Source organism: Falco rusticolus, chromosome 4 (assembly GCF_015220075.1).
Source record: "Falco rusticolus isolate bFalRus1 chromosome 4, bFalRus1.pri, whole genome shotgun sequence".
NCBI lineage: Eukaryota > Metazoa > Chordata > Aves > Falconiformes > Falconidae > Falco > Falco rusticolus.
Window position 1 is genome coordinate 47,482,762 of NC_051190.1, and position 119,874 is coordinate 47,602,635.

General features: G+C 53.9%; 4 protein-coding genes and 1 long non-coding RNA gene across 16 annotated transcripts; 2 read left to right on the plus strand and 3 right to left on the minus strand.

The window, feature by feature from the left end:
• Positions 1-3,362: 3,362 nt before the first annotated feature.
• On the plus strand, positions 3,363-23,262 carry SCAMP4 (secretory carrier membrane protein 4). Of its 7 annotated transcripts, none has more exons than XM_037384584.1 (8): positions 3,363-3,447; positions 8,305-8,365; positions 8,803-8,858; positions 11,665-11,793; positions 14,894-15,050; positions 18,142-18,243; positions 19,192-19,309; positions 20,037-23,262. In XM_037384584.1, exons 3-8 carry the CDS (start codon positions 8,852-8,854, stop codon positions 20,211-20,213), a joined length of 690 nt encoding a protein of 229 aa, XP_037240481.1. In that variant the 5' UTR covers positions 3,363-3,447; positions 8,305-8,365; positions 8,803-8,851; the 3' UTR covers positions 20,214-23,262. The 7 variants fall into 7 exon arrangements, with proteins under 7 accessions (XP_037240481.1, XP_037240482.1, XP_037240483.1 ...); XM_037384585.1 differs by having other exon boundaries at positions 3,384-3,447; positions 8,302-8,365; XM_037384586.1 differs by having other exon boundaries at positions 3,413-3,456.
• Positions 22,291-26,091, minus strand: LOC119146651. Its single transcript, XR_005103801.1, has 2 exons — positions 26,029-26,091; positions 22,291-24,923 (listed from the first exon to the last, which is right to left on the minus strand). It is a non-coding gene; the product is annotated as an uncharacterized LOC119146651 (long non-coding RNA).
• A 141-nt stretch (positions 26,092-26,232) lies between these two features.
• Positions 26,233-72,708, plus strand: CSNK1G2 (casein kinase 1 gamma 2). 4 transcript variants are annotated; one of them, XM_037384503.1, is made up of 14 exons: positions 26,233-26,472; positions 35,845-35,967; positions 56,221-56,717; positions 64,470-64,510; positions 65,026-65,095; positions 65,497-65,645; positions 66,124-66,358; positions 66,588-66,673; positions 67,103-67,187; positions 67,293-67,441; positions 67,898-67,981; positions 69,655-69,759; positions 71,546-71,652; positions 72,156-72,708. In XM_037384503.1, exons 3-14 carry the CDS (start codon positions 56,531-56,533, stop codon positions 72,208-72,210), a joined length of 1,353 nt encoding a protein of 450 aa, XP_037240400.1. In that variant the 5' UTR covers positions 26,233-26,472; positions 35,845-35,967; positions 56,221-56,530; the 3' UTR covers positions 72,211-72,708. The 4 variants fall into 4 exon arrangements, with proteins under 4 accessions (XP_037240400.1, XP_037240402.1, XP_037240399.1 ...); XM_037384505.1 differs by lacking the exon at positions 35,845-35,967 and adding an exon at positions 45,980-46,056; XM_037384502.1 differs by lacking the exon at positions 35,845-35,967.
• A 2,897-nt stretch (positions 72,709-75,605) lies between these two features.
• Positions 75,606-100,532, minus strand: BTBD2 (BTB domain containing 2). Of its 3 annotated transcripts, XM_037384459.1 has the most exons (9): positions 99,907-100,532; positions 93,526-93,645; positions 90,022-90,178; positions 86,152-86,257; positions 85,171-85,368; positions 82,079-82,271; positions 80,293-80,380; positions 78,990-79,136; positions 75,606-78,409 (listed from the first exon to the last, which is right to left on the minus strand). In XM_037384459.1, the coding sequence occupies exons 1-9, from the start codon at positions 100,512-100,514 to the stop codon at positions 78,248-78,250; spliced, it is 1,779 nt and encodes a 592-aa protein (XP_037240356.1). In that variant the 5' UTR covers positions 100,515-100,532; the 3' UTR covers positions 75,606-78,247. The 3 variants fall into 3 exon arrangements, with proteins under 3 accessions (XP_037240356.1, XP_037240357.1, XP_037240359.1); XM_037384460.1 differs by lacking the exon at positions 85,171-85,368; XM_037384462.1 differs by lacking the exon at positions 75,606-78,409 and having other exon boundaries at positions 78,996-79,136; positions 82,123-82,271.
• A 5,878-nt stretch (positions 100,533-106,410) lies between these two features.
• On the minus strand, positions 106,411-117,952 carry MKNK2 (MAPK interacting serine/threonine kinase 2). Its single transcript, XM_037384501.1, has 13 exons — positions 117,829-117,952; positions 115,750-115,831; positions 115,497-115,598; positions 115,266-115,363; positions 114,191-114,270; positions 113,604-113,677; positions 113,418-113,522; positions 113,056-113,111; positions 112,744-112,839; positions 111,051-111,245; positions 110,789-110,953; positions 110,645-110,688; positions 106,411-110,380 (listed from the first exon to the last, which is right to left on the minus strand). The coding sequence occupies exons 1-13, from the start codon at positions 117,874-117,876 to the stop codon at positions 110,113-110,115; spliced, it is 1,413 nt and encodes a 470-aa protein (XP_037240398.1). The 5' UTR covers positions 117,877-117,952; the 3' UTR covers positions 106,411-110,112.
• Between the last annotated feature and the right edge of the window lie 1,922 nt (positions 117,953-119,874).

The following is a 119,874-nucleotide window of genomic DNA, read 5'->3' on the forward strand; positions in this document are numbered from 1 at the left end:
TTTAGGAACATGCTTCTGTTCTCATTGAATGTTCTGTCTTGTAAGATTGTAATTTCTATTTTTTTAAAGAAAAGAAAATAACTAAATAAAATTTCTTCTTTCAGACCAGTCAGCTAGGAAGGGAGGGCAGGGGAGGGAGAAATGTTTATTTAAGGACAAAAGTGTTGTCTGAATTTTTCATGACGTTAAATAAAAAGTAATATAATGTATGGATGAAAAACTTTTTATTGAGGTGTATTCTATAGGTACATAGATGTATATTGCACAAAATTTACAGGAAGAAAAATAAAGTCTGTTTTACAAGGTAAAAAAATCAATAATGTTGGAAATAGTGACTGTGAGTCCCAATTTTAACAAAGGGTGAGGCTGGAAGCAAACCATGGAAAAACCTTTTGTTTTTCCAGCGGGCTCAGGACCAGGCTGTACCAGAAGCCCTGATCCAATGCAGGATTTGGACACAAGGCTAGATTTTAGATGTTGTAAGGTATTAACTGGCTCACTTAAAGCCAGGCACACAGTGGAGTGAGCCAGGGAAGAGGATGGATTTGTACCCTGTGCACATGCATTGGTCAGAGCCCTTGCAAGCACTTCCCAGCTGCCACACATCCCCCCAGCCTGGACACTCCAAGGGAGACCTGAGGTCTGGGAAGGGTCTTCATCTGGGAAACCTGTTTAAACACCACCAAGCTGAAGGCAGGACAGTGACTGGACCTGGCAGTACTGGGGACACATTTTGGGGCAGGGTGTGCGTGGCATCAACTAGTCCTAGGAGGGAAGAAGATCCATGCCCTGGATACAAGGATGCAAGGACTCCTCTCCATCAGGATGCAGACGGTTCAATGATATTGCTGTATATACCCCCTCCTCCGGCTGTGCCCTGCCCCCCGCCCCCGGGGGTGCGGGGGGATTTGCCTGTCATGGTGCCCTGGCTGTGTGGGGGCAGCCGGTGGGACGCCTCTGCTGGGGCCAGTGCTCGGGAGGTCTCGGGGAGCACAGGGCAGGCCTGGGGGGTGCCCAGGCCAGCTGCATGGCTCCCACCCCGGGGGGGGGGGGGGTAATGTAGGTGATCCCCCAGGGGTTGTGAGGAGCAAGTGTGCAAATCTCATCCTCATTTCTCTCTGCTTCCCCTGACAATCTCACCTGGGTACACACTTCCTGTCCCCTTGTGCAAACCCAGGGCAGTTGTGTGGAGTTGTTGAACCACCCAGGAGCTGTGGAGCAAAGGAAAATAATGAAAAGGAATCCTTGTACCAGCAGGGTCACTAAATCCCAGGGTCTCAACTCACCGGCTCCCTGGCTGCTGCCACTCTGCCATTTGAAGGAAGCAGCACACGTCCTCCTTCACAGTTCCCACCCACAGGGTTTATATATTGCAGGGTAAACCTGGCTGCTGCCAAGAGCTGGGAACAGCTAGAAACAGGGCACAGCTTGCGGAGACATGGGGAAGGGTTATCATCCCATTTGGAGGCACAGGGAGCAGAGCTGGGGCGGCCGGGACTGCAGGGAGCTGCTGTGTCTGGTGCGGGAGCGCACAAGGACCAGCTGGAGCTGTGGCAACAATGCGGCTGTGGCAGCCCATGGCCCCACCAAATTGCTGCATGTTGGCACTTTTCTTTGGTTTTCATTTTTAAAAGGATGTTTTTTTCCCACAAAAATCATGGGGTTTTTGAAAAAAAAAAAAAAAAAAAAAAAGTTAATTAAATCATGGGAAATCTAATTAATGATACGTTGCAAAAAGTGACTCTTTAAAAACACCATGTTTATAAAAAATGGCCTTTCAGTTCCAGGGTAGATGCTGGGAATTGCCAAGGAGCGTGAAGCCAGCAGAGGACAGGTTCAAGGGGCTCCCAGAAGCACAGACACCCTCAACAAGAGGCGGCAGGACAGGATCTCCCACGCGTGTCTGTCCCACACGGGGCACAGCCAGGTCAGAGGCTGTCGCTATAAAGGTGATCCAGATGCCCCATGTCCTTGTCTCCAGGCTCTGCTGCCCGCTGCCCACCGTGCCTTCCTCCAGTAAGCACTCCCTGTCTTACTGGTGCTCCAACGCCTTCAGTAGCACTGGATTTACTGGGGCGGAGTGACCTCTACTGGTTTATAGCTAAATTATTCCTTGCATGTCAGTGATGCTTCTAGATCAATGGAGGCAAGGGGGTTTTCCCTCTCAAAAAATACCTGTCCAGCCAGCAAATACTGTGTCCAGGGGCAGTGCCGGTGCCCGTGCCAGGGAGCAAAGCTGGGCAACCTGCCTAGAGCAGGGGCTGAACTCAAGCAACGAGCCCCAAGACCTGTATTTTGGGGCAACTTTGCAGACTGGGGGCTTGCGGGCCTCAGCGTTGGCTCAGTTAAGCGTTACGAGGGATGAGCTTGAATCACACAGCCTGGAGCTGCGAGTTCTGTGTTTACAGAAAGCACAGCCCCAGGGCCTGTAAATATTTTTTAAAGTAGAGCAGGGTTTATGTATGACCAAATTAACAGCATTTACATGGAGCTGGTACCTTGGAGATGGATTGGTACATACAGTAAGGAGTCTAACACAGTGCAAATAAGAGGTAAGGAGCTACAGAACTGAACAAAAGGGTATAAATCCAGAAAGTGGGTAAGTGTGTGTGGCTGAGGAGGGGCTTCCCCATGCACCGCTGCCAGCCTGCATCTCCACAGAGATTTCAGAGCAATTTGTCTGTTCAACCATCACCACCCCATTTGGCCAAACAAGTCACACAGGCACTGGGCACCAGCAGGCACCAGCTCCACCAGCTGCCGATTCACCTGACTTAGGAGAGAAAATCAGCGGTTAATGGCAGAATTCCAAACAGCAGCCTTCTCAGTGACCACGCAGCCCTGGGCCCCAGCGCAGCCATGGCCTGTGGGAGCCAAAGCTGGCAATAGAACGTGGTGAGGGCTGGCAGCAGGGCCCACCAGGCCGCTCGGGGACAGGGCCCACTGGTGCTGCCAGGGGGGAAGGCACGGCCCCGTCTGTCCTGGCGGTGGCTGCCATAGGGTTCATTTTCTCCTCAGTAGCCAGTGCAGGGCCCTGAGCGGGCTAAAGTAGGAAGGGGCCCGGCCATGAGAGCCAGGCCTTGCAGGCCGGAGACCCCCGCCTGCGGCAGCCCCTCCTCAGCCACCGCTGAGGCTCCAGCACTCCTTAGGGGCCGCCGACGCCCCTCCACCCCAGCCCACACCTCCGGCCCCTCAGCCCACGGCCCCCCGCCTGCTGAAGGGGCCGAGACAAACCCACCTCCTCCCGACACCAGTATCCCTGCCGGCCCCCGTAGCCTGAGGGCCGGCCCCTCACGTGAGAGGTGGTGGGGCTGTGCCGCGGGGCACGCTGGGAAATGCAGTCCCGGACGTGTGCGGCGCCGCGGCGGCCGCTGTTGCACGGACTCTGTTTCCCAGCGTGCCCCGCGGCGGGCCCGTGGAGCGGGGCTCCGGCCGCTGCGCTTTGAGGTGGGCACGGTGAGCGCCGCGCCGGGGGGTAGTGGGGCGGCCTCGGAGGAGGGCTTGGGGGGAGCTGGGGGGGCCGGGGTCTCGCGGTGAGGTGGGCCCGCTCCTGGAGGGGCGGGCGGCGGCGGCCGGTGGAGCCGCCTCAGCCCCGGGGGTGTGGCGGGGCCTGCCTCGGGGAGGGGGGTGTGTGGGTGTGTGTGTGTGGCGTGTGGGGGGCGGGGGTGGTGGGTGGTGTGGTGGGGGTGACGACGACGGTGACGGGGCCTGCCCCGGGATGAGAGGGGTGACGGGGCTTGTCCGGGCAGGGGGGCGGCAGAGGTGGGGTAACGAGGGCAGCTGCGATGGGGGTCATGGGGACAGCAGGGGAATGGCGGGGGAGCCTGTGCTTGGGAAGGTATTGGGGACAGGTCTGGCGGGATGGCGCCTGTGCGGGGAGGAATTGGGGACAGCCCTGGCGGGGGGCAGGGATTGGGGTCAGCCCCGGTGGGAGCAGCTCTCCGGAGCAGCATGAGCGGGAGGTGCTGGGGGCAGCCCCGGTGGAGGGCGGCGAGGGGGCCCCGTGCCCCCCCGTGGAGCACAGCGGGGTGTATCGCTCCCCCCCCTCCGGCTGTGCCCTGCCCCCCTCCCCCGGGGGTGCGGGGGGATTTGCCTGTCATGGTGCCGTGGCTGTGTGTGGGCAGCCGGTGGGACGCCTCTGCTGGGGCCAGTGCTCGGGAGGTCTCGGGGAGCACAGGGCAGGCCTGGGGGGTGCCCAGGCCAGCTGCATGGCTCCCACCCCGGGGCGGGGGGGGTAATGTAGGTGATCCCCCAGGGGTTGTGAGGAGCGAGGGTGAAGCCTTTTGTTGTGTGTGGGTTTGCTGCTGGCTCTTTCGTGCATTGCCCTTGACAGCAGTAGCACATGGACATGTAATTTTACCTCTCCCTCTCTGTTCTTAGTTTTTTTGTGAGCATTAATGAGCTCAAGAAACTAGTTTGTGAACCTGTGAAGCTCATCCAGTGTGAAGCATGGTGCTGGCATCGCTGAAGGGGCAGTGTCCCACTCCATGAGGGCCAGCAGCATGCAGCGGGGAGAGGAAATACTATCGAGTACAAGCTGTGTCAGCTATATAAAGTCTAAGTTCATAAAGCTGAGCCAAGCGTTCTGGTGCCTTGCAGAATGACCACTGCTGCCTTGGGCTCTCTGGGAACCTCCTGATAAGAGTTGGGCATCTGAATGAGACTCAAAAAACCAGACTTTTCTCTTAAAACCAGTGCAGAGTTACTGCTTTCTTTTTAAATGCAACTGGAGAGGCATATGACCGAGGCATTCGCTTGTCTTGGGAATGCTGGAGGCTGTGTTGATTCCCTGCTAAGTCTGGTTTCAAACCCACGTCTCCCAGAGCCCTGCAGGTTGCCTCCCCCCCTGCCCCCCCCCCCCCCCCCCCAAGCTTTTAGGCCATTTGCTCTTCCAGAATGTCTGGGATCTGCTGGCTGGCAGCGTGACGTGGCTTCCAAAAGCCTGGTCTCTGGTGATAGCCCTCATCAGAGAGGTAAGCTTGAACCACTTTCAGGAGATGTGCATTGTGCCCAGGTTTTCTCATTCTGCTTGTGCTCTAATTATTCAATCATTGTCTTATGAGGGAGTGTCGGCACTCTGTTGCTGTTATGTAAGGATCCAGCCCCTCCGTTTGCTTTCAGCAAAGCACTCTAGATTGAGCCCTTGAGTACAGATCTGCGTAGAAGCTCTTAGCCTAGCTACAGTCATCCTATTGGAATGAAAATATAAATGCAGTGCAGAAAATATCCTAAAGTGAGACTTCAGAAGCTGGTGAATTTTGCTGGATGGAAAGCTTAGGATGTTGGGCTCTTCTGAGCTTGGCTGGGACATCTGCAGGTGGCATTGAGAGAAGCTGGTGTCCTGTGAATCTGGTCTTAGGGGACTTGCCCCAGGTCACCAGGTGGGTTTACAGCAAAGCAGGAATTAGTTCAGCTTTCTTGGCCTGTCCTTTATTTCTTTCTTCTACCACCTTTCTCTCTTTTTGGAGAAAGTAGTAGTGAGAAATAACTGAAACTTTTAAAACTATTTACTGTAATATAGGCAGAATAAACAAAGGGACTAAATATTAACATACATGCAGCCATACAGTGTGCTTCAAGCAGATTGCTACAGGTTTTTCTTCACAAAATTTTACCCTAATCTGAGATGGTGAAACATGTTTCAGACTGAAGTCCCATTCAAAGTACTCACGTTGTTGTCCAGCTAGAAGAAACAGTGCTGCTTGCATACGTGCCTTGGTTTAAAAGGAAAACGCTGTCTCTTAAAATGACACAGAGTATTTTTGTCTTTGAAACACTGGTGAAGAAAAGCTCCGGCTGTCTCCAGTGGGCTCTTGTGAGTCATGTGTGGTGGACTGTGAACTTAGGAGTTATTCATTGGCTGTCGATGAGCACAGTGGAAAAAGGAAGTTCACTTCACACCGTGGTTTCCTTAGCATGTGTGGTTTTTTCCTCCGTCCGCCAGCAGTCACTTATACGTGAAGAAATCTCTGCAGTGGACTGCAGGGTGTTGGGTTTTGTCTGTTCCCAACTAAACTGAAAATGTTCCGGTGAATAGAGAGCTTATTTATATGTGTTGTTATTTTGCACAAATTCACACGTGGTTGGATGATACCTGTTATGTACCCGTTTATCTGTATTTGCTGCAAATCTGTTTCCTTATGCCAGGATCTTGTAACTGGAACTTGACTTGAGGATGCACAGTGAAGTTTTCCCCCAGGAGTTTTAGCCAGCCGAGCTGAGCAACATCATCTCTCACTAGACAAAGATTTTTCCCTGACTGTACATCTGAGGCCTGTTATCCCGAGTTTGCAGAAATCCTGCCCAAGTTAAATGGGCTAGGGAGGTGTGAAAACAGCAGTTGCTGTGCAAGTATGTCTTGGAGCACTGAACAAAATTATTATTGGGTTGGATCCTGGAGTCTGAGTTCGTGCCTGCAGAAGGTTTGAGCTTGCTGCCGTAGGTGTCCATGGGGGAAAGGTCCCTTTCCTTTCACCGGGAGCTGGAATGGAATCTTAGTGCAGCTGAGCCAGTGGAAGGTCAATGCATTTCAGAAAATGATTATTTGGTGTAAAATTTCATTGTATGCGTTTATCCTTGCAGAAAGAAATATTCTTAGTGCTGCTTTGTGGTTCCCAAACACATCTTTCCTTAGGGAAATTACAGTCATCCCAGGAACTTCTGTGAGATTACTCATAAAGGAAGACAGAAATATTCAATAGCTTCTGTCATAGCTTCTTTATGTGATAATTTACTGTGTCTTCAAAGCATTAAACCATGGCTGAGATTTTTTAGGAAATGAGCAGGTAAATGAGAACAGCTGGGTAAAATGAGAAGCAAGTGGATCACCAGAATGCTGCTTTCTCTGTTTTGTTTTATTTATTTATTTGAGTTAAACCCACTCAACAGCACCACAGTTGTCTCCTTGAGCAGGGAGGGCACAGGAGAACTACTGTTTGGCCACGATGGCCCTGTGTAAAACCAGGAATGTGTCCTGTGGTCTTTCCTTCTGGTCCCTCCTCCAGTGGACAGACTGACACCTCCTACCACTCTGCAGCTCTTAAGACACTGGCGCTGAAGTACGTGACTAAATAATCCTCTTCTGGAGAAGGGCTTTACGCATTTGCTGATCTTTCGGTGAAAGATTCTTTTCTCTTAGTGCATTAGTGTAACTGGTGTTCATGTGTCATTTCTTCTTCCCCCCAAATTTACGGATCTCTGCTGGGAGCAGCTGCAAATGGGTGGGGTGAAGTTTTAATTGTATTCTTAACTGTCTTCATACTTTATTTTCTACTCACAAAATTTAATAAAGGCAAAGCAATATGCTTCCATTTCTAAATCGTAAGTTATAAAATGCCTGTCAGACACTGGGTAGTGTCTGTATTGTGGAGAAAGCCTGGAGGCTTCGGCGGTGACGGGGGCCCTGTGTGTGAGCCTTTAACCAGGGAGTCCCAGCCCTGAGCAGCTCACAAGTGACACAGCTTTCCTGGCCATGCTCTGTTGCTTTCTTTAGACTGGTACAGGCAAAACAATATGTTTCCTCTATGTACATGTAGTTAAGCTTGTATATAACTGCATTGCTACGTACAGAAAGAATAAGCTGCCTGTACAGGTCCCAATTCTTACCAGAGAGCCGTTGTCTCCACTAAGGACTGTGCTAGAATATCTCAATTAAAAAGGAGAGTAAATGCAACCCCAACAAAATAATTGTGCCAGTGTAAACTTTGCAATCTCCAGGCCGTGCACGGAGCACACAGGAGGACAGCACAGAGGTGCAGAACAGGGAAGCGAGCTGCTGTAAATCCCGAGGGCTTTGGATACAGCACAGCTATTCTGACCTCGATGCTGAGATTGCCGTCGGTGCTGGCAGCGGCGTGTGGTGTTTGGAGTGTATTTGTAGGGATGGGTTTTAGTCTAGACTTCCTTCATTCTTGATAGCTCTTGTCAAACCCTGCAGCGCTGGTTTAGAGGGTTGTTTTATGGTATTCCCTGTTTCCGTTTTGAGATTTCCAGGTAGGGGCACACAGTGCTTTTATACTTAACAAAGAAGGGGTAAAATCAAAGCTCAGCACAGATCTCTCTGCGGCCTTCATCTGTGTGATCAGTTCTGCCAAAATTGGCTACACGGCTGACGCCGAGTCAACTTTGCAGGATTTGATTTTTCCAGAATGACAGTCATGTTCAATGGTGGTAACAGGAAGAATGAATCTGCATTTTTAAGAAGGATTGTGCATAATTATTAAAATAATGGGTTGTGTACCAGCTGATTTTTTTTTTTAATCAATTTACTTCCAAGCTAACAGTGATATGTGTTTGTTTCAGCAGCTGGGGAGGTCCACAGAGAGCCAACAAATCATCTCAACACCTAAATGAGGCATTAAGTCTGGTAAGCTTGTACAAATTTCTCTTCCGATGTATGTGCTTGGCTGGGTCCCGCTCAGATCTGTCTGTCTCAGCTTGTTGTCTGGCTGCAGCTGGAAGGTACACGTGTTCTGGCAGTGGCGTTCCGTGCATCCTCAGCCTTTGTCAGGTGCCACGTTTGTTTGCTGCTGAATAATAGAAGCCTTAAAAGTGGTTGACAGTGGGGTTGTGCTGAATGAGGTGCTGCCAGGTGGAGCTTCATACGAACCAGGAGAAATTGGGATGTTTTGGTCAAGTTCCAGCATGCCGACTTTGGGCAGTTGGAGATGAGCAGTTTGTAGTGGGAACCCTGGGCTCGTAGTCTGTCAAGCACTGTGCCAGAGGTATTTCTGATTCTAGAGGTTCTTTGGGTGCTGGTTAGTGACATGGGCTGACCTGATTATTTATTATTTTTTCTAATAGATCTGTTGCTGTCTGTCTGAAACTTCACTGTGGAACACTCTTACTAGAAATGGCAGGTAAGAGCACCTCAAAATATGGCAATGTAGGGAGAATGGTTTCAGAGAATGTTTCTCGGTGTGCTGTGATGGCTGTGGCGCATCAGGTGTGTGACATGTGTCCCTAGTGATCCCTAAAGCTCTTCAGCTCCTTCTGTTTTCTTGCCTTGGTCATACTCACTTCTATGCTGTAGGATTGACAGCTGAGGTTGCTGCTCTGGTGATAAAGGCTGAGGTGTGACCTGTTTGAGAGTTGGATGAGGATGACATTTATTCACAAAAAAGTACATGAGAATAATTCCTTCCTTAGAGAGGCTAAACAGCTTTCCACGGCTTTCCTAGCTGTACTGTTGACATTACTACATCTTAATTTTACCTGTAGTAAAATTAGTAACAAAATTCCTCCCAATTTTTTTTTAAATAAGAGCAGGTTCAGGACTTGTATACAGTTTCTGTTCATTGCTTATACAGCTTGGTTTATGAAAGCACAGGTTGTGCTTGCTGATCCAATATGTTGATCCTAGCTTTGATGGGAGTGCTGTAGCACTCCAAACTATGCAGTCAGACATGAAAGGGGATATTTTAATTTAATTTCCTTTATCTATTCTTGGAAGTAACCCGGAACAGTTGAAAACTACAGGGTCTTTGGGTGGGAGAAAGTGGTCATCTGGCTGCTTGCAGCTGGGTGACAACAGAGAAGAGGTGTAATCCTGATCTTTGTGTACATAGAAAAAAGTCTGGATGTATTTGGAGCATTTTGTGAGTTTGAAAAATGACAAACTGCAGTGGCTGGTGTCCAGCAGGCCAGTTGGTTTTGGATCCACCATTTGGGGACTTGTGCACTACAGGCTGGCATCAGCTCTACTGCCCATAACAGATCTGTACTGCAGGAGAGAGACAATGGAAGAGAGCAGAACCACAGTAACTAGCTACAGCTTCAGCTGTTGCAGAGGGACAGAACAAAATTTTCCTCATCCCATAAATAAAATAATAATAATAATAGATTGTTAGAGAATCTGCTTTCACTGTGGTCGGTTAATCTTGGTCTTATTGACTTCCCTCGGGAGCTGTCTCTAGTTTTAAAAGCTGTGCCCCCTTCTTTTCCCTTGATCCAGCATTGTTCTGTCCTTTTGTAGGCTGCTGAGACAGACTGTAGAGGAGAAAGCCCATTAGGTGTTTGTAGCAAATGAAAAATTAATGCTAAGAAGTCCAGATTCCTATGGACTTTGACTGCATGTGATGGGGTCAGCAGTAGATGTTAACCAGTAACTAATACCAGCTTTGGAGAGTGTCTGAATTAATGTAAAAAAAAAATTTAGCAAAGGTGGGTGAGGAGGGACAGGAGACTTAGTATTTGCTTTTATAAGGAAAAGGCTACTGAAAAGTCAAATTGGGCTAGTGACTTCAGACTTTATTTCATATTTACTTCTGATGTACTCACAGTGGGCGTTATCCTGAACATATTTTCTGCATGAAAATATGCCTTTCTTTTGCATGAAGAAAGCCTTTTCTTTCCCAAAGCATGGCTTACAGCTTTAGTCTTCCCTGCCAACCCTCAAACGAAGAAGCTGCTCCTGCAAAATGTCTTCTCACACGGAGATAATGGCAAGAGAAGGGGATCTCTTGTGCTGACGGTTCTTGTTCAGACATTTCCTCTTGTCTTCTGTGCCATTTGGAGGTTTTCCCAGGACATTCTTCATCTCTTCCTCTGCTTGTTTTTAATTCTGTTTACTGGGGCTGAAGTAGACTAGACAATTAGTCACAATGCCCTGGAATCAAACTTTAACCAGCACTGGAAGGCAAGAGCAAACGTTCTCAAACATGTAGGAATGCACATGCAGGCACACACATAGACGCAGACAGATCTGCGCACCTGTCTAGAAGCTGACAGCAGCTTAAATGCAGAGGATTTAGGCATTTAATTACTTGTTTTTAAAACATATTTTTTTCCCAAGGTAAGGTTTTATTCACTCTATCACTTTTGTCAGCATTTGCTGATTTATTGTATCTGAATGCAAAGTTTTGGGATTTGGGATTTTGGTTTGGTTTTTTTCTTTCTTTCTTTTTTATTCTGGGGCTTAATCTTACAGGAAGAACTTGACTTTTAAAGAAAAAAGGGTATGTTCATGAGTCTTCTCACAACAAAATTATCCCTGACATCTCATTTGCCTTCCCTTAACTGGATGATATCTTGAGTATTAAATTCCAGTTTGAGAGATGCTTTCCAAAGGCGCCCTTCCTCACTGTCACACAGTCATATCTACTACAGGTCCTAAGGCCTGATCCATGCACCAGCAAGACTACTCAGAGCTTGTGTCTGAAGGTAAATCTGCTTGTCTGGATAATTGCCAGCTTTTCCTTGTGTTTTCTGAAAGGTTGCAACTAAAAATCTTTGTGCAGCCTGTTTCCCCCAGATGTTGCTGGCTTCTCCTCTCTTCCTGAGGAACCTTATCCTGGAGTTTAAGTTTTTTTTGTCTGTCAGTGCCTTTCACAGAACTTTACACTGATGTGTAAAGGTGTCAAATCCAAGTGTTGCTTATTAGTTCATTTCTATTCCTTGCTCTAAGCCTTGCATGTGCTAGTTTAAATATCATGTCCACTGCTGAGGAAGGAGAACAAAATATTTGGTGTTCAGGGTGAGGGTGAACGTGCTGCAGCGAGTAACGTGAACGGCCAGAGCTGGTGATGGTTTCTGTTTTGATTCTTGCGAGTCCCCTTGACCTTGGGGTCCACGGGTGTGTATTGGAAAGGTGTGGAGGATGTTAGACTTGCTCAGCCTTACGAGAATGTTTCTGCATTCAGCTAATATCTGTGTTCTACATTGCAGAAAAGGTGAATAACTTCCCACCGCTCCCCAAGTTTATCCCTCTGAAACCGTGTTTCTACCAGAATTTTGCTGATGAAATTCCCATCGATTATCAGTCTCTGGTGAAGAGAATCTACCACGTATGGATCTGTAAGTTGAATTAAAAAATTGTGCTGGGAAAATAAATATGTGTAGTGAAAAAAATATAGATCTCAGTGACTTAAGTGCTTTAAGTTTTGACTGCAATTAGTTGATGAGAAACAATGATTCCTCTTAGAATACTGTAATATAACTTTATGCCCAAATGTTAAGCTGCTGTGCTATGAGTCTTTGCTGCAGAGCAGCTGTTGAAGAAAGGAGAGAGTATCACTGCTAGAAATGTCTATTAGTAAATCTGAAGAGGAAAAAAGCAGACCATATTTGACACCTTTATTAATGTGAGGTAATGTTTTACTCCCCAAAATAGCTCTCTTAAAGTAATTCCCAATTCACCTGAAGTAAGATGAATAGGAGAATTTTAGGCAAGAAAATAAATACGGCCCATGTGCTTGCTACCTGTTGCCCCACCTTGCTATGGGAAGGCTCAAACTCCCCCGTGTTTGTGCCACCCACAGATCGAAGCAGAGTTTTCTAGCCGTAAACTGTCTCTTCCTTAGCTCTCCAGAGCCTGCAAAATGTTCCATGTCCTCCTGGAGAAGGGTGCTGATCCTCTTGGTCACAGCTGGTGATTTGCTGATATTCTGTATGAACAGACCTCCTGGTCTGGGCTCGTGTTGTCTGGCTTAGCCATTCAAAAGCTAGTAATGAAAATTGACCATTCTTCTCCAAGGAATGAAATTGGATGAAAAATGGTGTGGCAGGCCTAGAAAACTACAGGGAATGCTTTGGAAGATTAAAAATCTTCTTGCCTTGCTTATCTTTTTTTCCCCAAATGCTTGTCATCCTATTTACCCTTCTCACTGAAGGAAAAGCTTGTTTTCTGCCAGATATGCATTTGGTGGCATGGCTTTTATTCCAGATGCATAGGATGTGTGTATGAGAGAGATTTGTGTGCATAAATAATAGCATAATCTATCACTCGATTGTTCTTTCGTTATTTAGAGATGCTGAAATGAGCTCTGTAATTTTCTTGCCTGAAGAAACTGCTTGTCCCTTCAGACTTAACTGGTTAAATGTTGCATGCTGTAAAGCTGCCTTTGTCTGCGACTCTCCCTAAACAAAGCCTCCCTCATTCAAGTTCATGGCAGGCTGGAAAGTTGCCAGCCATTTGGGCAACTAGTCTGCCAGTGGCTGAGGAGACCTGGCATTTGTCACCAGGAGTTTTACATTTACATTTCCATCTGCAGCACGCTTTCTTTTGGGGTCGTTGTGTCCTGCGCCCCCCCTCCTCCCCCCCCGACTTTTTGGGATGGGATGGAGAGAGGTTCATACATGGAGGGAAGGCAGTAAACAGGAAAAGGCCGGTGTTAAAAATAGAAACACACAAGTCGTTGCTAGAAGGTTGTATGCTCATTACTTTAATTGGATGTGAATGTTTTATTAAGGTGGATGGTGATTTGGGGAAACCTGTACCAGAGCTCCCACTACTGGAGAACAAACTCCCACCTGATGTGCAGGGAGAACCAGAAGTTCCTTAAAACTTCATAGGTGCTCTTGGCTTGGTGTTTTGTCGGGGGTTTTTTAGTAATTTTTGGACACTAACTGACTTCTGAAAATAAAAATTTGGAGAAGTACAGCTACTGTATAAACTAAATTTAAACAATAAGTCTTTTTTTCCCCCCAATATTAAGATACATCCAAACAATTGTGTATAAAGCCTTGTTGTTAGCTACTCAGAAGACATTTTCTTTGTAGTAAAACAATGTTTTATTTTAACTCTCATGTAATTCCTATGTCAGAAGCAGCAGCTGGGTTCGGGTACTTTCCATGCTAAATTGTCCCAACTGTGTTGGCAATACTATTTTACGACCACAAAACTTTGTAGCTGTTTAGCATCCCCCAGGCTGTGTGAAGGCAGGTGGGTCTGGTCTGTGCCAAGAAAGAGGAGTCAGAAGCAGAGGCCAGGGTAGTGATGGGCATCAGAGGGCTAAGCCAGGGGTGTGCAGGTGTGCTGCAAAGCCACCACATGTGGTGAGGCAAGGAGCGGGCAGGGCATGGGCGCTTACCACGGGTGAAGAGAAATTCAGGGATTTAATTCTGGCTGAATAAATGAGGCCAGGGTCCAGAGTGTTACTGTGAGCTCATCACCAGGCGGTACGGAGGGTCCACCTTCTCATTTCTCTTTGTGCTAATTGATACAGGTTACCACCAGTTTTTTAAGAGTTACCCCCTGTTTTCTGAAATAGGAGCTTGTAACTGGGCTGAGTCTCTTGGGCACTGGCAGAGCCTGGGGAGGTGCAAGGACAGCTGCAGGGAGTCTCTGCACCATTGAGGGGAGCATGGGGAGGAAAGCGGGGAGCCCCTGGCATGGGGTCTGCGCTCAGCCTGTGAAAGCTAGGAAGTGTGCCGCCCCGCTTTGCGGTGATATTGAGCTTCAGGGAAGGGGGGAGCAGTGTCACTTCATGCACGTTTGCCTCGTGCAGCACTGGTGCGCTCTGGGGGCTGTTGTCAACTGTTCCTTTTCATCCAAGTGGCAGGAACAGGGATGTGAAAAGGCCTTTAAGCCACCCCTGAGGTCCCAAGTTATCAGCCTGATTGGAGTTTGCATATCCCCTCACTCAAGGCAGCACTTACAAGCCCTGAAGCGAACTTCCAGGCTTCCTCAGAGGCCCAGGGAAGCAGAGAGCAAGCCCGCAAGGTGCTGTGTTGGCTCTGTAATAGCTCCCGAGGCAGCCTCAGCAAGCAGGGAGACCGAAGTCCTGTTGAGGCTGGGTGCAGCGCAGTGGTTTACACCCCTCACCTCTCATAAAGGGGTTTTGCTACAAATGGGAATCGAACCTTGCTTGTAATTGATAATAATACTGGCAGAGGACTTAATTGGTTGCTACCCAGCTCTCCGTCCTTTGGCAGATTCCAAAAGAGTTTCCTCATCCCTCTGCTGCAGCATTCCCTCTGGAGATGGACGTGTCTGTGCTGCGAGCTCCTGGGGCACGCAGGACCTGCGGCTCGCTTGGAGCAGCTGCGTTACTGGGCTTGAGTTTCCCACTGCGGCGTGGACCCTTCCTGTTATAACGTGGGCCATTTGTTTCCTTTTAAGCGTGAAGACATGAAGCTGCACAACCACACATTCTTTCCTCTGCCCTCTTTACAGTTTACTGCATCACACTAGTAGTGAATATAATTGCGTGCCTGGCATGGTGGATCGGAGGAGGCTATGGGGTGAATTTTGGGCTGGCCATCCTCTGGCTTATCCTCTTCAGTCCCTGCGGCTACGTCTGCTGGTTCCGACCTGCCTATAAAGCCTTTCGGTAAGTAGGAGCCCATGAGGTGATTTTGTCTCCATGTCCTCTGGGAGAGAGATGTGTCATTACTGGGGAGTGCTCCTATGGAGCTCTCTGTCTGGGATAAAGATGAAGGACTTGTTGGCTGAATGTCTTGTTTACCTTCCAAATGAAGAAGAATGTGGCTACTTTTAAATACCAGATGTAGGACTGTGGGTCACCTGCCTACGATCGGAAGTGAGCAGTGGCAAACTTTGTCACTTCCATGAGGATGAAATTCCTATTTTACTTCAATATTTCAGGCATAGCAGCACCCCCATATCAGTATAGCACTAAAATAGATACTGATTTGGTAAAGTTTCGTTGAGGCTTATTTTGATGGAAGACTATTAAGTTATTAGTTTTTGAGAACTCTTCTGGTTTTAGTCGCTAGGTACTTGAGAGCTTGGCTGTTTCGCTTTTTAGATAAAAGCAGTTCCCTGGAGTGAGTCCTTCTGAAACTCCACAAATATTTAAAGCTATCCTGCATTTTCACTTTAATTAATAATCATTTGCATTTGCTCATGCTTGCTGTGGATCATGAGGCATTATTCAGACATTAATGCATAATGCTTGTCAGAGCTGTGAAGGTCCCAATGAGTTTCCAGCCTGGCACAGGGAAGGGGAGGGACCTGCCCAGTGTCACACTGTGGGTCACCAGCAGACCCCACGCACCAGTCAGGGATTTGGCCTCTGGAGGTGAAGGTCCTTCTGGTTCCCCATTACCAGGGATTACCCAATTACTCTGGATTTTGATTATTCACTGGATTCTGTGACGAGTTGGTTTAGGTAACAGCAAAAGCAGCTCATAGAAATGGGAGTTGGCAGGTGGGGTCCTGTCTGTTTAGCGCATGCTAAATTAATTGTTTAAATGCTCTTCCGAATTTATGCTTTTTATACTAACAACGCTGGGCATTTAATGCACTGGTGGTGCTTAAAACATCAGTGACTACATCATGGAGTACAGGGGAGGATTATTTCTGATGAAAATGGAAGGCCCACTGGGTCGGATTAATCTGAAAGTTTTAAAAGACATGAAAATACCAGCTCTGAACTCTTGCCCTCTGGGGCTGGGGTTTTGTCCCCATCCCTAGTTCAGAAGCCCAAGTGCCTCCGAGAGCCGGCTAGAGCTCTGTTCAAAGAGCAGTTTCCGTTCTGAGTTCTGAAGTCTGGGAAAAATTACTCCTCCCGGTTGACCTCCTCTGGGCTTCCCAATGACCGTTTCTAATTGTTTCTTTAATGTTGTTTGTATGTGTTTATGCAACTGAATACTGAAAGGGCCCTGAGGTTACTCTGTGTAAAGTCTTCTACAGTTAAAAAAAGAATAAGCCCTAGGGACAGACTGGCAAGCCCAAAGATCGTAGACTTTGACATCAGTTGTAGAAGGGGCTTGAAAAACACTGATCTGATGGGATCATGGCTAGTTGTGACTCAAGAAGGTGAGGTCAAACCTATTTGCTCTGCTTGTTCTGGGAGGAGGCAGCCCTTTGATATTGGCATCATGTACTGTGAGGATGCTTTCGTAAAACCATCGTTATACATCTGCATCCAAAATTAAATTAGCTGCAGAGCTTTGGCGCTAGGGCAAAGCTGTTGCAAATCTGTACCAGAAGGCTGGATCAGAAATCACCTTTTCTGTGTATCCTCACTAATTCCCACAGATCCTTTCAAATGAAGACTCCTCCCGCCCTTTCAGGTCGTAGTTGCAAGAGTCTGTTTGAAGGCTCAGCCTCGAGCCTAATCCTTGTTAATTGGATTATGATAGGCATTACTGTGAACAGTCTGTGTTTAAAGTATTTCTTTCACACTGCTGTACTCTGAGGTGATATTTGAAGGGCGGAATCATGAGGATACTCAGGACTGGCAGTTTTCTGTCACAGCATCTCTAACCATACCAACACGCGAGGCTCAGGGTGGCAGGGTTCTAGCTGGAGGCTTTTCCACTTGTCTTGGAGTAGCCAGGGGTCCACTGCATCGACCTCACCAGAGTCTGGGGTCCTGCCTCTCTCATCTCCTCATTAGGCATCAGGGACTAGAATTATAATACTAATTAACATTAAAATAATAAACAGTTAAATACTTTAAGCAAGAGCTGCGAATGACTGGAACTCTTTTGTAAACTCCCCCTTGCACCAAACTGCCTGATAAGCAACCAAATTGTTTTTTTGCAAATCTGTTATGTAAATCATGGGCCCTTTGGGTTCCTCAGAGAGTGGGAGTCATTTGTATCATTAAAAATGATAGTTTGGGGAGTTTTAGATGTGCCTGATGTAGCTGGTTTAATGGGATGAAGATGTTCTGCTGCAGTTCTGTGGCAGAGCCCAAACGTGGGCTGGACAGTGCTGTGCCCCAGTGCACCCATGACAGAGACTGCACATACCTGGTCAGCCTTCTGGTTTGGGATCATGTGCCTGCTGCCCATTATACCTGCATAAAGTAAAGGACCTCATATATCTGGGACCTCTCAACCTATACATCGTGAAGATGTGGAGCCTGCAAAGATGTGAGAGTATGCTTCTGCATTTCCCCAGATGGGATACCACTTGCTTCTCTGGTGGCTGTTTTTCCTCCTGTTGTGTCCCAGTGCTGGATTATTAACCGTGGGCATGTAAGTGTGATGATGAGCAGCCACCAAGACATTCCCAGCTGGAATTCTTATGCTCAATTATCACTTTTAGCTTATGGGCAAGCTCTGCCTGCCAATGTTCAGGCCCCCTTGTGCCTACTTGCCAGTGGCTGAGCTGCCTAAGTGTCAGGCTGTGCTGACTTCAGAGGTTTGGTCAGAGGGTTAGGCACTCTCTGTTCCGCAGGAGACTGCCTCTTCTCATGTGTCGTCATATATGCAGTTTGGTAAAGCAGTTACAGGAGCCAGGCTTGTGGGAAGAGATTAAGTGCTGATGATTCATGGATCTGTGTGCTTTCACTGCCGGGGACAGAGGAGTAGCCTTCAAAGTACACGGCTGTAGAGGGACCTCTTCTGAAAAACCCCATTGGAGCGGTTGTACGTGATGGGGTGAAACATCAGTGTGAAGCAACATGAGGTGCCAGTCTCCCCCTGATTTCCTCTCTTCTTTCACAGGTCGGACAGCTCGTTTAATTTTATGGCCTTTTTCTTCATCTTTGGAGCACAGTTTATTCTCACGGTCCTGCAGGCGATTGGTTTCTCTGGATGGGGAGCTTGGTAAGCAGGATGCGCTGACGGTCTTACAGCCGAGCACTTGGCTCCCATGCCTGAGTTTCAGGCTACGGGCTGTTTCCATGAACTTTTGAGAAACTGATGGGATTCTGTACAGGATGGAGAGGAAGAAACTTTCTCTTTTCCTCTGTGGTATAGTTATACCTGCTCTTGGAGTACACAGTTCTGTTTTCATTTGTTTTATTGGCAGAAGTCAGGTATATTCACCTGCTTCTTCTCTTTAACACCTTTTCTTCTTAGCCAGTTTCAAGATTCATCTGATCCTCTCTTAGCATTGCCCTCAAACTATTCGCAGCACATGGTGAGCAGTGCATGATGACTCACTGTTGGCCTATAGAGCGATTATTGTCAGGGTTCTCCTAAAATAAATGGGAGCATTTTAGTGTCTGTCCCTGGTTATGTTATAATTGTTTGGCATTTTAACTTTCTGTCGGTAGAGACTTGAGAGCAGTTCCTGCTGAAACTACAAATAATAGAAAGCTCTGGCACTCCATATAGCATTTTGTTTTCTTAACTGCTGATGCTCTCCAGTTGTCCTATCTGGTTATTGCCATCAAAGGAATAGAGATGCAGTGTAAATCATAGGACCCTCGTGTTCCCTAATCCCAGTTCCAGTTTCTAGGCGCACGACCTCTGCACAGCTGACAGCACCTTGGGAATAAATCTTCTCTTCCCAAAGTCTGTGCAGCTGGCTGTCCCCTAAAGGTCTGAGAGTGGATTAGCGAGGGATGCTGGCAAGTGAGATTTGAGATCTTGGGGAAATACCTGCCTGAGCTGCATTTCATTCTGTCCCTTTTCTTCATTGCTGTTTTCATTTTCATTTTCTTTAAAGCTGCCTTGTAGTTTCTGGGTATGTCTAGACAGCTTTTCTGATAGTAAGGATACTTTAAAAAAGAAAGCTGCAATGATACTGTTTCTTTCTGTGTCTTCCAGCGGATGGTTGGCAGCCATTACTTTCTTTAGCACCAATGTTGCAGCTGCTGTGTTCATGCTGTTTCCTGCCATTATGTTTACAATGTCAGCAGTCGCCATGCTCATCTGCATTTTAAGGGTAGGTGCCTCAGATGTCTCTCTGACTTCCAGTATCCGCACCTTGTATCGCAATAATGTGAACAGGCAGCTTAGCAGCCACCCTAAGCCATCACTGCTTTTAAAGTTTTTATAGTGTAGTTGGTGTCTCTCAGAGTATCTAGAGGACAAATACAGATAACACAAGACAGCTGGGGCTGGATGTTGTCACCATTTCATGTGGCAATGTTCCTTTAGGGCAGGTGAAGCAAGCTGCATTGCTCATTGGGGAGGTCATTGATGGTAAAGGTGAAGCATCTTGAGGTGGTGTGCAGTGGGGACTGGGTGGCAGGGTGGGATGTGGTCCTCTGTTCTCTGCAGAAAGAAGGATTTGGAGGTAGGACTGTCTGGGAAGCTTCAGTAGACTGATGGCAGAGGAGAAGACAGAAGCCCTGCTGAAGCAGTAGTGTCAGTTTTAGAGAAGGTTCAGCCTCCTGACCTGGGTTTGCTGCCTTGCTGTGGTATCCCCGACCTGAATCCCAGGCATGCGGCTGAAACAGGTTCAGGTCTTGGGTTGATATTATCTATGTGCACCTCTGTTCACTGTATTACTACATTTTTTAGTGCTTTTGTGCCTTGGAAATACAGCTCTTCACAGAGGTAGAAATAAATACACGATCCGGTACCGAAGTGATGACTGTAGCTCTTCTGAGGAAGAGGTGTGGGTACCTGTTGCTGACTTTCCTCTCGTTCTCTCTTTCATCTGTTAGGTACATAAAATCTACCGAGGGGCTGGTGGAAGCTTTCAGAAGGCTCAGGATGAGTGGAACAGTGGCATGTGGAGGAACCCCCCCAGCAGGGAGGCCCAGTACAGCAATTTTTCTGGGAACAGCCTGCCAGAGTACCCCACAGTGCCCAACTATCCCCCAGGAAACCAATGGCCTTAAGCAGCAACAGCTGCAAACTGCCTGGATTCTCTTCTTTTTGGTCTTTTTATTATTGTTATTTGAAAAAGATCATTTGCATTCCCCCCCAAGCACCCCAGTCATCTTGGGGACTCTTTTGGTTTTTGTCTCCTCACCACTGCAGAAGAGATGTGCTGTGTCAGCCCTTGCCACCTCCGGAGCACTGCACGGCCTTATCAGAAAGTTTTTTGTTTGTGTTGAGTTACCAGTATTTGCCTCGTTGCAGACTGAGGAACCAACCATTCACTGCCCTTGCTTGAGGGAATCCTCTCATGACCATGCGTGAAAAAGGCTTGACTTCCCCACGATGGCAAACACTACTGCAATGGCTCCTTCTCCTGCCTCCCTGCTTAGTTTTCATCAAATGCACAGCACACCGCTAAGCTGTCCGTAACAAAGGCAATCAGAGCATTAGTAGCAACTGGTGTTTTCTCTCCCAGATGAATAATCCGGAATTCTTCACTCTAAGGGAAATGCAACACCTAAATTACTTGGTACTAGCGATATCGAAGGTATTTGTAAAATCTACAACCTCATTTGCTTGCGCTCTCTGGTGAAGAATCCTTTAGGTAACGGTGCTTGCTGTGGGTGAGTGTTGTTCAGATGTGAAGTCCACAAGAGTCCTCATTTGCCTGGCTAGGACTGTTGTTATGCTAGAAATCTTGCTTTCCCTGCTGCTAAAAGTTTTTGCTGGATCTGTGTGCTTCAAAGGTGCAGTTTCATCTCACGTGGTTAATGATTGCTCACTAAAAGCATGATTCAAAGCCCACTGGAAACGATTAAAAAGCTGGCTGACACTGGGCTTTGGACCTGGCTACCTGGGTGATGTTCACCCTGTCACAGGTAGGCAGCACGAGATCTCTGCGCCATCTAACTTCCACTTAGGTGGCATTGGGGTTTTGTGCTGACCCAAGAAATGCCCTGCTAGACACACCTTGCCCTGTTGGGACAACTGTTTTTCTGGGCTCCCAGCCAAGTAGCCAGATGCAAGGTAGCTATACTGGGGTCCAGGTGTGGTTTGGGAATAATTCTATTACAATGAATAGTTTTAATCCTGCCTTTTACTGATGTAGTTGAAATCCACATGTTACGCAGTGGGGTCTGATAGACCAAGGAATGCTTGTTAGTCCTCATAACTGATGCTAGCTGTGCGGACCTGGGCTGTCTCTGTGTGTAGCCAGCAGCACTTTCCTTCCATGCATGAGCAGGGAGAGAGAGATTCTTGCCTTTCTCCCCAAATCGGCTAAAGAGAGAATAAAGCTGCTGAGAGGGATTGTTTTCCCTGAGAGCTAGCATCTGTCTCGTCGTTCATCTCCATTCTGTGCACGCATGTCAGGGCTCCTGTAGCCTGAGCCATCCAATTCCCCTGTGTCCTACAGTGATCCAGGCAGCAAAGGCTGCAGGTTTTTCTTCTCCCTCGACAGCCTGCAGTGAATTTTTTCAAACCCATCAAAACTGGGAGGTCGGTTCCCAATGTTTTTTGTAGGGAGTGAGTGTTCAAAGTCTTCAGCTCTGAACATTTTGGCCGATGATCCTGTGAAGGACAGAGTGCTCCACTGCAGAGACTTGGGAGGTGTTGGGTCAGACCCAGAGCCTGCTTGGCTTGGCAGGCTGTTGGATGGGATGCCAGAGGTGTTGCGGTGTAAATGGAGTCACTCCAAATTCACACCAAGTAATTGGAGAACAAAGCTGTCTCCCAGAAAGGGACAGGGAGGTTGTCCTAGCTAGGTGGAACTGATTTGCAAGTGATCTTTTGAAAACTGTCTCTACATGTGCCTTATCTAATAATAGTTCACGAAGGAGAGCTCTTCCTTCCCCATTGCCCCTGCAGAACTTCCCATTTGCTCTATTAACTTTTCCTGTGTCATACTGTAAATACTAAATGAAGTACAGCTCGGAGTCTGCGTGACATCTTTGTTACTAGGGCCAAAGCGAAAGCAAACATGAATCAGAGAGCAAGAGCCTCCCTGAATTCCCGTTTACAAGCAACACTGATGTGCTGCTGCAGAACCAGCCTTTTGCTGGATCTGGGATGTTTAACATGCTCCGAACATGAGGGTTTTTTTTTCTTGCGAGTGTGCAATGTGCTTGTAAGTACCAACGCTTGAAGCCTTCTTAACAGAACATGGTCTGATCACATTGTCAAGCTTTTAGGTGCCTTTGTCTTGTGTCAAGTGTAATTTTAAGTGTTCTTTGTCGCTTGCCATCAGAGAGTGATAAAAGAACTGCCTGATAATTAACTCCCTGGAAATACGATTGCACTAAGGGGGAGTGAGACATGGTTAACGGGGTCGAGTGCTAGGCTGGCCATGCTTGGAAGCCAGAACATGGTGTACCTCTGTGCCACACTCCCTCTGGCCCTGCCCCTCATCACCCTCAGCTTCTTGCCAAAAGTTTTCAAAAGCAATTGGTGTCTGTGCTTTTTTAGTGTGCCAGGTTGGAGGTTTCAACATAACCAAGAGGGGAGGTGTTGCTAGGGACTCTGCATCCTGCTTCTTTCTTTCTCTTTTCTTTTTTTCTCTCTTCTGCCCCCCCGCCTTTGGATAATCTGGGGTGCTGACGGAAGCACCTACCTTCAGTCATGGTGAAAATGCTTGATGCAAGGAGAGGAGGTACTCGGGAGCCTGCCCACCAAAACAGTTGGAGCCAGACACCAAAATTGCGCCTCATTAGCATACACTGCTTGAGATCTCTACAGAGCTTAAGTGAACCTCTCTGGTTGGGATCTGCCATCTCTCATCCCCCCTCCATCCCCTCCAATGCCAGAAACCGTAATTCCAGACAGTTGACTCAGCACGCTGCGTGAACTACTGTGGCTTGTTTTTTTGGACAACTCTGTATGTTTTTAAATGTTTACATTAGATTTATAAGACTTGTTAACACCATTAACCTGGACCTGGCTCCTGGTTTCGTTGAGCATCACGTGGCGTGTATGTGTGCGATGTGTCATGTCACTTGTGGAGCTCTGGTCTTTGTGTTTTTCTTCTGATCACAAGACAATAAATGCTCATCCTGTGCTTGATGAGAAGAACTGGCCGCATTAGAGAAGTGTGTCTGTTCCTAGGTAACCAGAGTTATCTGGCAGAGGGAAATGGCGAAATCTATTTTCCTCCAAAGTCTCCCACTGCATGTTGTTTTTTCTTTGAAAGAACAGCACGTTTACAGATAAAGCTCATCCTCTGCGCTGGGGACTGGCATGAGAGTAGCACGCTGTGGTTTGGACTCTTACAGATGCCCGATAAGCTCTTGCCAAAGGTGCTGCCATTATTCTCATCTTCTGTTGAAGGGAATGGAGAGCACAGGTGTGGGTGGTGGTGAGAAGGTCCCATCTCCCGGGCACTGGGGTTGAGCTCTTCCTCCTGGCCTCTCAGCAGCACAGAGACTCGCGCTGGCCCCTTGCAGAGCTGGCTTCTGCCTTCTCTGGTTTATTGCCCAGAAGGAGACTGTTATCCCTGGAGTAAACGGGCTGTTTAACAGCGAAGGTGAGTTGAATCGCTCTATTTAGCACGTAGCTGAATTTATTGCCCCAAATTACCATATTGTGGCTTCATACCCCAGTTCTGCTCCATAGCAGATATGTAATCTTAAAAGAGATATTATCGTCACAGCTGCTCGATATGACATCTGCGAATCTCAACATCTTCCTTACCTTCAAAGCCTTGCGCCAGGTACCCCCTGCCATGCCATCAGCCTCTTGCTTCCACCGGCAGCGGTTTCCTACAGCTGCTCGCTGCTGTGCCAGTGGTGTGTTGAGCACAAGGATGAAACGGCTTTTACTCCAATTTTTGCTCCAGGCCCTTAAAATATGAGCATGAGGCACAGCTTTAAGCTCCTGATCCAGCTGCTACTTGGGCAGGTCCTTGGCACTTGGGGGCAACGAGTTGCTCACCTCCCTTTCGCTCCCTGTGCAAGAACCAGGGCTCGGCAGGAGGATGGGGCAAGGCTTGTCAGGAACATGCCCAAAGTGCTGGGTCGGGGGGTGGTTGTGCAGCAAAGCTCAGCCCTCCCTACCCTGAGCAGCTCCGCAAAAGGTTCAGGGTCCCTGGCATCAGGGTGGGGGCTCTTCCCCCGGGGGTTGCAGCAGATGGGACACTGGGAGGGGCTGGCTTTTTTTGTCTGGTTCTTGATGCCTTTCTGTTGCTCTTCAGTTTCCCCAGGCCCTGAACGCAAATGTTTCAACGCAGAACACAAAGGTTTCGTCCACCCGCCCCCACGCAGCTCGTTCTCCCGTCCATGATCGCGAGGGGTTCATTTTATGTTGTCTGCTTGTGATTTAGCCCTAATTAACTTGTGCCTGCGGGAGGAGGGCAGGGTTCATAGCTGGATGCTTTCCCAACAGAATTTCCCTGGCTTTTCTCGCTAACTCGCTGGTGCTGAGCTGGTTCCGTAGCATGAGCTGTACAGGTCTCTGCAGACCACGCCTGGCACACTGTGTAGTCCCTGCTGGAGATTTGCCTTGAAATAAAATCAAAACTATTTGCTTTTCCTCTCTCCTGCTCCAGAGGATGGGTTAAATTCTCAAGTCAAATGTCTGAACAACTCAAAGTGCTTGAAATCACCTCTTGCTGCAGCGTGGGGCGGTGGGATGGTGCAAAAAAGCAAAAGGAGGATGGCTCTGCCACTGGGTACCTGAGGGGCAATTTTGTTCTCTCCAGTGGTGGGATGTGCGTCTCAGCTTCAAGAAGGAAACACCTAAGGGGGAAAAGTACTTTAGACAAATACTGGGAGGACAGCGTTTCCCTGGAACTGGGAGAGAATCAATTCAAGTGGCTGGAAATGCTGCAACGTGTATTTGGGGTGATGCTGGTGGCCAAAGACCTGTTTCTCCCCCAAAACCACACAAACTCGTTTGCCCGTTGCCTGAAAATATTTTTGAGGTGAATCTGTCTCATGCCATGAAGAAGATGAGAGCAGCGGGAGGTGCCTCCTCCCTCCAACGTTACCTTAAAAGGCTCAAACAGCGACAGTTCTTGTGGCACCAAAGAAACGATGCTCTTGGCTGTGCCCTCCTTCGCTGAGTGAGTGCAGGGAGAGATTTTTTATGGCCAAATGATTGATCAGGATAACTCCAAAACTGCAGAAAGCAAAAGGCTTTTAGAGGTGGCACTGGGGGCTGCATGCCTGCCCGGCTCCTGTCCCAATGGCTCCCACCAGTATGGAGCTGTGCCCCGTTACCTCCCAAAAGAGGCAGCAGGGATGGCAGCCACTCCATCTCCTGCTCAGCACCAGTGGCTTTGCTTGGGGCTGATGTCTCCAAAAAGGCTTCAATGCCTGCAACATCCCAGCCCCTGCCTTCTCTCTGCTCCCGTGGGTTGGGGTGGGGTGGGATGGAAGAGGCTTTGCCAACTGGTGCTATGGCTGCACCCCCTCTGCGGGACCCCCCAGACCCAGTTCACCACCAAGACTGTCCCACCAGTGCCGGTTGGGCCCTATAGCGGGGCTGTATGTCACGTTGGGTCTGTGTCCTATGTTGGTGCTGTGCTCTAGCAGAGGGCTCAACCACATTTTGGGGCTTGTCCTTTGTCACTGGGCTGCTAACCCCATTCCAAGGCCTGTCCTCTATAGGAGTCCTGCTCCCCGCAGTGGGGCAGCACCCCACGCTGAGGACGGTGCCCTGTACGATCCTGGTCGCGGCAGTGGTACTGTAACCCAGACCGGGGATCTCATCCTGCAACGGGGCCTGGCCCCTATAGGGGCTGTGCACCTACAGGGTACCCTATAGCGGGGCCTGGGCCCTACGCGGGTAGCTGTGCCCCAAACCGTCTCCTGACGCGGTAAATGACGCGGGGGCCCATACCGACTCCTCCCGCCGGGCAGCGGGGAGTTAAAGGGAGGCCCCACTGGTAGCCGCCAAACGCGGCGGTACCGTAAAGCGCCTCGCGCTGCCGCAAAGCCGCTCCTCCCGTCGCTCGCCTCAAGCCTCCTATTCTCGAACGCGCTTTACGCCAACGCCGTTGCGCCACCACCCTCCCGCCGGCTGCGCTTGCGCCGGGCTCTGCCGGGCCTCTTCGCCGCGGAGTTGGTATTCTGGAAGGGCGCCTGCGCCGGCGGCGTGGCGGGGGGCGCATGGGTGCGTGCGGAGCCTACGCCGCCGGCGTAGCGTTGTCGCTGGCTGGCCGCTGCCCGCGGAGTGGTGAGGGGAGGCGAGAGGCGGCGTGAGGAGAGCCGGGCCGGGGGCGCCGCCATGGGGAGGCGGCCGCGGGGCAGCGGCAGCGCGGCCCGCCGCTGAGGGCCCGCGGAGGTAAACGCCGCCATGGGGTGCCGGGGCCGGGCCCGGGGGCCCTGTTGCTGCCGTTCGCCCTGGCCGGGACCGGGCAGTGCCGGAGAGAACGGGGGGGGGGGCGGGCTGGGCGGTGCCGCGGGCGGCGGGGGCCGGGCCCGGGGCGCTGGGGAGGCGGGGGGCGCCGGGCCGGGCCCGGGGGGCAGGAGGGGCTGTGGGGGCCACGGGGCGAGGTGGGTGCCGGGGGGAGGCCGGGGGTGGTGGGGCTGAGGGCGGGGGTCAGGCGGGGCCCCCCAGTGTGTGTGCGGGGGTGTCAGTCCGGGCGCGGGGGGCTGGAGGGGCCGCAGGGCCGGGCTGGGCCGGGGGGCTGAGGGCCCAGGTCCGCCTCGCTCCGTTCCCTCCCGGCGATTCCTGCTTTGTGGCTCTGGGGAGGGGGCCCGGGTCCACCTGGGATCGCGACACCCCCCCCTCAGGCCCCTTCGAGGCCGGCTCGCTGGTGGGGATGGGGCCGGCCCAGCCCGGGTTTATCCCCCTGGCCTGCACCCTGCCCTGGCCTGCTCGGGGGAGCCGGAGCCTTGCAGGATGTTGGCTCCTTTGTATGTGGCTTTCCTCTCTCCAGAGGGGTTGGGAAGTGTTTATTTGGGGAAAGGGACTGTGCTGAATCTGGTATTTAAAATAGCTTTCTTTTCTTTAGCAAAGCGGGTGAGGATGAATGTGAGAAACGGGAAAAATACCCTCCCCCTTCTGCCCCCACCAGACAGGAGCTGACTTTAGCTGTTCCTAAGGCAGCCAAGAAGAGAGGTTTGCAGAGAGGCGGCTCTCCTGTGGAGCTGGGCCACCAGGGGCCTGTGGCTCCTCTTTGGTGGCTGGCAGAAGGCAGCTGAGTGAGGCCCTTGGACCTAGGGGGCCAGATAATGTGGTGTTGTGAGGATGTTTGGGGAGGTGTCTTTTGAGGAGTGGCTTACCGTGACCTGCCATGTTAGGTGTATTTCGGAAGTTAAAAAACAAAGTTTGTTAAACCTCTTTCAAGTTGCTGTGAAATTTTTCCACTTTAAAGAAGCTAGAGGTAACTAGAACCCTGGTGAAACAGTGTGTAAAATGATTGCAAGCATGCAAAGGGTTTGCACCTGTGTGTTTGGAAGTTGCCTCCTTAACTAATCCATTTGTTTTCCTTTGTACAAGTGGCTGAATATCTGGAAATAAATTATGAGGAGTGTGTAAGTTCATCTGCCAGCTGGACTGTCCGGTCAGCCTGCCACACGCAGCATGCCCCCATCTCCCCACTGCCAGCACAGAGGTTTAAAAATTGGGCCTTATATAACAGATTGGAGAAAACGTTTGGTGTTTGCCAGTGCGTCTGAAAAAGAATTGCTGTAAATTAGGGCAGGAGGCCTCCATGGGGATCCTGTGGAGAGGCCTTCTCTGTGGCAGGGTAGGCTTGACTGCTGTGAGGAACTTGCTAAAGATTTGTTGGTTTTGTTTTAATTTGGTGTGTTACAGACAGGAACGTTGTTTGGTGATGATTTTATCGCTGCATAGCACCTTTTGGGCCTCTGAGTGGGTTGTAGTCTTGTGGTGCAGACAAGGATGGTCTAACCCCAACTTGCTGCCTGCCTGGTGGCAGCTTCTTTTGGGTCTGTGGTAGTGTGCATGTTTGGGGAGCCCCCAGTTCCCCCTGGGGGGGATTGTCTCATCAGCTTGTAGAGATGACTGCCCTCCTGTGTCAGTCTGCCTTGGGATTTGATCTCCTCCTCGTTAGCTTACAAATCTGTAAGGCCTTATAAATCAGTTCTGTAGCTTCTTTGCGAAAACAGCTGCTGTTCTGGTTTGCACTTGCATCAAAACGACTGGGGTACAGTTGGTGGTGGCTTGCAGGGGAGACTTTTTCTGTCCGGCAGTTTCTCTGGTTGCACTGAATGGAGCTCTGTGTTCCTGCCCTTGCAGTGTGGTTTGTGTTTGGTTTTCTTGTTGCAGCACTCTTCAGAAGAGTGAGTGGAGAGGAGGAAGTTGGCACTTGCAGTTCAGCAGGTTTCTGGATTCTGCCCTCCGAGTGCTTCTCTCTGCTGGTGTCAGTATGGGGAGAGGCTTTGCATCGCCTCTTGTTTTGTATTCCATTTCTGAGCTCCTGTGCAGCCCGACTGTTGTCAAAACTGTTAATACGGGAGTGACTCAGCGGATCAATGAGAATGACATGAGGGCTGTGCTCGTGGACAATCAGTATTTTTTCTCCCACCCCCTCCAGCCCCACTGGGCTGGAAGAGACATGTCTGAGAGCAACTGCCAATAAACATCTTTACTGGACTCGGGCCTGATTGTGCTCTGTAGCTTTTTTCCCCCCACCTTCCTCACACACACACACATACTCCCACCCCCCCACAGTTTTTCTAGCTAGGAGGAGCTCTGATGAGCTGTGCTGGAACAGCAATCCTTTGCTTTGGCTGCTCCGGCCAGGTATGCGCCTAGCCTCTGGTCTGGGGGCATACACCCTGCTAGAAGGACCGGACCAGTCCTTGCATGAGCCAGTCTGGGTGGGAAGTTGTTTCTCTCTGCAGTTCCTCTATCCGAAAAGCAGCACCAGGCACTAAAGGCATGTCTGAGGTGGTGAGGAAGCCTTGGGTGAGCAGCAGCCCCTGTTGTGCTTTGGCTCCTTCCTGGGGATGTGCAAGAGAGGTGTGGACCTCAGGGCTGTGGAAGAGATGCTCTTTCTTAGCTCAGCAGGGCTGGTTAATGTGGGGTTTGGTACCAGTGTGCAGCGCCCTGGTTTGCCTTTTGATACTCTGGTGACTTCCAGCTGTATCAGGAGTCAAACCCTTTTCCTTTGTAGTGCTGCTGAGAGGGGAGAGACTTGGGTGCCAACACAGGAGCTTCCTTTGTGTGCTTACAGTGGCTTTTCGCTCAGAGCTCGTGGGAGCAGCTCTGCCCACAGCCCTGTAATTGGGCTTTGACTAGGCAGACTTGCCTTGTCCTGGACGCAGTGAGAAGCTGTGAAACGGTGCCTCCTTCCTTGGGCCCAGCCGTGGCGTGGCTTGGAGACTGCTTCGGTCCTGCTGTACCATGTGAGCCGGGAGGGGAAGGAGGGGGAGCAGCTCTCTCAGGAACTCTGGGCTTCTACTGGAGAAAGAGTTACCTTCTTGTTAGAAAAGCTGTGTGCTTATAGTTTGGGGGTTTTATTTGAATGGATGTTTATACTTCCTACTGGAAGTTTGTGTCTCCAGCAGGTCCATCACTGTGGAGAAGGAGTACTTGGTTGTGAGGAAAGTGTAAAGGTGACTTTCTGCTGGGGCAGCTGAACACATGAACACAGAGTATTGGGGCATCCTGTCTGGCTCCCAGATTCACGCTAGCTGCCCTCCATCTCCTGGGAAATTCTATTAAATCCCTGCAGAGGCTGCAGCCTTGCAGCCCTTCCTGTTGGCCAGCCCCTTCCTTGCATGTTATGGCTTTTAAAAAAAGCTTACTGTGGAGCATATATCGAGCTGAGATGTTCCAGGATACCTCCTGCCTTGTCTTTACTACACTACCAGCTGCCGATGGCTCTCTGGCAGCCAGGGTAAGACATGGGTCTGCCCTTTCAAGGCTTATCTTGACCTGAGATGCTCAGAGCTGTGATCCCCACTGCTCACAGGTTCCACCAGCCCTGCTGTGACAGGGAGGGAGGGGTGGTACAGTGCGCTCTGGGTGCAAGTGCAGTATGTGTAAAAACCACAAAAAGTCAGTCTGTCTTCCACTTGCTGTGGTGGTAACATTGCAGCAGACTGGTGCGCTTGATAAGCACTGAGATGATCCCATGCTGTGCAATTTAGGATATGGCTCTTCAGGTAAGCTGAAACTTGTAGGTAAGACTTTGCAGAGCATTTTAAAATGCTACAGGGAGCAAGATGTCCATGATTTCTTTCATGGCCCACAGTAAAGAGTTTGCTCCTGGAGCAGAGGAATTCAGTTAGTTCTTTAAAGACTGAATTGGCTTCTATGGTTCCAAAAAGATGACAAACAGAAGTTCTCTGTGTGAGGCGAATCCAGGAAGATTTCCCAGTGCCCATGAAGTCTGTATACTGCTGGAAGGTTGGTGATAGTTACATTTTCCAAGCAGTACCCTGCTGACATGTGCCTTCTCCACTGCAGTTGGACCCATGTCACTTAAAATGTTGCAGCATAAACATTCTCACCTGTAGGAAACAAAGGTCTCAGTGTCTTGAGGCTTGCTTACCTGTGACAGTAAAACCAAATGCTCTCAGGATCTTGTCGGCTAGAAAGACTTGTACTGAGGTGGTGATGTGAGGGAAGCCTGGAGTCCTGTCCTGCGAGCTCTGGAGGAGCTGAGCCTCAGGCCTGGGAAGGGTTCCTGCACCGCAGGCTGAGATCTTGGCTTCCTCTCCGGTGTCAGATGGTAGGCAGCAGAATGCAGCCCCGCTGCTGTCTGGTGGGGAGTGTGCTTTGAAAAAGAGCAGGGAAGTGCTGCATGTTGTGTAGCATCTGTGGGGCAGAGATGGCAGTAAGTTGAATGCGAGAGCAGTAGTTGGGATGAGCGAAGACACTGTTGCAGCTGTATTTTGGATATAAGGAGCTCATTGGGCTTGCAGGGTGTTTGAGACACTGAGAGAGTCTGGAAGAAAAGCGTTAATTTTTTTAATCATTCATTTTACATGTCCACCAACTCAAGAATGTCCTGTAGCCCTTTGTTATTTAATGTTATGTAATGTTTTTTAATGAGGGAGGCCTGGCGTTTGCTTTCCAAATGGTAAATTAGACAGTTGGCAGGTGATGCACAGGCTTTGTCAGCCTGAGCGGGATGTTCTTAAGTTAATAAACGGGGGTTAAGATTGGTCTTGGACTTGGGTTTTGTGAAGCTTTCCTTTGGAAGAGCTTTGTAGCCCCACTAGCTGCAGCTGAGCAGACCTGTGCAGGAGTGGTGCTGGGAGCGGTTCGTGGGTGCCCTGGGAGCACGGCCGCGTCTCTGGGGATTCGTTCCCCTTCCCAATCTGGAGGCTGGAAAGCCTTGCTGAGAGTGGCTGTCGTCTGGGTGCGGGGGTGCTGAACAGCGGACTCTGAAAGGTCAGCAGTAATCCAATTTAAAACCAGAACGGAGGTGTAATGGTTTTGTAGTACTTGGAACCTCCATTCTTACAGATTCTGGTCAACGCCTGATGTTTTCAGGTGTAAAATCTTGGCTGCTTTTTGCTTTTGAGATAGCACTGAGGTATAAACAACAAAGCAAGAAACCTTTTTCCCCCCCCTTTTTTTTTTTTTTTTAGCATGGCCTGTTGGCAGTGATGAAGTTTATACTCTCTGCCTGGTTTCCCCAGTTTGATGCAGGGAGATGGTGGTGCTTTCCAGCACTTTCTGTGCCATACATGTGGGTGAGGGGCAGGCTTAGGCTCTTGTGGAATCCCCCCGCCCCCAGCTCTGCCAACTCCTCATCCCAAAGGCAGTGCAGGTTTGGGTTGAAGTCTAGCTTTTATGTTCCCAAGTACAGAGAATATTAAGGCTGCGACTTGGAGCAAGCGCTGGAGGCAGAGGTACGGTCTGTACATTGAGAGGACTGCTAGCAGCTGGTAGCTGAGGAGCAGCAGTCGCCTCTGGTGGGTGTGGGGTCAGCGTGCCACGGGACGAGGCACTGGAGGTGCTGGTGCTGACAGGTACAGACTAGTCTCCGCCTTGAGCCTTGAGAATTCCTGCACAAACTTGCTGGAGCTCGTTGCTCAGTGGGCTTGGGCAACTGGGGAAGGAATGGGAAGTGCTCGGAGGGATGGAGCTTTAACATTGCCTCCAGGGTAACTTGCAGCTGATTTTAAACCCATGCTGTTTTCTTTACGGCTGTCTGCCCGCTCAGAGGGGCCGAGAAGAGATTGCCAGAGTCCCCAGCGAACTCTCCAGCCTGAAGGGAAGGGAGCAGAGAGAGGAATTCCAGCACAGCAGACTGTCGCAGCTCTGTCTCGCATGATAGCAGGGGATGTTGCCAGGGAGCAGCTCTCCACCGCTCAGGCCCCTCTTCTGCCTCCCAGGCCCGCTGCTTGGAGCAGGGGGGGCCGAGCAAGGTGTTCCTTGGCTTCCCAGGTCTGCAGGCACCCTGTTCAGGAGAGTGAAAGGGGAAGCTCCTTTAACACACACCATACTGAGCTGAGCTGGATAGAGAAGAAACGTGGAATGCAAGTTACTGTGCAGTATACTGTTGGGGGACACCCATGCTTGTTGCCAGTAATCTTTCTCTAGCTGCAGCTCCCTGGGTAAATGTGGCATTTTGCCACGGAGAAAAGGTGGGCAGACCCCTTGCATTGGAGTGAACTCTGGTTTCAGGTGGTTTTTGGCAGGGGCTCCTTTGCCTCAGCTGTGCAGCGCAGACGCAGGCCTGCCTTCGGCAGGAGGTGTGTGAGCAGCATGGTGATACAGCAGCCCTGTCTGCTGATGGGCTTGGCTGGCAGAGACGGGCATCGCAGTGCTGCTCTGGGGTGAGGTGAGGCCGGCTCTGCAGGGGCTCTGGCTGCTCACGCCTGGCTGCAGAGTCACGATGGAAGCTCTGCTCCCCTGTGCTGTGTGGAAAATGCCCACAGCATCCCAGAGCCCGGGTGCTGCCATGCTTCAGGTGTACTGACCTCACTGCATTTTTACATATTTTTTTTTTCCTCACTTTTCCCTCTGTCTTATTGTGCTGACACCTCTCTGACTTCCTTGGGCTTCTACCTTGCTGAGATATTTTCTTGCAAGACCTAGCATGTCTGTCAGGGAGCTGGGCTGCCTGCATAGCAGGAACAGCCTGGAGCATCTTTTGCACTGGAGAGATCAGTTTGCCGGGCATGGCTGGATGGAAAGGTGGGCATTTTTGAGAATAGTGGCAGTGCAGTCAGAGCGGGGGGGGACAATGTGTACAAATGGTACAAATGCCCTCACTGCAGTCTGGATGGCACCCATGGTTCCCAGCAGGTCTTCTCTAATGTCTCTCTGAGTATATGTAAGCACAGACCTGGAAATGAGACTCAAAATAATCCTGTGCACAGTGCAGAGGATGCACTGCAGCGGGCTTGGCTCGGTGACAGCAGACACCTGAGGTGTGATAACACATGAGCAGGGGACGGTTCCTGCTGCTGGTTGTGGTCCTGGCAGAGGACTTATGGAGCCTGAAATCTGACTTCTCCTGGGAGAAGAGTGTAACACTTGGTGCTTTGCTCCTATTTTTGTTCAGAGCCAGAAATCAAAGTCCAGAGCGGTGCTTCTCCAGCCAGAATTATTTCAAGGCACTTGCTGTTGTTTTAGGGCCAATATTTAACTTGTGCCTGTGATGAGGAATGCCTGTTCGACTCTAGCAGTTTGCCTTAAGAAGTTTGAGGGAAGAATGTCCACTGCTGGGGGGGAAGCAGGGGGGATTTCAGGAAATGAGTTTAAGTCTCTGTATTTACAGGTCTATGTGAAACAGCCCGAGTTCCCCCTCCAGCGCGGCTCTGGCAGGTACCAAGGCTGCTCTGGCAGAGCCGCAGCGCAGGAGCGGCTGGAAGGAAATGTTTGTGTGCTCGGGCGCTGGAGCAGGCGGCAGCACAGGGTGTGTCTGCTCACACAGCCCCAGTCCTGCGCTCCTGCTGCCAAGGGGGATTTAAAGGCACAGGTGTGAGGCTGGTGAGTGCAGCTGGGCTGAAAAGTGCATCGACTCCCGATAAAAGCAGATTATTGGAGAAGAAATGCTCTGCTGCTTTTGCTTTCTCTGTGGTCTTTGGTGGCGAGAGTTCGTTAGCTGTGAAATCCTCTGCAGTGGATCCTGCTAATGGCAGGATTTTCCATTCCCTGGACCTGCTCTGTGAGGTGCTTATGGCTTCCTCTGTCCTCTCTCACCTTTCTGTGTGATCCTTCTTGCAGCCTGCCACAAACACCACTGCGCAGCCTCCAGTAAGCCCATAAGGATGTGTGCTCCTGCTGGTCAGCGTGGGGCTTGTCCCATGTCTCTGAGCAGAGCGCGGCTGTGTGCTGGGATACAGGTGGTGTACGTCAGCATTCAGGTCAGGTTATGCAGGCATCTCTGCAAGCAGTGTGGGCTGGTTGTGGTGTGTGAGGACATGGTGAAGGAGAGGTGCCTTCTCCTTCTGTTCCCAGCTCCTTAGGTGGCCTTAGGCAGGTCAGGCAGCCCCCTCTCTGCAGACAGGGCAGGTCAGAAATTCTGGGCCCAGATGTAACGTCTGGGCTCCCTGAGCATGGTAACCCTCTGCCCTGACTTCTTGTGCTCTGTGCCCTTGATTGGATGCTTTTGGCCATGCTTGACTGTGTTACGCTTAGATACAGAAAGAATGTGTTTTCTCTTGAAGGAAAATCAAAGGCGTGGGGCTGTTCGTAAGCCAGTCCAAGGGGAAGGCTTTGCCTGGGCTCCTGTATGCAGAGTTCAGCCCAGCTCTGAGAGGCTGAGAACTTCCTCCTGGTGTAGCAAAGGCCTTGCAGGCAGCCCTTGGTCCCAACCTGAAGCCACGTTAAGGAGAGCCAAGTCCAGCTGGAGTATGGCTTTGGCCTTCAGTGACAGGTTTGGCACTGGGGAAGCAGAGGTTTTTGTCTGAGCCCCATCTAGCTCGGAGGTGGCATGGTGCTGGAGTTCGGAAGGGATCGGGGACTGTATAGGAAGGTGGCAAACTGACTTCCCCCCTCATTTGCATATTCTGCAGGTACCTGGTAGCACCTGTGATGGTGGTGATAACTCAGTGGTGATAACTGAGCTGTGTCTGTTCAACCCAAGGGCCCTGGCGTCCACACTACAGCCCAGATCCCCTCTGTGGTTGTGTTCCCAGTTTGAAAGGCTGAGGAAGGGGCTCATGTTCCCGAGCGTGGCTGGCAGCCCCTCTGAGCACGCACCCATGGGGCTGGCTGTGGGTGGGCACCCAGCAGCACTGTGCAGCTGTGGGAAGTCTTGGTCCGTTTCCATAATGAGTGTTGATGGGTTTAGGCCCACAGATTGGCTGTATAATGAATGAGGGAGCCAGGGGATCTGTGTCCTGTCTGCAGGGACTGGAGGAAGTGATGGGAAGTAGAAACAGGAGTAATTAACTCAAAAAAAAAAAAAAAAGTTTTGGTTTTGGATGGAAGTGTGTACTAGAGAAGGGTGAACGTGTGTTGGCTGGGGTTTCTGGGACAAAACAGAGAAGTGAGAGCCCAGAAATGAGGCAGAAGGGACAGTTTGTTCATGCAAATAATGTTCCAGGTATTAACAGCAGCAAGATGAAATGGGTCATCCTGGGGGGTGTATCCTGTGTGTTCCTTCATGTGGGTGATCCCTCTCACTTCATAAATTAAGCCCTTTGTGTAGGGCCCAGAGAAGCAGGTTTTGAGCAGGTGAGGTAAAGGAAGCAACCAGCAGGGTCACGCTAGATCGAACAGACAGAGAGAGGAGTCTTTTGGATGAATCCCCTGAAAAGTTTCCTTTCCCAGTCCACAGCACCTCTGTAGCCACTCCTGTGGTGTTCCTGTTTTGGTCCTGGCCTTCTGATCCTGTGCAGAATACACACAGATGGGGAACAAGGGAAGATGAGAAACAACCTTTGGAACGTGGAGGTTGGTGGCAAATCAGACTGAGTCCTTAATCCACAAAGCTGTCACAGTGCTTTATCGGTTGTGAGTCTCATCCTCTACACGTGAGGGATGGAGGAGTGATAAGATTCTGAACAGTTCGTGGCGTGCCTAGGAGTGGGATATAGGTCTCTGGCCCCTCTGTTCTGCAGCTTACCCCTTCGTGCAAGCCAGCAGACTGGGGTATTTGTCTAGATCTTAGGAATTTGTCCCAGTTAGTTGGGAATTGCCGTTCTCTACCCCCCTGTTCCTCTCAGAGATCCTGGATGCTTTGCTTCTCCATCTGTAAAATAAGCAGATCGCTTCTGTACCTTTGAGAGGTTGCAAGGAGAAATGTGTAATGGATTGAGCTGCTTGGTCTTGTAATAGAGGGGGTGGGAAGATAAATGCCTCATGGATTGCTCGTTGCTTCTCTGAAGATGCTGCTGACACTTGCATGTAAGCTGATGGATATTGTCGTGCCACAGAGCATCCCTCCGCCCCAGTTATTCTGCAAGAAAGATTAATGGCATGGTGCTACTCTTTCCTTCCCATGGTCTGGGCTGTGTGTCCTGCTTGTGGTGTTGTCCCTGTTGGGGGACTGTCCCCATTGGGGTGGAGAGCTGGGAGCAGCATACATAAGCCAGGGTGGTAGCAGGCCAGCTCCTGTGTGACTTTGCAGTAGAGAAGTGATTCTGCTGGCATCTCAGCATAAGCAGTTTGACAGCTCTTGGGGGGAGGTTTCCCTATGAACACCCCCCCCCCCCCCGAGGCTTACCCTACTCTCCTCCTCTTCTCTCCCGGTTCTTAAGGTTTGGCAGTCATTTGAGAGGAAATGTGTAGGGCTTTGAGCAGCCTGGGGAAGAAGGCAGAGGGGGAAATGGTGTTTGCTTGAATGTGGGACAGATAGGCTTGGCAGAGCTGCAGCTCTGCAACCCAGAAATGGAAACAGACCTTGTCACCAGTGGGAAGGACACTCCCTCCACCCACCCCGCTTCGGGGCTCTCCAGGGTGAAAGGCCTGCTCTGGAGCACAGTGACTGGGCTGGGACAGCGCAGAGCTGGCATTGTTCCCCCATTCCGTGTGACCCTTGGGTAGTTGGGGAAGTTGCAATTAGCTGTAGTTCAGTGATTGAAGAGATAATTGGATCCAGGCACCCCTTTTTCCCCTACCTTGTCTTGCAAAAGGCTACCCCAGATCTGCCAGTCCAGCTGCTTCCTAACCTGGTTCTGTCAAGAGGATATGGGTTAAGGGGAGAAAAAAATATATCCTACTATTAAAAGTGCTTATGCCAACCCAGTTCCTGCTGACAGAAAAGGGTTTGGTAGTGATACGTATGACAGGAGGCCAAGCAGATCTCTGCAGAGTGACAGTCCCCAGATGGGCTGAGGAGCGAGGGAACCCTGCTGTCACACGCATCTCGTCGTTGCAGTGCACAAGCCTTTGGCAGCTGGGCTGGATGTACACTTGGAATCTGCTCGGTTGGAGTCCTTGTGAGTCTCTTTCCCCACTTTAAACTGTAGCTGGCATGTGAGTGACTCATTAGTAGCTCCCTTCTGGAAACCACTTCTAGCTGAAGACCCCAGAGTGCTCAACTTGCCCCCATTCCCTGCAGGATGAGTAACTATCCCAAATCCTGGAGGTGCGAGATGAAGCAGGCTGTGGTTTTCATTCCTCCAGTGCTGTGGCTTTCATCTCTGCTGCTTCCTCCCCTGCCCTGGTCCCCAAGCAGGGTTGGGAAGAAGCCCTGTAAATTGAGGTGCTGGACAAATCTGTATTACAGCAGTTGCCCATGGCAAGTGTAGATGAAGGTGAGTGGGAAAAACTGTCTGGTTTTTCAAAGCCGCTCACATGGGATTTGTGCTCTCCTGGCAGGAGCTGGTTGCTTTGCAGCAGAGAGATCCCAACCCCGTCCCTCGTGGGGGCAGTGGGGCTGCCCTGAGCTGCCTGGCTGCCAGCATCTTTTCCTGGCTTAGGCTGTGCTACTGAGCTTTCAGATCCCCTGCGAGTGCTCCCAGCGCCTCCCTGGCTCTGCACAGAGATTTTGGGGTGGTACAGCACAGCTCACCCTCCCTCCTCGGTTGTCAGGGCTGGGAGTCCCTCCTTTTCCCCACCGCTACCTGGTGAGAGCCCTGGAGTGGCAGAGCCAGGGTGGAAGCAGGAGATAAATGCCCGCCAGTGTCCCTCTGTATCCCCTGCCAGAAGGTCAAGGACTCTTTAAGAGGTAGTGGCTGCCCAGGGTGGTGCTGGTGAGGAGGAGGGAGCTGCTGGCCTCAGGCTTCTGCTCTACCAGCCTCTTGGAAATGTGAACCAGGAGACAAATCTGAAACCAACCTGGCAATCGCTGCAGCCAGGCCTCTGACCTGCTCCTAGCACCGAGTGGGTGGTGCTGCACGAGGCTGGGTTACTGCCCTGGCCTGGAGAAGGTACCTGTGGTCAGTGCCACCTTCTGTGCAGGCGCCCTTAGAGGGCACAGCAGCCTCTGGGGACAGCTAGTCTCCCTCTTCTGCCGCTGTTTTCTGTGCGATATTAGGCAGTTCTGTGCCTCAGTTCCCTCTTCTGTAATGACACTGTCTTGGTGAAGTGCTTCGAACCAGCTGCTGCAAGGAGTAGTGTAAGAGCCAGGGGGCATTTATCGTTTGCATCAGCTGTCTGGAAAGCTCCTGGAGCTTGTGACTAGAGACACCACAAAGATAAGATGGCTAATGCTGCTGCTTGCATTCTTGCCCAGCTTGCTGGGAGGGAAGGAGGTGTGTGCCTAGTCCCTGGAGCTGTATGGCGTGGATGCCAACGCAGGGAAGTGGATGGGATCTTTTCTGGGGTGTCCACCCTGGTGTGACAGATGTGGTCAGGGTGTCAAGTACAAGTGTTGAAACAGCAGTGTCCACGCCTGGTATCATCTAGCACTCCCTGGTAGCCTGGATTCCAGGACTGAGAGCAGCCCTGAGGAGAAGGACTTGTGATGCTGGTGGACAAAAAGCCCAGCATGGCCCAGGAACGTGTGCTTGCAGCCCAGAAAGTCAACCATATCCTGGGCTTCGTCAAAAGAGGTGATTTTCCCCTTCTACTCCGCTCTTGTGAGACCCCACCTGCAGTACTGTGTTCAGCAGTGAGGACCCCGACATAAGGACATGGACCTGTTGGAATGAGTCCAGAGGAGGCCACGAAGATGGTCAGAGGGCTGGAGCACCTCTCCCATGGAGACAGGCTGAGAGAGTTGGGGTTGTTCAGCCTGGAGAAGAGAAGGCTCCGGGGAGATCTTAGAGCAGTTTCCAGTACCTAAAGGGGCTGACAAGAAAGCTGGGGAGGGGCTTTTTGCAAGGGTACATAGTGACAGGACAAGGGGGAATGGCTGTAAGCTGGAAGAAGATAGGTTTAGATTAGATATTAGGGAGATATTTGTCACTGTGAGGGGGGCGAGGCGCTGGCAGAGGCTGCCCAGAGCAGCTGTGGGTGCCTCATCCCTGGCAGTGTTCAAGGGCAGGTTGGACGGGGCTGGGAGCAACCTGGTCTAGTGGGAGGTGCCCCTGCCCATGGAACGAGGTGCTCTTTAAGGTCCCTTCTATGACTCTGGTGGGACAGAGGGCATAATGAAAGGGGGTTTTCTCATGCGTAGCCGCTTGGAAAGCTGCAGTTTAGAGAAAAGAACAGTCTGCTGTGGACTTGCAGTGTGACTCCAGTTTTGGCAGCAGGGATGTTCTGCCTTCCAGAGATGGTGGCTTCCAGGAGAAGAGCGAGCATCACCTGCTCTTGGAGTGAGTTTGTGTCCTGGCACGTAAATTGTCAGGCTGGTGCAGTGTGCTGGTGATAGTCCTCGGGCTCCTTGTCTGTCCTGCTCTGGAGGAGCCTTTTCCCTACTGACTCCAGGGGCACAGCCTCTGATGTGCTGGGAACCCCCTGCTCCCTGTGCCTTGCATATGAGGAGGCCATGCAAATGGCGAGTAGAGGGAGGGCTTTTGCTCGTTCTGTGGCTGCTTAGGAGCTGCAGGAAGGGAAGATGGAAGCGCTTAAAGCTAGTGCTCTTCTAACTTTGATCTCCTGCTCCCTGGAAGTTGGGAGTGAGTGGGGATATGCTGGGTTGTTCAGTGTTGCTGAGCCAGCTCCAGCCAGTTTCAAGCCATTAAGTGTTGTGGGGAGACCTATGGCGTGAGGATCTGAGGGCAGCAGTCTGTTCCCAGTCTCCTGCTCCTGAGGTTATTTAGGAGCCCATCCAAAGGCAGTGGGGGGGAAAAAGTGCTGAGCGTGTCACTCTGGTGTCCCGCTCCTTGGGGAGGAGAGCGCCTGGCTTGCCCGTGCTGGTGTGCATTCAGGTTCATCTGTGGGCAAGAAATCTCCTCCAGGTGGATGAAAGCTTTTGAGAATGTCACCCAGCTTGGGCTTGAGGGAGGAAAGGATGGGAAGGGAGACACACACATCCAGGAATTTGCTTTTGTTATAGGAAAGGGGTTGGGAAGTGTCCTTTATCCTTTGGAGAGCAGATGTTGAGCCCCTTGTCCAAGCTACAGCTGATCCCTCGCAATGGTGGAAGGAAGCACGTGGGATTCAAGGCTGCAGGATCTCTGAGGATGTCCTCAACAGGGTCGTGTTCTTCCTCTGCTCTTAAATGTCTCCCACCACTTGACAGCACTCCCTCTGAGACAGTGCTTGGATGGCTGCGTCTTCCCATGTCCTCTGCTCCCCTTCTGCTGCTGCCTGGCCCGTGGGACGCAGCTGTGGTTTGTGCTCTGTAAGCAGAGCTGTGAGGAGCTCTCCCATGGCGTGTGGAGGGAGGTCTTGCCCCATCTCTGACTCATCACACTGAAACACCTCTGCCTGGGCTTTCTCTGGAGCCTCGTCCTGCTGTGATGAGGCATGGATCATCCAGTGGGCAGCGTCCCCCTCGAATGATGCTCATGACGCCAGTGCAGTGGCTCAGGCAGAAGAGGAGGGTGGGTAAGAGGCAGGGGCTGGCGGTGGGAGAGTGGTTCACCCGCAGGCTGGCAGCGTGGGGGGGCTGCACTTCACCAGGGAGCCCTTTTCTCACCACCAGACCTTCGTAGAGAGCAGCCCATAACCTGGGTGACTTGGGGCTGCAGGGGTGCCCCCTTCCTCCATGCCTGGTTGAGGGCTGCTCTGGACCTCCCTGTCTGTTTGAATTGATAAAGGAGCTGTGTCATCAGTAAGCAGGGAACTGCTGTGTCACCCAGCAGCTGTGGGGCTGGGGCTATCTGCCACGGGCTGGGGGTTGCTCTGCAGCTTGTTGACAAGGGGTGAAGGTGGCACAGCAGCCCCTCCTCAGTCATGTGGGGTTTTCACATTGTGGTGATGATTGCTGCTGTTGTGTCCTGGCTCATCTTCTGTCCTTGGGGGCCTGTGGTTGCATAAACGGGAAGTTTTTGCTGTAGGTCTTTCTCAGTGGGCTGTAGCGGAGGCCGCAGACCCTGCTCTGCTTTCAGTGGAGTGAAGCAATGATGCTGTGCACAGCATCTGTGTGACGAGGCTTTACTGATGGACTGGCCTTGTGATGGTTGGGCTGTCCCAGGGCTGGAGAGCAGGATGCCTTCCCATCTCTCTGCTTTGGTGGGAAGAACTGATTTCACAGGTTTGAATTCAGATCTTGAGGAGTTTGCCGTTTCAACTGTCTGACTTCACGGTGATGTGTAAATACATATGTGTGCTTTCATGCACAACTGCAGATTTGGGGGAAGAGAGGGAAAACCCTGAAGTTTATTAACAGCAAGTAATACAAAGCAGTCCTGATGCTAGGCTGGGAAATAAGCCCATCATAGTGGGGTGGGAAATAGATGGTTGTTTGCCAAAACAGCTGCTCTCCTGCTCTGGTGAGGTATGTTAACAGCACCGGCTGTGTGCTGTTCTCTTGGGTCGCTGTGGCTGCTGGCTCCAGAAGGTGATGATCAGGTGGGCTTTTAGGACAGGCTCTCAGGTGGGCACGTCATGGAATTGCACCTGCTGCAGTGTTTCCCCCCCCCCTGCTTTGCTGGGCCATTGGCTTGCTCCTCTGATGTTTCCTTTCCTGCTGCCTGCTTTTGTACCTGCTGTTCCTCTGGGTTTGCTGTCAAAGTCCTCTTGCAGCAGCCTGCCCCTGAGCCTTTTGCTGGGCAGGTTCTGCAGCCTCTGCCCGGTGGCCTGACAGGAGGCAGGGCAGCTCCCTGCTGCTGTGGCTGTTGCTGCAAAGCAAAGGCTGCAGTGGAGGTGGGGAGAGAGCCTTCCTCTGCTCTGTCTGTGAAACCGAAGAGAGTTCTGTCTGTGAAACATCCATTCCTGTGCATGCTGCCGGATGTGCACTAAGATCCTTATCAAGAGAAAAGCGACCAGCGCTTTATCTTGTTTTTATGAATAGTGCTAGCTTTTGAGGGCATGGAAGTGTTCAGGTCCAGGCTGGGGAAGCAGCGTGCTGGTAGAGATGGTCTTAACCTTATTTCAGGCTGCAGCAGCACAGGAGGAGGTGTTCTAGCCTCAGAAGTGAGATGTGAAATGGAAGCGGTTGTTCCAAGCTGCTGGGTGAAAATTATCTATTTGTCTAGAAGCCTCTTTTTTTTTTTCTTTTTTTTTCTTTTTTTTCTTTTTTTTTGCCACTGCCTGGTGACTGCGAAGCAGACTGTGAGCTCTGGAAATGGGAGGGAAGAAGGTGGAAGGGGAATGTGCCTTACTTGGAAACCTGACATTTGAAAGCAGTGCTTTCCTGCAAGGCCCAGCACAGGTACCATCACAACCAGACTGATGATCTGAGTTGTGGTGGCAGTGAATCTGTGTGTTTGCGACAAATACAGGCTCATCCCTTGCATAGAAAGGCTTAGCAGGTGCCTTGGGTCCCCCCACTGCCACCTGCCTCTCGCTACTGAACTGGTGTCGTTACCTGAAGTGGAACCTGCTCTGGAAACTTCTGTGGTGCTGGGGGAAGGATGGAGAGGGCACAGCGATGCCTGTTACAGATGTGCTTGTGCTGCTCCCATTCTGTATCTGTAGGTGCTGCCCAGCTTTCGCAAGTCAGTCTCTTTCAGCTGGATCCCCATGGTGCTGCAGGTCCGGCTGTTGCTTGGAGCACATCTGGATCTGTCCTTGTTTGGTGTGTTGTGTGCCAGGGCAGTAAAAGGGTAGCTGAGTTTTCAACACATTTTGTCCCCACAGCTGAAGCAAAAATCGTTGAAAAGGATCTGTGTCTGGTGGCAGAGGTTGAAATATGCAATAGGGCTGTCCACCCTGAAGGTGCTTTGGGCTCTGGCTCTGTAGTCTGTGTTCGGTAGCCGTTTGAGCAGTAGCATTCCTTGGGCTTCTCTGTTTCCCAGGGCACAAACGTGACTCGGTGATTTGGGATGCAGACAATCCTTTGGATACCTGCTTGCAGGCAGAGCCTGTTTTGTGAGGAGTTACCAGGTATGAAAGCGAACCTCAGGTTTTGCAGTAGGTGGAACGTTAGGGACTTGACTTTTCCCAGTATGTCAGTCAGATCTGGCTGGATCGTTCTGCTCTGAAGCTTGTTGGGGGTCAGTGTTGGCTGTACAGCTGAGTCTTGGGCTTTGTGCTTTGGGCATGAGTGGAGTAAACAGCAATATTGGGTCTTCACTGCAGAAATGAAACTTTTGCAGGCTCTCTCCCAAGATGAATGTGCCTGTGACAATGAAATCAGTGCAAGAACTGGGCAGGACAGGACTGGTTGGAAAAGAAGCGGGTTGTGCTCTCATGTCAACCTCAGTAAATATGTGGAGGGGGGAGAAGGGGAAGGCACAGGGCTGGTAAACAGGTTTTTGCTGGCCAACTGCTGTGGACTTTTGGAAAGCAGCTGGTTCCTTTGCAGCTCTGCCTTCCAGCAGTGGCATGGATTTAATTAGTATCCGGTGTCTAACTGGAGCCTGCTGCGTTGTGGATGTATTGTCTGGTTTAAATAGAAAAGTCACTGGCAGAACTGCAAAACCTGCTGCATGCGAGGGGCTTGATGGCTAAGACCACTCGTTCGAGTAAGTGACTGTGCATGAAACACCTTATTGAATCCAGCGCTTGTGGTGCCGAGCAGGGGATTGAAAGGCATCATCAGTGTCTTGGCTGGGGTGCCTGCATGTGTCCCATGGAAACTGCTAGAGCATGTGGGCTGCAGGAAGGGATGAAGAACCAGGAATCAGACTCTTCAGTACTGCCCTTTTAAGGTCTCCCAGCCAGAGACTCGGCTTTGTCTGTAATGAACTTCCTTTCTTCCGGTACTACTGTTAGTAAAACTGAAACCACTTCAACATCCTAATTGGCTTTTTTTGTGCTGAACTGTTAAGATGTGACCGATCCTGCAGAATCACAGCCTTGAGTCCTTTACTACACACAGGGGCAGAAGGTGAGCCCGTGTCTTTTCTGTTGTTGTTCAGAACCAGGTTTACTGCTCTGGTTACCCATCTGTTAATCTGTGGTGGTCCTCTTACAGTAATAGCAAAGCAGGTTGCAGTTTGAGACAGAAATTGCTCCATCTGTGAGCAGGAATGCCAAAGTGACACTAGTTTGAGCGATGGGGTAGCAGGCTGGAGCTGTGGTTGGGTCATTTGCTGATCTTGCCACCTTTCAGCTGTGTACCAGAACCTCTCCCGGCCCAGCAGCCATGAGGATGGCTGTTGCTAGTCTTGAAGAAGGGATGCTGAAGTAGACAGCAGGTAGAAGATGCCACTAACATCCCAGAGGTGTGATGGCAGGGCTGGATGAGAAGGTAGAGGGGTATCTCTTGCTGCCTGACTCCCTCCTGCAGCCAGGGGTTCTGCATTCCCAACGCCCCACAGTGGTTTGGCATTGCTGCTGTTTCAGTGTGCTGTGGACCGGGCATGGGGACCATGGGAATGGCTCCTGAGATGGATGTGGCTCGAGAAGGGAGGTGGCTGCCCTAGGGCTGGGCACAATCGTGTGTCAGGCAAGGGGTAAGTCAGGGTGTATAGTAGGGGTCTGTAAAGTCAACAAAAAACTGCTTCCCTTCAAGTCTCTCTAACAGAGCTTTGGTGTGTTTTCTGATGTTATGAATTCTGTAGTTGGAAGCTTAAGTTCATAACTGATGAGTCCAAAAAAGTGAATCGACACTTGAGCACTTGTTTCTTCGATGTGTTTGTCTCACTTGTGCTGTGTTTGATTTCTTCCAGCCTAGTTTTCAGATCTGGTCTTATTTTAGCATGTGTATATTTACTATTACTATTTTTCCTATAGAAGTATTTTTAGCTTTTTGCCTGGTTCCTGTGCTGCTGCTGAAATTTCCATCATGGTATTTCCGGCTCCTTGGTAAAAGCATAGTTAATACTTTCCGTCCAGGTGTAACTGCTTTGGACAGGGATCCAACAAAAAGAGTGAAATTCTGCATTCAGCTGGGAGCAAATTGCATAGCAGCTTGCAGCAGTGGAGAGATGCTTCATGAAGTTTTCTTTGTGGCTGCTTTTACTGAGAGATTTAGGAGTTGCCCTAGAAGAATTGTTGACTCCACAAGCTTGTTTGTGTTCAAAAACGTTGAGGATCTGGGTTGTTCTGAATTTGAACTGTCCAAAGCACATTGATTTCCATTTCTGCTTATGCAAGCAGGGAGCAAACATGCATCAAAACGGTCCCTCTGCTGTTGGTTAGAGAGGGGGCTGTTTCCTCATTAGATATTTTTGGGTGCAACATAATTACTGCTGAACTGCTGCCAGAAAGCTGACTGTTGGTAGAGCTGATGCTATACATACGCATCCTTGCTTGCCTGCCTGCCCACCCGCTGCCAGGCAGGGAGCTTTCCCCGTCCACGCTGAGCTGTGGTGTGAGCAGTTGAGACTTCAGGGTGAATCTGTCCGGCTGCTGGTCCAGGGGTGTTCTCCAGCATGCGGCTTGTCTGGCTCTTCCGTGCCCCTCTCCCAAAAAGGGGAGGCAGTTGTTTTAAAATCACAACAGCGTGGGGAATTCACACCTTCACGTGAGTTCCTACCAGCTCAGAGTGTTGCCTTCTGGGCTCCGCTGGAAACTGAAAACACTACTACTGGTGCTTTCCTCCTCTTGTTTTTTACTACTAATTTCATTTCATTGTGTTTAGAGAACAGATTGCAGTTTTGCTCCCACTCTTTTGGGGCTGTTGCTGACGTTGCATTAGGGGGACACGGCACGATCCAGGTTTGTGAGCACATACAGCATCTTGGGCAGCAAGGGATTGGGATGGTTGGGCTGCCCAGCACGAACTGCACTGTTAGTGGTGCTGGAGTTTGAGGAACAGCAGAGATTTTGCTTTTAGAAAGCAGGGTGATGGTTAGCTGGTATCCTCCAAAGATCTCAATGACATCACGTGTGAGTCATTACAGATTTTGTGTTGTGAGAACTTGGTGTAGCTGAGCATTGGTGAGGCCTTCAAGCTATGAAGTGGGACTCCCTTTCAGTAGAAGCAGTTCTGTGCTGCAGTGTTGAAACTTTACTCTTCTCTTCAGTATGGAGGGAATGATGTGGCACGAACCGTTTGTTTGTTTGTTTGTTTAATATTGAAATTTCACAGTAATCCATTTAAAAGCCATATTTGTGTTTGGAAGCTGGGAGAAAATAAGTTTGAAGAGATTTGGAGCTTGATTTGTTGTAGGTTAAGAGCTGACCAGCATGCACAGTCTAAAAAAGTCTCCTGGGGAAAGGAATAGCCAGTAACAAGAGAACACTTCTAATTTGGAGAAAAGCTTAATAGACATGATAGCTGGAAGAGGAAGCCAGAAAGACAAATCCATCTTCTTCACAGCACAGCTCAACTCCTGGGAAAACTCAAATACTTTATTTTTATTAGTTTTATTATTATTATTCTTATTTTAAATCCTGGTATTTTTGTGGCTTGGATTTTTTTTTTGGACATGACTGAGAGCCACAGATAGAGGGGTGAAACGCAGAGCTGTTTGGGCTGGCTGATGGTCTGTGCTGGGAGCAGTACAGCTACGCATGGTAAATGCTTTAACTGAGGCTCAGCGTGTTCCTGCTTCATTTGCTAGCAGTCATTTTTCTGTTTGTTTTGTGTTAACTGTACAGCTGGAGGTGATGGTATGTCTGATTATTTGCTCTTAGTGAGATTTTTTTTTAATTATGTTGCTAAGACTAGTGTTCACTGTGTGTGACCTCTCCGCTGCGCAGGGGGGGTGAGAGCCTGGCCATTGGGTGCAGCAGAGGCAGAAGGGGTTGATGAGGCTGAAGGTGCTGGGAGCACCCTGTGCCCACTGCGTGAGGGGCTGAGCTGAGCTGCAGCGTGTGGGTGGAGGCCTTTCTCCTCATGGACATACCATGTTCTCATTTGAAGATCTGGGAAGCCGCTAAGGGAGAGGAGGTTTGGAACAAGGATGCTCAGATCATGTTGGATTAAAAGCTTTGCTACTACAGTTTAAGTTTTTGTGGGTTTGGTGGTTGTTTCCCCCCTCAAACACTAGAAGAAGTTCTGGTAGAAACATTAGCCTTGGCTTCATTCTTTTTTTTTAAATTTCTTTTCAAGAAACAACCTGGAGGAAGGAACCCCACGTTTTGGACAAACTGCCCTTGCAAATTTCCTAATGGTAAACATAGTGGGGCCAAAAGTGAAACCACTCTGTGGTGTTTGTTCACTGGAGGGGGACACCAGCTGTATCTGTTCCTGTGTTGAAGGAGAAACTGCTTCAAACACTTCTGGTAGTGACCATGGTGATAGGACTGTGTCTGCTGTGTAATCGATGACTCAGTCTGATAGCACTGTATAGACGTGAACCGGTGTCCGTGTTTGTGCAACGAGGAATGCGACAGCTTCTGAGAAGCAGTCGGGGAGATGGGCTTGTAGGGCTTCGGGCGAGGGCTGCTCCTTGGGCCCAGCAGGCTGGTGGGTGTGATGTGAGGATCCAAAAAGCCCATTTGTGACCGTTGGATATTCGCCGCCAGCAGGCCGGTGACCTTGCGCGTGGGCAGCAGCAGTGCAGGTATGGTGGGTGGATTTCACGGGATGGTGTTGCTGCTTGGTGGGGAGTTTCTTCAGGTAGTTACAGGGTTCTCGTCCTTTCTCTGAAGGAAGCCTTGGAGGAGGCAGGGTGGAAGGTTGCTGAGCTCTCAGCACTGTTCCAAAGCTGGGAAAGAGCCAAGCATCTCCCCAGGGACCTCAAATGGACGAGGCAGATGCAGGGGAGTTGTATCCCAGTGTAATGGCCGGGATGTGAAGGGCCGGGAAGTCAGTACATGCCCAAATCATCAGGGGGGCAGTGGCAGAGCTGCGAGCTCTAAAATCTCAAATTCTCAAAGCCCTGAACTTGAACTGTGAGGCTCCCCACCTCTCGAAACACGCTGCACATTACGCCTGGGTTCCCCAGTGGCTCTGCATCAGCAGTTAAGTAACGAACTATTTAACAAGAGCTTCCTGTTGTGCTGACACCGACATGAACGCACAAAGGAGGAAACAGAGTAAACAGAGCTGTGCTGGCTCCCACCTCACTGTAAGCTGGGAAAAACGTTGGAGCTTGCAAGGAGGCCTGGACGCCATCTCTGCTTAACCTGACCCTGCTGGGGTCAGGGGATGATGTTCTTGTGGCTGTGATCCGCAGAAACTGCACAGACATCGTGCGTTGGTAGCAAAGCAGCTGCTTTCAGGACTTCCTGATTTTTAAGGGATTTCCCAGGACAAAGGCCCCTTCACCTCTACCCTGCTGCTCCAACTCCTCTGCAGGGGCTGTCTGTGAGACACAGCCAGCCCTCCATCCTGATGAGGTTGGCACAACTCTCCTGTGCTGTGGCAGGTCAGATGCTCACATCCAGAACTCCCTTCTCTGCCAGGTACCTAGAGTTCCTCAGTCAAAGCACTCAAATTTCCTTTTTTTTTTTATTTTTTATTTTTGAGGGATTGGTAGGAAACTGGGCCATAATGAGCCAGTTTGCCTTTGTCATAAGGAATATTCTGCTGTCCTGGGCGGTTTGCTCTCGTGACTGGAGCTGTAGCTGGTGAAGGTGCAAGGTGGAGCGAGCTCAGTGCTGCACAGCCCCACTGCCTCTCCAGCTCATGGAGGAAACTCCCCTGGACAGGGGTCAGGATGTCTCTTCAGCGTGTCTGCTGTGGGAAGGAGCTGCTGGTGAGCTGCTGTGTCTGGCTTGGAGGAGAGGTGCGTGTCCAGGGGTGGAGGAAGCTCAGGAGATGCCTCTGGAGCCCATTGTGTTGCTGGAGCCCAGCAGCACAAGACAGGGTGAGGAGCTTACACTTGCAGCTTATGGCTTTCATGTTGCCCAAGCAAAAGGCTGCTGTAAACTGCCCAAGTCCAAGTCTTGGAAGAAATCTTCATTTAAAAAAAAGGCAAAAAAACCTCTCCCACCAATTGTCTTTTTTCCTTAAAAATCTACCCAGCATGGATTTTTCTCATAAATGTTAAGGCTTGAGTCACAGGGAGCTTGGCAGCATGCTCTGGAGCGTGGTGCTGTCTCTGCAAAGTAGCAGCAGGACCAGGTTTATCACGGCGTCAGACACTGCTGTCTCAGACCAGGCTGACGGCTGTGGCAGTGTGTGTGCGTGCAGAGGTGAAGGGGAAGAAAGGCGGGCTGGGGAGTGGGTTCTTACTGCTGCGGGGCTGGGGGTGAGGCACTCCCTGGCTTTAGAGCTCTGTGCTGGTTGTGGAAGAGAGGAGTTTTGAGCCTGTGAAGTTAAATTGCTGCCAAAGGTGTGTGAATGCTTCCCCCTCACTGTAAAGGTGGCCTAGTTCCAGTTTGCTTGTAGTTTGTTCTTAAACATCAATTAAATAACAGTGGGTCATGCTGGGTCTTTACGCATGTGTATGTGCTTGCTGTCACTCCGTACAGGTTGTCTTGTACTGATCACGTTGGCTGTCCTGCAACAAATGCTAGCGTTGGGCTTGGACAGATCTGGCCTGAGCACAAAATTTCCAGAACGTGAGAAGTAGTTGCATTATTTTTACATCTTGGAAAATCCACTGGATTTCCCTTTTGTGGTGGCTGTATGGGCAGGCTTTTCCTCAAAGCTTTCTGCTGTCGAAAGGGCAGAAGTGAGGAGCTTCAGCCCAGAGGAAGGACCTCAGCCAGCCCTGTGGAGCACAGGATACTGCAGACCCAGCGTGACAGGTTTCTGCTGCACTGGAACACTCCAGAAGGTTTTTCCTTTCGATCCAGAGAAAAGATGGTGGGAGAAGGTGACTTCATGGCCAGTCCCTGTCCTTTGGAGTAGCTGGCACAGCCTTTGTCCACAAGGCTCTGTCTTGTTCCTCCAGCCTGTATGGGCCTTTGCTCCCCACTGCCACCGGCATACGTGGGCATGGTGGCCCAGTGGAGGATGCAGGTATGGGCACAAACCTCCATCCTAGGAGGACCTTTCATCCTGCTACAGTTCACAGCATTAGGTTGGAATGAACATTTTATTTATTTTTTTTTCCCCCTTTCAGCATCTGTTTCTCATTCTATAGTTGCTCATGCCTCAGATGAGTTGTTCCCCTCCAGAGCCTGCTTGACCTGGAAAGCCCCTCGTCAAGAGCTGTGCATGAGAACCAAGAGTTGTCCTGCTTGTCTTGGGTCTCTGGAGGCCTCATGTGGGTTGTGGGCCAGATGGAGAGGGCCCCAGCAGCACCGCCATGGTGTGTGGAGGCTGGTCTCCGTGCACTTGGGTAGAGCTCAAGTGTCTGCAGGCTGCCTAGAAGCTTCCAGCAGCCCATTGCCTTTCTCATTGCTGAGCCCTCGGAGGGTGCCTGCATCAGAACGCCCCGGTTCTCCTGTCCTCCCACCGGAGGAGGGAACTGCCCCACGTCCCTCCAGTGCCTCCGCTCCCACCTCTGGCTTGACCATACCCATTACAGGGGTCTCCTGTGGGAAGCCTGGTGAGACTCCATGACCCCTCCTTTTGGGAAACCTCTGTGTCATGGCACAGCTTTTTCCCGTTTAGTCATGAGCAGGGTTGGCTGCCGGCACGGAAGACTGGAATACATTTTTAACTACAGACCTTTGTAGACATCATCTGGGACTGTCTGCAGCTTGCTTTAAAGATGTTGGATCTTGCTTTGTTTTAAGACTTTTGATCTCCTTGTAAGCTAAGACTTCATCTGCCTCTTAAACTTTAAAATTTATTGGGTTTTCTTTTCAGCTGTGTAAGGCCATCAGTTGCTTTTTGATTTGGATTTTTGCATTGGGAGCCAGCTGATGGGTCATCCTTTGGGACATCAGGGTGTTTGTGATTATTTTTAGCTTTTAATTGGCAGTGATCTGTACTTGGAGCTGCGTAGTGTCAAGGGCTTTTCTTTTTTTGTGCTCTCAAGAAGCGTTCCTTTCTCTTTCATCTGGATGCAGCTGTGTTTCTCTTCTTGCAAAGTGCACACAGTACATAAGGAAACTGGCTTCAAGGAACCATCCCAAAGGCTTGCTAGAGATCAGGGCTCGGGACAGTCGAGCCTCTGTGGCTGGTAGCGGCATTGCATCCACCGGTGGGTGCCGTTTGGTTCAGGACACCTGGAATCTGTTCTGAGCATTGCCACAGACCTGCTCCCTGACCTTCACCAGTCACTGCCCTGCTCCAGGATGCTATTTTTTTCCTCTTCTTCCCCTCTTTTGTCTTGCCCCATTTAATTGTAACCTCTTTTGGGCAGGAACACTGTGTGTGTATAAAGGGCCTAGAACAATGTGCCCCAGATGGTATGGTACAAGTCCATTCTCGGCAGCCACAAGGTTTCGCTATACAGGAAAGAAATCTAAAATAAATAAATAAATACAACTTTTCAGTATTTTATGCTTGCAAATGTGGCCGGAAATTTCCCGAGTCTTGATATTTCAGCCCAAGTCACAGGTCTCAGAGACAAGAACTGGCACTAGAATTGCAGCTTTTTCCTCTAAAAACCAAACCCAATCAAAAGCCCCCCACCCCCAAGCCCTTTTTTCTCACCCTCATGACTGCAGGGAAAAGCTTGTAAATGGGACTGGAGCAGACCTGGCATACTTAAAACCAGATGGCAAATAAAAGCAACCCACTATTTCAACAAAAACGTCATGAACCCCTTCTTTGGGTTTCAGATGATTGCTTGAGTGTATTTTAGCCCCCTTTATGGTACTTTCATTGTTTTTATGGTTTTGTTTTGGGGAGGTGCTGAAGTCACTTGCACTTGTTTGCAGCTTATTTCACTTTCAGGTTCCTTGGCTTGGAGCACTTGCATTGCAAACACTGCAGGGCAGTGCTCACCCACAGCTTGCTTTGGAATTTATTCTACCAAACTTCAAGCCTATTTATATTTTCTTTTCTTATTCGTCCCCCTTCTCCCTCAAAGAGAAAGCAGTTTTCTTAATCTCGTCTTGTATCAGATTTGATACCAGGCCAACAAATCCAGCCTAGAAGGTGCTTTTCTGAGGCTGCTTGCCTCGATGTGACCTTCTGGGTTAGGATTCCTGTTCAAAATGCAACAATGTGCCATCAGTTTTATCAGAGGCATCTTCCCCATGATGCTGGTACGCTGGGTGGTAGGACCCAGGGTCCCTGTTGCTCATCCAGAGGCTGTTGTGTTTTAACACACACAGATTTTGCAGGGCTGTTTGCTCCAGAGCAGTGGGAGTCCTGGGATTTTACCAAAGGTTTCTGTTTCTAATTAGGTTGTTCTCAATTTTAAAGGCTAGAGGTCTCTTTATGGCACAGAATGGAAAACCTGACCGGTCACTGACACTGCACAGAGAGGTGGGTCCTGCTTTTGTACCAAGGTACAGAGAGCCATCGCTCTCCTTGGCGCTTTTCAGATGCAAAAATAGATCCCTCTTAGCCCTCAGCTCCAGTGGCTCACCCACCGGGGAGGCTGGTGGGCAGAGTTTGAAGGAGCATCACTTACCCTGGCCTGACTCACACGGACGTGGCTTCCTGCTGCTCTGCCCGCCCAGCTTTGGGAAAGGGGGAATTGCAGTGCGGCAGCGGGCTGGCACGCAGCCCCAGCGCGGGCGTCGCTGCGGTGGCCTCGCTGGTCATCGCCCTGGCCTAGGTGCCTGAAATTGGGCTTTGGAGCTGGGTTCTTTGGGAGGGCTGCTCCCGGGGCAGGGGCTTGCTGTGCAGGCAGGGCTGGAGAGTCATGCTACACCGCTGCCTGTGTTTGTCAGCCAGGGGAGACGGCACAGTCTCCCAGTGCTCGCAGGAAACTGTATTTATTTTTCTCTTCTGTTAGGGCTCTGTTGCACTCCATTGTCTGAAATTAACTTGCAGAGACTGGCCCATAACTTTAAAAAAAAAAAAATAATAATCCCAAGCGCGGGGGCTGGAGCTCCCTCAGCTCTGGCTGTCGGCCGCCTGACTGTGCAAACAGTCTGGGCCTGAAATCCCCTGGGACTGAACATAAAGGTCTGATTCAAAATGAAAACGGGGTATGAAACTGTGGCCCACGCATCGCCGGCTGCCTCCCCTTCCCCAGTGCGTGGCTGGAGCCACGTCCGGGAAGGTGGCTCCTGAGGTGCCTGGGCAGAGCTGTGCTCTGCCGCCTGTTCTGGGAAGTTGTGGGGGAAATGGCTCTCTGGCGTCCTTGCACGAGGCCGGCAGAGGTGGAAGAAGTGTGAGCCGGGCAGGAGGGCACCATCAATGCACCGAACCCCGAGCGGAAATTATTGGGGGAGCAAAGAATGAGCAGGATATCACGTGTCAGCCATGTGCGCTCGGGGCTAGGGGAGAACAAAGCGCAGGGAAGCCCTGCGCCACTGCCGCTCCCACCTCGCTTCCTGCTGGCACGGGACAGAGCCTGCTGGCTGCCAGGGGAAGGTAGCGTCAGGGCAGGAGCCAGCGGCTGCCTGCCTTTGGGGAAGCTGGAAGGCTCTGTGTGCCTCAGTTTCCCTCGGTCGAGAGGTGCCGGGTGCAGCAGGATAGTCCCTAGGTGTTGGACTGCTGGGGGTGGCCTGGGCTGCTGTGCTCTGGTGATGCTCCAGAGGTGGTGGGCTGGAGGACAGAGCCTGCAGGGGAAGGCAGGGGCTCCCATCCCACGTGTAAGTCTTGTTCCCCAGTACTTGAACGGGCAGGTCCCACAGATGGGCGTCATGCACCCGCGACAGCCCCAAGGAGCTGGACCAGCACCCTGCACCTTTGGTACCTGCAGCTCCAGTTCCTCCTGGAGACCAGCAGCATTTTGCTGGGATGCTGTGGACGGTGTGGTGGTCCCTGGTGAGGATTTCGTGTCAGGTGAGGACTGGGAGCGGGGCAGCCCCAGGGAGCAGCTCCCTTGTCCACAGACCCTTACGTGGCTGGTCCTTCCCCCATGCCCCCATGCTGAGCTTTGGCTTGGGTGTCTTTTCCCTCTATTGCTGTTAGACCCTCCCCCATTTCCCCCCATGCACCCTTTAGCACAAGAAACCTTTTTTTGTTATTAATAGCTATTGAGAGCCAATAAAAAGTTTTACGGGGTTTGGCCAAGCGTCAGGACTTGCAGTGTGCTCATTTCCTGAAGTCTGAGCGCTGGAGGGGTGGGGGTTTGCTTGTTTAACCCTCAGGTAATGAGGCCACAGCAGCAAGGGCTCTTGGTGGGTGTCACGGGAGCACGGAGAGGCTTGGGGGAAGGTGGTGAGAGGGGGAATGGGGCTGGGGGTGGGCAGGGAGGGGTGAGAGCTGCCTCCCAGCTCGGCTGCTCAAAATGCAGCAAGGGCTGAGCTGGGAGCAAAACCAGAAACACATCCCTGGCAGTGCTCAAGGCCAGGCTGGATGGCGCTTTGAGCAACCTGGTCTAGTGGAAGGTGTCCCTGCCCATGGCAGGGGGCTTGGAACGAGATTATCTTTAAGGTCCCTTCCAACCCAAACCGTTCAGTGGTTCTAGGATGAGCGCCGGGGGGAAGCAGGCAGTGCGTGCTTGTGTCAGTCTGCCAGTCTCACATGGCCTCCCACTGTGCACCCAGCCCCTGCCTGACTCTCTGTGCTTTCCAGCCCATGTTTAGCTTCCTTGCTGTCCTGCTCCTGGCATGCTCTGTCTTCCTTCCATATGGGCATCCCTGTGAGGAGGGACTGAGCCTGACCTCCCCCAGGCAGCTCTGGTGGGAGTCCTGGATGGAGGGAGAGCGCGGCTCCCTCTTGGGAGCGTGGCTCCCTGGGCATGGAGCTGCTCAATGGTCCTTGTCCTGCCCCTCCAGGAGGGAGCGAGGGGCTGATCTCCCCTCAGTGTGGAGCTGTGCCTGTGTGAACACCATCAGCTGCATGGTGGGGGCTTGTGTAATACAGAATAGTTTGGGTCAGAAAGGACCTTTTAAAGGCCATTTAGTCTGACCCACCTGCAACGAGCAGGGGTGTGCACTTGGGAAGGACCTCCCTGGTCTGAGGGGCTGAGCTGAGTCCTGCCTGTTTGTGGGGGCTGAGGAGAACCCCAAGTTTGTCCACCAGCATGGGGCTTCCCACCAGCCTAACTGGGAAGTGCTGGGAGCTGCACACAAGGTAGGCAAGGTGCTGCACAACCACTGAGCGAACAAGCATCCACAGCCTTTCAGATACTCTCAGCAAGTGTCACGGCAGCTTTTGCCCAGGTGTAGCCAGCAGCCCTGCTGGCCACTGTGCCTTGCTCCGAGCTTTGCAATTAAAATCAAGGTTTGTTTGCGAGAGCAGAGGAGGAAGAGACGGCAATCGGGAGCTTGCTGTGGAGGTAAGCAGGGTGTCATTCAGTCCTGGGTTCCTGTTTGCCACTGTCTGTGGCAGACCTGGGCAGGCTGTCATGGGAGCCCTGAGTGTGGTCATTCCACACACACGTACAGCTGCTTAGAAACAGGGTCCTCTCCCACGCGTCCTGGCGCAGGATCGCTGGCACAAAAGTCCAGGCCCAGCCGCAGCGGAGGCTGGTGCTGGGGGGAAGTGCTCTGACTCAGCTGGCCACAACCTCTGGACCCGCAGGGACCCTCCCAGCAGGCAGCCGCCTGGGGAGAATATCCTCTTTTCAGTTCATAGGAAACTGCACGCCTGGCGTGGTTTGCCCTGTAACGCAGTGGTTTACATGTGTCCTCCGTTCCTGGGGGCTCTTGGGTCTGACCAGTGGCAGTCTGGCCCCAAGCGCCTCGGCTGGTGCCTCCGAAGGTCTCCCTGCTGCCAGCAGCCCTTCCTCCTGGGGACGTTGTTCTCCCTGTGTGACTCTCCGCTGGCTCTGATCTGGAGGGTGCTCATCAAGTATTTTACCTGCCGCTGTGGTCAGACTTTTATTTATTTATGCCAGCATCTTAGACGTGGGGCACCCTGCAACGGTCCCGATAACCCCAGCTTCTCCCACCCTTCACTTGTGGCACCCTTCATCGTTGCGGGAGTTATCCGGGGGGCAGGAGCCTGGAGCCCATGACCCCTGTTGTCCTCTGCCTCCTAGGTTCCTCGTGCTAATTTTCTTCCTCTCCTTTCCACAGCTGGGAGACTGAGGAGCCACGCTGGGAGGACCCTCTCTGCAGGATGTTCTCTCCACCAAAGAACTCCGTGTAACAGGCGATGATGACAATCCCGGCGGGACCTTGGAAAGCACTAACATTTCAGTAGCCCAGCACCTGCGGGTGGCCACTTATCCCTTCTTCTCCACGCCCCACTCTCCCATCGCTCACCGTGATGGTGTATTAACCAAGAAGAGCCCTGCTTCTTTCCTCCTCACCCCTCAACTTCCGGCAGCTCTGGGATTTGTATGGCAGCAGCGTAACCGTGGAGAGGCCGGGGTATCACAAACTTATGGATTTTGATAAGAGAGGAGGGAAAGGGGAGCTGGAGGAAGGTAAAAGAATGTCCAAGACAGGCGGAGGAAGGAGCAGTCATGGAAGCCGGAGTGCTGGAACCAACTCGGGAGTCTTAATGGTGGGTCCCAACTTCCGGGTCGGCAAGAAGATTGGATGCGGCAATTTCGGGGAGCTCCGTCTAGGTGAGAAGGGTTGTCTTCTGTCCTTGCTGTACCTACTTGTGCAGGGATTGCCCTGGTACCCACCTCCTGCAGCAGGAGGAGCTGGCACATGCCTGTGACTGTCAGCACCAAAGGTGGTGACCGGCCGTACAGTGTTGAAGCACGGCACGTTGCAGGTAGCCCTTACTTCCTTCAGTTTCCTTTTCCTCAGCCCCTTCAAGCTGTGCTTGATCTTTCAAAGCCCATCACAGCCCGAAGGGCTGATGGCAGAAGTGTTTCCCATCTCCTCCCCATACCTGTTGCCCTTCGGGTTTGCCAGGGAGAGCGTTACGCTTCAGCCCTGTCTGTTGGAAGCGGTGCTGGCCCGTGCAGGCCTGCGTGTGTCCCCCAGTCCGGGAACACTTGGTGAGTAACGTTTCACAGGCTGCTGCCCTCCCACTGCACCACGCGCCTCGGGAGAGCGGATGGAGCATGGGGGCCTGTGGGGTGTTCGCCCTGCTGGGGAAGAGAGTCAGTATTTTAAGCCGGGTAGATTCTCCGTTTGTTGAAACTGGTGGTTTTGAGACTCTCCTAAAATTTTATGCATGGGAGAGAGAAAGGCCTGAATAAAATCCAAGCACCTTCCATGGTCGCTTTGCATTTTGAACCAAGTTTATCAGGAAACAGTTCAAGCAAACTCTTGTTTAGAGGGTGGGTAGCTTGCTCCTCTCCCAAGGACTCTGCGTGCCCCAGGAGGCTTTCAGCAAGCTGTTAACTCTTCGGTTGGCATCAGGCAGCTGGGAGAGGCCTGGCAGTGCCAGGTACCGCTGTGCCAACAGTGCAGCTTGGATGTCTCCAGGAATGCGTGTTGGACGTGTTGATGGAGTCTCTGCCAGGCAGAGCGTCGGCCTTGGCAGCGGGTGCTTTGGGAAAGGGCTCGTGCCCTAGGACGAGGGAAAAGAGCCGGGCCCTGGAGCAGGCTGGGAGCCTCTGACAGCCGTAGATCTCGTTGCTCCCTGGTATTTTAAGCAGTGCCTTTTCAAACCAAGGTCTGAGCTAAACCTGCAGTGAATGTGGTCATCTCGGCAGGCTGCTTGCGTGCAAAAGGAGCAGGAGGTGGGAGGCGCTGGTGGCAGCTCCGGCTCAGGCACCCGCACGGAGGGTGGGGGTGAGTTCACCCACCTCGCTGTGCCGCCTCTGTCTGTGGGGAGTTAATGTTAGCTCTTCCCAGCGTGACAGACTGGCTGGTGCCAGGCTAAATCGTCCTGTTCCTGAACTCCCTGATGGGATCGCCACTTAATTGCAGAGCTTGGGAAAACGCTGTGTTTAAAATCCAGCCAAGTGGTTCCCGCGTTCAGCAGTGCCTCGAGGGTCTGTCTCTCCCGGTGTCGTGAAGGGTTCTGATCCTTCCTCCAGACCCAGGCGTTGTAGGAGAGGTATTTTGGGGATTTTGCTGTACCTTTCACTACCTGATTCTTTCAGTACCCAGGTGGATCTGGACGCCCGCTGGGAATGCTGCACCTCCTGCTGCCAGCACCTCCCTGCTGGCAGGGCTCTGACCTGTGCAGGGTCTACTTGTGTCCTTCCACCTCCTTTTCCCTGCTTGCCAGTGAACATCCCACAGCAGGCATGCTTCTGGGCAAGCTGTCTTCCCAGAATGTGCTCTAGGCAGGAGTCTGATACAACTGGGGCTGTGGCCGTTGCTTTGTCTGTCGTGCTCAACACGGGGGGTTGGTGTGACCCCCTGCCTTGGCCTCCCCGTCACTTTCTGGGGACAGCACTGAGGTGGACGTGAGTCTTGTGCAGAGCTCAGGAGTGTCTGTGAAACTGGCACGCCGGGTCATTCAGAGCAGAGCTGCTGCAGGGACCTCAGAGCAGTTGGGCTTAGTTTGCTCATGGCAAGCAGTGAGCTCTGGGGCTCTGCAGCGGTCGATTCTCGCTGCGAGAGTTTGTCCTTGCCACCAGCAAGAGAAGCTTCTAGTCCCTTCACATGGTTTTCCTGCCCTGTCACACCCTGTAGTGCCTGGCCGTAACTTGGTAAAGGCCTGAGTACACGATCTCATCGCTGTAGTGGAAGCCACAGCTATGTGGCTTTTCTCCTAAAATCACATCTTTCTTCCTTAGGTGTGCCTCGGAGCTGCGTCAGGGCTCAGGAATGCTTTCAGGACTTCACAAAATGTAGGGATTCCTCCAAGTGCAGATGAATGGCAAGGGACCAGAGGGATCCTGCTGTGAAGTGGTGGCATGAGCAGGGATGCTCCCCGGCTGTTGCTCAGTTTTCCCCTGGGAATGGAGTATTTGGTCCTCAAGGCAGGCTGGTTGCAGAGGTCAAAGTGTAGCTGTGTTTAAAAGTTCCCAAATCTTCTTTGGACTTTTTTCTTCCCTAAAAGCCAGGAGATCTTGCAAAAACATGCTAGGAGGTGACTCCTCCAGCTCCCAGCAGTGGGAGGTGGAGGACAATGTCTTCCTGAAACAGGTGATACTTTGCCAATTTCACCCCTGCACCAAAAGGCAGGTGCTGATCTGTCCTTCCGGGTGCCTCAGCTCAGCCACCTCAGATAGAGACAAGTGTCCTCCCAGGCACGGAGGTGTCCAAAACCAAAAGTGATTTGTTTAAAAATAAATTCTTAAAAAAATTGGCATAAGGCATTTGTGGGAAGCCAGAAGGGGAATGACTTGGGCAGGAGTTCCTGGCTGCCAGGGCCATGCTTGGATCCTACCCCTCTGTGTTCATGCTGGCCTTGGCATCCTGGGCGATACACAGACGTAGTGCCAGCCCCTCTCCCAGTCAGGTGGCACTGCTGGCCCGTTCCTCCCTGTACGAGTGTGACTGGAGAGCTGGGCTGGGAGCTGGAGCGAAGTGGCTGCCCCAGCCCTCTGGCATATGGGATCTGGGGGGAAGCTGCCTGGGGATTACCGAGGGGCGGGTTTAGGTTGTGCAGGTGGTGGGTCCTGTTACCTCCTGGTCATGATGTCCTGGTGCTTCACCCTGGGCCGGGCAGGGCACCGTGCCCCAGCCAGCTTATTTCTCCCCTGGCCAGTCTGCAGCAGTGGCCAAGCGCCAGCCCAGCTCCTCCTGGGACTTTCCAAAGACAGCCTTGGGCAGCATCCGCAGCCTGCAGCCCCCCGAGCTCCCCCCTGCCCATCTGTGCCAGAGCTGGATGCTGCCCTCTAAAACACAAGGCAGGAGGAAGCTGGTGGCAGCAGGGGTGACTGGAGCGTGGCTGATGGCTCGTGTGCCCTGGCACTGGGCTACAGCCGAGTGGCAGGAGCCTGCAGCCCGCTGCCTCTGCCAGCTGCCTGTGCCCCCGGGAGCCAGGCCAGCACGTTCTGCTCGCGGTGAGGGTTCGTTGGAGCAGGCATCTCATAGCAGCTCCTCGGTGGTGCTTTGGGGTGGGCTGGGACAGGCGGAAAGGATGAAAAGCCAGTCATTAACCAGAAAGGTCGAAAATGAGCCCAAAGTACCTGGGTGGTATCAAAGCCCCCTTCCCTGAGCTCCACCTGCTGCTGGGCTGCCTCAGAAGCACACTTCAGAGCCAGGAGCTGCTGGGCAGGGGGCTTCCTTGATGGCCACTCCCCCGAGCCTGGCCCAAGGCCAATGTTCTGGTAGGGCTGTGCCACAGAGCTGCACCAGGGTGCTGGGAGGGATGGGGACCTGGTGGAGGCTGTTGCTTCTGTTCTTCCTGCAATAACCTTCGGCAAGCGTGCTTTTTGCAGTTTTCCAGTGCTCGTCCCTCTCCCCCAGCCGGGTGCTTTGATTTCTAATGGCAGCTTGGAAACACAGTGTTTTTTCTTCAAAATTAAAAGCTAGAAGTTACCTTACTTTTAAAAAGTAAAACCAGCATTTTGGAGGGAAGAAAATGAGAGCAGGGGTGTCCTTGCGCAGTGTATGAGCCAGCAGCAGGTCACTACTACAGCTGGGCTGGGGCCACATCCCAGCTGAACAGTCACGTGCGAGTGCTGGGGACATTCCCAAGCTCTCTTGAGCTGTGGCTCTCACCCCCAGCCTGCAGCTTCCTGGCTACTCGCAGGGGGGTTACTTCTTGGGGGCTGCAAAAGGTACCTGCAGAAAATGCAGGCTGGGCTCAGCACACCGCACGTGATAGCCTTCTGTCCTCGGCTCCACAAGAGACCTACGTGTGCCTGTGGTGAAGGGCTCAGCCACCTCTGAAAGGCAGCTGGCTGGAGCTGCGGACCCACCTCAAGCCGGAGGCGGCTCACGGGGGTCTTTGGGGTAGGCTGTGGGAGAGAAGAGCCCATGTGCTGCCAGCTAACTGCTCCTCTTGCCTCCCTTGCTAATGGCTCACACTTGTTTTTCTTCTTGGTCTTTCAGAGACTCCTCTAAGAGGAAGGTCAAACTCTAAAATAACTTCTTTTTTTTGTGATGGTATTAAACCCCAGTGCTCCAAGGAACTGTCATTTCTTGGACTGATGCAGCTTGGGGCTGCGGTGCTGGGCCGGTGCCTGGCTGCTTTTGCACAGAGCTGCCGTCTCCCGTGCTCCTCAGCTGCATCGCCTGGAGACCAGAGAAGCCAAATTACTGGTCCCAGTGCCCAGGAGCAACTCGGTGCTCCTGCCGCAGGCAGGGCCATAGCGCAGAGGCTCCCAGCATGGTCAGTGTGGTGCTGTGCCCTGCGCCGTGCCCTGACTGAAGGGCAGTGCTGGGCGGAGGGGCTGGCGCAGGGGAAGCCACTTGGATGGGGACCGGGTCGGGAGCCCGGCTCGTCCTCGGGCTGCTGTGACTTGCAGGAGCAGGTGCCGGACCATGCTGCTGCCAAGGGCGCCTTCAGGAGGGGGACAGTTCGGGGGTTAGCACGGGGTTAAGGGAAAGCCATGTCCGGCTTTTAAACATGATAGGGACCCCAGGTCTGGCTGCCACCTCCCATGGGTGACTTTGGCTTGGCTCTGATCACGGCTCTGATCACGCTGCATCTTGCACATGCCGGCAGCTGGATTCAGAGGTGCCGCCAGCACTGAGCAGGGCAAAGGCCTCTGCAAATGTGAATAATTTGCTTTCTGCAGGCCATCTTGCCACTTTTATCTTTCAAAAGCACCTTTTCTTCTATGAATCCTGCAGCACTGCGTGCTTGAGTCCTCCCCTGGGGCACTTTGTGAACTCCAGCACATTTTAGGTGTTCAAAAGTTATCATTGTTAGTGAGCGCTTGGTGGAGTGGGTGGCATGGGGGCAGTTGCAGGAGCTGCTCCAGGAGCTGGAGTGGGGAGTTCCCCAGCATTGGCCGGACCCTGCCAAGACAAAGACCCTGCAGCCCTCCCTCATTGCTCTTGTGCTTTTTCTTTCCTTTTGCCTTTTTTCTTTTTTCTCATGATAGACCAGTTCTGCTCTTTGCACCTTTCTTTTTTTAATTGGAGAAGAGGAAGAGGATGGTGGTGGTTAGACAGCAGCGATGGTTAGACAGTGCTCTCTCTGCTCCCCTGTCATTTGTATCAGCTTTGTCCAGGCACTCCGAGCATTACAGGAAGGGGTGAACCGTGGGGGTATCAAATTATTTGGACTCGTTTCTTGGGCTGGGGGAGGGCTGCCAGCTCCCAGAGCATTTTTGTGGGTAGCTTTCTGTGCCAGCAAACCGCTGGGGGGTCAGCGTGGTGGGGGCAGGACAGATGCCACGTAACAGGGATGAGGTGGACCTCTTCAAGCACAGGTCCCGCTGGGGATGCTCCTGCGTCCTTCCCTTTTCCCTCCCTGCTGTGCTGTGTGGGTTTTGCAGGCCCCTCTGGCAGGTATCCTCCCATGTTGGTTTTTTCCCTCTTCAGGCTGAGCTTAACCTCAGGGAAAACCCAGCTGTGAGTTTTCTGATTGCATGTTGCTGCCGTGAAGGCAGCAGGGATTTTTTTGGACTGAACTGTACGGCCTTGAGGCCAGAGCCCACCTTAGCTGGGGCGCACGTGGGGACTCTGCTGATGTCACAGGCAGAGCCACGACTGCCTGGCTGGGCTCTGCCTGCCCCTGCATCCCCACCGACTTCCTCTCCCTTGCGATTGTTTGCAAAACACAGAGGTCCTGGTGCGTGGAAGATAAGTTGCCTGCACGCGCTTCTCCTCCCTGCCAGCTGCCTTCTCTCCCCGTGAAGTTGTTGGGAGGTGACTGCTAGCAGTGGGGGTGAGGGAGCTGCACTGGGGTCTGTCAAGATTTCAGTTCTTCCCTGCCCCAGTCAAGTTCCCAATGAACTTGAGGGTTTCCTTGAGCCCTCTGGAGCCGTGCCCGGGTCGGAGGGATGTCCCACCTCTTGCCCAGGAATGTCAGTCTGTGATGGGCCAAAACCCCTGGGTCTGCCATATGCTTGTGTTAGCCAGGCGTTTTGCCCTCCCAAATCACCTTCCAAATTGCTGTGACAGGATTTGGTTTTGCAGGGGCAGGAGACAAAGTGGCTTGGCAGAGGTCCCCTGGGATGGGAGAGGGTCAGCGAAGCAGCAGGATTGAGTCCCTCCTTGGCTGCAGAGCTGGTCCCTGGGAGGAGCCGCTCCATTAATATCTCCCATTCATCCCTCTTCCCATAATCCTGCCACCGACGCTGGCGCTCAGCAGCTGGCTCTGATGTCACCCGGCAAGGATTTATTGCTGCTTCAGGTGGAGGGCAGCAGTCAGAGCAGATGAAATCTTATGCCAGGAGGAGCTTGTTCCCTGAGCAAATTGCTTGGAGAAAATCCGAGGAGACAGATGCAGCTCCATCAGATACGCACATGCCAGGCAGTGGGATCGCGTGTCTGCTGGCTGTGCGTGCTGTGGAAGGGAACCTGCTGCGGTTAACTCCCACCTCCCTGGTGTCCTGAAGGGCTCTGGCAGAAGGTTTCTGCAAACCTCTGTAATCTCTTCTTTTGTGGACCCGAGGCAGAGGTTGTACTGACTCTTTTCAGGTGTGTAGCACCTTCCTCGTGCTCTCCTCCTCTCTGGGATGAGTGGGGTGATGTGCAGACCCCATTGGTTCAACCTCTCTGTAGTTATGGGTGTGAGAACTCCTGTGAAGGTGCTGAGCTTTCTAGCAGGTCATTTACAGGGTTTTGGGGTGGCGTGGCTGCCCTTCCAGCTCTCTGGGCAGTTGGAGGCAGCCGCCTGGCCCTCTGTGCAGTACATAGATGCCTTCAGCTCCTCCGTCTGGGCCGTGCCGTGGGTCTGCTCCTGGCTTCCCCTGCACCCTCGAGTGGGTGGGAGCATCCCAAAGGATGAGGTTGAGTCACATGCATGTGTGCACACGTACACACGTGTGGCATCCCCAGGAGTGACCCCAGCCTTGGGGAAGGGATTTCCACCTACCTGCGGTGTCTTTGAACCGCTGCCAGCTGCAGTGCCTCAAGCTGCCTCAGTGCTCCTGGGGGTCCTTGCTCCCTGTCACCCTCTGCGTGGTCCCACCGCCCACAAAGCAGCATCCCCCGACTCTGGAGGCCCCCCCCCAGAGCAGGGCGGCCCCTCTCCATGCAGGGCTGTGGCTGGGAGAAACAGCAAGTCCCAGCTTCGTTCCTGCCTTGGCCAGTCACATCCCTGCAGGCCTGGACTGGGACACTGCCCCCTCCCAGCAGACTTGGCTCCAGCCCCCCAGCAGCCTGCCCATCCCAGAAGAATCCACGTACCCTATCTGAGGGTAATTAATAGGCATGTTGCAACTCCTTGCAGTGGGTTCCTGCTCGTGCCTCAAGGCCTGTTTGTGTTGTGGGAGCTGCTGAACCTGTTCAGGACGTTTTGCAGCCCAGGAGCCCTTGGGGACTGCGGAGGGTGTGAAGTGGGGTTAATGCAAAGGCTCACTTGCTTTCAACTGCCGTTTTCATGTTTCTCCCTGCAGGAAAGAACCTCTACACAAACGAATACGTAGCTATCAAATTGGTGAGTCCCTCCGTGGTTGGGGCAGGTGATGTTCAGGCCCAGGCTGTTAGAGCGCGTTGTGATGGATGATGGATGGGTGGCTGCGCAGGGAGCTGTGCTCACTGCCAGGAATTGAGGGCAGGCAGAGCAGTGCGCGTCATCGCAGGTGGGATGATCTGGGCCTGGGGAGGGAAGAGCTGGGTCTTTGCTTCTCCAGGACCTCACTGTGGCCCATGCTGTGCTCAGCTGGTGCCAGCGGCAGAGACCTCTGGGAGAGGGTGGTCCCCACTGGTACCTGCTCCCATTAATGTCCACCCCAGCACCCAGATCTTTCTGGAGGGGGTGGATCTGGCTTCCACATAGGCTGGCTTTCTCTCATTGTCCCCTGAGGCTTCATCTCCATTTTATGCTATTTTTTCCCAACCCCAAATGCTCTCAGTCCAGCTGCTGCCAGCACTGAAAGAGGTGTCTGACACCCTGACTTCCCTAACATCCTGCTCCCTACAACAGCCTTAACTGTTCTTCTCTCCTCCAAGGAACCCATAAAATCCCGGGCCCCCCAGCTGCACCTGGAGTATCGGTTCTACAAACAGCTCGGCAATGCAGGTATGGGGCTGGGCTGAGCTGCCACGGGGAGGTGGCTGCCCGGGTGACACTGCCAGGAAAGAGAGGCTTCCTATAAATGTGACTCTGCAACTTTGCTTCCAGCCTGAGCAACTCCTGCCCATCTGCTCGGCTGGGAGAGGCCGATTTTACACAGAGCCACATCTAATCTTTGATCCTTTTCTATTTAGTCCTTTCCCCCCGCCTCCCCCGCAGCAGAGTCAGGATGCAGATGGAGCTGCCTCCTTCGTGCTCTCTGCAGCACAGAGGGAGGGCAGTGCAGAGACATCCCCCCATCTGCAGCCCCCTGTAGCAACTCCAGCAGTGGCATGGCCGTGACAGCATGGCTGTGTGCTGCTCAGCTCCGTTGCAAACCCTGACAGCCCCTGCTCCGTCTCTTGCAGAAGGAATTCCTCAGGTTTACTACTTTGGCCCCTGCGGGAAGTACAATGCCATGGTGTTGGAGCTGCTAGGACCCAGCCTAGAAGATCTCTTTGATCTGTGTGATCGGACCTTCACGCTCAAGACCGTCCTGATGATCGCAATCCAGCTGGTGAGCACAGCACCTCCACCTCGGCAGCAGCTCTGCGCAGCTCACCCAGCCCGCCTGGCTGCAGACCACCCTGGGGGAGCGGGGTGATGCGTGGGGACCCTGCAGGGAAGGGGAGGGGAAGGAGGTGCGAGCCAGTGCCCGGCGTGCCGCAGGAGATGCTGCCTGCTGGCACACCCTAGACCGCCTTCATACCTCTCCCTGATGCAGGAGGGCTCTCCCTCACCCCACACAGCCCCTCTGAGCACAAACGAGCATCTCTCACTATGTATGCAAGATGTGGCCAGACTGAGGTTGTCTCCCGGGGCTGGAGGACATGCTGTGCCCATCCTGTCAACCCAGTACAGGCTGAGTGGAGCAGGATTGCTGGCTGGGGACATGGCAATCGGAGCAGAGTCAGGCCCAAGGGAGGAGGTGCAGGGAGGCATGCAGGATCATGGTGCGTTTCTGCCATGGTGCTGACATCTGCTTCTGCCCCTAGATCACACGGATGGAGTATGTCCACACCAAAAGCCTGATCTACAGAGATGTCAAGCCAGAGAACTTCCTGGTGGGGCGGCCGGGCAGCAAGCGGCAGCACACCATCCACATCATCGATTTTGGCCTGGCCAAAGAGTATATTGACCCCGAGACCAAAAAACACATCCCCTACCGAGAGCACAAGAGCCTGACAGGGACAGCACGCTACATGAGCATCAACACCCACCTTGGGAAAGGTGTGTGCGTACCGTGCGGCCAGCCCTGCCTCTGGGTGGAAGGGGAGAGGGGAGGGGGCCTGCAGGGTGCGAGCTGCCCCCGGCCAGAGGTGGGACTGGGGACAAACTGCCTCTCCTGCTCTTCAGCCTGGGATGTTGGCAGGGGGCTTGGGGTGCTGCAGGGTCTGGTGGGGGCAGGGGTGGTGGCTGTAGTGGGAACATACCTGTGTCTCTTTTTCCCTCCGTGTAGAACAAAGCCGCAGGGATGACCTGGAAGCATTAGGGCACATGTTTATGTACTTCCTCCGTGGGAGCCTTCCTTGGCAAGGCCTCAAGGTAACTACTGGCGCCCGCTGTCCCTGGGCACGGCTGCACCGTGGGTTTGGCTCTGCCCTGGCATGGGCAGCATCGGGGAAAGGGGGAGAAGCTTTGGCCCCCGGGCTGTTGGAGGGTTGGCACCCCACCAGATGCAGGGTTTGTTGCTCTGAGCTGTGTGCCAGGCCCTTGCTGTGCTGAGCAGCTGCAGGTGTCCCCCTTGCTTTATGGGAATCCCAGCAGCTCTCGCAGCGGCTGTCCTGGAACCGCACTCCCTGGTGTTTGTCCTTCAGACCTGCCCAGGGTGAGGGGATTCCCTGGGAATGAGCTCTCGCTATTGCCTGGAAAGGGGGGACCAGGAAACCATCTGTGGTCTGATGGGACCCAGCGCCTTCCCTGCTCGGGGGACATGCCTGGTCCTCGTGCTGACCTGCTCCTTGTCTCTGCCAGGCTGACACGCTAAAGGAGAGGTATCAGAAGATCGGCGACACTAAAAGAGCCACTCCAGTGGAGGTGCTCTGTGAGAACTTCCCAGGTGAGGGCACTCTGCATGGCCTGGCCCTGGCCCCAGCCTGGCCCCAAACCCGCTGGCCTGGCATCTTGTCCCCCTGCCCCACCTGAGCCCGCTCTGTCCCCACAGAGGAGATGGCCACGTACTTGCGTTACGTGCGGCGGCTGGATTTCTTTGAGAAGCCTGACTATGACTACCTGCGGAAGCTCTTCACAGACTTGTTTGAGAGGAACGGTTACGTGTTTGACTATGAATACGACTGGGCAGGGAAACCGCTGGTGAGTGGTGAGGGAGCAGGGGTGGACAGAGGGTGCTGGGCCCCAGGGCGCCCTCGGGGCGGTGGGCAGCATGGTGGGGAGTCAGTGTGGTCTGAGGCAGCAGCCAGGGAGGGTGCAGGTCGGCAGTCATCCCTGCCACCCATGTCCGCGCCCAAGGGATAGCTCCACCAGTCCTCGAGATGCCGGCTCCAAGCTGGGGCCGTCGTGCCAGTGAGTTAAAGCTGTGACTCAGAAATGCGGGGCTCTGGGAGCTAAGGGGACCCCAGCAGCTGAGTTGACACCTCACTTTCTGGTGGTGGGCACCCTCCATGGGCTCTCTGCAGCCAAATCCCAAGCGTGGAGCTGCTGGGGCAGGGATCAGGCCCCGGTTCTGGGGTGTTTTGCATGCTTGGCCAGGGGCTGGGTGCGGGGTGGCTGCTTGTGCTGTGGCTGATGTTGTCCTTGTCGTGTCCCCAGCCCACCCCCATTGGCACGATGCACAGCGAGGTGCAGGTGCAGCCCCCGAACAGAGACAAAGCACAGCCACACACCAAACACCAGGTGAGCGGCGGCACTGCCCTGGCTGGGGCACGGGACCGCGGTCGTGCGCGGTGCAGGCTTCTGCTCCCGGACTCACAGAGCCCGGCGGGGCCTCTGGCTGGGAGCAGGGGCTGGAGCGTCCATTTTCCCCCAGTGCTGTCTGTGGGAGGGCTCCCTCCCTGCACGCCTGGGTCTGTGGCTAGCTGGGGGACCGGGGCAGTGTCCCTGGGGCCAGGCAGCCTGGTGGAAGCAGGAGGAAGCAGCGTGGAATGCTGGAGCACGGCGGGGAAGCACCAGGCTTGGGCTTCAGCTGGCACACTGCGGGCACGGTACAGGCTGAGCCACCTTGCGCTAAGGACGGTGTCCCCAGCGCCGTGTCCCCACGGGATTAACTTGCTGCTCTGTACGCGGTACCACTTTCTCAATGGGACGGGGGGATTTGTGGGGCAGCGTGGCAGCGTTTCGCCCTGTGCTGGAGAGTGGTGCTGGCTTTGCCCTGGGAACCGTCAGGGCACGTGGGGCTGAGCTGGGCACAGCCCGGGGCAGGGAGACGGGCAGAGCTGTGTGGGCAGCTCCCTGCCTGGATCGCTGCGGAACCGGGCTGGGCTGCCCGGCCCGGCTCTGGTGCGGTGGCCTGTCCTACCCTGGCGTGGGGACTGCTGCTATCAAGTGCAAAACCTTACGTGTTTCCCCAGCAGTCCTGTATGGGCACTCATCCTGTTGCCTTGAACCTCCATGGGGAGCAGGGCACCTGCAGGGTGCTGGAGCCGAGGGTGCAGCATCCTGCCTCCCTCAGTCACCTATCGGCCTTGTGGTGCCCCGTGGTGCCCCTAGCCAAGCACAGGGAGCCTGGGACAGCCCTGGTGGCAGGGCAGCGCTTCCTTAGGGAGAGGGCAACACCTTCGAAGCGCCCACGGCTCGTTCTTCCCAGTCAGGTCTGCTCTCTCCCTGCAGCATCCGAGCATTGCTGCGCTCGCCATCCCTTCTTGAGAGCAGGGGGAAAAGCCAAGCACAGAACTCCCACCGCATGGGAACGGTTTCCAGCCTGGGGGTGCAGGGTCTCCCAGCAGCCGTGGGGCCGTGCCACGCTCACCGTGGCAAGGGTTTGGCAGCGAGGTGCTCCCCCGCTGTTGGACAACTGAGGAGCCCGTGAGCTTGAGGAGCAGCACAGCTCACCTCCTCGCAGTTGCCCCACAAAGATCTGCGTCAGCCTCGGAACATTGCGCTTGCAGGAGAGTGGCCAGCAGCGTCGCCTTGGCCTGCCTGTGTCTCCCTGCGCAGCGAGTGACTCTGCTGGCCCAGCCTGCTCCAAAACGCAGCCACTGGCCCTGCGTGGGGCTGGCCGTGCTCCGTGGGGCAGCGTGCCCTCAGCTGCCTGGAGGGGACCTGCCCAGAGCCCAGCTGCATTGCTGGAGGTGGGGGTGTGTGCGTGTACCTGGCAGGGGGGATGCAGACCCACCGTGTCACCGCAGGGACTGCCCTGGGAAGCTGCCGGGACGGTGCTGCACGAGTGCCTTCCACAATCAAAAACTTGAGCTGCTCCAGTCATGTTTTTGCTTTTGCATGTCTTATTTTCTCGACTCCCTTTGCCACTCTTCTCCCTGCCCCTTCCCTCCACCTGTCCCTTCTCTTCCCCATTCTTCCTCTTTTCTTTTGTTTCTTTTCATTCTGTTCCTCCTGCCTGTCGCGAGCAGCCGCCCGAGGGGACGGAGTTGTGGGATCCTCAGGCCGGTGGGCAGCCTGCCGAGGAGCCTTTGGGAGCTCACCTGGCAGCCGGCAGGCTCGGGGGGTCCGTCCAGGTACATGCAACCACGCGCCGAGGGCAGGGGCGGGCGCGGGAGGGAGCGGAGCCGACCTGCGCCACACAAGCTGCCTGCACAGCCAGGCGCAGGCCAACGTGTGTCTGCCAGCCGTGCCAGGGGATCAGCCCTGCTCCCTGGCCCTGGGGCGGCACCAGGGCCACGCATGCCCACCGTCTCTCCTAGGCTGCAACACGTGCTGCCCAGTCCCCACGGTGTGGGATGCTCATGGCTCATGGGCGAGGCTGGCGCTGCTGCCCGGGGGCTGCCAGGCTCCCTTGGTGCTGCCACTGGGACTTGGAGGGCGGTTGAGACAGGTGAAGGAAGTGCTGACTCTGTGCCATGCAGCGGCATGAGCAGCCGGGTGGGCATCGGGCTCTGCCCCCAGCGCCGCTCATCCCAGCAGTGCCAGACAACGCGGCCTTATCCCGTGTGGGGACTTCCCCGTGCCTCTGTGAGTGGAGCGACGGCTTCGAGCCCTGCTTTTCCTCCCTTTCCCCGGGCAGTCCTTGGCCTCATCTCCCCGCCTCGGTCCTGCACTCGCGCCGTCAGCCACGTGCTCGCTGCCCTCGCAGCCTTCTGTCCTCTGCCGCTCAGCCCCTCTTGTGCTGGTGGGATCCAGCCCACGCAGGTGGCGGGGCATCCACGATGGGTGTCCCCCAGCTGTGCCCGCGCTGCTTCCTCCGTCCGCTTCCATCCCCGCCGTTGCTGCTCCTTCCTGCTGCCCCACGGTGACTCTGTGCTGATGCTCAGTCCCAGGCTTGGGCCTGGCTCCCTCCGCTGCTGCCGCAGGGCCGGGGCAGAGTGTGGGGCCAGCTTGTGCCCTGCCCTGCTCCTCCCGTACCACATCCCCTCCCTGCCACGGCGGCTGCTCCCTGCTCTCGCTCTGCCAGCCAGCCCCTCGTCCTCTGCCTGCCCCCGGCACTGCAGGGGGGTGTTGGTGACGCACAGGGGTCTCCGAGCTTGTTTCGGGGGGCTGTAGCTTGCCGTAGCCCTGCGGCTGGGCACCGTGGCTGTCAGAGGGCAGCTCCTCCATGAGTCTGGGTCAGGCCAAGCCTCCTCGCCAGGGGCGAGTAGCTTGGCCATCCTGTGGCCTGCGCAGCCCAAGGGAGCTCCTGGCTTTGCCTGGGGGCGGTGGGCGCAGGAGGGCGGTGGGGGTTCAGGCGAGTCCCAGTTGCCTGTGCCAACCCCATCCTTGCTTTGGTGACTTGGATCTCCCGGCCCTGGCACTGTGCATGGCCCCGCTGCCCCGGCGAGGGGGCAGGAGCCCACAGGGTGGGTGCTGGGCTGCGTCCCGCAGGGGCCGGTGTTGTTGGGGCTTGGGGCTGGGGAGCAGGAGCTGTGTCCAGTTGCTCGGCCACGGCAGGGCCGCCTCGGAGCTAACAGCTTCACGGGGCCGTGGCTCCCGGGCACAGTGGGGCTGGCTGCCAGCAGGCCCCTCTCCCGGTGGGGTACGCAGGGCTTCCCAGGAGCCAGGATCCCTCGGTGGGGTACGCAGGGCTTCCCAGGAGCAGGATCCTCCCGGAGACGCTGAGGGGATCAGACCCCTCTGTGTGATGGGGCTGCTTGGGAGTGCTCAGCACCGAGGCGGAGCACCGCTGTCTGGGTAAGGGCACCGTCCTGTTGCCCTGCTCCGGCTGCTCCTGGCTCGTGCAGGGTTGGGGGGGTCGTGCCACCTCCTGGGGCTGCCCCTCTCTGGGACGCAGCTGCCATGGGGTGGGGGACAAGGCTAAGGACCGGCCTGTGCCCCACGGGCTGCCCTGCACTGACGCTCGTCTCTCCCCAGGTGATGAGCTCCACCAACGGAGAGCTGAACACGGACGACCCGACGGCAGGACATTCGAACGCCCCCATTACAGCCCCTACCGAGGTGGAGGTGACAGACGATACAAAGTAAGGACGCAGCCCTGCTGCCTCCCTCTCACCGGGCCGGGATGGACATGGGTTTTGGCAGGGCCTCAGCCGCTGCCCTGCAGGGGGGAGCAGCCCAGATCTAGTGCAAGTAATTGCCACTCTCCCCTGGCACCCCACAATGGGTGTCCCTGCAGGGTCACCGCCACCCCCAGCCCCTTCTCACTGCGCCCTGCCCAGCCTTGAGGCTCCCCAAAGCCAGTGCAGAGGGACACACATGGTTCTGGGGCCGTTCCTTCTCCAGGAGCCCTGGCGTTTGCCATGGCTGGCATTATGTGCCATGGCCGGCGTCACTCACCCTGGTCAGTGTCAGTCGCTGTGGCAGGTGTCACTCACCATGGCCATCGCGGTGCTCGCCGTCCAGCCCTATGGGGCACTTCCTGGGGCTCAGCAGGACGCCAAGGGGTTTCTCTGCCCTGACCGTGGGGCTGCTGAGTCCATCCATGTCACGGCCTGGGCACTGACAGGGTCCCCTCTGTCCCCAGGTGCTGCTGTTTCTTCAAGAGAAGGAAGAGGAAAACCACCAAGCGTCGCAAGTGAGCTGCCGGGGCCGGGTGGAGCGGCGTGCACGATGGCTCCTCTCCCTCTGGCCGTGGCTGGATCTTGACCTACGGAGCCGGCGGCGGCCCCTCGGTTTGGAAGGGGACAGGGGGGGCCGAGCCGGACGGCCTCCCCCAGCGCCCCACGCGCAGGCGGGGAGCGGGGCCTCCCCAAACTGCTTGTCCTTTCCTCCGCCACTCACCCAGTGTGTGGCCGTTTACTCGAACCAAGCCCAACTTCGCTGAAGTTCCTGCGTCTGTCAAAAAGAGAAAAAAAAAAAAAAGAAAGAAAGAAAAAAAGAAAGAAACCGAAACAAATCCACATGCTTTTGAGTCTATAACAAGTTTGAAAATGGGGATCAAGTCAACAGACTCTGAACCATCGCTGTCAGAAGAAGCAGAAGACAATTTCAAGAGCAGTGGGCTAAGGAGGAAATTTTTTTTTTTTTTTCTGTTGCTTCTTTGTCTCTTAAGTTAATTTAAAGTGAGTCTCGGTGCAGAGTGCTGAGTCGTCAGTCTTTGACCGTCATCTTCAGTGTTACTGAATTCTGCTCTTCCTTTAGGCCCCCGGCCCTGTGTCCCCCGTTGGGTTCCCCCTCCTTCGTTAACACCTTTGGTGACGAGCAGTGCGGTCTCCGGTACGGTGAGAAGTGCTGGGGGGTGTGCGGGGCAGGGGAGAGGAAACGCGTTTACAGTTCATTTTACGATGCACTTTTGCTAGCAATACAGGCACTGTTTGGTCCTGCCAGGAACAGGCCGGTGACTCCTGGGGACGAGGGACAGCCGGGCACCGGCCTGCCCCGGCCACTGCCAGGGCCGCGGGGCTGAGACCAAAGGGACCCGTGGAGGGAGGTGGCAGAGCATGGGGACGCGCGAAGCCGCCCCACCGCTGGCGCTGCGCTGTCTTAGGGCTGGACCAGTTGCCACAACAGCTTTAGGTATTTGCAGGGGCAGCGTCGTGGCTGTGGGGCGACGGTTTCTCGGCCTCTCTGGTGTTAACAGACCGTTTGCCACCTGTCCGAGCCCCGGGGCTGCTCCTGGGGCAGCGGGCACGGCGGGGGGGGGGGGGGGGGGGCCGCAGCCGGGGTGGGCAGCACGAGGCGTGTGGTGAGCACGGCCGAGCAGTGAAGGGCGTCAGGGGGGACCAGTGGTGCCGGAGCTGCTGCCATGGCATCCTGGGGCCGGGCCTGATCCTGGGGCAGGGGGAAACTGGAGTTTTTGCAATTTAAACACAAACCCACGGACACAGAGAGGCACAGAGACACACAGAGAGACGCAGAGACACACACAGACACCCCCCCACGCCCCCGTTCCTCACCACCCCAGGGCACTGCAGCTTTCCCATGTGACTGAACCCGTGCGCTGTTGTGTGTATTGATCATGACACATTTGGGGTGGGGGGGGCAGGGGGGCACACTTACCTTTACCAAAACCCTGTTGTTCTGCCCCGAGAGAGGGGCTGAAGCTGTGCTGAGGCTTTGGGGGGGGGGAGGGGGCGGGGGGAGCGGGGAGGGGGAATGGGACCATCTGTGGCTGCTTTGAAACATTTGTCCAAACTGACCATCTCTGGGGGACTGGAGGCCCTGAATCGCGGGGGGGCCACCCAGCCCTGCCTGGGCACCCATGGGCCACAGCTGGGGAGGGCGCTGTGCCCTGGCCCCCTTCCTAAATTCAGGAGTGACCCCGGCTTTGGCTTCTCCTGGGCTGCAGGGGGGCAGGAGGGGCCAGGGCAGCCCCAGCTGCTGCTGCGTCCCCGGCCAGGGCGGGGGGTGATGTGCAACGTTTGACCTCGGTTTCCCCAACGAGGCAAACAAACGAATTTTAAAAATCGCCTTAAAATTTTTCACTGGAAGCGGCTGACCCGGCTCAGAGCCTCGGCTCAGCCCAACCCAGGGGGAGGCTGAAGAGGAGCCCCGAGGGGAAGGGTCCCGCCGTGGGGGCAGCCCGCGCCCCCCAGACTTACCGTCCTTCCAGCGAGGAGTCCAAATACTGAGATTGTACATGAGGGCGTTTGTTCCATTGCGAGTTTAGTTACTGCTTTAAAACAAAGTGTACAGAAATGGCATTTAAATTTCTCTGATGCTTCCTGGAAGCCATAGAATTTAGGGGCTTTTTTTTTTTTTTTTAATAAAAACAATTTCAAAAAAATCATTAAAAAAAAAAAACTTTAAAACCCTATGCATTCTCCTGCGCTTGATTGCATGACCCTGAGGGTGGAGGCACCGGCCGAGCACCCCCCTTTCCATCTGGGGCTGCACCAGCAGCGGGTTCACTGTCCCCCCGGGCGGGCACTGCCTTGGCCCCCCTGCCCCCCCCTCCGGCTGGGCTTCACCCCGGCCTTTCCTGCTGCAAACTAGTGCGGAGCCAAAAATAGGGCCCCGTGGTTCTCCTTCATGTGGAGCAGCAGGAGGAAAGGCTGGGAGAGGGCAGGGGGGCACAGCCGCAGCACAGCTCCCTGCCTGGATCCCTGCCTGGATCCCTGCCCAGGGATCCCGCTGGATGCTCCGGTGCGAAGCCAGCGAGTGGGGAACTGGGGGCACAGGAGGGCAGGTCCCCTCGAGCCCGGTGCCCCAACACGGGCAGGGCTTGGACCGCTGCAGGTGGGGGAGCCCTCAGCCTCCCAGCTGAGGAGGAGGAGGAAGGACAGGGCAGGCATCGTGCCCAGGGTGGGCATCGTGCCCGAGCCGGGCATGACCCAGCCCCAGGACCTCGTGCCTGGAGCAGGGGGGCAAGGCCGAGGTCCCGGCTGCTCCCAGCACTCGGGTGCAGCCAAGGGGTGGAAGCTCCCCCTGTCCCAGCCCGGAGGATCCCCCTCACCAGGCAGCTCTGCCAGGGCTGAGCCCCCCAGCTCCCCGCCAGGGCTGAGCAACGCGCGGGAACTGCTGGAAGGCGCTTTGCTGTAGCCCCAGCGGGCAGAGCCCATCCCTCAGCCCCGCTACAGCCAGGAGCTGCCCCCCAGCCCTGGGCTGCAGCCCCTCACTCTGCACTCACCGCGAGTTCCCTGTTTCCAGAGACCTGGAATGCCCACGGCCACGGCGGCTTTTGCTGCGCATCCAGGTTATCAAAAACCTTCAATCATAGTTAAAGTCATTCAGTCACAAAGCAACAGGCTAAACCCCCCCTGCTGTGCCAGGATGCCAGCAGCCCCCTGCCTGCTCTCCGCCCCCACAGAACCACGGGCTCCATCATACCCTTGTTCCCCAGAGGGTTGGGGCTTCCCAAGCACCGCTCTGCCTCCCCCTGGGACCCCCAAGGGGTCGGGCTCGTCCCACACCCCGCAGAGGGGGAAGCCGAGGACCCCATGCCCTCGGGTGGGGGAGAAGGGCCGGGAAGGGGCTCAGCCCAGGTCCCCCTCAGCCCTCCCGGCGCCGCCTTCAAATCACGAGGAAACTTCTGTAAAGACAACCTGAATGTCTTTATTGATTTCCTATTTACAAATCACAAAGCTGGCCAGAAGCAGAGTGTGAACACGGAACGAGAGCATCGGATACATTCATCAATACAGCACTGGAGTGGGGACAGTCCCAGCTCTGCTCGGAAGGTGACGTGGTACAACAGAATGTCTCATACTTTTGGGAACAGGCATGTCCAACAATGAATTACATTCATCTATCTACAAAAGCCAGAATTGCATCAAACTGCGTAAAAGCCAGAAGAACAGGAGTTGCTCAGGTGTAGTTCAGAGTTTGGCTCCTCTCCCTCCCCGACGGGACGAGCAGCCAGACCTACCTCGTGGGGCGACGCAAGGATGTGGCGTTGGCGGAGAGAATCTGCGTAACCAAACAGCACCAAAGCCAAGATGCTTCCAGGGACAAGCCGGGGGAGGTGCCCACCCCTGTCCGGTCCCGCTCTTCCCACAGCCAAGCGCGCAGCTCTGCCTCTTCCGTGCCCCCACCACGGACCCCTATATACAGAAAGGCCCCGCACTGCCGCAGCCACCGCGGGCCCAGCCGCAGCTCCCGGTGCCAGCGTGAAGCTCCCACAGCCTTTGGGAAAGGGGCAGAGGCAGGAGGTGAAGGTGGGCACCGGTACATCCCGAGGGGCTGCCTCCCCCTGCCCGGCCCGTTAATCCATCTCACAACACCGTTTGCATTGCACAGAGTCAGGTTCAATAACTAAGTCATGGACCCATCACTTTTTTTTTTTGTTTTTAAACTATTTTCTTTTTTTTTGTTGTTGTTTTTTGTTTGTTGTTTTTTTTTTTTTTTTTAGTACTGGCCATTATTAAAAACGTCCTACCCTTAAAGCAGGCTTACAATATACACATCTTACAACGTCTTCCTAGAGAACGTAACACGCTATTGACATCTCTAATAGCTACTGGTTCGGCGGCGCAGTGTTCCTGGCAGTATCGCTGCTGCGTGGCTGAGGAGAGACGCGGCCGAGGGTAGAGCCTGCACGGAGGGAGCCAGAGGAGGGGGTGTCACTTCCCCACCCGGCACCGAGCCCCCCACACCAGCCAAGGACCACCAGGTTCCCACCTGGAGCAGCCCAACACGAGGGCAGCCACCACCCGGTGAGTTACAAGGGCCGCGTGTGCCCGGAGCGGAGGTTTGCCAAGGGGAGCCTCGGCATTGAGGCCAGCGAGACCCACGCAGGCTGCGGGGGCTCTGCCCACCCTGCCCAGCCCTGCTTTAATTACGGAGGGGAGCAGCTCTCAGCCTTCACCAGCGGGCAGAGGCCACAAAGCTGGTCAGGCACGAGCCTCCCAGCTCCTCCCGGCACGACTGCGTGTCCCTGCTCAGCTACAGCCATCCCCGCTTACGGGGAAAAGCCCCCGGCCCGCGCAGGCAAGAGGGGGCACCTGCAACATTACTGAGCTCAATGGCCGCTGTAAATACCGCATCTTCCTCCTGCACCTGTCCAAACAGGGGGACTGTGCAAACATCTGCAGGCAAACAGAAAATCTTTCACTTTTTCCTCAACTGTTCCGTAAATCCTTGTCCATCTGCTGCGTTATTGTTGCACCTCAAGCCTCTCTCTCCCTATCTCGCATCGGGGCAGGGGGCTCTGGAGCGGCCCAGGGGTGGGTTAGCGATGCACAGAAACCAACAAAGAGAAAATGCATTGGAACGCGCACGGAAACAGCAGCAACACAACAGGAACAAGGGGCCCAGCTGAGGCGAGCGCTCTTGCTTCAGCCGACAAACCCCGGCACTATCTGCCAAGGACTCAATTTGCACAGTAACGACTAGTAGGAGGACCCTGCTGCTGAAGGCTGCACGGGGTTATCCGAGGATCACCCAGCCTTTGAAACGCACTACGGAGTTTGAAAGAAGCACCACCAGGACCCAGCGCAGGACCAGGACCCAGCGCCTGCCCACCAGAGCCGCTGCCCCCTCCCGACTCCACAGGGCCCGTCACAGGGGAGGTCAGTTCACTGGCGCCAACCGCCCAAGGTAAAGGATTGTCACAAATTCATGAGAATAGCATGAAAACGCCGCAGTCTCTCCAGAGGCGCTCTAGTTTTGAGGTCTCCCTCAAGACCGTGTAGTGCTGAAGCAGCGGCACCTCAGGGAAAAGGCCACTTTCCGTCACTTTTTGAAGGCGGAGGGCAGGCGCCGGGCACAGGCTGGCCAAGCCCCCAGGCGCGGCAAACGGCCTCGCCTCGCCTGCTGGGCTGGAGCAGAAGAGGATGACAGGCCACACAGCCCCTGACTGTGTCTTTTTTGCGGGATTTATCTCCTCACAGCAAGTATAACCACAACCAGAGCCACTCGTTTCCATGCTTCTGACTGGTGGAAAAGCAACTACATTCATTACAGTCAAAAAACCGCATGTTGTTAGATAGGATTAATCAGTAAAGTGAAAAATGACTAGCCACAGACAACCTACAAATGATACTGGTGTACCAGTTAGTCTGGTACATGATAGCAGCAGAATCACTAGCACAAGGCAAAACATGAGCTTTGAAATGATTTTACTGAGACCTTTGGCTAGTGTGGCTCCAATTGGTGTGGTCAAACTCAGCCAGAAATTTAGTTTGGAAGGTCACGGGGAGTAGAACAGAAGAGTCCAGAGCCAGCTCCGCAGCTGCACTATGTGTAGAAGATGATCTCTGGGATTTGTCCATCCTCCACAGAAGTGCCGTTGTTATTCCCAGCCGCATAACAGAACGTAAAGCAGGTTTTGGCTCCTGTTGTTGGTGATTCATGGATTACTTTGCGCAGTCCTTTGGTTCCGTAGTGGGAATCTGGACCCTGCGACGGTCACAGAAGACAAGAACAGATCAGAACAGGGACGGCAGCCCCGCAGGACCCTGCTGCCCCGCCATGCTCTGCGAGCTTCGGCCTCACGGCCCGGCCCGAAGCAATGAGCTTTGCAGATCTCAGCAAATCCCTTTTCTTTCTGGTTCTTGCACCTCAGGTATTTTGAGCAAAGTTCTCATCTCGGTCAGAACTTAACACTACATTGAACCAGAGCTCAGCAGTTAAATATCAACTTTAAGTCACTGCAGGCAGGCTCTGGATTACACCACAGAACCGACAGCTTGACTGTCTAGACACACAAGAAAAATTAAAAAATCCCATCACTTCATCACTGATTTAGTCTGTTAATTACTGTACACTTGCAAGACAAGTTAAAAACCAACTCTGAATGCGGGCGGTGAACACTCTCATTGCACCACCAGGTGAAGGACTACAGAGCAGACCTTCGAGATTATACTACAGGTCTTGAAAAACGGAGAGCAAGAACCACGCTGCACCGAAGGACGACAGCAGCCTGCTTTCACCTATCTTGATCTGACGGTCTCCTCCACCCATGCCCCCAGGACGGTACCTTGAGAGTAGCGCATGCCGTGTAGTTGACGTTGGGTAAAATCTCAACAGGCTCCTTGAACATGACTCGAAAAGTGTTTGATGATCCGTCGCAGCTGAACCCCGTGTCGTTCTGCCCCAGGACCGTGTTACTGTCCGTGTGGATGATCTGTAAGACAGGTGTTAAAACTTGTAATCGGCACAGTGTAGCGGAACGCTGACCTGCACCAGCGCAGGCGTGTTACCCCTGAACTGGACTGAATCGGAGGGACTCGACAGTTTGAAAGAAGCACCACCAGGACGCAGCGCGGCAGCCTGCGCAGCGGGCAGGACACAGAGCCTGCAACAGCCCCATTACAACCGCCTTTTTTTTTTTTTTTTTTTTTTTTTTAAAGCATGAATTACTTATGCCTTATAAGTAATAAGTAATATAAGCTTCATAAGCAAAATTACTTATGCCCCTCTTCAGTGCTGTGATCACACTAAGAACTGAGCTGGGGTCGCAGACAGCCCAAGAGCAGCCCGGCAGAGGACTGCAGGCTGATGTTCTGCGCTCAGATCTTCTCTTGCCTCTCTCCTCCAAGAGCTCAGGGGCACCAGGAGGAGACCCTGACCATTGAGGAAGGAGTGCTGACAGGCCGCGCTCGTCAGTCAGCTGTGCTGCGGGGGAAACAACCTTCCTGGGGAGAGCTCGAGATCCAGGTGGGGGGTTACACATGCACATCCAGAAGAAGGCATGCGAGATTTCCCCAAGTTGCCCCAGTCCTTGAATAAGACCACGATGGACTTCAGACAAGGGAGTCTCCCTCAGTCCTACTCGTCGTCTCAAACAGGACACTGACAACACGAGGCCGCACATCGGCACTGCATGGGCCCAGCACAGACACAGCAACTGCTTTCTCCTCTTCCCTGGCTGAATCGTGGCTGCTCCACTGCATCGGCGCAGCTCCGAGCAAAAGCTGGTCCGAGTACGATTGCAGCACCCAACCTGGAGCGCAGCAGCCCACAGGGCAGGACCAGCCTGGCCTGCAAACACGCGCAGCTTCTTCTCAAACCGCGTCACAACTCTGAGATATAATTTCAAAAGCTGCAAGCGGACTTTGGGAGATACTGCAGTGACGCATGCAACGGCAGGTTGCATAAAATCGAGAGCAATAATCCCTCTTATCCCCAGGGCCCCATCTGGCCCTCACGACATCTGCCAACCACCCTATCTACGAAACTAACACAGTTCCTTCTAACTTAAGACTTCGTTGCATATTCACTAAAATGTGCAAGTTAGTCCCTACAGCACCAAATGTTTTTAATGTAGTAGAGAGACTTACCTGTATATTTACTTGGTAATCTGTTGGCCCATGTATGGATCCGTATAATCCAAACCCAACTACAAATATCCTTTTGTTTACTGAGAACCTGCAGGAACAGATCAGGAAAGTCAGTCCAATTTGCCGCTCCGTTGTTGTTTTAGTAAAAGGATGATACACAAATATCTTCACTCACTTTAATTTTATACCTATGATTTAATCAAACACACCACAGTTTTAAGTGTAACTCTTACTAATATCTGAAATTCTTCACAGAAATCGTAATTTGAAGGCTTGTACCTTTGACTGTCCTAATGGGCCAGCAATAATTTTGCTTGCTCGTGTAAAACACAAATCCCATCACTGAACTTCAGAGTCCAGGCTCAGAAAGTGTTTCAAGGTTGCGGTACAACATCAGCATCCAACGACGCCAGCCTGGCTAAGGCAGGGCAGCCTGCAGAGCATGGAACAGTGCCCACCCTCATGGCAGCAGCAGCCCTTCCAGCAAGGTAACAGCAAAGACCACTTAAAGAGTCATCAGATATTTCACTGCTGAGCACTGGAGGAGAATTGTTAATGTGCTCCTGCGTATTTGCTGGCTATAGCTGCAGTCAAGATTTACCCAAGAGCAGAAAGTAAGATTCAGCAGCTCCTGAACGCAGGAACCCCTGCCGCCTAAGGCAGCAAGGGGAAGGATATTCACCCCAGTGCCCCACTATAGTTCCATCTTCTCAGGTAGCAGAAAGCCCCAGTACCTGCCAAACTGCCAACGTCATTTCTCTTTCAAGTTGTTGCGTGTTTCAAGAACAAACATCTGTGGCAGGCTAGAAGCCACTGCTCTGCAAGCAGCATAAAATACTCAGTGTTGAAACTGCGCACAAGCCTCGCTGAAGACTGACCCTGACGGTGCCAGTGGTTGAGCTTCAAGTCAAATATAAGCTCCGAAAGGTCTCCAAACGTTAGACCTGAGAGCAGTAAGTGTTTGGAGCTAGCAGCTCTTCCAACTACCATCTCCTGCAAGGGGATAAATGGACCAGAAGATCCAGCTGACAGCTCTATCGATATGCGAGAGAACCATCGATGAAAAGGCTTAAAAATTTTAAAGCACTGTATTAATGCGAGTTCCCCCTTCCACCCAAGACACAGACGATTCGGGAAATAACCAAGGCTTTCTGATTACCTCCTGTCTTGCTCTAATCATTTGGCCACACAAGGCTTGCAAACCAGCACTTGCCATGTCACACTGCCACATCTCTGTCACCATGACTGGCCTTTGCTGTTTCTCTACAGGCTTAGGTCTAAACAAACTAGATATTAGCAGAAAAGCAGGCGCAGAAGGCATTTTATCCTAATCCCTCCCTCAAATAGGCAAGATTAAGGGGCTTCAACAAGCCACATTTATAACAGAGCAGGGAATCAACCTGATAAAGCACTGGTTAGTCGATGTACCCAGGCACAGGGGGAAGCCACGAGCTGCCTGGTGACTCCAACCGCTACGTGCCCATACGGCTGCAGAAAGCCACTTGAAAAGGAGAGAAATAATCCCCCAAGAGGCCTTGCTGGAGGGCCACGTCTGCTGCAAACCTTTGCCAACAGAAGCGAAGTGGCAGCCTGCAGCTGCACAGGCAGGTTAACGCATCAGGCGACGCTTTTGTCCAGCAAAACACCTTCGCTTGAGGGTTCACACTCGGGTTTAGAGGGTGGAAGTCAGGGCTTAGCACGTAACCTGGTGGGGTTAAGGTCTAAAGAGGGCTCAAGGCTCGGTACACACGACTCTATCGGCAGCAGAATGAGCAGAGAAGCTGACCTTATCCTGTCACTAGTCCCACTGTACCCCCAGCGGCTCTCCACCTGCTGGAAACGGCTGATGCTGCACTCCTTCCCCCGCAGGCAGCAGCGCGGTCTGTCGATGAACTCCACCCGTGGCTTGGGGTTCACTGTGAAGTGGAGGAACAGGCTCACCACTTCCCGGTCCGTGAGGATTCCCGACTGGGCAGGCCCTGCAGAGGAGGAGCACGAAAGCAGCGATGCCGTCAGCCTTCAGAAAGCAGAAGGAATCCTTTTGGGATGTAACGTGGGGAGGCAAACTGGACTCGCAGCTCGGGGGGGGGGGGGGGGGGGGCGGCGGGGGAGGGGTGCGGGTGCAAACCCACATCACACATGGGATCTCGCTGGTGTGTCAGGACGTTCAAGCCAGGCAGACACGCGCTGCCTGCCTTCCACGTGCACACCAGCCACGGCCCTGCATGGAACATCCACGACACACGCATCAAACAGCGACTAAACGCGCGGCTCTGCAGAGCAGATACGCATTTGCCAAACAGGACTGGCTTAAAAACCTCAAACATGAAGCTAATCGTTCCCCCACTCCTCCAGGAGATTGTAACACTGGTAAGAGACAGGGATTTTCATACATCTACATCAGGATTTTGTTACTGTGAAGACATCACGACAGCCCACGAAGGGCAGCGGGAGGGAATGTCACCTGGTTACCAGCCACTTAAGAGTGCCCAGGAGTATTTTTCAGTCAAGACAAATGTGGTTCAGCTCACGCCCTGCTTTGATTCCCCCCTTCCCTCAGGCATTTAATCCCTGCTTTGGGTTTGTTTGGGGTTTTCTTTAATACCTTTACTGTAGAACCTAAGGAAAAATGCTAGTGATTTTAGCAAGACTTGAAACATGTTCTCATCTTTTCTCCAGTAACTAGACACTTTTTTCCAAAGTGATGCTAAACTCAAGTGTTGGAGACCACTTTGAATACTCTCAGAACCGGCTAAAAATCAGTCTTTTAGCCTAAGAGCCAAAAACTGCTCCACACCCCTGTTTGCAAGAGGCAGAAACAAGACTACTGCATACTGGAGAAACAACAGTGTTAAGTAGTCTTTAATGTGGGGAGTAATTGCCTAGCTACTACAAGTCCAAAACAACTTGTAGCTGCTATACCCAGCACCGTGTTCTGCAGACATGATGTGGTCCGAGGCTGCAACGCGTAGAGATGAAAGAACGTAAGGAAGCCCACTGTTAACAGACAAATGAGTTTATGGATACTTTGTTCAGCAAAAATTAGCTGATCATGTCTAAACTTATCCTGTGTTGCTGCAATTCAAATTGTTTCAAATTACTTGCTCTGAGGGGAGGGAGCGACACATTTGCCAGTTAAAACACCTTCATGCAAAACTCCATGTTCAATACCAGATTATACGATAAACTAGGGAAACCACTGCCTGAAAAATCCTTTTTTTTTTTTTGGCTTCTGGGAGAAGAGGAGGCGGAGGGGAGTGGTTTCCCTCTCCTCTCTCTGCTGTGATCACCACAGAAATTCAAGTCCCTCAGAAATGGAAGCAATTCCAAGGGAAGTCCCTTGTTTAAGGAACAGCTGCCCAGCACAGACCCTCAGGTTTGGGGTTTCTTCTGTTCATTTTTTAGGTTAAAGTGGATAGAGAAAACTTAAGGAGTTTCTCTCAAAGCAAGAAAACTCAGCAAAAATCCTAGTCGAACAGGCAGCTGTGGCAGACAGCAAGGGGCACTGACATTCCCTGCTCAAAGGCTTCAACCCAAATATGCCAAAATTAACACATTCCTCCCAGCGAGATACAATGATACAAGATCTGAAGGAAGCGTTGAAATAGTCTACAGCAAATGGCGAAGTTTGGCTTACGGGAGCTACTCTGGGGGCTGTAAAGCCACCCAGAAGGAGAACGCTCTCCCCCACCGCGCCAGACCGTCAGCTCAGGATCGGGATCTGCTGCAAAGCTGCCGTTGGGCAGGATGCGTGCTGAGGAACAGCGTGCCGCGCTTCCACCCAGTGCCAACACCATGGGGCGTCACCCAGTTGGGATGAACGGGTCTCTGCCTCCCTGACCAAGCCATTTCTGAAGAGGTTCACGTCCCTAGGACCACATCACAGCTGCGACAGGCAAACCAGAAAGTGGGTACCAAGTTTTAAGCACGGATCTACTTCTTAGTAATAGCAGTAGTATCTCTCTTCATCTTGCAATATGTACATTAACCGTCGATAAGCTGACGCCATCTCTGCCTTGGGAAGCAATGTGCAAAGGAAGTGGTGTCAGTGACCCTTTTTGCTTCTTTGTACACAGAACTGCAGCCTACACCAAGTTTCAGTTTTGGAAACGGCTCCACAGTGTCTTTGAGCATGAAAACTATTTAAGCCAATTGCCAATTTTCAGTCCCTTGGAGAATCACCAGAGTATGAAGTCAAAGACAAGAGGCAACGAAAACAAAACAAAAAAAATCTTTAGTCAAAACTGTTAAATGATTTAGACACTTTTTTTAGATCAAGATCTTAACTTAAACTTGAAAACTGCTTTGAGACACAGACTAAACACCACCAACCCTTCAGCTCACAGAACATTTTGAAAGTTCTGTTATGGGGCTCTGCTCTGACTGGCATCAGCAAGACAGGGCCACCACCACCACTGGGTCACAGGCAGCAGCAAAGAGAGGATGGGGAGAAACATCCTCATGTCTCTTTGGGAGCAGGCTACAATCAACACCGATTATTTGCATTATTTCCATTAGCTTGTGTAATTCAAATGCTTGGAATGGTCAGAAAGGAAAGCATGCGGAACCCCTGTTTGGATCTCTGGTCTCAGCTGAATGAGCAAGTAACCATCTAAACAGACTATGAGTACAAACAGTCAGCTATGATCCCACTTGCTCCTACCTGGTGGAGCACCGCAGCCTTTAAAATAAGAGTGCATGATCATGGACGAACACAGCATTTACACAGCAGATTTTGTCGATCAGTGGGAACGGGGAATAATCTCAACTTTAAATTACTACAGGATATACACAGAAAATCCATTTTCATGTACTTGATCCTCTGTAGTTCAGAGAAAACAAAGACCAGGGTTGCCAGAAATGCCTTTGTTCAGTTACCTGCTGCAAACTCCTCAATAGTCATCAATGGGAAGCGGATAAGAGAAAGCGCTTTGCCCAGTACTTTCCGCTTGTTCTCTGGAATCACCTGAAGTTGCTGCCGTTGACACTCAGCCTCCGACCAGCGAACCACTGCATTAAACAAACGAACCTCCCGGATCCCCAGGGTATCCCTCTCCAGCACTGCAACCAGGGTGTCTGCAAGGCAGGACAGACAGTGACAACTTTAGGCACCAACCCAAATCACCTGATTTTCCCTCACCAGAAGTACCCCGTGTACAGCCAAGGTAAGCAGAAGAGAAGCAACGGAAAAAACCAGCATCTCCCCTAAGTGCTGCCTGCAGCCTCTGAGGAAGATGTATCTGCATATTCCACAAGCAAGGAACTCACTGGAGCCCATTTAATCAGCACGTTAATGGAAGTGCAGCAGAATGAACTTACTTGATGTCAAATTTGGATGAAGCAAGCAGCACAAAAGCCAGAAGGTTACCCGTGCCTTACCTCAACAGTCCATCTCATTAGAAGAAGGTTAAAATCTGAATTTTGATGTTTATTAACTGTGCCCAGCAAGTTTGGAAACTGCATACGATAATTAAAATAGCCAGTTCTTCCTTCCAAAAACACAACACCTTTTTAACTCTAAAACTTGACAAAGACTCGGGGAACAATGCCAACCCCACAAAAGAAGGCAAGTTACACCCACCCAAAACCTGCCAACATCAACAGAGGAAACGGGCTTTGAATCATGCCCAGAAAACCCAAGCTGCACCAAAGTAAGCAGATTCCAGGATATTTTTGCAGGCGAGCATGCTCTTTTGCAAATGCCTTGTCTCTAGCCACTTGGTGCTGGAGACTATTCGTTCAGCCGATTGCTCTAGAACAGCAAAACCACGAAAGAGAAGTGCCAAGCATTAACCTGTAATAACTTTCGAGGCTAGGTTGTTATGAAAGCACGTAGAGGGAGGAGGGAAAAAAGCTTACCCAGATCAATGTCTGTAAACCCCTCCGCATTGATGGCATCTGATGTGTTCTTGTCTATGTTCTCTAGGCAAAGGCTGGCCAGCTGAGGCTCATCAAAAAGTCTCGCCTAGTAATGAAGAAGCAGTCGTTAACACAAAAGGTATTTTAAAGTTTAGACTAAGTAAGTATCCCCCCTTCTTTCCCAGAGCCTATCTTCATTAGCAATACTATGCCTGACTGCCTTGTGAATTCACTGGGCTGCAGCAGTCTTTCACAAGCAGTTAAGCATGACAAGGCAAACACTAGAAAAATCTGCATTTGGCAGCAGTTCTGTTTGAGCTGTGCATGTCTTCAGGCACGTCTTTGTTTTAACATCACATCAGCTAAGGCAGCTATAGCCTTTCTAGTGCCATACCGACCACATCAGCTGAGCACGGGTAATTTGTACTACATCATTTTTATATTCAGAAGAAAGCTTTGCCCAATGATTCCAGGCCTGTTTGCTCCGGGAATATGCGGAGACAGCTTATTCTGTAAGAACACAGCCACCTTGATCTCACATATTCACAAAAACGCCTTAGCAGGCACACTACTTGCATCCCAGGGAGATGGGCAGAACCCCGCGGGGTCTGCGGCCTGCTTAGTGCATTTGCACGTTTTGCACAGAACCAGCTACTCGAATATAGTTACCTTAAAGAATTCCCCCCCCCCCCCCCCAATAGGTTACTACTCCAAACCAAGCCTGCACACAGCTTGGAGGTGCTCACAAACTCTCTGCCCAACTGAAGTGCAGTCTCATAACAATTTCACTACCACTTCAGAGCCTCCTGGACCGCCAAGACACGGTACCAGCCCTGTGCCCAGCATATGCAGCAATGAGGTGGGAACACACAAAAGTCACTAAGACGACCCCTCTCTGCTGCTTTTTTTAATATATGTATAGAATATATATATAATAAAACCTATGCAGGGTTTACTGCTTAGGAAGGAACTGCCTTAACAGCACACCTAAGCGCAAGAGCACAGTGGGACTTGAACTCACTGTCACAGGTAAGGTTTAAAAATTGTGGTTTGGGCTGGGAATTCAGAACTCACGGAGGCTATCAAGCATCTTCTGCTTCACCCCTTGCTCACGGGCTGTAGAGCTCAGCAAGGCCAACCTTCAACTGAGACCTCAAGCACAGAGAGCTGAAACGACTCTCCATTTTCTCAGGGACCAGGGAAGCTTCAGCAGTCATCACCTGCTCCTGGAGCTGGAGGACTGCCAGTGCTTTACGCTCTTGGCATCCAAGAGCTGAGACTGACTCAGACTTTACTACTGTTAGTGGCTCTCTTTTTTAACACGTGAAGGATTTACGTTATGCTCGCAGAGTTCTCCCCCACGGCAGCTTTAGGCAAGCTATTATTTCCTTGTTGATCAAAGTGACATTTGCATGCACGTCTGGCATGAAAGAGGATCACAGTTCCCTACGAGGCACAATCAATTAGGAGAGCTATTTGCCACTGGTATTTCTGCCAGAGATTAGCAGTTGCTTGCAACTGCTGTCGATGACACAGTTGCTGGACCAGCAGGATTCAGCAACGATACACGCAAAGGAGGTTTGGGCCTCTGCAATCTTAGGTCCACAATCTTAAGCCTGTCAGGAAATGTTTTGTACAAGATGCAACTCAGGTCTATAAATGACTGCACAAATTGTCGATCTGTTGCAGTAAAAGCAGAAAACAGGCCAGTTTTCACACCAAAGGACCAGAACCAAGAGCATTTTGAGGCGAAAGCCATTAAATGAGGTGCCTCGTGCAGCCAGTCATTGAGACATTTCTCAAACAACGTCAGCCTTAAACATTTCAGAGACTTGATATACTGCAATAGTGAACATAAACCAGATACGAATCACCACTGATCATTAATCATAATGGCTAAGCCACAAACAAAAGGAACCAGGAAAGCCTGTCTCCATCTGGCATTTCAGCTGCCCCAGTGCAGCTGACAGAGTGCCAGGCAGTATCTTGGTTTTGATATCTGAAAAATTAAGACACCCTCCTCTTTTTGCCAAAGAAGAATCTTTGTGACTTGCAAGGAAATCACCACGAACCTAAATGTTACCTTGCCAAAGCTGCAAAGTCAGGTTGCAGAAACTTAGCATGCTGCAAAAACCCCTGCAATAAAGGATACCACCAAAAAGCTGACACCTCTAATCCTCACGAGGTGACAGCTAGCGTAAAATGCCTCTTCAAATGTGCAGCCTACGGGACAGATCTCTTCTCAGCTGTTGGAGAACAGCTCCTGATCTTTCAGATTGCAGGCTGCTGAACCCAAAGAACGGGAGACCTGCAGCCAAAGGGTTACAATTGTCCCACCACGCATCAGATGGGAGTGCAGATCTGGCTACCAGCACCCAAGCAAGGATCTAAGTCCTGAAACTTCCCCAGGGAAGTGCGGTGTGGTTCCCCTCACATCCCAGAGGTTGCCTCACCCGTTTATGGCATGTGGAAAAGGGCCAAGTTAAAAAGGGGGTGTGTAAAGAGGGACGTGGTATTCTGCAGCAAAAGCTGCAGGGAAGAGTGTCTACAGCAGCAATGTAACGTGGAACTACTTATGAGAACTTGATCCAAATATTTAAACTCAAGTAAAATCACAGCAAACAAGCAAACAGCTCAGCAGCGACTGCTGCAGGCCAACACTACTTCGATTTCTGTGAAAACTGCCGGTGTAGACACTGCCACTGATGCGGTAACTAAGGTCAGAGCCTGAAAGATGCTTTTACCCCTAACAAGGAGGAAAAAAGCCAGCAGACAGACACGTTGGGCAAGACACGACAAACCCTCAGAGCCAGACCACCGTAGTGCGCTGGTTCTCAAGTCAGGGCAGCTGTGAAAACCCCTCTGCAAGGTCTGTTTAACATCAGAAATCAGAGCAGCTCTCCTGAACTGGCTCCAAAGCCAGTCAAAAGTATGCCCATCCCCTAACAAAAAGAAATTCGCACACACAACACCTGTTTGTTTCTTATTCCTACAGAACCAGAACAGGGTTACCCTGGCAATGCACCATGGAAGTCACCAACGTGTCATCAGCTGTCAGCAAAGAGGGTGGCAGAGAGCAAAGATGGGGCTAGGAAATGGGAAGGGTAGCGATGCTAATTTAATCAACCTGCATGCAAAGCCTGATCTTCACCAAAATAAGCAGAAGTTGTAACTGCCTTCTAGTTTGCTGCTTAGAAGAGTCAAATGGAAAACAGAGCAGTCCCGCCCTCAGATGGGACCGGGCAGAGGGGCACAAGGATGCGCAACCGGCCTCGCAAAGAGTCAAGAAACACAGCTGTACTACAACTCCCGGTCTGCGTGCCTCCAGTATGGCAGGAGGGTGAGCTGGGACAGGCTGCGGAAGAGATCACTTTGTTCTTCTCCTAGGAAAATGAACCAAAGCACTGACAAAAAAGTTGCATTTTGCCTTTTGCTCCCGCTTCAGGGAAACTATTGCAAAAAAGCCCTTCAAAGAATGTCTGACCAGCTAGATGCAGCAAGCTTTGCACAGAGAAAGCTTATTACGCCAGTTCTGAATCTGAACACGTGAAAATCCTCTCATTTCGCTTTTCTTCTTGGCAGATGAAATTTTTACACCCTGTTAATTTCTTCCCAAGCTCACACTCTGGAAGTAATCACCTGCCACACCAAAACAGAACCCCAATCTGTAAAAAGCAACAACATCTGCTGTATTTTACTGTTATTTTTAAGAACATGCTCATCAGCACTAGACTCCTGTAAGGAAGAATTTAAGATGACACAGAACTGCTCCACTTTGGATGATCAACTCCATGGCACTCAGAAAACTTCTGTTCTCCTATTGTGATGGACCACGCTCAAGGAACTTAATACAAACGACTGCAAACTCACCTGTGTTAACAGCATGAATGCGTTGTCTGCTCGGAGGTTTTTTTTAAGAAACTCCACACAATGAGCTTCAAGGGCTGGAACTGCATATTTTTTAGCTGTGTAAAGTGTTGTCATAACAGTCTCTGGTCCAATCTGAACTTCGTCTGAATAAAGGAATCTGAAAACATGCAAACAGACATTGTTCTGGTGAAGCCAGGAAGATAGCCGGGTAAAAACCCCTGCAATTCGTAAAAAGATCTTTGTGCTTCTGCCCATCATCCTGGCCCCACTCCCTACACCTGAGAGATGGAAGGGGTTTCACATCCTTTCCATTGACTACGGTTTACCAAGGAGAAGCTCTTTTTGTAAAAAAACAAACCAGCTAACCAACCACACTCTTTACACTGTAACTTTTAATGAATGAAATAGCTGGGATATCTGCTGAAGCACCTTGAGCTGCCTACATCCCACCACCGGTGAGCTGTTTAGCCTGCCACTTTCACTAGGCTAGAACAGTCTCTGGACAAGTGTACCCCTCAAAATTAATGATCTTGGCTGTTCAATTAGATGAAACAAGGACAAAAATTCAATCGTGCCTGCTTACTTAATTCAAAAGTGATCAGAAGCACTTAAACATACACATCCACTGGAGCGGAGGTATTTTATCCATAACCCACTTTCTCCTCGTCTCTTTATTTACTGAACTGTTTCATTTCCTTACACAGATGTTAAAGTGCAGCACACAATATAACTTCAGCATTAAGCAACAGTAAATTGCAAGGAAAAACAGGGACTGCCACGCTGCTAGCAAAGCATCAGCCTTCACCGTTAGGGCAGAACAAGGAAGTACATTCATACCGCGGGGAAAAACAAAGGTCTTCATAGGAAGGCTGACGGAGCCTCCTCATACTCAAGCGTGCCGATTAAAGGCAACAGGAACTGACAGGCTGAGTTCAGTAAAACCAGTTACACATTTGATGTTAGTCCTAATCCCATGCAGAATTTTTGCGTACTGTTTTTCCTTTAACCGCTCAAGCATTTGCCTAATCAGGATATGAAAGGCACGAAGCACAGAGGCATAACATTAAGTGTGTTAACTGTGCTTGGCATTTCTAGTCCATGGGATATTTTGGAAACTCCAGCAATTTCTTCTCCTGCGTTTCTCTGAAGGGGGCACAGCAACGTGTTGCACGGCTGCTGTTCCTGGAGGCTTCGTGCAGCAGCAGGGCTTGTCTAGGGGGATGCCAGGCAGCGTCCCTGTCTGGAGGGACTTGCAGCAGAGCAGCAGCGGAGCTCCTGGTCCTCTAGCTAGAGAGGGCCAGGATCCAATTCAGGGAAGCATAAACAGGGAGATTCAGAGGAAGGGAAGCGCTCTCACTGCTGTTGAAAGCAGGCTTTTGTGCTGCTCTAGAGCATCTGTTAATAACAGCATCAAGCCACAGGCTCATGAATGTATTTTGCACACATCCCTTCAGCAGTCCTATTTTCACTAAGTAACCCTTTTTATTACAAGATTAAAGGAACACAGTTGCTCTAGAAACAACTAGCTCTATTTACTGCAATGACTATGTTAGTATTTATTTTTATGACACTCCAAACAGTGTGCGCTAAGAGGCACAACGAGACAGGCCCAAACTGTGAAAAAGTGTAGTATCCATTTAAAAGAAGATGTAGATTATAACCCACGACAATCAAAAATCATCTTTCGGTTACCATGAAAATAACAACTAAAAAAAAAGAAGGATCTCTTAAGCAATTACAGCAGACCCATCAAAGGCCACCGGCCCACAAACAGAATCACAGTCTAGGGTCCAGAAGGGACCTTCTGCTGAACATTCAGGATGGGCACTTTGTCCCTTGATAAGCTCCTGATCCTACAGCATTAGGTCATGGCTTGGACCACGTCCAGAGACATATGTAAGGATCAGCTGCCATTTCAGATCAGCGTTTGGAGAGACTGGGTTTACTCTAGGAAGGTTCACACCTTGGTAAGCTTCCTGCTGGAACGCAGCACCCAAACTTCCTTCGGCACACTTCAGCTCTGAGCATTTCAAAAGCAACAGTTTGATTCTGGATTTAAGCATCCTTAGACATCTTAATGTCACTGGACCATGTGCACAGCTACTGTAGTATAACTGCAAGCTTTGAAGGCACTGTGATAATCCACACACAATTTTTCATACACAAAATCTAAACATTTCTGTTGAAATCCACTTAAACTCATCACTTCAGCCTTTTCACATGACAGTTCTCTTCCAAGATCATATTGTTTATACAAACACTGAAATCTCAGCACTGGCAGGGAAACAAGATGACTTTGCCTCTAATTCACTTGATATTTTAGCCTCATTAAGTTTTAAAGATAGATACTAACTCTGCACTCCAGAGAGGAGATCTACCCAGCTGATAGAGTCATATGCCAATTAGAGGGATTCCCCATGTGCTGGTGTCTGGTTTAAAATGAGCCAAAGGGGACAGGGCTAGGGGCTCCCTATTATTTCTGGCCTTTTATTCTAGTGAAGATCAATTTTTGAATTTTCTAAGATAGCACAGTCATGACCGAAGCACTTTTTGAAGGTAAAGTAAAAAGTGTGCCAAAGCTATATATAGTCATTGTTCCCAATAGGAAGCAAGCAGGGAACATGTCAAGAGCACAGGACTGGAAACCCTGGAAGTAGGTTACAGAAATCCTATAGAAACGGGACAAAGACTTTACAGCATACATTCAGGATTTCTGCTGGATGTTATACAGCACCAGCCGAGCTTAAACAAATCGGTGAATAGGATGTTACAGCCCCTTCCTCCTCCTTCCCCCAGCACGCACTTACAACGCATGCTGTAAATGGAACTTCAAAACCAGCTCTCCGAAAGAGGAATAAAACACGCACAAGGGGAGATACCACACAGAATGACTGGCAGCGATTTCATACCCTTGCTTACCTGTTATAACTTGCTCGTTCGCCCATAACCTGAATAAGCTCCAACTATTTGTAATCTACAGAGCTTTCAGAGGATTTAGTTTTCCCCACTTCTCTCCGACAGCGTTTGGATCAACTCAAACCAATTCCTGAACGAGAATTTGTGAGACAACGTCTGAACAGGCGAGTATCAACTTAACTACAAGGGCCAGCATGTGCACTTACTCCAACTGCCAACCAGCACACCTCCCTGTTGCAGCATTTGCATGGTGCAACTATACATATTTATGAAATTATAAATCATCTGGTTTAGTTTTGCCCACACTGCAGATCAGCAGCAGGAGGGCACACTCATTTACCTATTGCTAAACCAAAACACGGAGCGAGTCCGGCATTTCTGGGCAGTAGCTACACTAGACTTTTACCCAGGAAAAGAGGGATTTAACACCAGCATTTAAACGCCTTTGAACAGATCAACAAAGAAACATTCTATTTAGAAACTTAACGATGTCCACTCTACAAAATAGTTCACCGCTTTCACTAAAAATATCCTTCTCTACAATAAATCTGTTCATTCCGGGTATACTGTACGTTAGAAGCAGCTTACTTCAGCAGAGCTAGGAAGGCAGCAGGCTCCACATCAGGCAGCTCGATCTCCGTAGAAGTTGTGGCCATTCCACCATTAAACATCGCATCGAAGACTGCACTGCCCACAGCCAGCACAAACCTAACATTAAAAAAAAAAAAAAGAAAAGAAAAAACAAAAGACTCTTATGTTAAATCATGTTCACTTTCCAAAAAAAAATCCCAGGCTAGTTGCTACTCCCCAAGGCCACCCCCAGGGAAAGCAAATCAATCCTAGTGTTAAAGCAAAAATGTTTTGCAACAGAAGGGAGTGTCAGGCTTTCTGCTCGTTTACTGCAAAACACCAAAGTTGCAAGCAACTTCATTTTGAGCCCTGTCCCAGTACACAACATCCTAATGGTTCCCCAAAGACAAGATTTTGTGCATCATGGAACAGAACACAAAGGGCTGTTCTGCAAAGTCCTTGTGAAACCTTCGGACCCTGCACGAGGTTGAGAAGCTAGGAAACAACGAAGTGAAGGAATCCCAAGTTCTTCTAGCGAACAGAGCCCAAGTCTTGGTGCAATTTCCCCCAGCCACATACTGAAAACACTCACAGAAAGCTTGTCACCACCCACCCTCTCCCTTCTCCCCAGACGCCAGGCAGACATCCTGGGCCACAGCAGAGCAAGGTCTCAGAACACGCCGACTGCGCTGGCAGCATCGACGGGAGCTGCCGACGACAGCAGCACCCAGCATGGGAGCTGCCTTCCCCGGCCACGCTGCATCTCCTTCCCTGCAAAACCTGCTTCGGGCTCAGCCTAGAAGGCAGAGCAAACCTCACTCAAAGCCAACTAGCACCATTAGGTGCACACAGACCCTTTTCACACTGCTATGAGTTTACAGGGTAATTAACAGCAACAGGCATGTTAATTGGCCCTAAAGAAACAGGAAAGAAGAATTCCAACAAACCAGGTTTGAGAATAAATATAATATTCCAGCGCTCCCATGTAAACAAGATGATTTCCCTCACTGCTAAACACCAACTCCTGTTTTAGGAGGAGGCACAGACCTGGACTGCTGAGAAGACTGTGTGTATTTAAGCTGCCGTGCCTGCCTTGGGACTTTGGAAATGCATTTTTGAGAACTTTCATTGTTTGAAAATGCAGAGACGAGGTTTTTCCCCTTGTTCCCGGTGTCTGCAATCAATCAGCTCCCTGAAGTTAAACACAGCACGGGCCACAAAGGTCACAGCCCTGCAGTGTGGGGAAGCAGGCACCAGGCTGCAGAAGCAATTACTGCCACCACTTCTCCAACCGACTATTAAAAGGAAGAAGCTGGAAAATTCAAGCGCTCTCACTGCAGCAGAGTTTGATGCACGCTTCAACAGAGAAGCATCAAGAACCACGGGCAGAAAACCGTACAGGGCAGAAGTCACAAGTCAAGAAACCTGCAGTGCTTGGACCAAGGAAAGCCCATCACTAAAGGGGAATTTCAGATTTTGCTGCAGTAGGAAATGACACAGAAGCCTTTTTCTTTTCAACAATTTTTTTCATTTTATCACTTTTCACACCCTTCCCATCCAGAGGGGGCCTTCCACGGACACAATGGAGCAAAGCACCGTGGACGTGCCAGGCTTGTTTGCTGTGACGGACTGTTTGGCTGACAAGACGGGTTGTATTGTTTCTGATCAGTTAAGAGAGCTGGGGACAAACCACAGTGGTTACAAAAAAAGTACACACATGCATATTCCTACCAAACAGTTCTAAAGAAAAATGTCAAGAACAGATGAAAAAAAAAAAAAACAAAACCTTGTTCACAATACTAGAATTGCAAGATGAAACAAAAATCCTTGTTCCTACAAAAGCAGTGATGGTCACAAGACATTCACGGGCATTTTTGCTACTAAAAATTAACATTTTATTTATTTATTATTAATTGCACTCTAAAATTTTCCTTCTCGCAGCCAGCACAGTATACATCCTCAATGAGCAGACAGCTTTCAGAAGCCATTTGAAAAGGGCATTCATTTTAAAAAACTCTCACATTTTTGCTTCCATTTCACTCAGGGCCAAGTCAGCCTGATTTTTTTAAACTGCTGAGCCCTAAAGGGATCCCTGTGGGTGCCAGAGAGATACACTGGACTCCAAATTTTAAGTTCCCTTAAAACATTAAGGGAACACAATTAACATAAGAAAATCCCTCTGTCTTCATGGTGTCTTCTTACTTTTGCTAAAACGAGCACTTAAAGCTATTATAAAGATACTCCAGGAAAAGCAGGGATGTGCAACGTCTCTCCTACACAGTCCGACAGTTTTCCCCAAGCGCACACGTCTGCAGAAGGATGAGATGGGGTTTGTCTGAGATGGGAGAAACATTAAGCCAAGCTGGCAGAGTAACAGGGTTTACTTTTGTTCTCCCCTCCCGTTTTCCAAAGCAGCGTAACAGCCAGTGCACAGCCAGCCTCCCCCCTATCCCCAAGGAGCGCTGCCCGATGCAAACACGCAACTCCCAAAAGGGAAACACAGGTGCCCTAAGCTCAGCATAGTCACCCACAGAGGAAGAATTCAAACAGAGGATTATTTTTAAACAACGGCACGGTGGCCAAACCAAAGCGGACTACTGGAAAGATGCAGAGAAATGATCAGAAGCAGAGCAAAAGAACTAAGAAAGCAACGCTTGCTTCCCTCTGCAAGAATCAAGGTAAACTGACTTACAGCAGCAAGAGTCACAGGAACTTCCCTGAGGTTCATAATCTCACTTGTCTTCACGAGGTTCCAGAGTCGATTCCGAAGGCTTTTGAAGGCCTGCAAGAAGACTTCGTTCCGCTACTTACAGCTTCCTACCCACCAGTTTTCACTGCTTTCTTGTTCCCTTGGCATTGCCACCTGTCACCTAGTTTAATCTGTATACCCAACAGTCCTGCTCCCTTCCTAGGCACTACAGTAATACCAATAATAAAATAAACCAGTCAAGAACCATGACTATCTCACCACTGCATACTACCTTCCTCCTCCATCTGCTCCACTGTGAAGTCCTCCAAGTATCTATTCCAGAAGAGCAGGCGCAGGAACAAAGCAATGTGTGCTGTGCTGGACCTCAGTGAAACCACAGGTGACAAGAAGTTAACGATGATGATCATTTGCTGGCTGCATCCTTCCAGTGCAAGGACTAGAGACACCAGGTGAAACAAGCAGGAGGCAGGTTCAGAAACCTCCAGGAGAAGCCCTTCAGATGCAACTCCAGGAGCTGAGCAGTGAAACACCTTGGCGCATGACACTGCAGGTACTGCAAGTTAATACCCATCCAAAAACAGACAGGATGAGCTCAGAAGAGAGACGCCTGGAAACAGCAGCCAAAAATCTTCTCAAGACTGTCCCCAAGCTGCAGATCTCCAAGGCTGGAGTATACACAGGGGTGCATCGCCACACGCTTGCCCTGTTCCCTCTCAGGCCATGTTTTCCGGCCAATTAACAAGCTTAATTATTGCACCCATGCAGCTCCTGGCTCACGAGGCTTAGACGTTTCTAATCTCATTGACGTGCTCGATGAAGCAGATCTGGAAAAAAGAGACCAAAAAACCCCCTTGTCCCTCTTACTGCTGGGCCAACGTTGTGTTTTGATTACAACACGCTGACCTTGACCACATGAGCATCGTGAAGCTTCAAGGCAGCCTGCTCAGTTTGGCCTTGACATCAAAAAAAACTTAAGGCTGTTCCATCTTCTTCATGGCTGATTCAGCAGCAAGAGGGAATGAGCTCAAGGCTCACCAATGGAGCTTGCTCCAGGGTAGGCAAGCAACTTCCACAGGGTCTGGAGTCTCCTGAAGGTGGAGAAAATCTAATCTTCTCAGGGCTGCAGATGCTTCGCAGGACAGATGCTTGGATAAATGAACCTTCAGTCAAACCCAGCACAGCTGCTTACGCCACTTCTCTACAAACAGGGCTTTTCACACAAAATGAATGTTCACTTTTAGTTGCGATGTGAGAAACCTATTGTCTGCTTCTACAGCTTTATACAAACTGAACTTGCTGCTCTTCAAAACGCACCTGAACCTGCAGCTCTATCACACTCAGAAACTTCCCCCCTGCACCACCACCACGATGCATGGACATCACCACCTGCGATCGTTTGCCCATTTAACTACCTCAGCCTACAGACGTGCCACCTCTGTTCTGCTCCCTCCTGGAGCAGCCTGACCAGGGAGAGCCATACTATCATCTCCAGCTCCCGCAGAACCACGGCTCTCAGATTATTTGTGCAAATCATTACTTTTTTGCCCAAGCTGGCAATTTCTAATGCACCGTGCAGCCGTATCAAAGATGACACGTAAGACATCGCAGACCACTCCTCAAGGCACCGCTAGCTGCCATCCAAGAACGCTATTCAGGATATGCCCCTACTGAAGCCAGGCTTTATACCTGACCCGTTCTGAAAATGAACACAATAAAATCAGACCACAAAAATAGTGAACATTTACCGGTAATTATTTCAGACACCTAGCATCAAAGTACAAACATCTGCCCTTGGTCGCTGGAGCAATACAATGCCTCTCAAATTAAATTCACGGTTGTTTTGTGACTCGATTCCAGTACAAAATATCTTCTGCTGTCAGGCTGCTGTGGAAGAACTGAGCACAGAAGGGGTCTGGGTGGTTTTATTTTAAGCTCTCTGTTTCTGAAATAACCACGGTACTTCATGAATCATCAGGATATCCCAACTGTAATATACAGGCAAGTTTTACTAAAATCTATATAATCCGTAAGCAGGATGTCATGGCACGACACACTATATTCTATCTTCACCACCAGATGGATTTCAGAGCAATTAAGCAGCATTTCACTTTGGGGCTATTTTATTTAAAAAAAGCTTCATTTATTTTCCATTTATTTCTGGGCTGAACATTGCCCCTCTGCACCTAGCAAGCCTAGTTCTCAGGACAGTAGCAAGCTTACTCAAATAGTAATTGAGCTTCAAATTATAGAAGAGCAGAACTGACACCCTCTAAAACACTAAGCCCAGACTAGAACAAGCGTGTTTTGTTCAGAAAGCGAGAGAAAAAGGGAAATCTGAAAGGGAAACATCCAGGAGCACGAGCCCTTAGGAGAAAAGTGATAGTGTGTAATAGTTTGGAGCGAGGCCCCCTTTGCCAAGCACCGCTTCCAAGCACCCCAACAAGCCTTTCCCAACGCCCGGTTAAGGCAGGTCCCATCTTCAAGTCAAGGGTCTTGTGTTTGCTGTTGGAAGCGCCGAGCAGCTCGAGGAGATGCTCCCAGAGCGGCGGGGTGCGAGTGGCAGACGTGCAGGCACCCCAAGAAGCAGCCACATGTCAGCTAGCCACAGCGGTACCGCATCATCCAGGTGGAGGAGGCAATTCCTCGCGTCTCAGTGAGCAGCTCCGAGCTGCAAACTCTTACATGGCAGCTCGGCCTCCAACGTTCACCTCATGCCCAGGTGTCATTCCCAATCCCCAAGAGCCATGGGGTTTGTTTATAGTAGCGCATTATCCCCCCCCCCCCGAAATACAGGGCTTCAGAAAAGATTCAGCAAAGGGGATCTTAAAACACTGTGGCAGAAATGTGGTTTCTCACATCATTGCTCTTTGCTTCCCATCCCCAACGCTCGCACCGAGCCGTGTTTCTGTCAGCAGGCCTGGATACTCCTCCTCTTGCTACCCACAAAACCAAGGATTGTTTCCAAACCAGATCCAGGGATCTGGGGTTTTTCCCGGCTGCGCTTGCCACAGTCGCACCTACTCTCCAGGGAAAACGCTCCCAGCAGAACGCTGGACCCGGTCACCAGAGGAAGGAACACGAGGAGGGTGCGAGGGCTGGAGGGGGGGTACCCCGAGGGCTGGGGAGGAGAGAACCGGCCTCGATGGCGGCGGTACGGGGGTGGGGGAACCGGCCCCGAAGGCTGGGGTATTGGGGTGGGGGGGAACCGGCCCCGAAGGCTGGGGCATAGGGGTGGGGGGGAACCGGCCCCGAAGGCTGGGGCATAGGGGTGGGGGGTGGGGGGGAACCGGCCCCGAAGGCTCTGGGGTGTATGTGTGTGAAACCAGACCCGAAGGCTGGGGGGGGTCGCGGCGACAGCGCGGGGTCACCCCCCAGAGGCTGAAGAGCAAAGGGGGGGACCCTATCCCCGGTGCTGCCCGCCCCCCACCCCCGGGACGAGCCCAGCCGGGGCCGGCGCAACCCCCCGAGCTCGGGCGGCGGCGAATCCGCGGGGTGCGGATACCCGGCCCCCCTTTATCCTTTCACGGGCGGGGGGGGGGGCACAAACCCCAAACCCACCCTTCCCCCGCCCCCCCGCGGGTGCAGCCGAGCCCCCGCCGCCCCACAGCGGACCCCCGAGCACCTCCCAGGGCCCTCGGGCCTACGCAGGCCGCCGCCGGGCCCCCCGCGCCCCCCGGCCCGCGGCCCACCTGTGCGCCGGGATGCGCTGCGAGCCGCGGCCCTTCCCCACCAGGAAGTGCACGTCGCTGAGCACCTCGTTGTTGAAGAGGAAGGCGAACCGCTCCTGCACCGTCGGCTTCGTCGCCTGCCAGTTATAGACCGGCTCCCGCTGCAGCGCCCCGCCGGGGCCGCCCGCCCCCCCGGCGGCCCCCGCCGCCCCCGCCGCCGCCGCCGCCGCCGGGCCCCCCGCGCCGCCGCCGCCGCCGGCCGCCGGGTTGGCGGCACCGCACTGGTTGTAGGTGAGGCCGGGGGGCGAGGCGGGGGCGCCGTTGGTGCAGGCGGCGGCGGCGGCACCGTTGCCCGCCGGCGGCGGCGGCGGCGGCTGCGGGCAGGAGGAGGAGAGGCCCCCGGGGCCCCCGCCGCTCCCACCGGCCGCCATCTTGTGCGGCGGAGGCGCAGGAGCGGGCGGCGCGGGGCGGCGCTGCAGCAGCACCAGCACCAGGAGCGGCGGGCGGGACACGGCGGCGGGCGGGAGGGGGGCGGCGATGGCGATGGCGGCGGGGCGGGCGGCGCCGCGGCGGCTGCCGGTGCCGGCGGTGCCGGTGCTGATGCAGAGGGCCGGGCAGCAGCGGCGCATGGGGCACGGCGGCGCCGCCGGCCGGGCCAGGGGGGAGCGGCGGCGGCGGGGCGGGGAGAGGGCGGGGGGTGGCGGGCGGGGCCGCGCCGGGCCGGGAAGCACCGGGGTGCGGGGGCAGCGGGGCCGTCCCCGAGGGGCAGTTTGGGGGACGAGGGGACCATCCCCGAGGGGCAGTTTGGGGGGATGAAGGGGCCGTCCCCGAGGGGCAGTTTGGGGGGATGAAGGGGCCGTCCCCGAGGGGCAGTTTGGGGGGATGAAGGGGCCGTCCCCGAGGGGCAGTTTGGGGGGATGAAGGGGCCGTCCCCGAGGGGCAGTTTGGGGGGATGAAGGGGCCGTCCCCGAGGGGCAGTTTGGGGGGATGAAGGGGCCGTCCCCGAGGGGCAGTTTGGGGGGTGAGGGGCCATTCCCTTGAGGAGCAACAGAGGTGGGATGAGGGGACCAGTCTCTGAGGGGCAGTTTTGGTGGGTGATCCCTGAGGGGCAGTTTGGGGGATGAAGGAGCCGTCCCATGAGGGGGGTCGTTCTGGGGAGGATGGGGTGGGGGGCCAGAGGGCAGTTTGTGGATGGATGAGGAATGCCGGGGCAATTCATAGCAGGGAGGTTGGGGCTTATGGGGCTGAAGGGGGTCGGTGCTGGGGGGTGAGGAGCTAGGGAGGTTTGGGCCGTAGATGGGGGCAGTTGGGTGGGTGGAGGTGAAGGGGGGAGGCAGGGAGAGGGGGGAGATGTGGAAGGAGCAAGGATCGCTCCCTTCTGGCTCTCGCAAACCAGCCTTTCCTCTAAGGCAGAGACCCAAGCCTCCACCATCCCCAGGACCCCTTGCTCTGTGCCAACAATTCCTCAAAACAATTAGCTCGGAGTTACGGGCCGCCGCTGCTGACACCGGGTCTGGAGAACCACATTACAAGGAGCACCAAGGCCTTGCCCTGCACATACCAGGGAGCTGAAGCTCTCCTCAGGGACAGGCTGATCCACAGTGGCCTGATCCTTCACCTGGTCATGCCCCGCTGTCACCAAGATCCTGTGAGATCTGCTTGGCAGAAAGGCATGCGGGCCGCTGGGTCCCCACCGATGGCCATCTCCTTGCCAGCCTGCATGAGGCAGAAAATGGCGTGGAGGGCAGGAGCAGTCTGAAAAGCAGAAGATTAATTAAGAGGCTGTGCCACTGCCTTGCTGTGATCTCAGTAACTGAACCGTTAAAGTGATTTATTCTTCCCAGGGTAATTGCATTCCCCCTTTCTGCGTTACCCGCTCCCTGATCTGTGTTCAGCTCTTGGAGGTGCACAGACATGCATCTGGGAGCAAATGTGTGGTCCTTCATTTGACGTGTTCAGCGGGGAGATGTCCTGCCTGCCCCTTCTGTTTTCTGTGCCTTTGTGTTACATTTTCTGTAATGCTCGAAGACATGCTATTGATTCAAAGCTTCCAGACCCTTGTACAGCTCAGGGATCTCACCGATTAACCACGGTGGCCAGATGCCGATGTGGCACATCACAGCGGTGTTCTTACACCACTAATTTTGATCAAGAGCTTTCGACCTGGTTTTGTCTCGTGTTATCAAATACCTGTTTCTGCTGCCTTACATGCTGGCAGGTTTCTGCTGCATTTTTTAAAGCTGTGTTACGCTTCGCGTGGACGAGTTTGGGAAACTCCCGTAGCCACAGCTCTGTGGCATTCAGAGCTGGCCATCCTAATAGTCCCTCCTGGCATCTGGTCTGTGCATGCAGGAATGAGCAGAAGCCTTTAGAGGAACAGTTCTTTTTCCTGTGAAACCTTTCTCATGTTAATAATAACCGAGCATTAAATACAGACTTATTCTTCTTTTTTGAAAACACGACATCTTTTTGTCTTTCACGCCATTAGCACAGCACACACTCACACCCCCTTGCTGGACGAGCTGCTTCCGTGCGTTTCAGTGTCACATTTTTTTTACTGAAAAACGTGATATTTGGCTGCCAGCCCACTCCCTGCTCAGTCCTGTTCGGCTTTCAGATGCTTCCTTCGGGCCATAAACATTAGAGGGAGCTAAAGACCGCTGCGTGCGCCCAGCTGGACGGTTGGACACTTCTGGTTTCTGGCAGGGGTGGCCTGAGCCTTGTCCCCAGGCAGGTGGGCGCTGGCAGCTCAGTCCCTCAGCTCCAGAGTGCTACATCCAGCCCAGCCCGCGCCCTGGGGATGGATGGAGGTGGTGGAGGCTGAAGCCTCTCAGCTGTAGCATTCCCCGCTCCCAAACTCCAGCAGATCCATGGCTGGGCAGCCTCAAGAACCGAGAATTGGTGTGCCTGCCAGGGAGGACGTGTGCTTCTCCATCACGCGGGGAGGGGGTTTGGTGCCCCTCAGAGTGCTACAGCACCGGTGACCCCTCTCCAGCCAGTCTCCCCAGCACCACCACCCTTCTCCGGGCCTTACCACGCCGGCGTGGCTCACTAGACAGATCCTATTTATTCGGCACGTGGTGAACTAAACAAGGATGATTTGTATTGTGGCAGTAGCCAGAGGCTCAGGTCAGCACCAATGTGAAGAAACACGGCTACGGAAACAAGGAGGAATAATACGGATAGCATAGAAATCTGCATGGGACACTGTCACCTCAGCGCCATGGGATGGGGCAAGGTGTTTGCTGCAGCCTCCCTGGCCTGACACAGCAGTGATGTATCAGACAAAAGAGATACAGTTAAGGAATAGTGCCATCTGGGATAATTTAACATCCCAAAATAAATCTGAGAACAAATGCTCCTAAAAATGGCATGGCGCCATTATTGCTGGATCTGATAGCCAACAGAATTCTTCAGAAATTAGGCACTCAGCAAAAGGCAGCACTATTTTAGGTGGAGTCATCACAAAATGATAAAAAGCCTAACCACAGCGATAACTCTGGGTGGGGGAATCGCTGTGATTCCGTTGGTGTGAGGTGAGGGCAGACCAAATATAGATCTGGAAGTAAAGGGTCTCGGTTGCACAAGGGCAAGCTGCAAGCAGCTGGAATGAGATCGGTGGGACCGGAGTGCTCAGGGTTTGATGGCAGAGGACACCTGGCCTATCTTTACCTCGCAGAGGCAAAAAAATACATTTGGAATGTGTATTCCAACAAAAAGCTAGGAATGCAGAGACAGCACTTACCTAGCTGAGAAGCTCATCTCAAGGGAGTTATGTTAAGATGCATCAAAGCTCCGAGGAGGACTGCGTGGCAAAGACAGAGACATCTTGGGTGTTAGCCAGAGGAGGGCTGAAGTGGGACTTGCTGAACCCCGTGCTTTAGCAACAAGCCTTTATTTAAACCTTCAGCCAGGTGAAAAGATGCATCACGAGGCCCCTGACCCACTCCAGCTGCGGGGAGCAGCGCAGTCTCTGAGGGGCATCACTGGAAATTCTCTCCTGGGCTTTGGGAAAACCTGATGCCACTCCATTCCCACTGACCGACCGCAGCTTCAGAGGCCTGCCCAATTCCACCTGGAGCTGAAATCCTGTGGGAAAGCTGAACCTGCACCCCATGGCTCTCCAGAAGTCACACTTCACCATTCGAGCCCACAAACACAAGACTGACCAAGGCCTTTTCTAGCTGGTGGAGGAGATGGCCGTGCCGTGCTTGTGCCACCGAGGCTCATCCTGGTTTAGAGAGACCAGCCTTGGGCATTCAGGGACCACAGCTGACTGCGGGCAGCGCAGGGTCTGCCAGGGTGTATGTTGCTTCCTGAGGTGGCTGCAGAGGGAGAACGTGCACACCTACGCACCAACCGCTAAATGACACCAAAATGGCACATTCTACAGAAAAAACAAAACAAAACAAAAAAACCCAAAACCCCAAGTTGGTTTGTTTTGGCTGCCTGGACAGAAGTGGTGATTCACTGCAAAAAGCACAGGAGTTTCTTCCTTTTCTGCCCCATCATATAAAACATTTTAAAAACACAAAAAGGAAAACAAAACCTTTTTTTGACCCAAAGCAGCTCTTTACCCCTTCTTCACCCTTTTTTGATTCAAAACAGCCCTTCACACCTTCTTCACTGCATGTCCAGTGTGGTTTTGGGGCTCACTGACAATTTAGGAGCCTAGTCTGGGGCTGAGGGAATGCATGGTCCTCACTTCAGGGTTTTTTTGAGCAGATAGTGAATCAAAACATTGGCTAATCATCTGGATGGTCTCCTGTTGCCAGCATAGCCAGGCTTAGACCCGAAATGCTGAAGACACTTCATCCACCCGCTTGCCTGCCCTCCTCGCTGCCCCGTGCTGAAGCCAGGTGCAATCCTACCAGCCACCCAAGTGCCGTGGCCACTCTCATCTGATCACAACCCGATGGCTCAATTAAATCCCAAGAACAGGAGAACTGATGCAAGCCACCTTGTCACCCGAAACCCACTACGTCATCCAGGCGGCTCTGCACTAGCCCCTTTGCTTTCGTGATGCCACCAGGGTGGCATCACCACTGCTCCCCCGCGGGGCTTTTCTCCAATGCAAATCAACGCAGACTTATTTATAGCACTCTTATCCCAGTGAGAGCGCCTATTTTGGGCTGATGCTCAAGCAGCAGAGCAGCACAGGTTATTTTAACCTAGCGTTGGTTTATTTTCAGAGCTGCCCTTCTCCACACGTGCTCAGAGATGGTTTCCAACCACCAGGCGCTTTCAGGGGGTGGTGAAGCCAGGGGCGGGGGGAAAGAGGAACACGCAAAGAAATTTTATAGAGATTAAAAGCCAAACCAGTCTCTGCAGCAAAGCTCCCTTTGACACACCGCTTGCCTGGGATCCACGGGGCATCTTGGAAGGGAGATCTTTCTGCAGGACAGGCCATGAGCAAAGGGCAGGAGAGAAAGGGTTTCTGGGGCAGATAGCTGAGGGCCCAAGGTGAGACAACACACAAGAGGGGAAGGAGAGCAGGATACACACAAGAAAAGGAGAGCTGGATGCTCCTAAAGATGTCCAGGGTTTCAATGTGGCAACCCTAGGCACAGGAGGGAGCAATAGCATTGTTCAGCAGAGGTGAGACAGTTCTGTCCTCTGCATCCAGGGGACCCCAGCTCTGGTCCCCCCACAGGCCATCCCAGAGGAGAGACTCCTAGAGCCACCCTGGCTGGGTCCAGATGCTGAAGGAAGCAGCTGCACCATTTGCCAAGCACCATTTATCAAGCAAGACTTCTCAGCTCAGAGCTGCACTCGCCAGCAGCTACCACTCTGCAGCTGATCTTGCGGCCCCATCCCCAAAACTGGGGGTGCCACATATGGGGGTCTGCCAGGACAGCAGCACGGGGCAAGGCAGCCCTACCAGCCATGGCAATGGCATCCAGAGGCCTCCCAGTTCCATCCCCCAGCATGGCAGCAGGACCAGAAAACCTACTCACCAGGCCAGAAAATACCTTAAAAATTAAAATACATTAAAAATAAAATAATTCAACAAGGTCTTCCCTGCTTACAGAAGAAAGCACAGCAGGGCTCCTCCTGTAGCCCTTCTCCCACATCCTGCTTTCCAGCCTCCAGTCCCTACCGCCTCCCACAGCCCCAGCATCCCACCACACACCTTCCTCTGGCCTCAGTTTCCCCCTCCACAACCTGGCTGATAAAGGTGGGGAGGGGGGAAATGGGCCAGGGGCACCTGCAAGAGAGCACAGCACTGCACCATGCCCCTCTGTGATCCCACGGATCACACCACCCTGCTGGGAAGAGTGAGTCAGGGCCTCAGCCGCTGCCAGCCCATGTTCCCAACATCCCAACATGCCACCTTGCAGTGCCAGCCCTGCCCTCCCAGCTCCCCTAGGACCAGCAGCAGGCTGGGAGGGAGCCGGTGGAAACTGTGAGGGACAGCAGTGGGCAGACCCCTCAGATGGGGCACTGGGGGGGGCTCACTGCCCCCGCAGCAGCCACCCACCACCCCGTGCTGCCCAGCCTGCCCGTAGCCACATGCCGACCACGTAGGTCTCAATGCATTTTTATTAAATTCTTACAAAACAGAATACAAAATTCTGGCATCAACAATTGTTATAAAGGAAAACTTCAATTCAGCTGTATCAGTTCACCTGGTACATACAGTAAAGTGCTTGTTTTTGTGGGGATTTTTTCTATTTTTTTTTTTTTTTTTTTAAGTTTTCATTTTTATTTTCCAGCCAGCCCCCGAGTGGAGACTGCTGTTGTACAAACCAACAGTGCGTTAACATGACTCTTGTCGAACCAGCTTTGGCAGTCTTCATCAATTGTAAAGTGGAGAAAGTTTCTCCTGTTTTGATAAAAAAAAAAGTTAGCTTCACAGTAAACATTTCTAACCAGTTCTAAGTCGAGTTAGTTGGCTGAAGGAAGGGTGGGGGGGAAGGAGAGGAAGCCAAAACGCCTAAAATTTCCAGCTTAAAAAAAAACCAACAAACAAAACCCACAACTTTTTGAAGTTGGTTTCCAAGACAGATGCTCTATGGGGGAGGGGAAAGGCTTTGAAAGAAGAGGAAGAAGAAGGGTGTTGGCGAGAGGGGAGAGCTGGTGCTGGACCACGGGGAGCATCCGTCTGGAAACCACCCTGGGAGAGGCACTGGCAGTGGGGAGGGGGATGTCTGGCCCCGGCACCAGCATCTCCCCAGCTGGCCTAGTGTGGTGCCAAGCCCTGCCCTGACAAGGCACCCATGGGTGCCCAACACTGCCACCAGCCAGGGCTGGAGGCATTTCGGAGTCAATCCCCCGGCTCTAGAGGCATTTGAAGATTCTCTACCAACACACCGACCCTGCCACGCACACCACACACCGGAGCTGCTCGGAGCTCACCGCCCCGGCAGCATGGGTCCCCCCACCAGCGCCATGCCAGGAGAGCTGGGTCCACGGTCAAACCGATCCCCCAAGCTAAAACACCAAGCCAAGCCTGGGCCAAACAACCAGCAAAGAGCTGGAGCGCTCCCCGGCACTCCCATCCCCTCGATGCAAAGACCCACAGCACCTGCCAGCATCCCCAGCCGAGGATGCCCACGCGTCCGCAAAGCGCCCACCAGGACGGGTCCCCGCACTGCGCTGCTCACCCACGCCTTCAGCAGAGTGTGTGTGTACATTTATATAAAAGAGATATCTTATGCATGGGAAGAGGAGGAAACAGTTTGCCAGCAAAAGCACAGGGGGGCAAAAAATATTTCCGAGACATCCCCCTGCCATCCCCTTCCCAGGATTTTTTGTTATTTTTTCTTTTAAAAAGGCTGCGGCGTGCAGCAGTAACAACAGCTTTCACAATACCAGCTCAAGGCATCGCGTACTGTACATCATTCAAGTATTTCTTAATATAAGACAACAAGGAATTATCTACAACTGATAAAAACAAAATAAGCTATAAAAAGTAACAATGTACAATCAAGATGGATTTTTTTTTTTTTCCTTTAAAGGAGGCCTCTCCGGGGTGTCCCAGAGCCTGCGTGGGGGGGGATGTCTCCCCTCACCACTAGCCCACTCCTCCCCACCCCACATGCTGGGAGCAGGGGCACCCGGGGGAGAGGGCAGATCGCAAGTGCGAGGCAGTTTTGGGGGGCTGGGGGGCGGGCTTGCCCTCCCTGACCCGATGCTGCTTGGCGGAAGGGCTGGGAAAGGTGAGAAAAGATGGTCCCTGCCCCAAACTCCATCAACACCCGAGATCATCATCTCCCAAGATAACTCACACAAACCTCCCTGAAACAAAAAACAACATATATTGCATAGTATTGCTGTCAGCAGTCTTAAAATAAAAAGGAAATTTTTTTCCCACCCCACCCCCCCACCCCCGGGGACAGTGACTGTTTTCAGCTGAAGACCTGGGGAAGTCTCCCCGGCTCAAAGCCAGCTCCCGAAGCCTTCACCCGCGCACACGAGACGCACCAAGGCTGCTTTTTGCCAACTGTAAAGCTCGAAGCATGGAGTCGGAAGGGAAAGGAGATGGCTAACGGAGGGGGGGCACCCTCCTGCCCGGTGGGAGCTGGGATGGCAGCGGGTGCAGCAGGTTGGCACAACCCGCAGCCACGCAGGTTTGCTGCTCTGGTTGGCGCAGGGGTGCGCGGAGGAGCTGGAGGCCAGCCCGGCTCCGAGCACCGGCACCACTCGCTCGCCTGGACGGATCCAGCCCTGCGCGGCAGAGAACAGCCAAGGGCCTCACCCCCACTCAGCATCCCAAATCCTTTCCCCACGCGCGTTCCCAACGCAAGCTGAGGAACGGGCAACACCATGCATGCAGACACGTGAACACAGATGAACATGGATGCACATGCACACACACACGAACACACATGCCCAGCTCTCCCCCAACGCCCGACAGACCCTGCACAACGCAGGCGCTGCTGCCCCGACCCCACACCCCCTGCCCCCACATCCCAAGCCCTCCCCAGGCTGCTCCCCCGCACTGCCGCTCTTGGGTGCTACCACCAGCCTGGCCGCTCCCCCACCAGCATCCTTGGGGCACTTGGCACCCCCCCGTGCCCCCAAGACCCTCCTGCCACCACAGGCTCGGGGCCAGCCCAAAGCCACACCAGGTCACACCACCCCGCAGTGGGTCCCAACGCTATTGAAGGGGGGGTTTCCATAGAGCACTCCGCTATTCCCAGAGGGGAATTTTTTGGCTGCTCCGGCTGCCCTGGAGACCTCATTCCCCGCCCCCCCCCCCCCCCCCACTTGCACCTCCACGAGGGCACAGCCACCAGCAGGCAGTCCTTCTGAAAAAAAAGAGGGGTGCAACACCCACCCCGGCACAACAGCATGGCCCAAACACCTGCGCACCCCCCAGCTCTGACCTTACCCCTGGGGAGCTGCTGGCCAGAGCGCAGAAGGGAAGGAAGGAAGACATTTCTCCGTGCCCTGTAGAGAAGCACAGCTAGCAGTTTAAAACTAACAGTAATTAAAAAAAAATAATAAAATAATTTTTAAAAAAAAAAGAAAAAGGGGGTGAATAGCTTATTCTGGAAGCGGGCTGCCGAGGAGAGAGGGTGGTTCGGTGGGATGGGGCACTGCTCCCTCGCTGACACCATCTCTCCCCGGCCTGAGCAGTTCCCTGCACATCACCCACCGTGTTTCCCCCCGGAGCGCAGCCGGGGACACCCCCAAGCACGGGACGGAGGGGCTCCCCGCACCCGGGAGGTGCCTCCTAGACTCCCAGGAGGGGGGTTTTGTGGAATCTAACCCGACATCGGAGAAAAACCTGCAGCTCCGAGGGGAGGGACAAGGTTAAAACGCAACTCCCGTTGTTGAAAACGCGACCGAGGGTCTTTTGTTCACAGTATGAAATGAGCTGAAATCGTCAAAGCAGCCGCAGATACAAAGAGTCCTTTGGTGTCAGGGAGCAGGGGCGGGGGGGGGGGGGGGGGGGGGGGGCAGATGTCAGAGAAAAAACCAAGTCAGGAAACAAAAGTCCATGTGTCTGTCAGATGTCCTTGAGTGTGCCCTGGGTGAAGCAACCTCACGCTTGATTTAATACCTTAAGAAATAAAAATAAAAAATAAAAAAATCTTAAAACAAACCCTCCCACCCCCAGACCTACAAGATCAGCAAAACCTTGGAAGCCAGCCACAGGGACGAGTCCTGATCTTGTCACTAGCCAGAAATGGTGGGGTTTTGGGGTGGGGAGGAAAGAAAGAAAGAAAGGAGGAGGGGGGTGGACACAGAGGGTACAGCAGGTCCAAGGGACACAGCTCAGGCTTGGTCAGCCACCAGGACCAGTGGGGCCACCAGGTGCTGCCCGGCGGCCACCGCCTTGGCCAGGCTGCTCTTCTGCCGCCGCTTGGCCAGCTTGGACTCGGAGGGGGGGGAGAGCTGCATGGCCCGTGAGGTAGCTTTGATGATGATGGGTCGTGCTTCCTCCTCCGCCTCCTCCTCCTCGTCTTTGTCACGCCGTGTCAGCTGGCGGTTGACAGCGATGGCCTCAGCAGCAAAGGAGGTGAGCTCTTTGGCACTGCTGTTCCTGCGGGGGAGGCAGGGGCTCAGGGTGGGAGCGTGGGGGGGCTGGAGGGAGGGTTGGGGTGAAACATCAGGGTGTCCCTCTTTGCACGCACGCCACACCAAACGCACAGCTCCAACCCGCATCACATGCTGCATCCGCTGCCCAGGCAGAGCCCGCGGCAGACCCCCAAAAAGCAGCAAGAGCAGACAGCAGCCCCACTGGGGGGAGCAGCCAGGATCGGGGGGCTGGAATGCATCCCCCCACCCCAGGGCCACCCACACTCACCTCTGCAGGATGATGGGAGTCGGCAGGGTGTTATCCGGGGCGCACTGCAACGAAACACAGCCTGTCAGAGCCGGGCACCCCCCAGCAGTGTGTCCCCCACCCCTGGTTTTCGGGAGTGGGGAGGGGGGCGGCGGCAGCACTCACCCCCTGCACCCAGGGGTGCTCCAGGACCTGGGCTGCGCTGAGCCGCTTCTTGGCATCTCTCACCAGCAGCTTGGAAATGAGGTCTTTGGCTCCAAAGGAGATGTGTGCCCAGTCCTTGTCGGGGAACTCGTACTTCCCCTCCTGGATGCTCTCGAAGAGCATGTTCTAGGGGGGGCAAGGGGGAGAAACAGAAGGGGCTGAGACAGGAGCGGTGCCACCAAACCGGTGACAGGTTTCGGTGATGCCAGCATCCCCCACGTACCTGGCAGGTGTGGCATGCCTCGCCACGGTCCCAGCCACAGTCAGAGCCACAGTGGCCCACGAAGGGGGGGTACCCGCTCAGCATGATGTACAAGATGACGCCCAGGCTCCACAGGTCGCAGCGCTTGTCGTAGATGGACGCCTCCTCGTTGAAGGCTTCCACCACCTCCGGGGCCATGTACTCGGCAGAGCCGCACTGTGGGGAGAGGAGGGGGTGAACCCCAGCACGGGAGCCCCCAAGGATGGGGGCAGAGATGGGATACAGCTACAGGGTGCACTCTCTGGAATGAGGGTGCAGGCACGGCTGCTTGCCACAGGGCAGATCCCCCCAGCGGGCTTCCCACCACTCCTACCACGAAGGAGATGCCACAGCCCTTTTGGGGGTCACCCAACAGGGGGGTGGTGGAGAAAAAAAAAACACAAAAAAACCCACAAACACAAAGGGCTGCAACCCCTTCCCGGGAAGCTGGACCCACACCCCACAGCACCATCACCCAACCGGCTCAGCAGGGCAGAATCCATCCCACCGCCTGGGAGCGGCCACAAGACACGGGGCAGGCAGCGATGAGCCTGCTCCCTGCCAGAGCAGGCAGGGGATCGGTGCCGGAGGAGTTAACACTGATGCAAGGAGAGGCAGAGCCAGAGCCCGTTCCTGCTCCAGGGACTCTGGGGCTTTCCAGCACACATGACCCGCAGCCCACACGGGCCTCGTGACCAGCGGAGAAAAAAGCTGCAGCCAGCAGATAATCACCCCATAACGAGAGGCCTCCTAACGAGAGGCCTCGGAGCCTCAGCAGCTGATGCCACCACAGGGGGGGGGAAAAAAAAAAAACAACAAACCAAACCACAAAACAGCCACACACCAAAACACAAACCCCCAACCCCAATCACCAGCACCCTGCAGTGGGGCTGGGGGGGAGGCACCCCTCTGCCCCTGCTGCTGAGAACAGGGAGACTCGGAACACCTCAGAAATCCTGGTTCTGTCCAACGTGGAGGAACGAGGGGGACACGGGGTGTTTTGGCCCCCACCTCTGCTGTTGTGCACCCTGCATCGGCTGGGCTCTGCCCTCCCTGGCATGTCAGCACCCCAAAAACAGCGGGGTGCAGGGCAACACCCTGCACGGGGGGGCCTGCTGCTGGCGATAAGGGGAGCGGGGCTTTTGGGGGCAGGGGGGACGGGGCAGGCTCAGCATCTCCCCTGGAGGGTGCGACAGCTCTGTGCAACGCAGGGGTCACCCCAGGGCTTTTGGGGCGCCCAGCCAGCAGGGTGTGCATCACAGACAAGCAGCAGCGGGGGGGCGGGGGTAGCCCCCTCTCACCCACAGCAGGGGGAATCACGGTGGCTCCCCCCAGCCTTTCGCCTGACCCACTTCTCCCCGCCAGCACCAACCTCGGTGCAGCCGCCCCCACCGGGGCTGGCTGTTGCTAAGGCTCGCGGCAGCCCGGGCTCCGTGCCAGATCCCCCCCCCTCCACCGCCCGCCCCCCCCCAACCCCCCGGCATTATGTAACTGCATCTCGGAGGGGACCACAAGCAGCATCGCCAACCGGAGCAATGTGCTTGGGGGGGGGGGGGGGGCGCAGTGCTCACACACAGCCCCTTCCCCAAAGCTTGCAGGGCATCTGGGGGCTCCGACAGCTCCCCCCCTACCAGGGACGTGCCCACCCCCACCCCCTAGACTCTTGCACACTTACCGGGGTGAGCAGCTCCGGGGTGGAGATGGGGGAGCAATCGCCGTTGAGTTTGATGCCACTTCCCAAGTCAAAGTCACAGATCTTCACTGGGGAGACCTGGGGGGGGGGGGTGGGGGTGGGGGAGGAGGGGGAAGAAGAGGACTGGTTGGGGACCCCCCCCAGCGGACCACGGCCTGGCTTTCATGCCACAGCCACCCATTTACACCCTGTCATGCCAGGCTTCACGCTGGCCATCTGCTGCTGCAGCAGCTTCGCACCCCCCCCCCCACCCCCCCCCAGGGACCCCCCGGCCCCAGGCAGCAACCCACTCACCTGGTCCGGGCTCTCACACAGAATATTTTCTGGTTTTAAATCTCTGTGTGCAATTCCTGGGAGGGAGAGAAGAGATGATGAGGGCAAAAATCCCCCCGCCCACCCTGCTGTGCAAGACCACCAGGGTGCAAGGTCTGGGGGTGGCACAGGACCCCTCCCCACCCCAAATCACCACCCGCCTTGTGGCAAAGGGCAAAAATTGCTGCTGGCCCCGAATCCCGGCCGAACCAGAGGAACAGGCTCTGCACCACCAAATGCCTCGTGATGCAGCTGGGCCTGATCCTGCGCGCCCAGGGCGGGCCAAGGGCGCAGGGAGGCAGCACCCCCGGGGCAGGGGGGGGCCACAGGGCACCCCAGCTCACCTTTGTTGTGCAAGAAGTGCAGGGCGCTGGCGATATCCCGCACCACCACGCTGGCCTCCAGCTCGTTGAAGTGGCGTCTCCGGTGGATGTGGGTCAGGATGGAGCCTGCGGCCGGGAGAGAGCAGAGGGGGGGCTCAGGAGGGGCTCCTGCCACCCTGGCTCCCCCCGCCCGGGCACTGCACTCACCTCCTCTCATCTTCTCAAACACCAGGTAAAACCTCTCCTCCTCCTCGAAGAACTCTATCAGCTCCAGGACATTCCTGCGGAGACAGCGGCATCAGCCAAGCATCCCCCAAAACCTCCCGGGCTGCCCCCTCCCCACAGCCCCCCGCACCCCCAGCCAGCGCTGGTTCCCAGAGGGGGATGCGGGATGGGAAAATTGGGTTTCCAATGATTGAAACCACACGGCCAGGGCCCCCCAGCCGCATTCCAGGGGGGAGAGGGACTTTTGGCGCCCGGCTCCACTCCCTAATTGCTCGCAGACCCTCCTGGCTCACTCGCCCCCCTCCAGAAACAGCCCCGCTCAGCAGCTTTCCGCGGGGGGATGGCAAACACCGCAGCAGCGGCTTGGCTCGCCCTTCAGCATCACTCCAACTTGGCCACTGAGGCCCCCCTGTCACGGCAAAGTGCTCAGCATCACCTCAAGGATGCTCCCACACCAGCCAGGGAGGACGTCGGGGCCAGGGCTCAGCCCATGGGTGTCCCGAGCATCAGCCTGGTCTCAGCCCAGTGCCTGCAGTGGGGGATGGGATGGTGGCTGCGCCCCGCAATACCTGTGTCCCTGGCACTGATAGAGCATCTCCACCTCACGGAAGACCCTACTGCGAATGTGACCCAGGCGCTTCTCTATGATCTGGAACACAAAGCCGAGGGGGCTCAGGGAGAGGGACTGCTGCAGGGGAGGGGTCAGGGGCTCACAACCCCCCTCACCCCCACCCAGCACCTCCACCCAACCAGCTCTGGGGGCACCCCCAGGGCTGGGCAGAGGGCAGGCAGGGGTGCCCGAAAGGGTTAAGGCAGCAGAACAGGCTGTTCCCAGTGGCGGTGCCAAGCCGCCCGGTGCCGCAGCCAAGGCAGGTCCATGTGACACCGCCGAGCCCCGGAGCAGCCATCCGGGTGGCAGAGACAGGCCCTTCGCCCCACCAGGCACCGGCACCCAAGCGTGCCATGGGGTGGTCAGGGGGTCCCCACCCACAGCCTCATCGGGGAGAGCTGGGTGGTCCCGCTGGCCCCAGCCCCGGGGGCACACAGAGCACCCAGCTGCCTCAGTTTCCCCACCGGGCACCCAAAGGCCTCCCCGGGGTGACGGGGGACACCACGTTCCCCTTGCATGTGGCTGCGTTTTGACACAGGACCCAGCTCAGCCCCCTCGCACCACTGCCAGGGGCCACCGGACCACCATCCCCGACCCCAAAAGCAGCTGGCTCACCCCAACCCCCCCCCCCCAGCACCCACATGCACGCAGGGGCATGGAGACCTCCCAAGGCGAGCAGGAGCTGGCCACCCTGCCAGCACCACATGCCCCTGCTTGCCCTAAGTCCCCAGACGCGTTGCAAGCGTTAATTTAATCTCCCGTCTGCCCTAATTTACAGGGAGGGGAGCGTGGCTAAGGGGGTTGACCAAGGTCCTGGAGCCGGGCGGTGGCAAAGGACGACGTGCCACCTGCAGGGCCCAGCTCTGCCACGCTCCTGCCCCTCTCGTCCCCTCCAGCCCACGAAGCCAGTGCCCCAGGCCAGCACCAGGTGGTTGCGGCAGCTGGGAGAGCTCAGGATGAGGAGGGTGGCAGGGGAAACTGAGGCAGGGGGTGGGAGGGAGCCGGGTCTGCAGCCCCATGCAGCGGCGCGTTACCTTCACGGCGTACTCCTTGTTGGTGATGAGGTTAACGCAGGACTGAACTCTGGCGTGGGCCCCTTCTCCCAGCACCTCCTCCTGCAGCTGGTAAACATCTGGCAGGGGAGAGGCTGCCTGAGCTGCCACCCCACCACAGCATGGGACACCGCTGCTGTCCCCCGGTCTGGGGACGCCAGGAGGACCCCTGCCCTGGGTGGGACCCCAGGGTCCCCAGGCAGCCCAGCTCACCTTCGAACCTGCCCGAGAAGCTGTCGGTGGCTCTGCAGCGCTTCTTCTTCTTGTTCCTTTTCTTGGCATCGGGGATATCGATGGGTTGGCTTGAAGGCATGTCTGCGGCGGAGCAACGCCACCAGTATGAGCCCCCCCATCCCCCCCTCTGCGCCCGCAGCATTGCCCTCCTGGGGCAATTCAAGGAAGGCAGAGGGCCAGCACTGTGGGGTCTGAGGGAGGGGAAGCCCCCTGGGAGGGCACCCCAGCTCACCGGGACGGGGCGGGCACTCAAAGTTGAAGACTGGTTCCAGGTGGTTGGACTGGTCGAACTCCAGGTCAAAGGGGTTTTGTCCCTGTGGGGGCCAAGAACAGGAGTGAACTGCCCGATCAGCTGCCACCAGCTGCCAGTGCCGAGCCCGGTACGGACACGGTGCCCAGCGCTCTCCCAGCCTCAGCACACATCCTGCCTGCCCGCCCTGCCGGTGTGGGACACTGGCTCAGGGTGCTGCTGCCGGAGGGACATGGCAGAGCCCGAGGAGGAGGAGGAAGGGTTGGACCACATCTCCTGATGAGGATGGTGCTGTGGGGTCATGCCCCCACAGCAGCAGCCCCAGGCCAGCGCACTGGGAATGCTGAGGGGCACTGGGGCCACCCACACCGATCCTGCCCCAAATCCCCCCGCAGAGCCAAACCACAGCGAGGGTCCTGAGGAAAGGCACAGGGCAGGGTGGGCTCCCGAGCCACCACGCCGCGTCCTCCCAGCTGGCCACAAGGTCATGGTGGGCCGGAGCCCACTCAGCCCCGCTGCGGTGAACCTGGTGAGACACCTGTGCCCTGGCAGGATCAGGCCCCCACCCCAAACCCTCCATGCACCCCAGATCGGTGAAGGGAACTGCTGCCTTCCCCCCTGGCTCTGGTACCAGCACCCTAAAGGGGCCACAGGGACCCTCTGCCCCCACCCCGAGCCGCCCCCCCAGGGGCAGGGCAGCGCTGGGGGGGTGAGAGGGCCCCGTCCTCCCCAGGGTTACGAAATCTGGGTGGAGGTGGCAGCTCCGGCGGCGTTCCCATTCCCATTCCCAAACCCGCCCCGGTGCCCCGGTGCCCGGGCCGGCTGCCAGCCCCAGCGCAGGAACGCCGAGCCCAGCCACCGCCGCCAGGAACAGCCGGTGAGTGCTGGGGTGGGTCTGGGGGGGCCGGGGAGGTCCCCACCGTGGTGCATGGCGGGGGTCACGCCAGGAGCACCCCCCCACCGAGCACCAGGCCAAACCTTTGGGGCCAAAATGCTCCTGCCCAGGGTTTTACCGTTTCCCCCTCTCCCCCCGCCAACAAAATCTGATTTTACCAAGGACCCCCCCCCAGCACAGCCCAAGGACCCGACATCAGGGCAGCTGCCCCCCTGGGATGAGCACCCCCGGCCAAGTCCCTGCACGGTGGGCAGGATGAGGCCTCCCGGGGGGGGGAGGCACACGGGGGGCACAGGGCCCTGCCAGCTGCCGCAGCACCGACACACAAAAGGTTTGGGGGATGGGAGGCGTGGGGCGGACGCTGCACACCGGCTCCATCAGCACATCCGAGGTGTCTCCCCCCCCCCCCCCCGGTCCCCAGGCACACGGGGGGGGGGATGGGGGGGCGGGGGGAGCCAAACCCCAGCCAAAAGCTTTAAAAGCAGGATGAGGTGTCAGCTAAAATAAGCCGGGCAGGTTGGGGTGAGCTCCCGGCATCCCTCGGAGCGCCGGAGCCAAACTAAACAAAGATCCCACCAAGATACACGGCGGGACAGGAGCGAGCGCCCAGGGGAGCAGCACCCGGCAGGATGCGACCCCGCACACCCCGAGCCTGACAGCGGCCGGGATGGGTGCAGCCTGACGGGGCCCCGGGCAGGATCGGGCCCCCGCACAAGATGTTTGCACAACAGGTCCCGCACCGGGCAGGGCCTGGGCACGTTGGGGCGGAGGCAGCTGGGGGGGGCGGCACACGACAGCGCACACACACACACACACCGCCCCACGGGGGACCCCGGTTGGGAGCGCAGCAGAGCAAGAGCAGCCTCGCTGCAGCATCCCAGCGCCCAGCCGGGGCGGGGAGGGGGCTGCAGCCTCGACTCCCGGGCCGGGGGCACCGGGAGATCCTGCCATCTCGGTTTGGGTTGCAGCATCCCGGCAGTTCCCTCCTTCGGGGAGAGGATGGGGGCGGCAGGAGGCAGCTCAGCCCCCCCCCCCCCCCCCCCGGCAGGGGATGCGGCACAGAGCGCTGCAGAGCGCAGGATGCGGCCGCCGCGGGCCCGCACCGGCCCAGCCCGCACCCAGCCCCCCCGGAGCCCCCCCGGGCGGGCAGGCGAGCAGCTCCCTACCTTGAAAGAGCGGTGGAAACCCGGGATCTCTGATTTCTTCTGCACCATCTTGCTGGGGGGGGGGGGCGGCGGGGGGGGGCGGCGTTGCTGGGAGAAACGAAGGCGGGGGGGGGGGGGGGGCGGAAAAAAAAAAAAAAAACGGGGAGGGGGGGCGGGAGGGAGGCGGAGGGACGGGCAGAGCCGGAGGGGAGCCCGGGGGGTGGGCGAGACCTGCGGGGAAAGGAGGGGGGGGGTCAGCCGGCTGCGGCCCCGCCCGGAGCCCCCGGCCCCCCCCGCCCGGCGGCGCTCACCGGCGCGGCCCCGCAGAGCCCCGCTGCTGGTGGCACCGCAGCCCGCACCGCCGCCCGCTCCACTCCGCTCCGCCCCGCTCCGCCGCTCCGCTCCGCACCGCTCCGCGCCGCCGGGAGGGGACGCGCCGCCGCCGCCCCCGGACGCTTTATAGCCCCGGCCCCGGCCCGCCCCGGCCCGCCCCGGCCCGCCCCCGGCCCCCCCGCGCTGCGCCCCGGCCCGGGGCACCCCCCGCCCCCCCCCCCGCGGGCACTAACACCCCCATCGGGGACACCAGCACCCCCCCGGCACCCACTGGGGACACTAACACCCCCGCGGGGACGCCAGCACCCCCCCGGCACCCACTGGGGACACCAGCACCCCCATTGGGGACACCAGCACCCCCCTGGCATCCACAGAGGACCCCTGCACCCCCCCCAGGGACACCAGCACCCCCCCCGGGGACCCCTGCACACACCCTCGGGGACACCAGCACCCCCCCGGCACCCACCGTGGACACTAGCACCTCTCCCGGGGACACCAACAACCCCCTCGGCACCCCCTGGAGACACCAGCAGCCCCCCCCTCCCCCGGGACCCCTGCACCCCCCCCGGTACACACTGGGAACACTAGCACCCCAATCAGGGACACCGGCACCCCCCCGGCACCCCACCCCGGGGACACCAGCACCCCCCCCAGAGACCCCTGCACCCCCCTGGCACCCACCGGGGACACTACCACCCCCATCAGGGACACCAGCAGCCCCCAGGCACCCACTGGGGACACCGAAACGCCCCCGGGCACCCCCCGTGCTGCCCCCCCTCCCCCTCTGTGCTGCTCCAGGGACACCCCCCTGCCCCCCTCCGTACTCTCCTGTGCTGCACAGTGAGGACTGGGGACACCCCCCCCGGGGTTCCCTGCACCTCTGCTCCCAGGCACACCCCCACACTGCACCCAGGGACAGCGACACCCCCCCCCCAGCCCCCTCAGCCTGCACCCAGGGACAGGGACACCCCCCAGACCCCCCTGTACTGCACCCAGGGACAGAGACCCCCCCAGACCCCCCTGCACTGCACCCAGGGACAGGGACACCCCCCAGACCCCCCTGCACTGCACCGAGGGACAGGGATACCACTTGCCCCCCCCTCCCCGCGCCTGGGGACAAGGACACTCCAGCTCCAAGTTCATTTTCTGCAGCCCCCAGTCTTGGGGCGGGGGGGGGGAGGGCTGGCCCTGACCCCCCCAGCCCACACATGCCATGAGTGGGGCAGTGCTCAGCCCCACAAGCCAGGCCTGAGGGGGGGGGGGGGCAGGGCAGGGGGGTCACATCCCTGCAGGCCACTGGTCACGTCCCTGCAGGCCACCGAAGCCTGCCATGGCACCCCCCTTCAAGGCTCGGTGGCACCGTGGGAGCCATCACGGCGGAGGTGCCATGGTTGTGTGTGCCCCCCCCCCCCCGCGTGACGTGACGCCGAGGGGGCTGAGAACGGCAGCACTGAGGCCAATGGCTGCAGCAACGCCGAGCGTGACTTCACCGGCCGCGCCGCACATTGGCTGTGCCCCGCCGCCATTGCCACCCCGCGCCCCCCCCACCCTCCGCCGCCACCCCCCCTGGGGCACCCCACGGCAGCCCCCCCACGGCAGCCCCCTGCCAGCTTTGCCTCCTCACACCCCCACCCTGCTGTTTGCAGCCCTCCCAAAAGCCACCAGTGCCATCCTGGCGTGGGGGCACCACGGTGGGGGCCCAGCCGCCCCCCCGGGCGCTCGCCGAGTCCCCCC

Coding starts and splice junctions, on each gene's coding strand:
- SCAMP4 (XM_037384584.1), top strand. Junction 18,244..19,191: donor TTCTCTGGATGGGGAGCTTG/GTAAGCAGGATG, acceptor TGTGTCTTCCAG/CGGATGGTTGGCAGCCATTA. Junction 19,310..20,036: donor TGCTCATCTGCATTTTAAGG/GTAGGTGCCTCA, acceptor TTCATCTGTTAG/GTACATAAAATCTACCGAGG.
- CSNK1G2 (XM_037384503.1), top strand. CDS start 56,531: ATGGATTTTGATAAGAGAGGAGGGAAAGGGGAGCTGGAGGAAGGTAAA. Junction 56,718..64,469: donor TTTCGGGGAGCTCCGTCTAG/GTGAGAAGGGTT, acceptor TTCTCCCTGCAG/GAAAGAACCTCTACACAAAC. Junction 69,760..71,545: donor GGCTCGGGGGGTCCGTCCAG/GTACATGCAACC, acceptor GTCTCTCCCCAG/GTGATGAGCTCCACCAACGG.
- BTBD2 (XM_037384459.1), bottom strand. CDS start 100,514: ATGCGCCGCTGCTGCCCGGCCCTCTGCATCAGCACCGGCACCGCCGGC. Junction 93,646..99,906: donor CAGCGCATCCCGGCGCACAG/GTGGGCCGCGGG, acceptor TTTTAATGTTAG/GTTTGTGCTGGCTGTGGGCA. Junction 86,258..90,021: donor CATTCATGCTGTTAACACAG/GTGAGTTTGCAG, acceptor CTTCATTACTAG/GCGAGACTTTTTGATGAGCC.
- MKNK2 (XM_037384501.1), bottom strand. CDS start 117,876: ATGGTGCAGAAGAAATCAGAGATCCCGGGTTTCCACCGCTCTTTCAAG. Junction 115,364..115,496: donor CTTCTCGGGCAGGTTCGAAG/GTGAGCTGGGCT, acceptor CTCCCCTGCCAG/ATGTTTACCAGCTGCAGGAG. Junction 114,271..115,265: donor ACAAGGAGTACGCCGTGAAG/GTAACGCGCCGC, acceptor TTTGTGTTCCAG/ATCATAGAGAAGCGCCTGGG.